The following is a 144,179-nucleotide window of genomic DNA, read 5'->3' on the forward strand; positions in this document are numbered from 1 at the left end:
ATGTTGTCCTCTACATTCTTGAAATTGTTTGTGTAAATCAGATTTCATTTTTGCAATGTTGATCTCATCTCTTGATATGTTGTGTTTGAACTATTAAATTTTTCATCCAATGAAATTCTAAAGCTTAGATCGGTGTTATAGTCTTCATGTTATAGTTGTATGACAGATTCTTTTAGTATATTTGTGTATCATGTGGATGTGAAATTTCAACATAAGCAAGTTAAACATGATAGGCCACTCATACAAAAGATTAGAGACTAGACAACATCATATCATGCATTACGAGTAAGAGAATGTAATGATGTTGTTCTTGAAATACATAGGTAGCATTATGACAATTAGCACCAAAACAACCATTTCATTAAATTTGGAATCTCGGTTTAAGTCCCTTCAAAAGGTCAAAATCATTATTTTCAAAGTGAAAAATTCATATTTTCAAAAACCAATATTTCCAATTTTACACTTTAGAAACATAGATATTCACACCTTTGAATACTAAAGTCACATTTTTTTGGTCTAAATTCCCACTTGTTAGTCTATACTTAATGAAACATTCATTAATAGTAGATTGTGTTGTCCATTAGCCTATTAAAAGATGCAAAACATCATGGTCAAAGGACAAAGTCAATGTATAATGAGCACTTTTAATAAGCATACCAAAGGAATTTGGTTGCTATGAACATTGATTTTCAATTATAGTAATTAATAGGTAAGTTAGACTCTGAAGGACTTTGATTATTGTGCCAAAATATGCAATGCAAATTCAAAGTGAAAAGGATTTAACTTGTAAAACAATGTCTATAATGAAATAATAGTTGCTAGTGAGTAACACATTTGGGACACTGATAGTTTTCAATCTTTAAGTCATTTCCATGGGGTTAAAAATGTGTTCCAGTTATCTCTTCAAACACATAAACAAACATCAATAACTAAATAATAGAGACAATAAATAAATAAGAATTATCTAATACTATAAATAGTATATTTTCCATAGCAGTAATAGTGAGTTATCATGAACTTATCATGAAATAAACAATGTCTTGTATCTTCAATTTAACAATATATAATGCCAAAAGTATATCACATTTTACTTGCTTACTTGTATTGGTACTACAACGTACTCCCATCACTGACTTGATAATATCAGTTTCTTATCATCAAATTTTAGAACCACACTAATAACATGTATAGAAGTTTATGAAGTCGCTAACCAGCTAATCTATACGTCAATCCAATATATAGTAATGAATTTATCATCAAAATTAGGGGAATTTTGAGGTTTAAAATGGGTCTCCTAAAATTTCTGATAAAAAATTATGAGTGAGTCATTTTGTAGAAATAGCAAATTTACAACCCACCTTACACTACAATTTATGTAACTATAATTATGTTAAATAAATAAAGATTTAATAAAAAAATATTTTCATTCCTTTTTAATTCTAAATGTTTCCCTAAAAAGCTTGTAGCCTCACGGAACTCAAGCTCCATAATTTTAATCATTTTTTATCAATATCATTTGCAATTTTTTCATTTTCGCCTTTTTATATGAGTCTCTCAAGGTATATTCATTAACGTGAGTGTTTAAAGATGTTAAAGGATGCACACATACCCTAAGCTATGGAAGGATTAAATTGCTGAGATTAAGCCATAGATTGAAGTAGTAGAGTTCATCCAAAGAACGAAGTTAAGTTAAACTATCAATTTTCGTACCAAAGCAAACTTTGAGTCTAATAAAAATAATTATCTAGGACCAGATTCACTAAAGATACACACGTACCCTAAAACATGGAAGAATTCAACCACCAAGATTGAGCCCCAGATTTAAGTAGTAAAGTTGATCTTGAAAGGTAATTTGAGTCGAACCATCAATTTGGCATCAAAGCAAAATCCAATTTACCACCAAAATCATCACAAAGAATGTTTGTGATTAGCGAATGTTTAGATTTCCACCGATTATGTTGATATCATTATCTACTTGTCTTCTTGAAAAATCAATATAAATTGTAAATAGTGTGTGCTTCATGTTTGCATGGCTCATAGATATTTTTATGATCTCTAATACAACTTAGACGAATGTGAATAGAAGTTAATAATGCTTTTCCCACCATGATATTGTGTTCTTTGGCATTACTCCGGTCATTACAGAATTACCTTTGCATGATATTGTGTTCTTTGGCATTACTCCGGTCATTACAGAATTACCTTTGCATGATATTGTGTTCTTTGGCATTACTCCGGTCATTACAGAATTACCTTTGCACTGTATCAGTATGCAAAATCATTCTTCTTAGAGTGCCTTTTGTATCATGTTGTCAAATCTCGTCCATGCAAATTTCCATAAGATTTTCAACCGGGTGCAAAACAATTACTCCCAACTATTGTTGTATCTCCACAAAGGTTCTAATTTTGCACTTAGATTGGTTCACCATTGCTAATGAAGTATCAACAGGCTTGTGTGAGAGACAACACAGCACCATACTATTTTTGGCCGGAATTGATTGGAAAACTACCATCAACAGTAGTCTTGTAAATTTATATTCAAGTATTTTATTAAAAAAATCTTGATTTATTGGTCATAAATTGCTTGTAAATTTATATTTAAGTATTTTTATTAAACAGAATCTTGATTTATTGGTCATAAATTGCAATGGAGTTGTTTTTAAGTTAGACTTTGGAGTTTTCGGTGGATTTCTGGCTGGAATCCGGCAAAAAAAATTGTGGTCAATCTTGATTTGTGTTGTTTAAACCCCTTGGGGCACTTTGATTGTGCAGAGCTTTCCCGCCAAACTTGTGATTTCAATGAATCCTTGCCAGATTCCAGACAAATTAAATCAGAAAATAAACTGGAAAACTTTTTAAAAAATCTCACATATAAACAACATTGATTGCAATACTAAGCTCATATTATCATCTTCAGATCATAACAGATTTTGGAACTCTCCAAACCACCTTTGCTGAAATAAGTTAGCTTTAGATCACAACAGCTTTTGGAAGACTCCAAACTACCTTTGCTGAAATAGGGTTGCCAAGAGGACATTTAATTCAAATACCAATAAAAGTTATCAGAGAAGGTAGAACTTTTTTGGTCTTTCTAGCTGGTTAGCTTGTCCTGTAGCAGGACGCCATCTGACAATCTAAGCCCGGGTATGACTTTTCAGGGCATAGTCTGACTTGACTGAGGTCAGTTAATGTCCTATTATAGCCGAGCTCGCTCGGGTATGGTTCTTGTCTTAACTCACTGAGCTCTATTCGAATAGGATCTGTTACTCGTGTTAAAAAGGGTTGGTCCTACCGTCCAACCCTGAGTGAAGATGGAAAATTGTCAGCCTTGTTCCAGTAAAAAGAAAAAATGATTAGATTTTTCTTTTCGAAAGAAATAAGGTTAGCCCTTGACGTTTATTACAGAAAATTTAACGGAAGAACCCCCCACTCGCAAATGGGAGAGAATTTCTACCATAAATACAAATTTAACAGCGAAAACATGGAAGATAAATGAGTTTAACTGCACAATTAAGGATGTCATTAAGCTTTGCAAATTGGCATGCTCGTTGCATCTGCATGTGAATTATTTGCCGGCTCTACTATTAATTATGTTCATACGCACATAGAGAATAATAACATCCACAAACTGTTTTAGCCAGTTACTTACAGAGAGAAGCCATTACCCGACAAGGGGTTCAAACGAGAGTCGAAATGCGGGACAGACTTAGTAAATTTGCATCTGAATTATTTGCCGGCTCTGCTATTAATACTGTTCAGATGCACATAGAGAAGAATTATATCTAAAGTTGTTTTAGCTAGCTATTTACAAAGAGAAGCCAATACCCGACGAGGGGGTTCAAACGAGCGTCGAGAATGCAGAACAGCCAAGTTATCCAGCAATAAAACATCACCTTTGCGCCAAGGGATGGCAACAGCTTCCTCGTCTAAAATTCTGAGACAAGCAAGGATGGCATCTGTTGGCAAGGGTGTCCCATCTCCAAATGTGACCGCCTTCTCAGGATCATTCCGAGAATCTTTCCAGCCGGTAAAAGCAGCCACCATGCTATTGAACCAGATCTTGCGGCCCCTTGATAAATCAACTTTTATTGCTGAAATTGGACCCATAATTGTTTTAACACCACCATCTTCAAGCCACTCTAACTTCATACCAAGTCTTGCTGCCCTGATTAACATGAAAAAAATGAAAATTATCATTTATTGTGCACTTAAATCTGATTATACGAATCATTCAAAAATCTGGTCAAAAAGCATAAAATCGGTGCACTTAAGGTGAGGTGGACAAATGTTCTCACTTTAATTTCTCGGCAATGAGTAGCAAACAAGACCTTTTAGCTTAGTTCAGAACTGAACCAATAACAAGCTAGCTAATTTCAAATTCAAATTATCTCCACGAATGTGGACTGAAAAAAGAAATGGTGATTAAGATCTCGACTCATAATATTAAGTACCTTGTGCTTGCTAGAAACCAGTTCACTGCAGACGGTAAATAAAAATGTAAGTGAGGATGTGCTGCATCTTGCACCTTTCTTTCTTTACGATTAAGAAATGGTGATCTTTTACAGACACAAATACACGACGACATGAGTACATTATATTTGCAAGTGCTCCCAAACTCATAATGCATGAGGATGAAGATAAATGACATGAGCTCACCTCTGGCTGCCAGAAATTATCTATGTAGAATGTGCTTCAAGCAGTCTGTATAATTGTCTAGATTGAAATTGAAGACTGGAAGCCAATATAACGGAAATGCCCTGCATTCCTTTTGTTCTCAAGTTTCATATGTGCAAGTGGATTTTTAATCTATTGGGGACTACAGCTACCTAGAAGAGGGATCACTTCTACAGAATATTCCGTTTGGGCCAGGTGTGAGAGGCATTTTCTCAACTACCTAACTTAAAGAGTCGCTTTCGCATAATATAAGTATACAGTATAGGGTGCCAGTTAAGCCACTGTTAGAAGGTATGGAATAAGGAACCTCTATAAGGTCCTCACAAGTCCCGATATCCCTTGGATATGGTTTCATGATTTGTAAGTTCGTAAAAATTAAACTTGAGCAAAGTAACCATTCTGAGAGATGCAGTGTGAGTTAGCAACACTGTTTCAGGAGGTTGAAAAATGAAAACTCGGGATGTGTTTAATCTTTTAACAGAAGCCCAAATCCTAAGTAAATCCCTTTCATTCATATAAAAAATAAGCAAAATAAGTGAGTATATAAAAATGTCAACTTAGTTGCAAGGGGACAAAAGTTTAACATGGCCCCATTATGACCAAGCAAAAAGGACCACAATGCTAGGATTTTCTCCATCCATGTTCTTCATTAGTTTAACATGGCCCCATTATGACCAAGCAAAAAGGACCACAATGCTAGGATTTTCTCCATCCATGTTCTCCATTAATAACGGTGTCTCTCACTTCTTATTTTTGAGGATTTTCTATCTTCAACAATTCTATTTACCCTTCTCACTTCCTATTTTTGAGGATTTTCTATCTTCAACAATTCTATTTACTCTTCACTTCTTATTTTTGAGGATTTCCTATCTTCAAAAATTTTATTTACCCTGGGTGTCTCTCACTTCCTATTTTTGAGGGTTGTCTATCTTCAACAATTCTATTTATAGACTTCGTATTTTTGAGGATTTTCTATCTTCAACAATTCTATTTACCCTTCTCACTTCCTATTTTTGAGGGTTGTCTATCTTCAACAATTCTATTTATAGACTTCCTATTTTTGAGGATTTTCTATCTTCAACAATTCTATTTACCCTTCTTCCACAATTCTATTTACCATAGGTGTCTCTCACTTTCTATTTTTGAGGGTTGTCTATCTTCAACAATTCTATTTATAGACTTCGGATTTTCTATCTTCAACAATTCTATTTACCCTCGATGTCTCTCACTTCCTAGTTTTGAGGATTTTCTATTTTCAACAATTCTAATTATAGACCAAAATTTACTAGTACATTAGTTATTAGTCATTGGTAAGTCATTTTCCATCTTAAAAATGAGTTGACCAATTCGCATATGTTCGCGTGTGTTCATCAAATAGAGAAGTGTGCATTGGGTATGTTGGTGTGTGGTTGGTGGCCATCACATGGAGTGTGTTTGACCTGTTGCACTCAGATTGTCAAAGTTCCAAAGAAACAGAAATACAAACTTTTTCAACAAGGATCAAATCACATGTCAGCAATCCATGTGTCATGGTCATCTCATTCTACAAGTTATATATTGTAAATGATCTTTAGTAAAACCATGAGTCTCTATGACAACCTAGGTAAGCATATAATTTGATGACAAATTCTATCCTAGGAGGTTTTTTAACCTCACTGATTACGTATGTTTTTCAACACAGCGAATTAGAAGAGTTTTTCCACTCGAGCTTAAATCCCCAAAGCTAGAGTGAAATTTATTGTCGAATTATTAGGTGAGTCCTAATGTGTTAGTCGATTCTAATGTAAAAATTGTTTGGTAATAATTTAAACTAGTTGGCTAAATTATTTTATTACAAATCACTTGGTTTACTAGATCATATTGAGTCGCAAATGAATTATGTCTTGAGGGTCTACTACAAATGTGTATTCCTTCTTTGAGTCTTGTAAAAGAAAAATCATATATTAGAGGGTTGGAAAAATAAATCCCCTGAAGTGTAAATTTATTTATTTTTCTCGCAAAATAAAATTAAATCTTAAGCTAGAAAATTAATTAATTAGAGTCAAAATTAAATTGTCTAGGAAAATTTCGTGGGTTTTCAAGGAATCAATTTTTAAAGGTCTTCCACCAAGGGAATATTGTATTTTTCAAGAAAATTTGGACCCTTGGACCTTGTTGGTTAAGTCAAAATCAAATTTTGTAGGAAATTAATTCTAAATAATTAATTTTGAGCTAATTAAAATAGAATTAAATGATAAATTCGAAAGTTTCTCAAAAATAGGAAATCGAGGGCCAAGATTAAAAGATCATGAAGTATTTATCAACGACCAAGATTATTTTGACAATGATAAAAAGAACTAGCCGTTATTTTTCCATTTAGAGAATTTATCTATAAATTAGAGAAGAATCATTTGAGTCTCTAGTCATCTTGACCTCTAGCTAGACTCGTTGTTGAAGTATTGTGTAAACTATTGTCCCACTAGGAACAATTTTTTCTATCATAATAAAAGACACTGAAGTGCAATTCAAGGTGTTCTTACTTATTGATTTGTGGTATGCGCTGACTACGGGCATCTCCATGTTCTGTTGAATATTGGTAAAATCTGTTTTTTCATTAGATGGAGATAAAATCATACTATTGATAGTTTTGCGCTAATCTTAGATGGTTTGATTCCCCATCTGATCTAATAGATTATTTTTTTGAGATAAATACATAGTATTTGTAGGTACTTCAGTCCTTGGCCTTCAAGTACACAAACTTGGGCAAGAATCACTGTTGCTTGGATCTCTAGTTTTTATATTGTGGATTTAATCTTCGCTTTGGCTATAGTGAATCATTAATTTTTCTGAAGTATTTTAGCCATTCTTTCAAGTAAAAATAAATAAAAAATAAAAAATCCATTTAAAAACCCATGAATATTTTGTAAATTGTAATTGTAATTTATTTTTTCTAACTTGGGTTGGGATTTTAGATTTATTTTGTATATCTTTAGGGTTTGGGTGTTTCTACTTTTATTTTTGCAGGTTAGATCAAGAAGTTAAGTGGAAAAAGAGCTAGATCTAGGCCCTTGAGAGCAAGATCTAGTCTCTTGGAAATTTTTGCAGGTTTCCCACGGCAGAATTTTTAGAAATCAAAGAGATTAAGCATAAAAAAGTTTCAGAGCAAAAGTTTTCAATTTTTGTCTTTCCCAAGGCCAGATCTACCTCCTCCAGGCCCAGCGTCTCTCCCTCTTGGCTTGCGTCAACCCTCCTTGCCCTTTGCATCACCTTTTCAACCCTCCTAGCCTAACCATTAGCCCTCCTCCTCTCGGCCTCCCTCCTCTTGGCCTCTTTCCCTTGCATCTCCCTCTCCTAGCCTTTTCGCCCCTCCTTCCTTAGCCCTCTCTCCTTCCCTTCCTCGGGGCTTGCAGCTCCCTTGTGCAGCCTCTAGGCCTTAGGCCTTGGGGTTAGCCCCTAGCCCTTTTTTTCCCAAACGCTAACCTCTCTAGGCAAAGCGTCAGTCCTTCTTGGCCATTTCTAGCCTCCTTGTGTCCCAATCTATCATCCTAGCCCACTTATCGCCGCAAATTTGCTTCCCTTGTCCTAGTTCTCCAAATTTTGGCCTCTTTTTACCCCAAAATTGACATGAAATCCTAATATGCAAATTTAAGGCTAAATACTTGGCGGTTTTGCAGGATTAAGGTCTCAAAATTCATATCTAGCAAAGCGGCAAGGTAATCCCAAAGTTTCAATGATTTTCAACAGTGGGATCTTCAAGGCTTTCGGCCTAAGATTTGACCTTCAAATTCTCATTTTGCTTCAATTTCATTACAACAATTAAATCATTAATTTCTAAACCTTAAAATCATATTCTAATTTGTCAAAATCGATTAAAATTGCAAAATCTAATTTTTCACAAGTTTTGGCCACTTGGGCATCTCTATTTTGACATAGATCTAACATTTTAGCTTGCTGGAAATTACTACATAACCGTGAAATTCAAGTCTAAAATATTTTTGAGGCATATACTTAATTAGGACTAAATTTTTTAATTTTCAGTTCCCCGGCAAAAACTTACTATTTTTAGACATTTGGGGCAGCCTATTCAGAATTTTTTGTTTGTTGATCTGTAACTAACTTACCGCTGTAATTAGTTTATCAGTTCTGAATTTGCTGAATCATATTCTTTAAAAACTCCAAAAAATCATTTTTTTTCAATTTTGGCGAAACATTTCTATTTTTATAAAGTATTGGGCAGTTATTTTTTACTGATCAAATTTGTCGATCTGTGGTTAATTCACTGCTGTAATAATCATATCAGATCTGAAAATTGCTAAGGCAAACTCACCTGGAGCCCTAAATATGAAATTCTTAAATTCTGGTGCGTTTTGCTATTATTTGTTATATTGGATGTCTAGTTTGGGAAGTTTTTAACTTGTTGATATGTCTTTACTTACTACTGTAATCTTAAAATCAGATCTGAAATATTGTTGAATACTCCATCGTAAATTGTGCTAAAGAAGCTAATTTACATTGTTGATTAATTTGGAAATGTAATGCTTCAATGCATTGAGTAATTTTCATTATCTTGGAGTGGTTTATGCATTGTTGTTATACATTGGTAAATCTGAATTTTCTGAAGTAGTAGTGCTGATATAAATTGTCATCAGCATCTTGATTAACTCTTGTTATCATTTGGCATCTTGTGTTATTTATTCGCACTTGTATCCATAAGCAATGTATCTTGTTTAAGATTTGCATTTCGCTATTGTTAAGTGCCATTAAGAAGTCTGTAATCAACGTACTTGAACAACTCAAGGGAATCTTAACTCAAGATAAACCTCACTCATAATCTCTTGCATAAACATCTCACATAGGCAGTGAGTGTCCATCCAGTGATTTGGTTCCAATTCATAAGAAGCAAGAATTTGTGACTACATTAAGGCATTGGTCTCATAATGGAAAATCTAATTAAACCATAATCTTGCTTGATTTCAACCAAGTGGCTAGGCCACTCATCAGTGTCTCCCAAGTAAGTTGATTCTCAACTTTATTTCTTTCACTTCATTCCATAGGGACTACCCCCCATAGCTTGCGGTTTGGAGATAGCTAGAACGGAGTGGGCGGGGATTAGAGTGACAGTGCGCGTCTTGAGCATTGTCACGGTGCCTGTACAATCCGGGCGACAACATTTTTTGGCGTCGTTCCGGGGACAAGTTTGTCTTGTTGTCGGAGTAAACGACATTACCATTATTAATCTCTCATTTTCCATTTTAGCCCGTCAAGCGGCACAACATTTTTTGGCATCATTTCCGATGATAAGTTTAACTTGTTCTCGGCACTTCAACAACATTCTCTTTCATTATATCATTTTGAGATCTTTCATTCTTCATAAATTCTCTCCTCAGCGCCACAACATTTGTTGGCACCTATCTCTCATCATTTTTCATCTTCTCATCACCTTATCATTTTTCCTTTCACTAATCTTTTCATAATGTTCATTTTCACATTTAGCACCTAGGTCCTGGATTGGTTTCCAATTTGGGTGGCAACTCCACTTACTCATCCATTCACTAGAACGTACTCCAGAAGGAATCCTGATAGCCTGGTTAACCCTGCTCTCGATCTTAAAAAGGTCCTAAGAGCTCGGTTAAACAAGTTACAATCTAGAGATAATTTAAATTTTCTCAGACAGGAAGCTCTCCTTGATCACCATTTGTTTTTCATCGACCTCCTATAAATCAAAAAATTCATGGATTATTACAGGCCTTGCAGTTTTTCCCACATCCAAAGATATCCACATGATTTGCCAAACGAGTCTACTATGAACAACCTACTGATCTTTCAAAGCAACAATGCAGTCAATGTCGAATCTCATACAAAGAAGTTCAACACCTTCCTACAAAGATACACTCATGTGGCTTCCTACTACCACGAAGATGTTAGAATGAAACTATTTGACCTTTCGTTAGAGGATGATGCACTAGATTGGTTTCATGATAAGCCTAATCATTCTTTAAATTCTTTGCAAGCTCTCATCAGTGCCTTTAAGGATAAATATGAAAAGATCAAAATTATCAAAGAATTGACTCAAATGATTCGAGACATGCAAATAAGTCATGAGAGAGAAATCAAAGCCATAGAAGAAAAGATAAGAATCATTGAATTTAAGCAAGAAAGATCGAGAATGTATCATCAAAGAAACATGGAAGAAAATCGTACCAAAGAAATTACTACTGTGAAAGTCGATTTAATTACCATTCATGATCGACTGAATAAAGTAAAAGAGTTACAACGCAAGTCAGATAATGAAAGAAACAAAGAACTCACAATGGATAGCAAGCCTCCTAGTTCAATGGAACAAATCCCGCTGTGTGTCGAAGAAATCACTTGTCCCGTTGAAAGCAGTTTGACAGAGAGTACTATGGTTAGAAACAAATTGGAGAACTTTCAGGATAATTATAATGTTTGTAACACTTACATATCACCTTTGACAGGGTATATTCAAAATAAGATTGAACATCAAAACAAAGGATCTGCATTACTCACACAGTCCAATGATGGAGGGAGATAAAGGGGAAAGTTTGATGTATCTAGTAGCCAAGAACAACATACCAAACAGATAAGTCAAAATCCTGATCTCTCCAAACTTCAGCGTGGCTTGTCCAAGAAACAACCCACAAACTTGCCAGAAAGTCAACAAATGCTCAGCATACATCACATTGATGACATCTAATGCCATGGGCATCGTTTTGTATAGTATCTCTAACCCTACTCCCTTTCATTTATGTCATTAGCTAGTTTATTTCACGTATTTATATTATGTTTTTTATATTTCAGTTTGTTAGGATAGATTTTCTATTCCAGCAGTATTTTATATATATGCATGATGATTTTGATGTTTGAATGGATATCTATTTGATAGACTTTTGTTTCCTTGGATGCAAGATTTTGGGATCCTCACGTTATTTCTCGGAAGCAACATGTCCCCATATGGAGCCAGATGTTGCACTGAGATTGTCAAAGTTCCAAGGAAGCAGAAATACCAACATTTTCAACAAGGATCAGATCACATATTAGCAATTCGTGTGTCATGGTCATCTCATTCTGCAAGTTATATATTGTAAATGATCTTAGTAAAACCACGAGTCTATGTAACAACCTAGGTAAGCCTATAATTTGATGACGAATTCCATCCTAGAAGGTTTTTTAACCTCACTGATTACCTGTGTTTTTTGACACAGCTAATCAGAAGAGTTTTTCCCCTCCAGCTTAAACCCCCAAAGCTAGGGTGAAATTTATTGTCGAATTATTAGGTGAGTCCTAGTGTTTTAGTCGAATCTGATGTAAAAGTGGTTTGGGAATAATTGAAGCTAATTGGCTAAGTTATTTTATTACAAATCACTTGGTTTACTAGATCATATTGAATCGCAAATGGGTTATGTGTCTTGAGAGTTTAAAACAAATGTGTATTCCCTCTTTAAGTCTTGTAAAAGAAAAATCATATGTATTAAAGGGTTCGAAAAATAATTAATCCCCACGTGTAAATTAATTAATTTCTCTGAAAAAGTAAAATTAAATCCTAAGTCATAAAATTAATTAATTAGAGTCAAAATTAAATCGTCTAGGAAAATAAATTATCCAAATGGAAAAATTTGTGGGTCTTGAAGGAATCAATTTTTAAAGGTCCACCACCATGGAAATATTGTCTTTTTCAAGAAAAAGTGGACTATTGGATCTTGGTGGTTAAGTTAAAATCAAAGTCAATTTTTTGAAGAAATTAGCTCTAAATAATTAGTTTTGAGCTAATTAAAATAGAATTAAATGATAAATTTGAAAATTCCTCAAAAATAAGAAATGAAAGGCCAAAATTAAAAGATCTTGAAGTATTTATCAACGGCCAAAATTATTTTGACAAAGATCAGAGAAACTAACCATTATTTTTCTATTTGGAGGATTTATCTATAAATTAGAATCATTTGAGTCTCTAGTCATCTTGATCTTTGGCTAGAATTGTTGTTGAAGCATTGCGTAAACTATTATCCCGCTGGGAACTATTTTTTCTATCATAATAAAAGACTTTCGTGTGCAATTCAAGGTGTTCTTGCTTATTGATTTGTGGTATATGTTGACTACGGGCATCTCTATATTGTGTTGAATATTGGTAAGATTTGTTTTTTCATTAGATAGAGATAAAATCATACTATTGATAGTTTTGGCTAATCTTAGGTGGTTTGATTCTCCATGTGATCTAACAGATTATTTTTTGAAATAAATACATAGCATTCGCAAGTACTTCGGTCCTTGGCCTTTAAGTTCACAAAATTGGGCAAGAATCACTGTTGCTTGGATCTCTAGTTTTTATATGGTGGATTTAATCTTCATTTGGGCTATAGTGAATCATTAATTTTTCTGAAGTGTTTTATCCATTCTTTCAAGTAATTTAGCATCTTAGTGAGTGTTTGTTAGTGAAATTGGGTGTTTTCCTCACTGTTGCAATCATTATCTCTTGGTTGTCATCTCTTGCATTTCATTGCATCTTTGCAAAAGCATATCATTATTTGCATCATCACTAATAAACATAAGTGCTCTAAAAGGATAAATTGGATTGGTGATAGTTGCATAATATTGGCTTACTGCTCTAGAAAATAATATTGTTGGTGAATGCTTTTTTCTCTCATTGATAACTAGCATCATTGTGATATTGATTCTAAGGAATATCTTTACTTGCCATTGCTATCACATTGCTAAAGAAGTGGATAATTGGTTATATTGTTTCTTGTGGATTTACTAACTTCTTGCAAGCGAGCTTCAAATCTAAGTTTATAATTCTACAAATCAAGTCACTCTTAAAGCACTCAAATTGATAATCATAATCGTGATAAGAGAAATCTTGAATTGCTAGTTATGTTCATCTAATTGACATTCCATTGTTATAATCCAAGTAATTTTGAGAATTTGCTAATTGTGTTTAAAGATCATCATCTAATTGGCATTGTTGAAAGAAGCAATGGATTGGTTTATTTATAGTCATTTCATGAGCAATTATCTACCGTGATCTTCATAGCATTTTTTTAGTGCCATCTATTTGTTCCATTGAGCACTTTCTTGTGCTGAAGGTTGTTATTTTCATTGTTAAGTACTTCATTGTTTCAAATTGAATATCATTGTAATTTATCTCTAAGTAATTAAGACACTTAATATCTTCACCTTAAGATAATCACTCATATTTTGCATTCGCATTCTAGGATTAGCTTTGCACTAATTAATTTGCCTCCAAGCATAACCTTGGTTGATTGAAAGATATGGCCACCTTTCTCACCCAGTTTGTGAAGCCTAGACCCTCTTTTGTGGTTAATACGATGAGCTTGCAGTCGTCAAAGCCACAGTCTCTGCAACGCCAAAGGCATTGGGTGGTTAGAACTCTAGGGGAGGTATCGTTAATATTGTCTTTGCTATCTTCCCGTGGATTTCTCTCTCACAACCTACACTAGAGACTAGCTTCAAAATAGCTAAGAGGGGGGATTCACTTAGAATAGGCATCTAATTTAAAATAAACCAAGACCTTGCACTTCACTTAGTTTAGGTGTTGCATTTCATATACGATAGTGAAGTATCCTAAAATAGCAAATGTTCATCTAGTGACTTGGTAAATAATTTATATTAAGCAAGTATTTGACTCCATTAAGGCACTAGTCTCTCAAAGTAATCTAATCTAATCGCCAAACTTTCGAATTAGCCAAGTTGTTAGGCCATTCAATTGTGTCTCTCGGGCTTGTCAATTGTCGATGGGTCTTTCATATTTACATTTCATAAGTACTACCCCCCATAGTCTGTGGTTGGGAGACAGTTAGAACAAAGAGAGCAGAGATCAGAGTGACAACCCCTGCCCTGATTGTTATCATATCTTGCTTGTACAATTTGAGCAACAACAAGACCTACAAGAAATTAGCAAACCATGGAAAGAGAAAGATGCCAAAAACAACTTTGGACATTCGCAATAGTTAGTACAAGGATTAGTCCCAAAAATATCTAAATAAAATCTAGATAAATCAAAGGAAATCCCTACTCTAAAACCACCAAGAAGAGGTGAGTTTAATTATCTTTTCTTGGTCGATTTGTGATTGTTGGGAGAACCACAAATATAGGCCTTTAACTTGCTAGATATTTCAATATAATACTTGAGAATAGAACCAAGAATGATGATAGAGTGTTTATGAGAAAGAAGTGAGAGAGAGGGGTTCTTTGAAAGCCCTTTGAAATTTCTTGGTCCACGTCAGACTAATGATCCTTAGGATGCTTGAAGGTGGATGGTTCAACCAAGAACTTCCCCACTTCAAGCTTGAAGCACCTGTAAACAACACTTAAGATCTTGCCCACAAGATTAGTAACATAGGTGAAATTTGCACAATGATAAACTAAAATTGTTTATCAACCTAGAAACACATGTAATAATTAAATCTAAAATACAAAAATTCAAGAGAATAGCAAGCAATTGCTACTCTCTCCCTTGGACAACAATGTCCTTATCAAGACCTAGATTACAAACTTGAAATAAATAGCGTAAAATCAACAAGGTGCCTCAACTTAAGCACATGGCAAACCACACAAAGCAATGGACCATTGACCTCCAAAGTATTCTTGTATTATTGACAATATAGCAAAAATACAACAGAGTTTACCCAAGCTCCCAAGCTTCCATCCTCTAGAATGAGAGAAAATGGGTTACATTTATAAATCTTTGGGAGCAAATCCCAATGAAGAAGAAGTGCAACTAGTGGCAAGGATGATGGAGATCCCAAAGACAAGTCAAATTACAAGTGTAGAAGAGATTGTTGTGTGACTACCAACTGTGCCAATGAATTGTTGTGTTAATCTCCTTGTTGCTTTGCATACTATTTCCTTTACTACCAGCATATGTGTTGTGGTTTCCAAGTGTGGAAGAATAGGAAGTAAGAGAGACAAATCCCCCACATAACTCTAACAAGAAAAACGTGTGTCATCAAACCTCAAACAAGTATATCTTTACATGTTGTGCATGGGATCTCTAGATTTGGCCAGCATATCTCAACTAATTGGCAGTGTGGGAGATGTTTGAACTGGCAGTGTAGACAGGTGTATCAAAGGGGAGTTAACTCCCATATGACTTGACCTAACTAGGCCTTAACTTCAGCTCCCTTTGAGAACTAACAAAGCTGGTAATTCGGCCTCTATGTTGGCCATGTACATAACCTAGTGGGCCAGCTAACTCATGCCCCACTTGGCCATGAACTTGACCTTCCAATGTGGCAGCCAAATCAACCTTAAATTCAGCTTTGAATTCAACTTCAATGCCAGGTCACTTGACTTGTCTCTTTGACTTGGATATACATCTTTAATATGTCCCCCACTTACTAATTTTTGCAATTTTCTTATCTTTTTCTCCACTTTTATAAGTAAAAGTGGGTTTTCATGGGGAAACAATCATTTTTTGCCTCCAAAGTGGATACTAGGATAATGTTGGAGCTTTGAGTATGAATTATGAGCACTCACATGCCACCAATATTTCTCAATGCCACATACATTATTACATAGAAAATTAATTAAAAATTCGTTTCTACGAGAATTTTTAATTATTTAAAAAATTCCTAGAAAATCCTAATCAAATTTCGTAGACTCTAGATATGACCTATCATGGTAATATACATCGACCCTAGACATTAGGAGTCAAGACATACACAAGGACCAATTATTAAGCTATGTGAAAATTCCTTGCAATGCAGCAACTGGAATTTATTCTTCTAACTGATTAATTATGTAGTTTATTTGTTACGACAAAAAACGAATAAATCACACTGCAATTCTTCACGATAAAATTACGCTGTAGAAAATAAACTGGAACTGAGAAAAATAAATGCACACACACAATAAAAATGAAACCAATATTTTTGGACAAAAGTCCCCGGAAAAACCAAACTGGGAAAACCAATGCAACAAATGAGGGTTTATTTTATTATACAGTAGCAAAATCCAAGTACAATATCTGGATGCTCAAACTGGAAATCCTCCAACAAAATAATCTGGCCTAAAATATTAGTGAGACAATTTGTCTCACCCGAAAACTGATCTCAGCTCCAAAACTAGCTCTGTCTTGGCTACTCAAAACCCATGCATTAGCCTCTACGCTACCTTTGCGCAGGCCCTTTCTGCATTGCCTCCAGAACTCGTTGAAATTTGTCTCTCTACCTAACTCTGCCTCTGGAAATGATTTGCTTTACCTCCTAGATCTCTTCCCGATCTCTAACTGTTGAATCGATCTCCCTCTCAGCTAAATCTAACTAGCCTCTGTGTTAAATTTTCATCAAGAATTGTTTTATGCTGCAACTATCACTTCAACAATTGCCAATAGCATCCAAATTACAATTTCCACTTCTTCAATTAACCAATAACAATAGTGCAATGGTAGATAGAACAATTATACAATGTGCACAATGAAAGATAGCCAAGAGACGAGACAAAATATTTGGTTAATGACCAATGAAAAACCCCAGATGGGGGAAAACCATTTGCAATTTTTCTTTTATTAGATTGTCTTCAATTGTTTAGCAGAGAGAGTACATCATCCAAGAGTAAAAGTAAACCTTTGACTAGTCAATATTCAAAACCAATATCCAATATCCAATAAAGTCAATACGCCAAGTAATTTATTCAAAATAGAGACAAGAGAAAGAGAGAGAGAGAGAGAGAGTAAACTCTGGTGCAAATTTGTCCAAGTCAACTACAGCAATGTGTGCCCTAACCAACGATCAGTCAAAGGTCAAAACAGTCCTTTAGCAGCTCGATCAATAGCCCACAAATTCAGTCTTAATTGTTGGTCAAAGTCAACCTAAAACAGTAAAAGTACAATCAAACTCAGTCAAAAGAGAGATAAAGTTTGTGGTCAAAGTCTGCAATCAACACTTCGCCAAACTTCCCAGATTTTCTCAATTTTTGTGCCATTCTACTCTGCCTCTGAAAATCGGAATTTTCCCACTCAAAGCAAGTCAAAACCTGAAGTCAAACTCAGTCAAACTGTCGTCAAGCCATCCAACTGAAAAAGTCAATGCAAAAAGTCAAAGATGCCCAAGAGAACCTCACACGTGTGAAGAGAATTCCACTGCCTCAGACCTGTATGAACCAAACAAACCAAGAGAGAAGAAGAGTGTGTTGATGTGATGTCAAAATGAGTTTGAGGTGTCCTTAATTTATAGGCATTGGAGGAGGGATAATTTGTCCTTGGACTGACCTTGACAATTTTGACATTGTGGGCTTCACTTCAAAAATACACTTTTCCTTGTCCAAATTGAGTGCTTCAAAAGTCAATTTTGGTCCTCTCTGAAAGAGGAGTTTAGTCCAATGGTTGGAATTTGTCACTGAGCTGCCAAATTAACACTCCCTCTCAACTAGGGAGAAATTCCAACCGCATCATGTGATCATCACAAGTATCTTGGCACCATGTCATGTGTATCCCTGCTCATCTCTACTTTTCTCTACTCATCTCATGTTGAACACTCTTGAATCTAAAGAAGAAGAATTTTTGCACAAGAGTTCCAACTACCACCCTAACTCTAGCACCATTAGGGAGACTCAGCTACCACCCAGAATCATCACCATCGGGAAGCCATGGCTACCACCCAAAACTAAAGACAATGGGTGAGATCAACCTACCCTAATGCGTAGGGATCACTCCCTATCCCAAAATCCCTGACAATAGGTGAGATTAATTTACCGAAGGTAAGGATCACACTCTGCCCTATTGTCCCTTATCATCCATCTTAACCCTATAGAGTCGGATGGTAGAACACTTGCATCCACCAACTTGGGCGAGATCCACCTACTACAAGGGGTAGGGATCAAACTCTATCCCAAGTCCCTCATCCCATTGTCCAGATGGGGAGGTTATCCCACAAAGTGCGCAGGACGCTAACTGGGGCATACTCTGACTATGGGAGATCTCAGGTCTCTACATCCTATCAGTCAAAGGTCTCTCATCCCCAAGAGCTCGCCAGCTCCATTCCTCACCCTGGGAGCTCAACCAAGGGGGAAGAGCATTGCTCAATGTTCTTGATCAACTAGGACTCTTATCCGAAAGGGTCATCTCAACCAATCCAAGCTGCTCTCTAAAAACCAAGAACTTCCCTTTCGGCAAAGCTTTGGTGAGGATATCGGTTATCTGCTCATCTGTCGAGATGTGAAAGAGTCTCACGGCTCCTCTTGGCACCATGTCTTGGATGTAATGATATTTGATCTCAATATTCTTAGACTTGTCGTGGAACACAGGATTTTCTGACAAACGAATCCCACTCTTGTTGTCACAATAGATAATTGTCATGTCCAGGACCTGCGCAAATCTAAAGAACTTCCTCAACCAAATTGCTTCACAACTTGCCAGGCTAGCTACAATATACTCAGCCTCAGTTGTGCTAAGGGCTACAAACTTTTGCTTCTTGCTCATCCACGATATCATGGCAGATTTGAGAATAAAACAGCATCTAGAAGTAGTCTTCTTGTTGACAACATTGTTAGCCAAATCTACATCTGTGTATCCATGTAGTCTAACAACTCCAATGGCATATCTCAATTTAAGGTTAATAATCCCATGTAGATATCTCAATATGTTCTTGGCAGCAACCCAATGTACATGGTAAGGCTTAGCCATAAACTAGCTCTAAGTGTTAACTACAAAACATATGTTAGGGCGAGTGTTCACGAGGAACATCAGAGCACCAACCAGTTGTCTATTCTCAGAAGGGTTTGCTAGGTCTAGTCCAGTAGCCTCTCCACATAGCTTCTTGAAATTCATCTCCATAGGTGTAGTCAAGGACCTGCATTTTACCATGCCAAATCGCTCTAAAAGTTCCACAACATATTTTCCTTGTGAAAGGAAAATCTCGCCCAGTATTTGCCATACCTCAAGTCCCATAAAATAGTGCATCAAACCAAGATCTTTCATCTCGAATTCAGTAGCCAACTCCCTCTTACATTCAAGAATGAGAGGCTCTACACCTATCAAGAACAATTCATCAACATATAATACCAAAATGAGAGGCATACCTTGGACTGCTTTGAAGTACAAGTTTGGATCGACATTACTCCTTGTGAATCCCAGCTTCATCAAGCAACTGCCAATACAGGCATACCAAGCACGAGGGGCTTGCTTCAATCCATAGAGAAATTTCTTCAATTGGCACACATGGGTGTTTTTGTCGTGAACTTCAAATCCTAGAGGTTGTTCAACATATACTTCTTCTTGAAGAAAACCATGTAAGAAGGCAGTCTTCACATCCATTTGGTGAAGAGTCCATCCCTGACTAGCTGCAAGTGCAACAATGGATCGAATGGTGGTGTAGTGAGCAACTGGAGCAAATATATCATCATAATCCTCTCCCTCTTTCTGGGAGAAGCCTCAGGCTACAATCCTTGCCTTATATTTTTCGATGCTTTCATCAGCCAAATGCTTGATTTTGTAGAGCCATTTTGAAGTCACCATGGATTTCCCCTTTGGTCTCGGCACAACATCCCATATGTCGTTCTTCATGATTGACTCATATTCTTCCGCCATAGCATCCTTCCATACTTGTTCTTTAACGGTTTCTTCAAAGGTGGGAGGTTCAACTTGAATCATATTACTCATCGCTACCACATATCCCTGGTACCTGCATGGATTCTTGCTTTCTCTAAAGGTCCCTCTGGCGGGAATGTGTCACGAAGCCAAATTGGTCTCTTCCTTGTAGGAGGATCACATGGAGGAGGATCCAAGGGATCCATAGGCTACATGGAATCATCAACAATATCTTTCTCAGATTCTGGCATGGAAGGACCTTCTAGAATATCCATATCATCATTCTTCTTCTCGGGAAGAGGAGGCTGAGGAAGGTCCCTTGCTTTCCCAAGGGCAGCATCTTCATCGAATGTTACATCCCTACTAATTTCAACATTCCTTTGGCCAGGAATATATATTCTAAATGCTTTAGAATTTTCACAATATCCAACAAACATACCCTTTCTTCCAGTGGCTTCCAGTTTGTTTCTTTTGTCCTTTGGCACATGGAAATAGACGGGGCAGCCAAATATTATGAGATGACCAATGTCGGGCTTAATACCTGCGTATACTTCCTCAGGAGTCTTGTTGTCCAATGCTTGATGAGGTACCCTGTTTTAAACATATACCGTTGTATTTGTTGCTTCACCCTAAAGGAACTTTGGAAACTTTTGATCATGGAGCATAGCTTGGCCAAATTCTACAATAGACCTATTCTTTCTCTCAACCACTCCATTTTGTTCAGGATTATAGGGCACAATAGTCTCTTTCTTGATACCTTCCTTCTTGCACAAGTCTGAATTCATTTGAGATGTATTCCCCACCACTGTTGGACCCAAAGATCTTAATTTTCTTCCCTATTTGATTTTCGACCAAAGCCTTTAACTCCTTGAACATTTTGAATTCCTCATCCTTGTGCTTCAAGTAATATATCCATGTCTTTCTTGAGAAATCGTTGATGAAGGTAATGTAGTAGAGATGGCCACTAGGTGAATATACGGGCACCAAACCACATATATCAGAATAAATGAAATGGAGGATGTATTTCGTCTTGTTCTCGCTAGAGGGGAATGATCCCCTTGTCTTCTTTCCACTGGCAAACCCTGGACATACTCCATCGTGTTGAGCTTGAACATCAGGGATCCCAGAGACTAACTTCTTCAATTTCGGAAGTGCTTCATAGTGAAGATGGGCCAGCCTTTGGTGCCATAGCTCGCTTTGATAAATTGCATAATGGACCATTGCTAGAAGAGGTCTTCCAGTGACTCTATATAGTATTTCAAAGCTAGATCCCAATGTGAAAGCATCTCTCATAGAGGATTCAACAACCCAAGTACTTTTCCTTTGATGAAAGAGACCCTCATTCCTTTGTACAAATACCAAATTCTTCTTCAATCCCAGCACATACATCACATCATGAAGAAAAACAGATTCACCAGAGTCCAAGAGAAATTTAACAGACCCAAAGCCTTCAACGAGATGAGTGGAGTTATCTCCAAGAATAATCTTCAAACTTGACCCCCTCTCTACCAAATTTCATAGAACATCCTTATACTTAGAGAAATGATGAGAGGCCCCACTATCAACCAACTAACTATCCCAAGCATCCGGAGGAGAGGAATTATAAAGAGAAGAAATAAGGATATATTCAAATTGATTAGCAGCATTACTTTCATACCTGGAATTTCTTGACCTCTTTTGTGGATGATTGCCTTCTTCATGATCATCGGGAGAGTCCCTTCTTCTTCTATCATTCCTTCTCCCATCTCTTCTATCATATGACATGTTGTTTTTATAGCCACAATTATTGTTGTAGGTCCTCGAAGTATTTCTCCTTAGAGCATCTCGTTTTTCAAGGCAATCTAAAACATAGTGACCCTTTTGATGACAATTGTAGCATTCAACATATTTATCTCATCTTCTTGAGTCCTTGGAGTCTCGATTGGCTTGAGGAGTTCTTCTTGCATTAGATGGATTTCCCTTTCATTTCCTCTTGTTCTTCTTCTTCCCTTGAGCAACAAAGGCAATAAGCTCTGCTTCATTTGGCCTTTGAATTCTCCCCGTAGATATCATCATTCTTTCTTCTTGATTGCATGGAGCAAGTAACTCATCAAAAGAAGGGATCCTTTCCTTGTTGTTGATAGAAGTAATGAACATGTCCTATGATGAAGGAAGACCACCAAGGGAAATCATCACTAGTTCCCTGTCAGGTACAATTTCTTGAGCAGTCTGAAGTTGATCCCTGATTTCAGTGATTCTCATGAAGAATGATTGTATAGTCTCCTCCTTGTGCATCTTAAATTCCTTTGAGTTGATTTTTCAAATCCATAATGTGGCTCAAATTGTTCACTTCATACATGCCAACAATCTTATCGTACATTTCCTTGGATGTCTTCAAAGAAGAAATATAAACAAGTAGATGATCTCTTAAAGAATCAATAATGATCTTCTTAGCTTTAATCTCACCTTTCTTGTACTTGGATTTGACAGCTTGGGGAGCATTTTCTGGTGGTGCTGAAATCTTTCCTTCCACGTATTCCAAGACATCATACTCATCTAAGGTGACATTGATCTTGGTCTTCCAAGCTGCAAAGTTAGATGCATCAACTAGCTTTTCATTATCCTTGAAGTATGAGGTAGACATTTTTTACCAAACCAAAAATCAACTACTAGAAGATGGATGCTCTTGCTCTATGTCTCTTGGGCTTGTCTTCACCTCAACTTTGATACCATGTTAATTTTTCATCAAGAATTGTTCTATGTTGCAACTATCACTTCAACAATTTCCAATAGCATCCAAATTACAATTTCCACTTCTTCAATTAACCAATAACAATAGAGCAATAGTAGATAGAACAATTATACAATGTGCACAATGAAAGACAACCAAGAGACAAGAGACACAATATTTGGTCAATGACCAGCGAAAAACCCCACAACGGGAAAAACCCTTTGCAATTATTTTTTAATTAGATTTTCTTCAAATGTTCAGCATAGAGAGTACATCATCCAAGAGTCAAAGTCAAGCTTTGACTAGTCAATATTCAAAACCAATATCCAATATCTAATCAAGTCAATATGCCAAGTAATGTATCCAAAATAGAGAGGAGAGTCAACTCTAGTGCAAATCTATCCAAGTCAACTACAACAATGTGTGCCTAACTAGTCATCAATCAAAGGTCAAAAAAGTCCTTTAGCAAGCTCGGTCAATAGCCTACAAACTCGACCTTAATTGTTGGTCAAAGTTAGCCCAAAACAGTCAACAAAAGTCCAGTCAAACTCGGTCAAAAGAGAGATGAAGTCTACGGTCAAAGTCTACAATTTCCTGCGATCAAAGTCTGCAGTCAACACTTGGTCAAACTCCCATATTTTCCCGGTCTTTGTGCCAGTCTACTCAGCCTTTGAAAATTGAAATTTTCCTAGCCAAAGTAAGTCAAAACACAAAGTCAAACGCAGTCAAACTGTGGTCAAACCATCCAACTAAAAAAGTCAACACATAAAGTCAAAAATGCCCAAGAGAACCTCACACATGTGAAGAGAATTTAGCTACCCCGGACCTGTGCGAACCAAACAAACCAAGAGAGAGAAGAAGAGTGTGTTGATGTGATGTCCAAATGAGCTTGAGATGTCCTTGATTTATAGGCGTTCCAGGAGGGCTAATTTGTCCTTGGGCCGACCTTGACAATTTTGACATTGTGGGCTTCACTTCAAAAATACACTTTTCCTTGTTCAAATTGAGTGCTTCAAAATTCAATTTTGGTCCTCTTGGAAAGAGGAGTTTAGTCCAATGGTTGGAATTTGTCACTGAGCTACCAAATTAGCACTCTGAAGCGTCTGCACAAACCTTGCGCAACATTACTAAGGAAATACTGCGGCGTCTCTTCTGCTAGCTCTTCGGCACTACAACTTCAAGGCTACTGGATCACTCTTTGCCTCTCTCTGCTGATGATTCTCCGGCTGAGAATCTCACTTTCTCTCTGGAAGTTATCCCTGCCCCTCTGCTGCAAGAAATATAAGAAGGGGCTTGAGGGTCATTGGGAAAACACATTGAAAGATCAAGGAATTCGATTTTCTTCCTGAGAACTTCTCACTTCGGAAAAATCGATTTCCTTGATCTCTTAGTGTCTTTTCCAAATGACCCTCAAGCCCCTTCTTATATCTTCCTATTGGACAACCAACGGCCTAGATTAAATCATAATCAAAGGCTCAGATTGTTTTTCCTTGATCCGTGTCTTTTTCTAGAAGTTTCACCCCTGATTAGATTAATACCCATTAATATTTTAATTTTCCTAAGTTTAGACTTAGGAACCCCATTAGAAATATTAATTATTTTAATAAAATCACTTTTGGGTGGAATTTCCCAAAACGCTTTCTAGGTTCTTTGGAATACATGTGCCCAAGCCTCCCTGCAAAATTTGAGGCTTAGATCACATCCGATGATTCCCCAAATCAACATTCAGGACAATCAACAAGTTCCCAAGTGTTGTTTTTCATCACTGCCTTGTATTCTTCAACCATTGCCTTTTGCCATTCGACATGCTTCACTACCTCTTTGTATGTGGAGGGCTCAATAAAATCGTTTGTTATCAAGGCAAAATTTTCTTCATTTCTTTGTGAACTTCTTATTCCTGTTTTGTTTTGTTCATCCGGCCTTACATCCTTCAAAAGTTGAATGGCCCATTTAGACAGTTGATGTTGACTTGTTTGTGGATCTAAATAATCGCCATCATTATAAAGTGGATTGATATAAACAGATGTTCTTTCACATCTGAAGGTTCAAGGGGTGGAGAGTCATTGATGGATGAAGTGCTGCTAGAATATTCAGATTAGCTTCCAGAAGATCCAAATGGTCCAGATGAAGTAGGTGAGCTGGATGAATGATTTTTTGAAGAAGGCAATTCAATCTCATACCAATGTTGTGTACTTGGTTGATTTTGTATTCTGTGTTTCTTTTTATCACCCTTGGTTTCCAATTTTTGCAAAATATTTTCTATCTCTATAGCAAGCTTGCTTTTTTTTCCATCAAATATAACATTTTTGCTGACAATAAACTTTCCATGGACAAAAGACAATATCCCTTCTTTTTAGCAGATTACCCAATTAATGTACACTTCAAATTTCGTGAATCAAGCTTAGTTCGTTTTTCTTTCAGAACTAAGGCATAGCATATTGAACCAAACACTCTAAGATGTTTTACTCGAGGTTTGAAACCAAACCATGCTTCATATTGTGTAATTCCATTCAATGAAGCAGTGGGAGACCTACTTCTTAAGTATATTGTTGTATGTATTGCTTCTGCCCAATATGGACTTAACTTTTTTAAAGTTAGCATGGATCTTGCCATCCCTAACAAGGTGCGATTCATTCATTCTGCTACTCCACTCTGTTGTGGAGTGTAGACAGTTGTAAATTGTATTTTAATACCATTGTCCCTGCAATAAGTTTGGAATTCATTGGAAGTGAATTACCCTCCATTATTTGTCCTGAGAGTGCCAATTTTCTCTTTAACTTCATTCTCAACTAGTTGGCAAAAAGTCTTGAACTTTTCAAAGGTTTCTAACTTTTGTTTCAAAAAATAAACCCAAGTCATTCTATCGAAATCATCAATGAAGAGAAGAAAATATTTACAACCTCCTAAAGAAGCCTGTAGGGGTCCAAAAATGTCATTGTGAACCAATTGCAAATGCACGTTTCAGCCCATGAACTTGTTGGAAAAGTCTCTTGACTTCGTTTCCTGTAAATGCAAACTTCACATCTTTCATTTTCTTTCTTAAAAGTTGGAAGTGCTTTAACCATTCCCTACTTTTGAAGTTGAGAGAAACTTTCAAAGTTTAAATGTCCATATCTAACATACCACGACCTTATAGGTGAAATAGCTATATTTGTTGCTCCTGCAAAATCAGAGTTTCGTGGAATGACTGTTCCTTTCAACCTTTGAAGTTTTCCATCTTCATATCTTGTCATGGTTGTCTTCATATTTTGTTTAATGGAATTGATTTTTACTAATCCATCCTCCATAACGACCTAATGTCCTAGTTGTGGAATCGTGACTAATCATAACGAATTCTTCTTGAAATTTGGTACATACCAAACATTTGAAATTAGTTTTTCTCCAATGCCAAGAAGAGAAACTTTTACTACACCTTTTCCACAAGGAGTGTGTCTTGTATCATCTGCTAGAAAGATTGAATTGAGTTGACACTGTTGAAAGGTCCAAAAGGAGTTATGTCGAAAAGTCATATGTTGTGTTGCCCCTGTATCTAAAATCCAAGCATCTTCATAATCACTTTTAAGATATGTGGAGACCTGTAAGGCTATTGATTTTGAACTTTTAAGTGTAGTGAAGACATATTTTGAGCCATCATCTTCTTGATCATTAGCAAACTGTGCCAAATGTTGTTGAAACTTGGGAATTTTTTCAATAGAAGTTCGACAATCTTCAGCATAATGACCAACTCTAAGGCATCTTTTACAAACAATTTGATTGAAATCTTTTCCTCTACCTTGACTTTGTCCTCTACCTCTGCTTTGTCCTCTTCCTTGATTTTATCCTCCGCCTTGACTTTGTCCTCTACCTCTACTTTGTCCTATTCCTTGATTTTTTCCTCTGCCTTGACTGTTGCCTCTGCCTCTGGAACTTTCAGTTGAAGATTTACTAGTATTAGCTTCTGTAAAAAAAACATCTTCTCCAAACTGTTTCTTCTTCCCAGAAGTTTTGTCATGTTGAGCTAGCATTTCACTTAATTCATCAAATTTTAATTTTTGTAGTTTTCCAGTCACATGTAAACTTTCCAAAAAATGTGTATATGAATAAGGCAAACTAGCAATCAAAATTGTAGTCATGAAGATATCATCCACTGCTTGAAATCCAGCCTCTACTATTTCCATCTTAATGTTCTTAAGTCTAGAAATGTGCTCTAGTACCTCTCCCTTCTGTCAGTTTATGTTGAAGCAACTTCAATTGTAGATCAACTCTCTTTGATTCTGGTTGTGTATCAAATAAATTTTTAGATGTTTTATAGGCAGACCATGCATCTGAAGCATTTTCTATATGAACATACATTTCATCATTAGTTGAAGATTTAATTAATGGTAATGCCTTTGCATTTTTTATCTCCTATTTAGCTAGTGAGTCTGCGTCCGTAGGTTTAAAGTTTTAGCGTGGGCGCTATTTTATATTAAAATGTATATATATCCATTACTTCATGTTTGAAAAGTGTAAAGGAATATTTTTGGGAAAGTAAATTCTTTTTTCATGGAGAGATAAGATGTGATAAAGTAAATTGTTTAATGGAGGGATAAGATATATTTTTTTTAATTGTAATATTTTAGAGTGATAAGTCACTGGAGTAATAAGTGATTTTTTAAAGTAATTTTTGAGTAATAAGTTACTTTTGTAATATTTGGAGTGATAAGGAGTAATTTTGTAATTTGTAATTTTGGAGCTATAAGGTGTAATTTTTTATTATTATTGTTTTTTAGGGAAACAAAATTGTAATTCAAAGTAACTTTTGCTTTGAGGGGGGTTGGAGTCAAAGAAGTCAAATTGCAAGAGCATTGTAAAAGTCAAATTTTGAAAGTTCTATTATAGAATTTCAGAAAAGTTGACTAGAGCCAAGTGCAAAGCTCAGTCACTCTTCTACTATAACAACTATAAGAGGGTCAAGGCCAAGCCCCAATAGCTCTGATACCACAATAATAGTAGAAGTTTCCTCAGACATACAAATTTTATTAACAAGGAAAAGAAAAATTACATGAAATTTAAAGAGCTTACACACAATCACTCAATGCCCTTGCAAGTGAAGAGAAACAAGTTTTATATAAGCTTTGTGTCCTAAACTAATTTTGTTATGGATCACTTATTTCATTCACAAGTGTCCATTTACATTTAATGCACTTTTAACAACACTCCTAACTATTTTCCTAAATTAATTCCTAAGAAACGACACCTTTCTAGATGTCATATCTCTTATAACAACTAGCTATTCTAAAATATCTCCAATATTTAATTAAATATTCTAGATAATTAAATATTATACTCTAAATAATTGAGGTCTATGTATTTTTTATCATCTAACACAATCAGCCTTAATGTTTCGCTATGTCTGCCATAGTGATTTGGAATTAGTCTCCCCTGTAGTATTTGGAGTGTATACTTTATTAGAAACATAATAGGAACTTTGTCTATTTAACACATGTAAATATTCCTGATATGAAATACCACCCCAACTCTTTTCTATTGGGAACTTGGAAGTAAGCTCGAGTATAAATGGCTGTTGAGAAGGTACAAGGCTTGAAAAGCATACGGGGCAATACTTATGCAGAGCTAGTAGAGATGATAGCACAATGACTGCATCAACCAACCAACCTGACAAGAAGTTGGCACTATCTTAAGATAAAATCCTTTTTTTAAGGGTGCCAACTGAACAATCTTGTGTACTTTTGTCTTTGAAAAGGGCCTTTAGAATATTAGACTTTTCTCAATCTACCATTCTCATTAATACCCAGCATCACAGACTAGTTTGAACTGTTACATAGAGAATAATTTAAAACCCATGAAGAATTGAGGAATCAAATATTTTATTATTAGGTTTCAGGCTGCCTTTGTAACTTTCAACGTTGAAAGGATATGAAGATAAATTTAATCCAAGCTATAGGGGTTTTATATGAAACATTGAAGCAAGTGCTTGTGGGCAAAAGGAATTAGAACAATAAAAGGAAGAGATTAGGAAGAGATAGACAGTTAACATGGTAATTGCAGCCAACATTGTCAAAATCAAGTTGTAAGTGAAAAGGAAGAGAGATTTTAAAAATATAAGTTCCAAACCACATACAATCAAACAAAAGTGGATATAAATATTTCATACCTTTTTTCAGCTTCATCCTTATCCTTTGTCAAGAAAGTAGAGTGCCAACCACGACCAATAGGAGAGGAGGGATCATCATCTTCTCCCAAAATACGAATGTAAAGCAAACCTGTTTCCTCCAATTTTTTTACAAAATCAGGGAATTTCTCTGCCATCCTTTTATATATAAGATGACTCGGGACAATCGGTGTTTCTCCACCTACTGCTGGCTCCACTTCACAATAAAAAAATAATTTTGCAGGATATTCAGGTACCTACAAGACAACACAAAAAAATTCTTCTCATGAATAGACCACCAAAACTAGTGGATTAAGAACATCTTTGTTTTGGGAAGATTTTAAGAATTTTGGATGGAAAGAGGACGCCAAATTTAATTAAAAAATTTCAATTCAATACATATACCCATGTTTATCTTAAATCCGTTTGAATTACATCCTCTTAAAACCAAAAAGAAGAGTGTATTATTATATCTATCACAGATTTTAATGAGTTCAAATCCTAAGTATCATTTAATGCAAGAAGTATTTGATCCAGTTCACACTAAAAAATAAGTATAACTGCTGACATAATTCCTGCCAGTACAAGAGTAATATTATGGAAAACTAACTGAATCCAGGCTGACTTCAGAAAGGGTGACTAAGGACCAGTTTGCATCGTTTGAAAAAAGTATAGATTTGTGTTGGCTTGATTGCCCTCTTTTTAACTAATTCAACTCTACCTTCAGCATAGATGCTGCAATTAATGAGTGTCTATACTGTCAAAATCAGCCAAAACTTGCACCTGGCCTCATCTCTGTCAAAAACAATAGAATCGAAGATCATAAAGGACATCATGACTTGCACTGTATCAATTTCTGAATAAACTTTGGAGCATGCCAGCTAGGAATTGAAATTGGGTTGTTTGTACAGAAGTGCTGCATAATCACCCATTTAAATAAAAATTGTACAAGACAGCCATTTCCTGAAAAAGAATCTTCCACATGGTGAATAGTGATTGGATCTAGAGATATAAGAGCATTGGTCCATGGTAGAATCTCATCTTTCCTTGTTCATCGTAATGTTTTGCACTCGAAAGTACACCCCATGCCGCTACATTTTAATTTCTATGTCATAGATTTTGAACAAGTGGGTTAGTTGTATCTCGTTTGTGGGAAAGTTGGGGGTTCTTTATTCATAAACTTGAGAGAGGTTGTGGATCACAAGGACTGTGGATCTACATGGATGGGTGAAACCTGTCATTTGCGGCAAAATAGGAAACCCCCTTTCCAGAGACTTGAGAAATTCGACAAGCGTTTTCCACCATGTCCTGGTTGATGAAACATTTGTCATTCACAGAAATCATTGTATAAATGCATATCACAGCAGCAGAAATAAAGTTCACTAGCAAATACAAGAGAGAAAGCATACATATTACTTGCATTACTTTTTCAAACAACACATTATATGAGAGTACAAGCTAAGGTGACTCTTCATATTCCACTTAATCGAAGCCTAATTGAAAGTGACTTAAGCTAATTCCATTTTGTGACAATAACTAGGTACTACGTGCTAACATGTACTTTGTTGACTTGAGCAACTAAAGTACTTCTATTGGTTATGACCATTACACGTACTCTATCATCGTCCTTTAATAGTTATAGAAGACATTACACCAACCTTATCTCTAAAATATATAAACATATCTGGCCTGAGAGGCTTGGTAAGCATGTATGATGTATGTAGTTTACTCGTGTTGCACAATATTGCAACTCAGTTTGCTTGTTCTCCACCAACAGTTGGATAAAAAGACAATGTACTTCAACATGTTTGGCATGATGATGAAACACAATGTGCTTTGTCAATTTAAGTACACCCTGATTGTCACAGTGTAGTGAATTGTAGAATTAGCTCATGTGACTTGCAAATCACAAAGTATCATCCTCAATGAAACTGTCTCACAAACTACACTAATTGCTTTCGTATACTCCACTTCAGTGAAGGAAGGAATGTGACACTACTTGATGCTTCTTATGCAGTCATAAAATTGTGCCTGTATCAAGGCTGAAGATATACCAAGTAGTGAGGTTCTTGTTATAAACTCACCGTGCCCAATCTGAAGCTATAAACCTGCAAGTATGAAATGCTTACCTTTACCATCTAGGATGCCAAACTCTTAGTTTACCCTTCACATACCTTAATATCCTTTCCATTGCCATCGCAATGATCAGCTTTTGGGGCTATCATAAATCTAGATATATGGTTGACCAGAAAGCTTTAGATCTGGTCTGTGGTTGCAAGACAAATCAAGCTTCCTACCAGCTATTTATAAACTAACTCATTTGTCGTTTTGAGTCAGATGTGGCTGATGATTTCATTCCAACCTCCATAGGTGTACGCACTGATTTACAACTAACCATTCTAAACCTCTCAAACAAACTCTTGGCATAACCACAAGTCAGATTTTACCGCTATTTGCAATGACTATGTCATCCGCATAAACCACTACAATCTCCACATCGTCAACAATTCCTTTGACATAAATATTTCGACAAAGAAGGATTTTACTGAATCCAGACCCTGTAAGGTATCTATCCAATTTTGTGTATTGGGTTCATGGGACCTGTTTTTGGAAAAAATCACGATCTGATCGCAAAAAATTGTCGGGTCGTGCGACAGCAAGTTTTCAAAGTCTTATTTTGGGTTTTTTTATTCATTTTGTAGACAGAGGGCAAGGATGAGAGCTAAGGAGGAGGAGAACTCATCTACAAGGGAAAGAGAGGAGAAAAATGAAGGAATTTAGCATCCCAGACAAAAATAAATAAAGTTTGGACCAATTTTCTTCAACAAGGCGTGTTTTTCAGGTATGGGCATTAAATATTGCCCTAATTTTTTTGTTTTTTCCTTTTTTTTCTTGGGTTTTCGTCACCCATATATTTTCCATGATTTTTGCTTGGATTTGAGTGTGTTTTTTTTGTCATTTTTGTTGCATTTAGTGGAGAGGGTTTTATTTTGTCAAAAATGTAAAATCTTGATTGTTAGTTTTATTTGTTTAAATTATTTTTGTGCCCTAGTTTTTTCCATGATTTTTGCTTGAGTTTGAATGTGTATTTTTTTCCATTATTGTTGCATTGAGTTGAGGGTTTTTTTTTTGTCAAAAATTCAAAATGTTGTATGTAAATTTTAATTTCATTTGTTTAACTTGCAATTCTTCTTGTGCCCTAGGTTCAAACTTCAATCTTACATTAAAACTCAAGAGTTCAACAAAGTTACAAACATGCCAAGGAAATTGGACCCTCTGGGGAATTTGGTGAACCTAATGGAGGGTTTGACAGATCAAATTTGAGTTGCAAGTTATGTGGGCATCATATGACAGGGGTGTATACAGATTGAAGTTCCATCTTACCCAAATTCCTGGAATGAAGTAGGGCCTTGCACAAATACAAAATCCAAAAATCATCCACAGAGCCCTCAAATCATTGGAAGAAATAGACAACGAAAGTGACCAAGGCAGCTCTGAAGAGTCAAATGGCAAGGGGTGGAGTGGTGGGATCGGGTGGTGACCGTGAGAGTGGTACTAGTTCTTCTTCAGCATCAGCATCTCAGTCAACCCCACAACTACCTCATCATCTTTTGTTCCTAGAACCACACTTGGTGCACAACCATCTATTACGTTGGCTCTTAAAAAAAGGGAGAAGAAAGAAGCTGACAAGTTGTTGGGAAGGTGTTTACTTTGGAGTGATGTTCCTTTCAGCATTGCCAGGAACAATCCATTTTTCCAACCCGCAACTGATGTTATTGCTATTGTTGGCCCGGGGTACAAAGCCCCTTCATATGACGACTTTAGAGGGTGTATTCTTTAGAATGAAAAGGACGAATGCACTAAGAGATTAGAGGAGTTTAGGGGCTCATGTGCACACACAAGATGCATTGTGATGTCAGATGGTTGGACCAATCAAAAGGGAAGAACCTTTATTAACTACTTGGTTAATTGTCCCAAGGGAACGATGTTTACGAAATTTGTTGATGCAACTGCACATATCAAAGATGCACGGTTATTATGTGATTTGTTGGACGTGTTCATTCAGGAGGTGGGTCCACAACATGTTGTCCATGACATAACGAACAATGTTGCAAATTTTGTTGCTGGAAGGATGCTTATGGAGAGGCATCCTAACTTATTTTGGACACCTTGTGTTGCACACTAGATTGAATTGATGTTGAAGGACATAGGAAAAATTCATTTTGTCAAAGATATTGTTGAATCATCAAAAAGCATTACAAAATTTATATATAATCATGCAACATTCACCAACGACAAGGAGTCGGTACGACCTGCCATTACACGGTTTTCCAGTAGCTTCGTATCTCTTCAATCCCTCTTGAATTATATGTGGAATGTGAAGAGAATGTTTCTTTCGAAGGAGTGGCATGCTGTGTCATATAGCTGCAAACTAAGTCACCTGACACGGGGATTCGGGATTCGAGAGTCGGATTCAAACACGTTGACCCCCCGCAACAGGACACGTAGGATTCGTTATATATTATTTTATTAAAATATATATATATATATATATATTAAAAATTACTTGCAAACCAGAGGGCGAGGCCATATGCAGGCTAGTTTCATACCAGAAAAGCTTCTAGGCGGGAGTGCAGGAGGTGTATAACAATACTGAACCTTTGGTAAAGGTTATTTAATTAATTGATGGAGACAACCCCGCAAAAGGCTACTTGTATGAGGCCATGGATAGGGCCAAAGAATCCATTCGTGGCTATTATGATGATAAGGGGGATGAGGGGTTTGAGAAACAACAACTGAAATGGGAAATGATTGATGAGCGATGAAACAATACACTCCATCGTCCCATTCATGTTGAAGAGATCTACTTGAACCCCGCATTTTGTTACTCCTTTGGTTTCTTATTTGATGTTGAGGTCATGGATGGATTCTTCATTTTTGTTCAGAAGATGGTGCCATCTCAAGCAGAACATATAGAAATCTTCAAAGAAATGGAGATATACAGGATGGCAAGTGGCACATTTAGCTTCGACATGGCTATTGTGGATAGAAAAACTAAAATGCCAAGTAAGCTTTTAGTTTGTTTCAAATTTCATTGTCTCTTCATACTTTGCTTCAACTTTCAAATATCAATTTTTTTTAATGTTTATCTTATTTGTTGTAAATGCATGGTGGAGAAGTTATGGTGGCAGTCTACCCAATCTCCAAAGGCTTTACATTCGAGTGCTCAGCCAAACATGTAGCTCCTCCGGATGTGAGCGCAACTGGAGTGTATTTGAAAAAATACACACCCAGAAGCGCAACAGATTAAATAATAAAAATATTCCAATTAATTTTTTGAATTCATTAAATAATAAACAATATAATTTATTAATTTAAATTTATGACCCTTGTACAATTTGGAGTCCTAGCACCTTAATGACATGGTCTATGTCTACTACAATCTTCGATTGTGAATGAGGCAACTTGAGAGGACACCTGATGTGGAGGCCATCTTAATGGATGCAAAAGACACCACTGCTGCATGAAGGGTTGAGGCCGAGAGGCCTATCCTAGAATCAGCCCCTGATTGGTTAGAGGAGGAGGTAGTGGAGGGGGTAGCAGCTACAAAGGAGGGGGAGGAGGAGAAACAAGAGGAGGAGGTGACAACACCTACTCTGGTCACCAGTAGAGGATGTGGTCTACTTCCTATTAGCTGCATGAAGGGTTGAGGCCGAGAGGCCTATCCTGGAATTAGCCCCGATTGGTTAGAGGAGGAGGTATTGGAGGGGGTAGCAGCTATAGAGGAGGAGGAGGAGGAGGAGAAACGGGAGGAGGAGGTGACAACACCTACTCTGGTCACCAGTAGAGGACGTGGTCTACTTCCTATAGCTCCTAGTTTTTCAGCTTCTAGAGCACGACAGAGTCAACTGCCATCCCTAGGGCCTTCTTCATCTAGAGGGAAAGTCGTTATATTTTCTCGCAAGAGGAGCAGAGGAAATCAGTAGTATTAGTTGGTTCATTTCGTTGAATATGATATTATGGCTCATGATATGAGATACATTATTATATTTTTTGTTGATATTTTGAGGCTGAGTCAGGACTCAGGACTCAGTATTCCGAACATGATTCACAGTTATGTGTGATGTAGCACTAGACATATTACACATCTTATTAGTTCTCTTTTCATATTTATGTGTCAATGCATTTATTTTATGTTGTGGATGCTTTAGATATTAAAAATTTTGATTTTTTTTTTGTATTTGCCATTTTTTTGCCGATTTTTATGGATTTTTTCCCGCTTTTTTCCGATTTCGGACCCTCGTCAATTTAATTCCGATCGCGATTATCGCAACACTGAGATTGCCTCTACACTCACTTTGGCACTGAAAGAGTTCAACACATGCCCTATAAGGGCTTATGCATGCATGACATCAATATTTCAGCTTCTTTTGCGGGTTAATTGTTATGTTTTATGTTGGCTTGTAACCGCACCTCGTATTTGCGCATTATTTTATGAATTGAGGGGCTTTAGACTAAAATTAGAGATCATTGAACATGTATAAATTGGAGAGAGATAATTTCTAAACTCTCATCATCATCACTTGGAGAATTTGGACCTCATAAGAGAATTTGCATCTGTTTCCTTCTTGGCTATTGGCATATTCTTGGATGGATTTTGATGTTTGGAAGCTATTTTGGATTGTCTTTGGAGTTGTTTCTTTGGTGAATGGATGGATATACTACATGTTATCTTGTAAGTGCCTATTTTTTATGAATTTTTATCTTGAAATTATCTAATGTATTGAATTGTTGCTTATATATTATGTTTATTTATGCCCTAATTGTTGAAAATTGATTTTGGAAAAGCTATCTAGTTGAGAATTGCATATGTTACTCATTGTATATCTTGTAATGAATGTTCCTAGTGGAAGAATCCTTATAACTCTCCATCAAATTCCATTTTCCATAGAAATGGGTAAATATTAGAAGTTGGTACCTACGGCATCAATTTTTAGCCTCCTTGGAAACGATTTAGGTTATCTAAAGCCTTCTTGACTCCAAATGCCCAAAGGACAATACACTAATCCAAGTCCTTGGTGATCTTTCCTACATTTCATCCATAACTTTTCCTCTTAAAATTTCAGCCCTCTTAAGGATACAACATCTAACTAGGGCTTAGAGCAAAATTCCTTGGGATAGGTTTTCTCAGAACCTGAGAGCCTAAACATCAAGTGGAGGGGCTTGGCTACTTAACCTATAAATTTGGTGGGCATCCACTTAAGTTTCCTCCACAAAATCTCTTACCCTAGGTGTTGCCCTAAGAGGGAAACCGTAATTTTTCTTCCTCAACTTGGGGTCTTTCTTGAAGGTTGTATGAGCTTAGTACTTGTTGAAGTATATCACAAGAAGCCTTTTCTCTCAATTGCCTTGACATCGAGAACTCATACACTTAAGCAAAATCAACAAGCCCTAGGTTTTGTGTATTTTCTTCCTAGGTCTCTCATAGAAAGCATATTGCTTCTTTATGAAGCCTTATGCCTGAAATATGAGTCTTTCTTAAGAGGTTCTAGCATATCACCATATACCCTAACCTTAAAATACCTTTCATAACGTGATACAATCTTACTGGGACTCCTCCCATTGGTGAAAGTCCGTAAAGGGCAAGGGGTTTTGGCTGAGGTGACATTGGGCCTCTACCCCACTTTAAGCACTTAGTCTAGCTTCTTGTCTTGTAGGGTTTCCCTGCTAGATTTTGTGGTAACAAGCCTAAAGCCCCCTAAAACAATAAAATAATGTCACAACAACAAGTTAGGTCAAAAGTTGACCTACTAGCCAAGATAAAGCATACAAAATTTCCCACATGTGTGAGTCGTAGGGAAGAATATGATGACATCATCCATGTGTGAGCCTATCTAGAGCATGCACTTATGGATTAGGGCGCCAAGTGATGTGTAGAAGCCCTCTAAAATCATCTCCTAAAGGTTGGCCCTCAGATCTCTATCAAACTCTCATTGTGGGCCCAAAATTGCATCTTGGGGTCAAAATGAGGTCTCATGGATCTCCAAATGGCCATAGTGTCTGCCTCTGCTCCAATGTTGAGGTCTTCCAATGTGGTGCTAGCCCTCCCCTGTCTCAAGGGGTGAGACCATCCTCACTTGGGCCCTAGTTCAATTTCTCTCCCTCACCAAGTGATAAGATCGGCTAGGTCCAAGTGCATCATCCCAAAAGTCATGAAATGTAGGGCAAAGTGCCAAAAAATTGTCGGTGTTGGAAGTGCCAAACGCTGTATATGATGATCTGTTGTCGCTTGGAGTCCCATGGCTCTCAACACCTGACTTATGGGTGTCAATATGCTTCTCTAGAATCCTAGTACCAGTTTAGGTGGCCAGGTCCTAGTTGTGGACCACCTAATGATCACATCACAAAGTCTAGTGAAAGCAACAAACCATCAGGTACAATAATCATTTTTGCATCTAAGTGGTCCAAGCTTGAAAGCAATGCACTATTTGACACTTCAAACAAGGATACCCTTCTAGATTTGGGTCTTTGAAATTGCAATGGTGTTACCTCCCTAAGTACGAGTGGCTAAATGAAAACCCTATTAGGTGTATTCAACCCCCAAGGGGAGGTGATATTTCCTTGGTCCACCCTTCAATCAATAGGTGTTATGTGAATAATGATGGTAATAGAGGGGAGAAGACTTCATGGCCAAGTGCCATGGTCAAAGGGACCAACATGATGGGGATCCACATCCTGAGTGTATAGATGTGAGGAGGGAGCAATCATGGATGCATGAGTTACCAACCTGGCCTTTGTTTTTCCACCCCTCTTGTGTGCCTTTTACTTTTTCTTGATTTTTCTTTGTATTACTGCTTGTAGCTCAAAGGGTTAGAGCTTGCTTTGTATGATGTATAGCAATTATTACCCCCTTAATGATGAGGTAGCTCATTGCCCATTAGGGGTTGGGACATGCAAGGGTTCCTTTTTCATGATGTGAAAGAGCAACATGTACTCAAGAACTCAGTGACGGTCGTAGGGGTGAGGTAGAGCTCATGTTAGGCTTTTTCCCACGTGCTAATGTGTATGTCCCGACCATCTTTTGCATTTTGATATTCTTTCTTTTATTTTGCTTGTGGCCATTATATGTTTTTTCCTTTTCTTTTAGCTGCATCAACCTCCCAGGGCAAAGTTTCGGGCCCTACCCAAGTATGAGGATGTATGGGTGCCAAATCCCAGAGAACCAATGGTTAGTTGAACCCGAAGAATGGAGGTGGAATATAGGAAATGTAATGTAAGATGGAGAGTAGTAAGTATGGAATAAGGATAGATGGAGCATGTTATCTCAATCAGGGCTTCCTAAGTAGTGTCCCTCCTAAACCCACTAGGCAATTAAGGGAGGTCCCACTAGACTAGGATTGAAAATTAACCCCCCATTTAAGGTGAAAGAGCAAGATCACAGTCAAAACCCTTTCTTCTTCCAGGTCACCCAATAATCCATGCCAAAAGCCCAAAGTACAAACAAGCATAAGCAGCCAATTGCAAAATGAATAAAGTACCTTTTGATCAGAAGCCCACCTTCATTCATGTGCGCTCATGAGAGAAGACATATGACTGATGCAGGTGGCAGAGATATGAATGGCACATCATCTTCAAGTAATGGTGGCTACAAGGGATGTTGGCTGGCCGGCTAGAAGAGATGATGGGAGAAAAGTTTTCTCCTATGTAGTCACCCACTTTTTGTGGGTAACATTTGGCTCCAACTAGGACATGCACTCACCATAGAGTGCATGATCAATGTGCTTGAATGGAGAGTTCATGAGAACTCCAACAATCCCTGGGGCCGCAGGCCTATACCCTGCACATTGCAACAAACTTGTTTGGGAGCATATGCACTGGGCGTAGGGTATCGACCATGTTTTATACAAGAGTATAAATCCATTTAGAAAATAAAATATATTCTAAATGCAACCTAGTCTACATGAAACATCATATGAATGTTATTAGCAATGCTCACACTGTTAAAATTTGGGTACCAGAGGACAAGTGGTTCCCTAAGGCTTTGATCTTTGGCTTAGGGAAAAGTGTCCAAATTTATCTTTTACTTTTCTCCTAAAGTGACTTTATAAGTGGTAAAGTCAATTCTAATTTAAAAGTGACTTTATAAGTGGTAAAGTTACATTCTAATTCAAAAGTGACTTTATAAGTGGTAAAGTTACATTCTAATTTAAAGGTGATTTTATTAAAGTCAATGAAGAATTAGATAGTGAAAAAGTGACTATGGAAATAAAAGGCTAAGTGAGTATTTATTTAAGTGGGTGAGTTAAAAAATAGAAAGTGAGAATTAAATGCACATTTATTCTCATCCCTAGATTTAAATGAATCTCAGCCATTAGATCTTAGAGTAACTCAAAAGGCCATTTAAAGAGTTAAAAAGAGAAGAGAAAAAGATCAATTCATTCTTTCATGAGCATTTGAGAGAAAGAGAAGAGAGAGCAAGGATAAAATTTCTTAGCAGTGAGGAAGTGAAGGAGAGCAGCAAGAAGACATTTCACCAAATCTGGGCAACAGCGTTTATTGGCACACATTCCAAGGAAAAACCGTACAACAGAAGAAAGGCACAAAAATCGAGGAAGAGGGGCAACAAGTTTTGGGCACATTTTTCGAGGCTGGTATAGCATTTAATGTTGTTTTATTGCTGTAAAAATTTATATTTTGGTTGTTTACTTATTGGTACGATTTTCGAGGTGGAGTTCAAGCACGGAAATCGAGATAAGTTGTAATTTGTTGTTGCTGGAATTTTTACTATGTATTTCAGTTTCTCTGTAAAAGCATTTTCAGAAATAAAGAAGAGCTCTCAAACTGGTTTTCCCCAAGAATTGTAGGGGGTTTTTCCAAGGTCACATTGACCAAAAGCTACTGTTATTTTCTGTGTGTGGCTGTCATAATTTTGCTGTGTTTTATTTCTGCAATTTCAACAGTGATGAAATCTCTAAATTTGTGTTTTCAGAAAATTATTGTCATTTCCAGATTTTAGAATTTTTATCATGCTTGTATTTAAAACTAAATGCATGGAGTGATAAGGAAAACTGATAACTAGAGTGGGGATTGAAGTTTCTTCATGGTATCAAGGATTGGTTGGCTGAAAAGTGAAATTTGGGATAGCAAAGTGAAAGTTACAGCACGCTGATTTTTACACAAAAAACAAAAACCTTTACCACAAATTTGAAAATTTCAGTTTGGTAGGACAGTGAAACATGTCTTTGGGTTTGAGAGTAGAAGACAGGTTGGATGGGCAGAACAACTACAGTGCATGGAAGGAGAGAATCCAGAGCATCTTTGAAGAAGCAGAAGTCTGGGGCATTATGGTAAATACCACACATAACCTAGTAGCAGTACCTGCTGACCCTGTATAGTTGGCAGAGTTTAACAAAAAGAATGTTAAGGCAAAAAGATTGATTCAGGAAGGAATCAAAGATCATGTCATTCCTCATGTGAGAGGAAAGACTTATGCACATGAGATGTGGACAACCTTGACCAATGTTTACCAGAGCTCAAATGAAAACAGAAAAATGGTTCTAAAGGAGAAACTGAAATGGCTAACACTGACAGTGCTACAGCATACCTCACAAAGATCACTTCAGTGAGAGATGAGTTGGCAGCCGTAGGTGAGATCATTGCACCCACTGAGTTGATGAGAATTGCTTTGAATGGTCTTCCCAAGACTTGGGATAATTTTGTGGATAGCATTGTTGCACAGGAAAACATTCCCGATTGGAAGAGATTGTGGGATGATTGCATTCAGAATGAGAACAGAAAGAACCATCTTGGGGCAGCGAAACAGGTGGAGGAGGATGACAATGGCATTGTTAACAAAAGGCAAAGGTAAAGGTAAGCAGCAAAACAAGGAGAAGGACTATTCCAAAGTCAAATGTTGGAATTGTCAAAAGTTGGGACACTATGATGTTGTGTGTCCGGAGAAGAAGAACAACAGAGGGAAAGACAAACCCATGGCAGCTTCTGCAGAGATAGAGAGCTTCTTAGAGAGATTTGATCGGGAGTTTGGGTTCATAGCTTGTGAGGCCACTAGTGCAGGATCACCTGCCATACAAGTTCAGAGGGAGTGTGCATTCCCCGCTACTAGCAGAGCATCTTCTAGCATTTGGTATGTTAACAGTGGCGCTTCCCGCCACATGACAGGAGTCAGAGAGTACTTCTCAAAGCTTTCAGAGGGTGATACTGATATGGAGGTAGTAATTGGTGATGGCAGCTTTGTTAGAGCAGTCGATGTGGGGACATTGACATTTGATAGGGGACCCAAACCTCCCTTGAAAGTGTGTTCTATATGTGCTTAGAATGAAGAAGAACTTGATATCCATCTCAGCACTTGAGGATAGAGGGTATGATGTGTTGTTTGGGAGAGGGCAGGTGCTTATATATCCTAGGGGAACTCCAGCTTCTTCAGCTAGAGAGATTGGTGTGCGACATGCCAAGGTGTACAAGTTCTCATTCTAGCCCTTGATGGCATTGAGTAGCAGCACTCGAGACGACCGACAGCAGATCTAGCAGTTCAGAGTTGTGTGAGATTTGGCACCGCAGGATGGGGCACATGTATCATGGGGCCTTGAGTACATTGTGGGAGATCACCACTGGTGTGCCAGATTTCAGTTCTGATCACCTTGATGTATGCACAGGATGTGCTATGGGGAAGTTTGCCAGATCCCCTTTTCCCAGCAGTGACAACAGAGAAAGTGGGATCCTTGACTTGATACATACCGATGTGAGTGGTCGAATGTCTCATGTATCATTGAGTGGCTATGAGTACTATGTTTTATTCATTGATGACCACTCCAAAAAAACCTGGATTTATTTCTTGAAGACCAAGAGTGAGGTCTTCAAGCAGTTTCAAGAGTTCAAAGCTCTTGTGGAGACCCAGACAGGTAGAAAGATGAAGGTCCTCAGGTCGGACAATGGAGGGGAGTATACCCTTGGTGAGTTTGTTGATTTTTGTGTTGAGGCAGGCATTAGAAGGGAGTTCACAGTTCCTTACTACCCCCAGCAAAATGGGGTTGCAGAGAGGAAGAACAGATCCATTGCAGGGGCTGCCAAAGCCATGCTTCATGATCAGGGGTTACCTTTATTTTTGTGGGCAGAGGCCTGCAACACTACTGTGTACTTGCAGAACAGGAGTCCACATCGTGCCTTGGGGAATGTGACTCTGGAGGAGGCTTTTTCTGGGAAGAAGCCTGATGTTGGGCACTTTCATATCTTTGGGTGCCTTACATATTCTTATGTCCCCAAAAGAGAACGGGACCAAGCTAGAGCCCACTGCAGACAAGGGCATCTTTGTGGGTTATAGCGAGACCTTGAAAGCTTATCAGATTTATATTCCTGCGTAGAGGAAAGTGGTTGTTAGGCGGGATGTGAAGTTCGAGGAGGAGAGGGACCTTTCAGGAGGTCACGGAGTTAGAGTATCCAGAGTCACCAGACCCTTAGGAGCAGTTGAGTCAGTCACAGGGATCCAGTGGCTAAGGATCAAGAGGTACATCGATTACACTGTCAGGTCCATCAGTGAGCAGTGGCTCTCAAAGTTAGGTGGGTGGTTCTTCAGGCAGCATGCAGGGCAGTCCGCAGAGCAGTTCACAGGGTAGTCCATTAATGGACAGTTCGCATGGTACTTCAGCATCTACAAGCACAGGTTCAGGCATGAGGTCAGTTGACAGACCTTCAAGAGTTCAGGCTTCTGATCATGATGAGGATTCTTTCACTTCAGTGGGAGAAGTATGCTCAGGGAAGAGGAAGCCCAAGTGGCTTCAAGATACCTTGCACAAGGCCACATCAGTTGTTGGGCCAAAGAGATAGGTTAGAGAGAGTAAACCACCTTTGTAGTTACATGGAATTGGTAACAAGCATTGTTGACTCCGAGCCTTCTAGTTATGAGGAGGCAACCAGCCAGCAGGTTTGGAGAGAGGCCATGATGGAGGAGTATTCTTCTATTATGAAGAACGATGTTTGGGAGGTAGTGCCGAGGCCTGAAGGTAAATCAGTTGTTACTTTTGGATGAAACTACAAGATAAAGCATGTTGCAGATGGCAACATCGAGAAGTTCAAGGCTCGATTTGTGGCGAGAGGGTTCTCACAGGTAGAGGGAGTTTACTATGAGGAGACCTTCGCTCTCGTAGGTCGGTATACATTTATTCGCTCCATTATATCAATTGCAACAGAGATGGGTTGGAAGATCCACCAGATGGATGTGAAGACTGCATTTCTCAATGGCTTCATTCAGGAGGAGGTTTATATTGAGCAACCGCAGGGTTTTGAGGTGCATGGAAAGGAGTCCCAAGTATGCAGATTGAAAAAGGCACTCTATGGCCTGAAGCAAGCTCCTAGAGCTTGGTACTATTTGCAGCAGTTGGGTTTCACAAAGAGTGAGGTTGATTTGAACCTATACTTCATTGTGGTGGGTGAGGAGCCTCTCATTCTGGTGTTGTATGTTGATGACTTGATCATCACTGGTGCAGAGAGACTCATTGAGGGCTGCAAGAGAGATCTTGCTTCAGAGTTTGAGATGAAGGATATTGGCTTGATGCATTATTTTTTGGGATTGGAGGTGTGGCAGGAGGAGGGGCCTTTCTTCCTGGGACAAGGGAAGTACATAGTGGATATTCCTAGCAATTTCACATGGAGGACTACAAACCCATGTCTACACCTATGATCACTAACTGGAAGAAGCTTCACGCTTCTAATTCCGAGTTGGTGGATCCTATTCTATACAAACAATTGATTGGTTGTTTGATGTATTTGGTCAACACTCGACCAGATATATGTTTTGCAGTTAACACTATGAGTCAGTGCATGTGTGAGCCCAGGAGAGTGCACAAGATGGCTGTAAAACACATTCTTCGTTACTTGTAGGGGACTGTGGATTTTGGTCTGGATTATAGACAGGGTGATGGAGTGAGACTGGCAAGGTACACAGATTCAGATTAGGCAGGTTGTGCTTCAGATAGGAAGAGTACTTCCAATTGTTGTTTTGGGTTGGGTTCAGCAGTTGTGTCGTGGATCAGCTAGAAACAACATTCAGTTGCATTGAGTTCAACTGAGGCAGAGTATATCGCTGCTAGTTTGGCTAGTTGTGAGGCCATATGGCTTCGCAAGATGTTTTTTGGTCTATCTGGTCAGGCATTGAGACCTTCAATAATTTACTGTGATAATCAGAGTTGCATAAAACTCACGGAGAATCCAGTTTTTCATGACAGATCAAAGCATATTGAGATCAAGTATCACTTCATTGGAGACTATGTCCAAAAGGGAGTTGTCAAGCTTAGGTACATTTCCACAGATGAGCAGGTAGCAGACATTTTCACCAAAGCCTTACCACGGGGCAAGCATGTCTAGTTTAGAGACAAGATGGGAGTGGTGAGGAACACTTTCCTCAATAAGAGGGAGTGTTAAAATTTGGGTACCAGAGGACAAGTGGTTCCCTAAAGCTTTGATCTTTGGCCTAGGGAAAAGTGTCCAATTTATTTTTTATTTTTCTCCTAAAGTGACTTTATGAGTGGTAAAGTCAGTTTAATTTAAAAGTGACTTTATAAGTGGTAAAGTTACATTCTAATTTAAAAGTGACTTTATAAGTGGTAAAGTTACATTCTAATTTAAAGGTGACTTTATTAAAGTCAATGAAGAATTAGAAAGTGAAAAAGTGACTATGGAAATAAAAGGCTAAGTAGGTATTTATTTAAGTGGGTGAGTTAAAAAATAGAAAGTGAGAATTAAATGCACATTTATTCTCATCCCTAGATCTAAATGAATCTCAGCCATTAGATCTTAGGGTAATCCAAAAAGTCATTTAAAGAGTTAAAAAGAGAAGAGAAGAGAAAAGGAAAAGATCAATACATTCTTTCATGAGCATTTGAGAGAAAGAGAAAAGAGAGCAAGGAGAAAATTTCTGAGCAGTGAGGAAGTGAAGGAGAGCAGCAAGAAGACATTTCAGCAAATCTGGGCAGCAACATTTATTGGCACACATCCCAAGGAAAAACCGCACAAGAGAAAGGCACAAAAATCGAGGAAGAGGGGCAGCAAGTTTTGGGCACATTTTTCGAGGCTGGCCGTACCGCAATTAATGCTATTTTATTGTTGTAAAAATTTATGTTTTGGTTGTTTGCTTATTGGCACAATTTTTGAGGTGGAGTTCAAGCACGGAAATCGAGATAAGTTGTAATTTGTGGTTGCTGGAATTTTTACTATGTATTTCAGTTTCTCTATAAAAGCATTTTCAGAAATAAAGAAGAGCTCTCAAACTGGTTTTCCCCAAGAGTTGTAGGGGGTTTTTCCAGGGTCACATTGACCAAAAATCACTGTGTTATTTTCTGTGTGGCTGTCATAATTTTGCTGTGTTTTATTTCTGCAATTTCAACAGTTGTGAAATCTCTAAATTTGTGTTTTCAGAAAATTATTGTCATTTCCAGATTTTAGAATTTTTATCATGCTTGTATTTAAAACTAAATGCATGGAGTGATAAGGAAAACTGATAACCGGAGTGGGGATTGAAATTTCTTCACACACAATAGGCAATGCACCTACACTACCATGCATAACATGTGAATGTCAATTCCTATCAAAGAAGGTGACGCGGCTCCCTTTCACCAAGGAAGGTAAAAGTTGACCATCAAGTTTAGCAATATAGAAGTAACCTACACATACCTTTCCATGGATCTTGACAGGGATAAGGTCCTTATCAACCAAAACAAGGTCACCTATTTGGTAGTCCTTATTTGGTTTTTGGACCCATTGGTTCCTAGGAATGGTTGGCCTGTTGTTCGATCTTTTAATTTGTCAGACCTCTTGAGAAGCGAGAGGCTAGAAAGGTTTTAAGGTCTCACGATGAGGATTGTGATTCATAGCCCTTATAGAGGTGGTCCTATTGGTGTTGGAGGGTGGTAAAGGGAATGGTTCAAGATCTTCAACGTGCTCGGGCAACTGGGGTTCCCTATAGAGGACAAAAGGAGTTCCATCAAGCTCAAAGATGGTGGCATATGATAAGTCCACTTGTAATTGTCCACCAATTGAAGCAGAATGTTTCCTTGACAAGAGCATCCCCCAAGCATCGGGCAAATCGATGACAACAACATCGATTAATGCAGAAATGTCCTTGTTACCATCCAAAGAGATCTTCACATCTTTGATAAGACCATAAAGAAGAATAGACTTAGAATCAAATCCATATACATTCTTATATGGCCTAGTAATTTCCATTTCCAATAGATGCATCACTTTCAATGGCATGACATTTGTCGATGCCCCTAAATCAAGTATGCAGTTGTGTAATATAAGATTGTTAATTACTAAGGATACCAAAAATGGATTATGACCCCCATTCTTCTTATCAATATGCATAATTTGTAATATGGCAAGTGGGTCATTAGGCTCATCATCAAGACCTAAATCCTTCTTCATTTGCCTCCTTTGGGGAGTAATTTTAGCCATCTCTTTAAGGGGAACATGCACAGTCACTTCGCCTAAGGCATTCTCCATGTCAACATTAAGTTCAACCTCATATTTCTTAGGTTTTGTCTTTGGCTTGCTTTGTAGTGTGAAAATTCCCAAATCTAACACATCAGAAACCCCTACTGCAATTTCTGGTTTACTATCTCCTACTTGTTCTTTACATTAACAAGTTATTTAATTGCATAAACATCGAAGTAAACACAAATGCAGCCTTCACAGATATACAGATCATGCACTGAAGTAAACAGAAACAATAACAAAAGGGACACTGTTATTTTTGGACAATCGTCCCTGGAAAAACCCAATGCGGGAAAACCGGTGCAGCAGATATGAGGGTTTTATTATTAAGCAGATTTCGTGAATACAACTAGGGTGCCAGAAATGGCTCACCCACCAGAGAATGTCCTCAGTAGTAGTACCTCTATCCGAAAACATATATTCCCGCAAATCAGCAATCGGATGATTAACCCCATAGTGACTCTAACTATTCCTTGTGCTGGACAGCGAAAGCTGCGCAGGAACGACGTCACCCTCTCCCGGCTGATATGCTCTCAGTCTACCCCACAGATTCTCCCCAATGCTACCTCTGAAGCCCAGCGTCAGCCTCTACAGCCCTCTGCACTGCCTGTGTCAGCCTCTACGACCTCCTGCGTCAGCTCCTGCTGCCTCTGCGTCAACCCTTCTAGGGCCTGCGTTGTCTCTCCGACACTGCACTGCCTCTCTGCTATGTATTCTTCAGCCTCGGATGAAAATCCCTTGCTGAAATGCCCCTCGCTGCAACTGATCACTAACTCGATTTCCTCAGCAAACCTCGCCCCAGAAAATCGAATTCTTGATCTCTCTTGGTGTATTTCCAACTGACCCTCAAGCCTCCTCTTATACTTTTCCTGTTGACAATTCAACCGCCGAAATTAAGTCCCTAATCAACAACTAAGATTAGAACTGGCTTGATCCTCGTCACTTAGAACTCTCTCACCCATTTTATACTAATACACATTAATTATTTTATTTTCCTAAGTTTAGACTTAGGAACCCATTAAAAATATTAATTATTTTAATATCTCTTCATCCGGGTGGAATTTCTCCAAACGATTTCTGGGCCTTGGAGATCTCATGTGCCTTAGCCTATCCACCAAATTTCATGGCTAGAGCACATCCGATGCTACCCAAAATCAACATGTAGTTGTCCCTGGAAATTTTCCTTCCTTTGAGATGGGTTTTCAACATTAGAACTTGCTTAGGGTTGAATCTATTGATTTCTGGTAGCATCGAATGTGCTCTACGCCTCAAAATTTGCAGGGAGGCTTGGACACATGTATTCCATAATACCCAGAAATCATTTTGGGAAATTCCACCCGGAATCAGTTTTATTAAAATAATTAATTATTTTTAATGGGTGCCTAAGTCTAAACTTGGGAAATTAAAATAATTAAAAGGTATTAATCTAACTATGGGTGAAGCTTCTAGAAGAAGACGAGGATCAAGCCAAAATGATTTGAGCCATTGATTAGGATCTAATCTAGGCCGTTGGTTTTCAATAGAAGGATTATAAGAGGAGGCTTGATGGGCATTTGGAAGACACATCGAGTAGAGATCAGAAGATCAAATTTCTGAAGCACAGCGATTGTCGGAAGAGGAATTCGAAGTGATCTTTTGTAGTGAGGGGCAGAGATAGTATTTGGAGGGAATTTTTTCCTAGGCCGAAGAGTACAAGGCAGAGAGGGCAAAACAACATCCAGAGAGGTTGACACTGGGCCACGCAGAGCTACGTTGTGGCAGCGCAGAGCCACGTTGTCGCAGCGCAGAGCCTGAGAGGGAGATTGAATTCCTGCTGAGGAAATCGAGTTTTAGAAGTCAGGAGCCGGGGTGTGAGACCGAGAGGCTAAGAGTTGAAGTTCCCAGCCAGCAAAGGATCAAAAGGAGGGGCAGCGCAGTCCCAGCATAGGTGACACAGAGACTACGTGGGGTTGAGTGGGGTTGATGCAGTTCTGCGCAGAGGATGATGTAGAAGGGACGCAAAGGCTCATTTCCAGCAAGATCAGAGTCAGCTATTCCAGTGATAGGGTGAGATCATCTCACTATTTGTTTTGCCAAGTTTCTCTCTGTATCGGATAGCCAGTTGGGCATCCAATGAATTGTACTCAGAATTACTATTGCTTAATAATAAAACCCTTAGTTGCTGCACTGGTTTTCCTGCATTTGGTTTTTCCGGGGACGTTTCTCCAAAAATAACGGTGTAATGTGTTGTGTATTTATTTCGTGCTCAGTTTCTTGTTTCCATTTATAATTTAATTGGTGAAGACTGTAGTGTATTAGTTTCAGTGTTTACTGTAGGAAACAGTAAATATTTTACTCAGTAATTAACAAATAGAAGGAACTTAATCAGTTGCTACAGTGGTGATTCGAGTAATCGAATTTTCACATGGTATCAGAGCTGTAGGTGAAGCAAGAGAGCGGATCTGAAAGAACCCAGCGCTGAAGAGGAGGAGGTTCGAAGTGCCATGTAGGCATCAAATCGAATCCCCGGAGGGATTGTGCTGTCCAGGCCAGGAGGGCAAAGATTTTCGAGGAAGGTCTCTCTCTGAGTGAGTCGACAAAGAGGTAAGACTTCCAGATCGAATTTTGCCAATGTCAGAGGGAGTAGCGCAGCAACTTCAGCAAAGAGGTAGTTTCTGGTGTGATGCAATTTTTTGTAGCAGTTGGTGGGGTAGTAAATCGTTAGAAGGAAGAAGGGAGACACTATTGAGGAAATTCTTCCTCAGAGGAATTTCAGCCAAGAAGTCTAATTTCTCAAGTGTTGGGTAGCAGCAGAGAGGAGCAAATCTACTAACTCCAGCAGGGAGTGCATAGGCCAGCCCAGTGCTGCGTAGAGGAGAGAGGAGGTAGTTCGACAGATCGTTGGCAGAGATGGCAGCAAATGGGTTGTGAGATCAGGATCAGTTGGAAGGAGCATCCAACTATGTGATCTGGAAGGCGAGGATCTCATGCCTTCTAGATGAACACGATCTCAAAACTTACGTCGATAGTGTGGCAGTTGTACCCACAAATCCAGATCCGCTCAAGAAGTACAAGGGTTAGATGGTGAAGGCCAAGAGGATGATCCTCGACGGAGTGAGGGATCATGTAGTGTGTCACATTGCCAGCAAGGATACTGCGTGGCAAATGTGGGAAGCTTTGGCCACGCTATACGAAGGATATTCTGAGCAGTGGAAGATGTACTCGGAGTATAAGATGAGATCCACACAGATGCAGAAGGGGGAACGCATTGATTCATTCCTTACGAAGCTTCAGGAAATCATATCTCGTTGGCAACTGTGGGGTCAACACCTCAGCCTACCGAGATGGTGAGGCTGGCTCTAAATTCAGTGTTAGAAGAATGGCAAGTGTTTGTCCAGAGCATCCTAGGCAGAGAAAGATTGCTAGATTGGGAAGGGATGTGGGCCGCTCTTCAGCATGAAGAGATGAGGAGAGACTTAGTCAAGTGCAAAATTGACAGTAGCAACAGTAGCAGTGGGACGAAGCCGAAGGAGGAGGATGAAAATGCAGCCCTCGCATCTAAGGGGCAGTAGGAGCAGCAGAAGAAGAAGAAAGACATTTTGAAGATCAAGTTCTTCCGGTGTGGCGAACTTGGTCACTACGCTACAGTGTCCTCTCAAGAAGAAGGACAAGGACAAGAAGCATGATCTGAAGGCTACATCCGCACAGATCGAGGAGGAGTTTGCCTTGATCACCCAGAGGTGGGGTGGTATAGAATTGTAGTTCGAAAGAACTGCATATGGGCAGGATCCTTGAGGAGTCCACCTCTTGGATCAATACCTTGCTACGGGAGCCCAAATCAGTAGTAGCAGGATGGACCGGGTCAGTTGATGCAAAGGAGTGTTGGAGTGACAGTTGTTGTGGCTAGGAGCGCCAAAGACTAAGCAAACGCAAAGCTAGAGTTGGCAGCAGTGCAGTTGGCACATAGCAAAGTTAGCAGCATCGTAGAGGCTTCAGAGGGTCAGTGCAGAGACTAGCAGCAGTCAGAATCCAGCAATAGATGCATCATACTGAACAAATGTTCAGTAATTTTGGATGTTTTTTCGTTATTGATGCAGTAGCAGCAACAGTTGGAGATGGAGTTGCAGTATAGATGCAGTGTTGGCAGTGGCAGTGTCAATAGCAGTACAGATGCAGCGTTTGCGCAGTAGTTTATGGGCAGAAATGTTAGACATAGGAAGCACAGAGGGAGATGTTACAAAGAAGGGTGATGCTTCAGTAGGTTGCATTACTAGAGCACATTCTTCGCTAAGAGGGAGTGTTGATTTCTAGTAGCATCAGACGTCCTCTAAGCCTCAAAATTTGCAGGGAGACTTGAACACATGTATTCCACAATACCTAGAAATCGTTTTGGGAAATTCCACCAGGAATCAGTTTTATTAAAATAATTAATTATTTTTAATGGGTGCCTAAGTCTAAACTTCGGAAATTAAAATAATCAAAGGGTATTAATCTAATTGTGGGTGAAACTTCTAGAAGAAGACAAGGATCAAGTCAAAATGATCTGAGCCATTGATTAGGATTTAATCTGGGTCGTTGGTTCTCAACAAAAGGATTATAAGAGGAGGCTTGAAGGGCATTTGGAAGACACATTGAGTAGAGATCAAAAGATCGAATTTCTGAAGCACAACAGTTGTCGAAAGAGGATCAAGTCAAAATGATCTGAGCCATTGATTAGGATTTAATATGGGTCGTTGGTTCTCAACAAAAGGATTATAAGAGGAGGCTTGAAGGGCATTTGGAAGACACATCGAGTAGAGATCAAAAGATCGAATTAGGATCAAGTCAAAATGATCTGAGCCATTGATTAGGATTTAATCTGGGTCGTTGGTTCTCAACAAAAGGATTATAAGAGGAGGCTTGAAGGGCATTTGGAAGACACATCAAGTAGAGATCAAAAGATCGAATTTCTAAAGCACAACAGTTGTCGGAAGAGGAATTCGAAGTAATCTTTTGTAGTGAGAGGCAGAGATAGTATCCAGAGGGAAGCTTTTCCTGGGCCAGAGAGTACAAGGCAAAGAGAGCAGAACGATGTCCAGAGAGGCTAACGCTGGGCCACACAGAGCCTGAGAGTGAGATCGAATTCCTATTGAGGAAATCGAGTTTCAGAAGCTGGAAGCCGAGGTATGAGATCGGGAGGCTAAGAGCTGAAGTTTCTAGGCAGCAAACGATCAGAAGGAGGGGCAGCGCAGTCCCAGCAGAGGTGACGCAGAGACTGCGTGGGGTTGACGCAGTTCTGTGCAGAGGCTGACGCAGAAGGGACACAGAGGCTCATTTCAAGCGAGATCAGAGTCGGTTCTTCCAGTGACAGGGTGAAATCATCTCACTATTTGTTTTGCCCCGTTTCTCTCTGTATCGAATAACCAATTGGGCATCCAACGAATTGTACTCAGAATTAATACTACTTAATAAAAAAACCTTCAGCTGCTGCATCGGTCTTCCCGCATTGGGTTTTTCCGATAACGTTTGTCCAAAAATAAAGGTGTGATGTGTTGTGTATTTCTTTCTTGCTCAGTTTCTTGTTTCCGCTTATAATTTAATTGGTGAAGATTGCAATGTATTAGTTTCAGTGTTTACTGTAGGAAATAGTAAATAATTTGTTCAGTAATTAACAAATAGAAGGAACTTAATCAGTTGCTACAGTGGAGATTTGAGTAATCAAATTTTCATAGAATCTATGACTACTTTCAACCATTAACACTAGTTCAGTTCAGTCAATGTTGGCTTGGATTTTGCTGGGTTCAAGGTGGGAGTTAGTGTTTCCAAGCAAGATGTCGAATGCATTGGTTTCATCCATCACATTCAAGTGCTTCAGATCTTCCTCTTCTTCTTCATCATAAGGACTTGTTACTGCTCAAACTAGCAGGGGTCCTAGGAGGGGATCCTATAGAGCAACTACTAGGTCAAGGGGCAACAATGGAGCGATAGCCCAATGTCACCTTAGCTAAGGCTCCCTTCTCTTTACGGACTTTCACTGATGGGAGGAGACCCAGTATAAGAGGAATCACAATGATGAATGGATCAATGATCAGATAAGGAGTGATTCCTAAAGCCTATTCACAAGAGAGACTCAATTAAATAGCTTACTTGCTTGAGAAGCAAGGTGATGGGCTCTCTAAGAAGGGTTATGAGGATACCTTGGCCTAGGGTTGGAGGATATGCCTTGACAAGGGGCTTCCTAGACTTAAGGATCCTTATGGAGAAATGGATTCTATGTAGTCCTTGTGGAATTTGAGTTATAAAGTTGCGGGACCATAAAGAACCCAGGTGGACCCAAACTAGGTCAAGGGTATGGAGTTGATCGACCAAAGAGGGGCTTGACCTAATTAGGGAAGAGAATAGGATAAAAGAACTAATTTTCTTTTGAAATTTGAATGCAATGATCCAAGTGAGGACACTAACCCAAAATCAACCTAGGGAGAGAAATGATCTTCGACCTAGGGTTTGAGATATCTCGAGATTCCACTGTCGGATTGTGCTCAAACTTGGCGGACCCCTTGAGAAGACCCCAGCGCAGTTGTGGACCAATTTTCAAGTGTTTTGGATGGCTGCAAATGATTTTGTGTGATGCCCTAGGAGACCTTTTGGGTTAGGCCTAGAATTGGAAGAAACGAAGAAAAGAAATGTTATTTTGACCATGAAAGGGATACGAGGATCAGTGCCTTATTTCTTGGGCTTAATGGAGTCAAGATTCACAAAGATCATGAAATTTCATGAGCTAAGGAGCCCTAATTGATCTTTGCTAACCTCTCCAAGGGCAGCGACTAGGTCAATAGAGATTTATACTTCAAATTTGCGAAGGAGACAAAGTTTCATGGTCTTTAACCGAAGAAATGCCTCTAAGAACATTCACCCAATCCCTCAAAGGTTATGCATGCATTTAATCACTTATTCAAGGTCCCAGAAGAAGTTTGCATTGCATTTAACCCATACAAGAATAAAGATAACAACATAAATGCAGTTAACTAGTAAGATAACAAGAACAGCATCAAAATTTCGACTTACATGAGAAAGAGAGTATATCCATTTATCAACTTCACATTAGAGAAGCTCCAAAGACAATAGTGAAGTCTAAACATCATAGTGCATCAAGAAAAGCTCTAAAAACTCGTCCCAGCAAAAAGTGTGAAAATTTCATAAGAGATACTAATCCAATGCAAGTGATGCTGATGAAAATGAATCATCTTACTTCTATTTATACAATCCTCTAGGGGATTCGATTGGCCTAATTTGGACTAATAATTCCCCTAAAATAAAATAATGTGCATAATAACAATACTTTTGGTGACATGCCCACCATAATGGATCAATAAAACAAGAATAAGCATCTTAAGAGGACAGAATGATCAATATAGTGAGTTGTTGGGCCTTTGAGAAGGCCTAATGAAGTCTTAGGGGTGCCATGATATAAAACTGGACTCCAAATATAGTGGACAAGGGGTTGGCCCCTTGTTTTCCAAGCAAGAACCTGTGGTGCTCTCAAGTGGGTGTGGGGGCATAAGGACATCCTCATTTGTCTCCAAGTGGATCGGAAATGCCTGTAGACCATCTGTAAGGGCTAGGATGATGACATAAGCACTCCCTCTGCAACGGGAGACATCCTCTGGACCCTAGAACATCTACTAAGTGTATGGTGCATGTGTGGAGTCGGCTAGGCATGGTGAACCAAGTGCATCATCCTCATCCAAAAGGTGGAACATGAGCAATCAATGAGTGGTGCTAGGGATCCATGAAGTACTCTCTACTATGGTGGAAGCCCATGGCTCTCAATGCTCACCCTACAAGTGCCAATGTGGCCCTCTGAAGGGCTAGGACCCCGTATAGGGTGACCAAACCCAATATGGAGACCCACTTGCGATCTTGCATAAAATCCAATGCATCCCCTTGCCCTCCAACACAACAAACCATTAGAATAATCAAGTAAAAGAGCTTACAAATCATGGAATCAATGGGGCACTTCATGGTGGCATGCCCTTCCATAGAGGGCTTTAGCATGTATAAGTGTCTCTAGGCTCAATAAACGGCTAATCAAGGACCCTATTAGGCAGTTTCAACCTTTAAAGGGGGTGACATGTCCATGGTACATCCCTCAAGTGGTAGGTGGAAAATGATATAGTAATGGAACGGAGTGGGGATCAGGGGATTCATCCAGACCACATGTCATGGTACAAGGGTAGCTATAATAAGGGAAGCCCACACTTGGGTATGTGAGTGTAGGAGGGAGAAAATCGTGGTACATGAGTTACCCCAAACCTTTTTTTTCCACCCTTCTTCATATGCCTTTTGCCTTTGATTGATTTTTCTTCATAACTGCTCGAGGCTCCAAGGGATGAGAGCATGATGTGTAGTATATGGCAATGGATACCCCCTTAAGGTGGGGCATTTCATTGCCCACCAGGGGTTCGAACAATCATGGGTTCCTTAATGATGGAGGGGGCTCATCTAGGGCCCATAGGAACGAAAGTGATGGCCATGGATAAGGGGTAGAGCTCATTTTAGGTTTTGCCCACATGCTAAATTTGTATGTCCCAACCATCTTTTGCATTTTGTGGTACATTTCTTGTTGAGACTGGCCGAATTATGCTTTTTCTTTTTTTTAGCCGCATCAACCTCCAGGCATCGTTCCAAGCCCGACCCAAGGTGTGGATAAGGGGAAGGGGAGGCTAACCCTATGTGGACCCAACATGTGGACCCGGATGAGAAAAGAGATGAATAGGGCTAAAATGAGTGGAAGGGGGGCGAAGCGGGGCCACACAACCAAAGTTAGGATTTTCTAAGTAGTGCCAACCCTAAAGCTAGTCGCCAGTAAAGGAGATCCCATGAGAATAGGATACAAGGCTAACCACGGAATAGGGCAGTGGAGACAAGAGTACAGACCTAACCCACTCTTTTCGTTGAATCCCCCCACCAATCCAAGCCCAAAATTACGCAACTATACCAATGAAAAGTTGGTATACCTTTGGGGTCGAGAGGCCCACCTTCAAACATACAATCATAACAAGTGGGCGAGGGACCACATGGATGGCTCAGGTGGCGGAGATAATGGCACATCAAGCTATCTAGTGGCTGCAAGGGGCTACTAGTTGCCAGCTGAGGACCATCTAGGAGAAAAAGTTTCTCCACTACCCTCAGGTTCAACTCTAATGGCAATTTTTCTTACATCAGCGAAGGTTTGAGGATTCTTATCTTTGGGGACATAAGCTAGGTGCCCATGACAATCCTTTATGAACCTGTCTACGATGAGAATGTTGGAAGGTTTGAACCTATCAAGGACTTCCTTGAGGAGGTTGTCAAATCTTTGAACAAAATCCTTAACAGTTTCCTTTTTGGTTTTCATAGCAGCAAGAAATTTGTCAAGCAACATACCTATATCTTGCTTTGTTACCCACCTTTTCTTGAAAGCCTCATGCATAGTGTTCCAATCAGTGACACTCCCTTGAGGCATGCTAAGGTACCAATCTCTAGCATCTCCATCAAGAGAAAGGGAAAATAGCATTTTAACCACATCCTCATTATCAATATACCTAGGACCAATTTCCCAATAGAAAGTGTTTTTACAATTTTATCTTAGCTTGATCTTCTTGTCATTATTAGTGGGTGTGTTTACTTCAAACTTCTATCAAAAACAAAGTGACAAGAACACAAGATGTTTGGCATTCTACCAGGTCCAAAACCTCTCCCTCTTGGAGAGGAAAGCCCGCACAAAATTCTTCTTATAGAAACTCCAATTGACGAATACCAAGACCATGAACCTTGACCCATCCTGCCACTCCAAGACCAAGACATCAATCCCTTTCTCTGTCACTGCTGAGATCAACATCATCACTACTACTATATTGATGTCATCACACTATTGCTGCACCCTTACTGAGATCATCCTTGTTGCTCCTTCACCGAGATCATCATTGATGTATTTTCATTGAGATCACTATTGTTGCAACACTAAGACCTTCACAACAGTACCACTGAGATCATTACTATACCATCAAGACAATAAGATCACTGAGATATGAGAGTTATATCGAGATCAAAATCATGATCCTATAACTACCATGCTTACATCTATGCCAAGATCAGGACTATGTATGAGAACGTATCACAAAGATCCCTCCTTATCATGAATATATTACGACTGTGGTTACAGTAAGCATCAAGTATATGACTGAGATATGAGTCATCATATGTTGCGTCTATCTAGAATGTCAATATCATTACAGTTGTGATTGAGAGTATGCCGAGAGGGTATATGTGCTTACTGTGGGATCATCGTGATCCTCTATATTGAAACAGTAGGATTTTCGAGACCATAATAATTATGTCGAGGATGTAACCCTTGTTACTTCTTGTAACCCTAGTCACTGCTTCTTATTATGCCGAGACTGCAACAGAGATACCACTTGGATTAGTATGCCGAGGTTGCTAGAAGACAAATCCGAATTTTCCCATTATGATATACTCTGAGATTTTGCTTGTCACAATCATGCTAAGATTGTTAGTACTGTTGTAGGATTCTGGAGATCTTCTTTGCCACGGGAAAACAATGATTGTGATCCCTTTCACTGAAATGAGCACCACCGAGGAGGAGAGGACTATCACTGTGATCATCACCGAAATTGATTCGGCTTCCAAGATCCTGTACCCAATCGAGATCTCCTTCCTGCACCTCATATCCAACCGAAATTTCAGAGAAGAGAATGCAAGTTATATGCCTCTCATTTGCGGATACTTTAGCCACCTATTTATAGTGGTTTCTCCTCAAAATTGAGTCGACTTGTCAAGTGAACCGACATGTCCTTATATTGAGCCGATGTGATATTTAAATATATAAAAAAATCACTTTTTTGACGTCGACATCATGACCTTCTTAATGTTTTGCTTGCAGACTTCTTGTGCTTGCTAATGGAGGATTGATTTTGGTCTTTGAAGGGCTGCTACACACTTTTGTAGACTTGCATACATTTGCATAGGCTCATGAGGAGCTTCTTTATACATGACATGACTTCTTGACATATTAATAAACCCTAAAGACATCAAGAAGAAGTCTTTGACCTAATGACACTTCTTGCTCGTGAAACCCATGTAGCAAGGTATACAAAAATAATTTATTCTCTTTTATTACATCATTTACAAAGATCATGTCATTATGAAGACCGAACCTAGTTACAGTTTCTTCAACACTCCCTCTTAACTAGGGAGGTATTCATAATGGTGCTTGGTCATTCTCAATCTGAAGAATTTCTCATAAGAAGAATCGGATTTGCAATCCATCTATTATAACATCATTTCAGCCAACATTGTTTTCATTTAGCAAGGCCTTGACTAACAACTCTATCTCTTACTTAGATCAAAGCACACAATGTTGGTGAGACCAATGACTGATAGACACGTATCATCATTGTCTCTCTTAGGTTCATACCCACCCGGGTGTTCTTCGAGTATGCCCTACTAGGACTATTCTCATCTTGGGTTCCCAGCCCTCAATAATATTGGTCCTCTTGCCCACTCTTGTCTTGGATGCCCTACCACATACTCAAAGAGTGTTGAATGCCAGATGATTACACAATCCTCCATTCTTTCTTCCAAACTGATGACAAGAATGTCGTGTCTAGCTCTCCCTCTTAACCAAGGATGAGTTCCAAGTTTCTCTTTACTCAGAAACTTACTCATGTTCCTTTACTCATAAGAACCTTCCAGAGCTCCCTCATAAATAGGGACTCTATCATCAGTACTTTATAGGGTCTTCTAGTTTACTGATGATCCAAGACCTCAATGTCATCAATTTCTTCATATGTAGGGTTCATCCATCCATCACTTTCCTCCATCATGTCATTCCTTCTTTCCCGGAAATTATCCTCCTTGGCTTTACATCTAGGGTTTCCTTCATAGGGCCATCTATCTTCACTTTTCCTTCAACGGTGATTGCTCTAGATCACAAGGTACATAGTTGTGACATCCTTCACAACTCTCCTTACCTTGGCCCTGCACACATACCCAGACTTTCTCCAAGAGGTCAGAAACCAAAAACAAATCACATATTACCTTTTTGGTGATGGCCTTTTCTAGTGACACCTTCTTGTAGGTATCAACACCTTGCATACATGTTGACACATCTCCCAAAGATATCTATTGTCAAGGGTCTTCATCTTTTTCAAATTTCCATCAGAGTCTCCATATCTCTCCGGGATATTTCCTAGTCAAATCTTCCTGATCCTTTGGATGTTGAGTGCCTTCATCAAGGTTGCATATTTCATGATCTCTTCCATCCTCACACCTTCCATTCCCAAGAGCTTTCAATCAGAGTTCTTTAATTGTAGTCAACCACCTCATACTCCATATGAGGACATATTATGTTGATTTCATCTATTGTGACTTATGTCTTTCTGCATCCTTTCCAAGGGGGAGATCTTTTTCCTCTTGATCAATGCTTGATTCATGTTACTTGCAACCATATGACATGACATTACAATACTAAATACAAATACAAGCATACATACCTCATTTTACCTTTGCTACTTCCAGCAGCTTCCTTGATTGAAAAGATCTTTAATCCCTTGATCTACTTTATTTCTTATGTCATCATCTCATGAATTCCATAAGTTGGATTTCCTGGTGAACCACTTGCTACCTGTCTAGATTAGTGAATCCTCCATTGAGGTTTCCATCAGAGAATCTTCAAGATCTTGCATATCCCCATCTGGCAAGTATTTCCTTTGACCTGGATGACTTCTTCCTTTCCTTTAATGTCCAATGAGGTTCCCATGAACTACATCCTTCATGTTAGACTGCCACGGATTATATCCTTCATGATTCCTATGGTGATATCATGAACTCTTGTTTTAATGCTTCCATGATGCCACGATGCATCTTATTATCATGGTCATATTTGCAAAAGATTTGGAGCTTGTGATAGGACCCTTTTGTGAGGGACACCATCTCACTCATAGTGGAAGTGTATTACTCCCTCTTTCCTTTGCCTTTTTCTTCAGCTTCCTCCATCCTTCCGGCGATATGAGCTTCTTTCCATAACATTGAATCTTAGCTATACTATTTTGTCTTGAAAACTTCCATTGCCTTTCTACACATGTTTAAGTCCTTTTAACCTTCAACACTTTTGTCCATAACTTGTCCTTCTTCCATATAGATACCGCAAGTTGTTGCATGAGGAAACTTCCATGTTCCAAGGACACTTGCCATCTTGCTTATTAAGAACGTAGATGATTATTTTCTTATCATCTTTCTCAGATCTCCTAATTGAGATCTCATGAAGATTACCTTCTTTACTGCATTATAGAGAGTACATCTTTTAGCATTTCAGATATTTCTTTTATGTCTCCTTTCTTGCTACATAGAGATGGGAGGACTTTTAAGAGTTCCCTCTCATGAATTTAGAGGAGACCTTGATATGTTCACTGACTTTTCTTCTCCATAAGGATTCTGTCAATCCTTCTTATTCCATGCAAGGACCTTAGATGACCCATCTAACCTATAGATCTTCTTGCAATCATGAAGTCGTTGAACCAAACTTGATTATAGAATGAAAAGATACTTACTTGATATGTGAAAATGAAATCTTCACCCTGATCATGTTGGCTGTTGTTGAGGCAGATGTATTGATTCTTCCTGCAGAGAAGATCCTTGTTGAAGCTTGTCTTCAAGCCTTCAAGTTAATTAACTTGTATACCTGATCCTTATTATTAGAGATGACATTGAATTGCTTCAATCCTTGTAGTATGCAGCTTTAATATGTCATTGACCGAAATTGTGGGAGGAATTAAAATTGTTGCCATGAACCAGAGTTCTGAATACTTCATCTTCAGACTGTTGATCTTCAAAACCCTTGCTGTTGTAGACTATTGTTGTAGGCTGATCCTTTGATCTAGGGTTTGATCAAGATGTAGGTCTTGATATTCTTCAGCTTTGCTTGAAACTTGATCTTTACATGTCTCTTTTCTGCCCTCTCTTTGACTTCTGAACCTCATCACTCTGATATCATGATGAAGAATCTACGGGATTTAGAATTAAGGTGATTCTTCTTAGCATGATAACAATTTGTGAAGTGTTTTTACAATTTTATCTTAGCTTGGTCCTCTTGTCATTATTAGTGGGTGTGTTTACTTCATCAAACTGCTATCAAAAACAAAGAGACAAGAATACAAGATGTTTGGCATTCTGCCAGGGCCAAAAACTCAAACCCACACAAAATTCTTCTTATAGACATTCCAATTGAGGTATACCAAGACCATGACCCTTGGCCCATCCTGCCACTCCAAGACCAAGACATCAATCCCTTTCTCTGTCACTGCTGAGATCAACATCATCATTGCTGCTACACTGATGTCATCACACTAATGTTGCACCTTTACTGAGATCATCCTTGTTGCTCCTTCACCGAGATCATCATTGATGTATTTTCATTGAGATCACTATTGCTGCAACACTGAGACCTTCACAACAGTACCACCGAGATCATTAATATACCACCAAGACAATGAGATATGAGAGTTATATCGAGATCAAAATCATGATCCTCTAACTACCATGATTCGTCTATGCCAAGATCGGGACTGTGTATGAGAACGTATCACAGAGATCCCTCCTTATCACGAATATATTACGATTGTGGTTACAGTGAGCATCAAGTATAGGACTGAGATATGAGCATCATATGTTGCGTCTATCTGGAATGTCAATATCATTACAGCTGTGATTGAGAGTATGCCAAGAGGGTAATACGCTTACTGTGGGATCATCGTGATCCTCTATATTAAAACTGTAGGATTTTCGAGACCATAATAATTATGCCAAGGATGTAACCCTTGTTACTTCTTGTAACCCTAGTCACTGCTTCTTAATATGCCGAGACTACAACAGAGATACCACTTGGATTAGTATGCCGAGGTTGCTAGAAGACAGATCCAAATTTTCTCACTGTGATATACTCCGAGATTTTGCTTGTCACAGTCATGCTGAGATTGTTAGTACTGCTATAGGATTCTGGAGATCTTCTTTGCCACAGGAAAACAATGACTGTGATCCCTTTCACTGAAATGAGCACCACCAAGGAGGAGAGGGCTATCACTGTGATCATCACCGAAATTGATGAGGTCCTCCGAGATCTTGTACCCAACTGAGATCTCCTTCCTGCACCTCATAACCAACCAAAATTTCAGAGAAGAGAATGCGAGTTATATGCCTCTCATTTGCGGATACTTTAGCCACCTATTTGTAGTGGTTTGTCCTAAAAAATGAGCCAACTCGTCAAGTGAACCGACATATCCTTATATTGAGCCGATGTGATATTTAAATATATATTTAATTCATTTTTTGAAGCCGACATCATGACCTTCTTAACATTTTGCTTGCAGACTTCTTGTGCTTGCTAGTGGAGGACTGATCTTGGTCTTTGGAGAGCTGACACACACTTTTGTAGACTTGTATACATTTACATAGGCTCATGAGGAGCTTCTTTATACATGACATGACTCTTTGACATATTAATAAATCCTAAAGACATCAAGAAGAAGTCTTTGACCTAATGACACTTCTTGCTCATGAAACCCGTGTAGCAATGTATACAAAAATAATTTATTCTCTTTTATTACATCATTTACAAAGATCATGTCATTATGAAGACCGAACCTAGTTACACTTCCTTCAACACTTGTTATCTTGTAAGCAATCTTGTTAAAGATTTTTTTTACATGAAAAATGTTTAATGTGTGGAAATTTTGTAACTAGCTTTTTCTTTTCATGCCCTAATTGTTGAATATTATTCTAAAAGATTGTTAGATTGCAAATTTGTGCATGTTACTCATTGATAGCAAGTAGATGAATGTTCCTAGTGTAGTAAATCTTGTTTTTCTTCCATGAAAATCCATAGATCTTGGGTGGGTAAATGTTAAAGAGTGCATGCTAGGGCATCACTGTTTAGCCTCCTTGAAGACAATTTTGGCCAAATTTCAAATCACAGACTCCATTGCGGAAGGGTAAGTCACTGATCCAAGTAAATTTGGTGATCACCCCCTTTTCCCTTCTCTTCTTCTCCTTCCACAAATTTTCAACCCCTTCCCTAGACGGCCAATTAGGGCTTCCTGCGAATTGCATTAGAGAAGGGCTTTTGCAAAACTGATTGGACAAGCTACTGCGCTGGTGTTTCCTCTAGAGCTCCTCCAAATTTGAGGCAATTTCCACAGTTTGATTGTGAGAAAACCAAAGCCCTAGCTGCATTCCTGAAAATTATCTTGAACGTTTTGGTAAGAGTCTTCTTGAGGGTTTTTGCAAATAGTATTCGATGGAATAAATCATTCGAAACCCTTTCCCTTCACTACCTTCACCTGGTGAACTCCTTGGACGTTCTCCCCCCATGGTTAGTCATAAACCCTAGGTCTCGTGCGGTCCCATTCTAGGCTTCTCAAGAAAATCGAATGTTTATATAAAAGTATACAATCATCATAAAAGCTTCTTGAGTAGTCCTAATAATCTTTGGAACCTTGATATTATGTCTCATTGCCATTATTGAATATCATCAACCCTAGATCTAGGTCTCCTCATAGGTCTTTCTTGGAGAGCCTTTTAGCTTCTCTTGAAGTATTGAGCCTTTATTTTGAGCCTCTCCTTTGAATGGGCCTTGTAAATCACATCATAACTTGTCATTAATCCAATTATTCATAGTGATTTCCTTCATACCGAGACTCCTCCCATCGGTGAAAGTCCATAAAGAGCAGGGGATACTGATTGAGGTGACAGTGGGTCTTTGTCCCATTGTTGTCAGAGGGTCTCCAGATTCACGTAGCCAGTGTTGTGCCAAATGTCTCTGCTCCTTGAGCCAATCATATGTCCCCTCACCCATTTGTCAAGATCGTATGTTGGAAGGTGGGCCATCCAATCCCAAAGGTATGATTTTTCATTATGAAGTTGGGTGCTTATGTGTGTTTTTCCTGGGCACACTTGGGTATGGATTACTAGGCGACTTGGAAAGAGGAAGGGTTTTGACTGTAGTCTTGTTCCCTTACCTTAACTAGGTGGGGGGCTTAACCTCAACCCTAGTCTCGTGGGATCTCCCCTACTCGCTTATAGCTTTAGGATGGGCAATATTTGGAAAACCCCGATTTTGGTAGTGTGATCCCATTTCCCCGTCCCACATTTATCACTCTCCTCTACACATTGCATGCCTTATTTCATCATCTTCCCTCTTTGGGTCCACATGACCACTAGGTCCACAAGGCTCTGGTATCCCCCTCAACTTGTCCACATGTCTGGGTCGGGCCTGGAACAATGCCCCAAAGGTCGAAGTAGCTAAAAAAAAGACATAAAAGCATAATATGGCCAAATACAACAAGAAATGTATCACAAAATGCAAAAGATGGTCTGGAAAATTAAATTTAGCACATGGGCAAAAGCCATACATGAGCTCTACCCCTTATCATTATGGCCATCACCTTGGTTCTTAGGGCCCCTATGAGTGTCCCTTGCATCATTAAGGAACCCATGTATGTCCCAACCCCTAGTGGGTGATGAACTGCCCCACCTTAAGGGGGTAATCAATATTATATCATACACATCATGCTCTCATCCCTTGGAGTTCCGAGCAGTAAATAAAAGGAAAAAGGAAAATGAAGAAGGGTGGAAAAACAAAGGTCGGAGTAACTCATGTACCACGATTGCTCCCTCCTACATTCGTACACCCAAATACATGGAAATCCCTCATCATTACCACCCTTGAACCCATGTCATTTGGCCTTGAGACCCCTGTGTCTTAATCCACCTCATCATTATTCACATGACACCTACCACTTAGGATGTACCTTGAACAGGCCCTCCCCTTTAGGGACTAGGAACAATGTTGCAAGAACCGTCCCCCCCCAAGGATCCAGAGGCAGATTTGCGTCCCGTACGGATCGCCACCGATCCTTCGGCAGAACCACAAATTGGAAAATCAGATCCAAGGTTCCACCCTTTTTGGTGATTCCTGGAAAATTGGATCCGTGGGGGCCCAATCCGCGGCTCCTACTGCCCGATTAGCGGATCAGGAAAGGATCAGGTGCGGATTTGTGGAGGTGCGGGCGTGTATCCACCGCGGATCGCAAGTGAATCCAAGAGAAGGTGGATGGTTCACACGATTCCGCGGGGCTTCTTTTGTTTTTTTTTGGAAATTTCTAGCTGTTTTGTGACGAACTACACTTTCCGAATACTCCCAAGGTGCCCCTTGATGTTCCCTAGACGTCCTAGATGCTCCCTAATGGTAATGTTAAATTCTTAAAGTAAAAGTGGCATTCTCCTTTATCTTTCATTTCCATCCTTTTACTTAAATTTTTAACATTACCATGAAATGGCTCAGGATGCTTGAGAGTGGTTCCAACCTCATCAGACTTCATATGGAGAAAATAGAATTTCATATCCCATTCAAAATTCAATAGACTTAACAGTGTTCAAGATCAATGGGATTGTGGCATTTCATTGGATTATATCATGTATGAGGGCATGTGATTGCCATTTAATCAAGAGCACCAAGCCCTATATGTACCCCAGTGTTGGTGTTATTGATTGTTGAACTCCTTTGTCATGGCCTTAGCAATTATGTACCCTTCGCTCAAGTCAAAATCATTGATCATGCATGTTAAGCTTTCTCTACCATATTATAAGGCTTGGATTAAGCTGTTTGATCAAAATTAGGCAATGTTGACTAAAAAATCTATAGAATTGAAGTAGAGGCAAAGGCTAGACAAGAGAAGAGGAATCTAGATTGTAGATGATTGATGCTGGAATAATTAATCATTGATGTACAATGCATGCTATACCTATCTTGATTTATGTAAAATTATGCATGTTTTCATGTTTTCTACAACTAATTTGGTATTTTGGATGTTTTTTTAATATAAATGGAAAAAATATAAAAATATATATATATATATATAATAGACGCTTCGCTTCTTAGATTTTTGGGAAATGACACCTCCGCATCCCCACTTCCAAAAAACGTCGCTGCTTCGTCCCTGCTTCCAAAAATATCGCCGCTTCGTCCCCGCTTCATGCAACTTTGGCTAGGAAGACCTAATAGGGTTGTCTATTAACCACTCCTACCTAGGGAGGTAACACCATTACATGCTCAAAGCCACAACTCTGGAAGGAAAACCCACTATGAGGTCTCCACTTCTTCCCTTGATTAACGAGCTTATTCACTCAATTGCACTAATGATTATTGTATCTAAAGGTGAGGAGACGCATTGGATCTTATATAGGATTGGCAAGTCGTTTCACTTTGGGCTTGGCCTCCCTATACAGGATCCAATCCCACCAGAGGGTCATATTGACACTTGAAGGGGAAGCGTTGAGAGCCATGGGTTTCCATCAAGTGACAGAGCATCATCTCATGCCATGGGAAGCCTCAGTACCTTTAGCAGCTTGTTCACTGCCCCACATTGTATGCAAGATGATGCACTTGGACCAGCAGTGTCGCTAGCCGGCGTAGCATTGTATATAGGGTTTGAAAGTTGATCTGAGGCCCAAAGGAGGTTTTCCTCAACCTTGAGACATGGAAGGGCAAGCACCATCTTCCATACCCTCACTTGGAGCAATCTACATGCTTAGCTTACACCAGTTGTCCCATGAGACCATTACTTTGCTCTAGAGCCACTTTGGAGCACCACATGATGTTTTACTTGGAGTTCAAGGGGCCAACACATTGACCATCACTCTGGAGCCCTCTTTTTCATCATGCCATTTGACGACTCGATTAGGCCTTCCAACAACACTCCTACACCATTGCTACATCATTTCGGCTTCATTTTGGATGTCATATCTTACACTTTATGGCTATTTGGTGGGCTTGTCACCAAAGTTACTGTTATTTTGCACATTTCAATAAATTTAGGGGCATCTTAGGCTAATTCGATCTCTTAGAGGCTCATATAAATAAAGTGAGACCTCATTTGTATCAAACATCATCATCACACTTGGATCTAATTCTCTTGAAGAATTTTGCACTTTTCTCTTGGTTGTCTATTGGAGATCTCTTGATGCATTTTGATATTTTTGGAGCTGAAGTTTCGTTCTTTCTTGTAGCCATTTTCTTGATATTGGATTGGATATATCTCTTGTTATCTTGTAAGCAATCTTGTTAAAGATTATTTTTACATGAAAAATGTTTAATGTGTAAAAATTTTGTAACTAGCTTTTTCTTTTGTGCCCTAATTGTTGAATATTATTCTAAAAGATTGTTAGATTGCAAATTTGTGCATTTTACTCATTGATAACAAGTAGATGAATATTCCTAGTGGAGTAAATCTTGTTTTTCTTCCATGAAAATCCATAGATCTTGGGTGGGTAAGAGTGGTTGCTAGGGCATCACTTTTTAGCCTCCTTGAAGACAATTTTCGCCAAATTTCAAATCACATAGACTCCATAGCCCAAGGGTAAGGCATTGATCCAAGTAAATTTGGTGATCGCCCCCTTTTCCCTTCTCTTCGTCCCCTTCCTCAAATTTTCAGCCCCTTCCCTAGATGGCCAATTAGGGCTTCCTGCGAATTGCATTAAAGAGAAGCTTTTGCAAAACTGATTGGACAAGCTACTGCGCTAGTGTTTCCTCTAGAGCTCCTCCAAATTTGAGGCAATTCAGACACTTTGATTCTGAGAAAACCAAAGCCCTAGTTGCATTCTTGAAAATTATCTTGAACGTTTTGGTAAGAGTCTTCTTGAGGGTTTTTGCAGATAGTATTCGGTGGAATAAATCATTCGAAACCCTTTCCCTTCACTACCTTCACCTAGTGAACTCCTTGGAGGGTGTCCTCCCACGGTTATAATAAACTCTAGGTCTCGTGCGGCCCCATTCTAGGCTTCTCAAGAATAGCGAATGTTTATATAAAAATATACAATCATCATACAAAGCTTCTTGAGTAGTCCTAATCATCTTTGTAACCTTGATATTACGTCTCCTTGTCATCATTGAATATCATTAACCCTAGGTCTATGTCTCATAGGTCTTCTTGGAGAGCCTTTTAGCTTCTCTTGAAGTATTGAGCCTTTATTTTGAGCCTCTCTTTTGAATGGGCCTTGGAAATCACATCATACCTTGTCATCAATCCAATCATTCATAGTGATTTCTTTCATATCGAAACTCCTCCCATTGGTGAGAGTCCATAAAGAGCAAGGGATACTGACTAAGGTGATAGGGGGTCTTTGTCCCATTGTTGTCATTTGGTCTAGTAGTTGTCGTTTAGGTACCGCTCCTAAGGTCCCTGCTAAATTATGTGGCAACATTTTTGGCATCATTGTAGGGGAAGAAGCGAGTCTACCTTTATGAAATATTCACCTTCTTCCTTAACGACAATATAGATACTTATCTGGTGACTCCATTAGAAGAACGAAGCCCTAGTTCTTCATTGAACTTCAAAGTCAATGCTTGTAGGGTGAAGCAAGCATCTCTTAAGGCATTTCAAGTTCACCCTGGCGACTCCATATTTCAAATCTTATGAAAATTTGCATGGCAATAAATGGCTCACTAGAAAGGCCTATTTTATATGTTTCAAGATGATAATCCTCGATCCAATGATCATGATGTCATTAGTAGCCAAGAGGAGTTTGATGCCCCTCTTAATGAATCTCTTGGGAGCCATGAAATTGAGAAGCCTCCCCAATGCCCTGAAAGGGGGTTGTGGCTCTTCCTAAGATATGATGATAGTACTCCACCTTGTTCCTTCTTTGATAATCAAGATGATGTGATTGTGGATGTGCATGAGCAATCTATCTCTTCATGCCATAAGGAGGATGTGTCTGAGCTTGCTATTCATCGAAATTTTATGAGCTTGGTCATTGAGTTCTCCATATTCTTGTTGGAAGAAAGGTTGCACGAGTTGGATTCCTCTTTTCCCTCATCTATGATCTTTGATGCATGGTCCTCAAATGTTCCCAGCCCCCACCCTTACCATTCATCGAGCAAATCTTGCAATGGGAAAGCTGATATTTGGGTCCCCTGCCTCATGATGGTGCATAAGAGAAAGTTTTTCTATATTGACCTAATGATATGTTGGTTACATTGGCTTTATGATTACACTTAGCATTTGCATAATGTAGCCATGCATGTTAGAGTAGGATGCATTACATATTGATTTTTGCATATCATCATATCATGTTCTCATGCTAGATTAGATGTATTGACTTGCATTTAGAGTAAGTTTCATTTCCTGTATGATTTTATTATTTGATGAAAAACATGGGCGATCAAAGTACGCCTAGAGAAAATGCTTCCAATGTTTGTTTGTGATGTGCAGGATAACAGGTCTGCAATCCCATAGGATTGTTAGTGTTTTCATGACCTCCTTGTTTGAGTACATAGTTCATGCACTCTACAGAGCACTCATGTCCCAGTTGGAGCAAGATGTTACCCAACACCAATGAGTGACCCCATAGGAGAAATTTTCTCCTAGATTTGTCTTCAACCGGCAGCCACCAACCCTTAACAGCAACCAGTGTAGTTGATGTTGTCCCAGATGTCTCCGCTCCCTGAGTCAGTCATCCCATCTATCGAGATCGTATGTTTGAAGGTGGGCCATCCAATCCAAAGGCATGATTTTTCATTATGCAAATGGATGCTTATTACTAGGCGACTTGGAAGGAGGGTGGGTTTTGATTGTAGTCTTGTTCCTTTACCTTAAATGGGGGGTTAATCCTCAACCCTAGTCTCATGGGATCTCCCCTACTGGCTTATAGCTTTAGGATGAGCACTACTTGGGAAACCCCGATTTTGGTAGTGTGGTCCCATTTTCACGTCCCACATTTATCACTCTCCTCCGCATATTACATGCCATATTCAATCATCTTCCCTCTCTTGGTCAACATGACCACTGGGTCCACAAGATTCTAGTATCCCCCTCCCGATGTCTATATGTCTGGGTCAGGCCTGGAACGATGCCCTAGAGGTCAATGCAGCTAAAACAAATAGAGATAAAAGCATAATATGGCACATACAACAGGAAATGTACCACAAAATGCAAAAGATGGTCAGGACGATAAAATTTAGCACATGGGCAAAAGCCAAACATGAGCTCTACCCCTTATCATTATAGCCATCACCTTGGTTCCTAGGGCCCCTATGAGTGCCACTTGCATCATTAAGGAACCCATGTATGTCCCAACCTATGTTGCACTAGTTGTGGGGACAGGGGGACAGAGGGTACGAGGGGGTGAGTTTCCGGGACAGCTAGAGCGCACCCCCAAATTTTAGGGGATGGCAGGTTGGGGACAACAAGTGCGGCAACTAATTTTTATATTTATTAAAATATTAAAATTAAAATAAAATTTAGTAATTTAGCATAAACATGAATGATAAATTAAAATATAAAAAATAGAACTATTACTAATTTTGAAATTCAAATTACAAAATAAAATACCAAAGTCTAATACTATCTAATCATCATTGTGCATCACAAAAACAAATCTCGTCATCTTTGCCCATTGTCAAGAACTTAAGAAGTACTTTTAGTTTGCTACAGGCTACAATCTACTATTGTCTACATAATTATTCTATGATGCATGATGAATCATTTCAAAATTTAAATAGCAGCTAAACTTTAAAGACAAAGTAAAATTTAATAAAATTGTGAACATGAACAAGTCATTAAAAATTAATTAAAAATCCCAAATTAAAAATCTAGAAATTAAGAACCTTGTGGGATCTATCATCAATGTAATGTATATCATAATCATTCAGAATCACTATTACTTACAGAGCACAAAGAGTATTAACATCCCATCTATTTACCTTATAACATTAAGTGTTAAAGATGGGTTAGCCATTGTAATGTTTATTTCAGTAGTAACAAATGTTATGTACAAAAGTAATAATGTTATAAAGTGAAATAAATTTTAGATAGTAAATGATGTTTATGTTAATGTATTTAGGGAATTAGTTGATTGGTTCCTAAAATGAATAACGGTATTTGCTACGTATATAGACAATACCACTAGTAATTTAGTAGCACAATGATATACCATATTATTTCTCATCTAGTCTCTTCTACTTGTCTCTTGCATATATTTAACATGGTATTAAAGTCATGGTGATTGTGGCATAGGGAAATTTCAAAGATTCATACCAAGAAAAGGTTTGTCACAGACATGGAGAAAGAGACAAGTTCAAATTGAAGGCAAATTAATTCATGGAGTGTTAGTTTTTGTAGCATCGGATGTGTTCTAGCCAAGAAATTTTGTGGAGAGGCTAGAATACATGAGATCTCCAAAACCAAGAAATTGTTTCTAGAAATTCTGCCTAGAAGTGTCTCAATTAGATTATTAACCGATTTTTAAATATTTCTTAAGTCTAAACTTAGGGAATATGGTTAATTAATCAGTATTAATTGAGATAAGATGTGAATCATCTAAAAACTCACACGGATCGACCCCGAAATGATCCTAGCCAGTGATTAAGTTTTAACCTTGGTCGTTGGTAATCCAACAGTGGATTATAAAAGAAAGTCGATGTGGTGATGGAGATCATCCAGTGTAGATACTCAGTTGCCCAGGCAGTTCGATTTTCTTAGTAGCAGCAGCGCAGCAAAGAAGATAGAGCCAGAGGGTGAGTAGCAGGTGGGAGAGGAGAGCAATAGCATCCCGGGAGGAAGATTTTCAGTTCCCAGAAGAGTCGAAGGAAGGAACGCTGAAATCTTTAGAAGGCCAGTGTATGTATTATGCAGAGGGTGACGCGGGCATCATAACATAGAGGTTGGGGAAGCTATTTAGGAGGCAGAAAATAGTTGTTGGGTGAGAGAAAATTCTCACATTATTTTTGCCAGTGTTTTCTTCATATTAGATTGCTAGTTAGGCATCTAAATTTTTATACTCATAATTACTGCTGAAATTTAATAATAAAACCCTCATCTGCTGCACCGGTTTTCCCAAGTTGGGTTTTTCCCGGAACAATTGTCAAAAAGTAATAGTGTCAAGTTTATTATGTGTGCTAGAATTTCTCATTTTCCAGTATTTTAATTTCCGAAATATTTTTATGGTGAAAATTGTAGCTGTGATTTTATTCGTTATTTGTCGTAGCAAATAAACTGCATAATTAATTTTTGAGTTAGAAGGATAATTTCCAGTGGCTGCAATAGGCAAAATTTCACATGGAATCAGAGCTTAATTGATCAGTCGGGAAGCTCAAAAGCAAAGAAAGGAATTTTGTTGTTAAGAGAGAGCAACAAATCAATATTCTCAAAGTAATTGTGTAGAGCCCAGAATAGGCAATTCAAGTTGCTAGGGCAGCAGTTCAATTTTTCAATTGAAAGGAGGCAAGAGAGTCGAATTGCCCAAATTAGTGATTCCAATAGTCAGAGGGAGAAGTTGCAGCTTAGATTTTCATTGAGAAAAATCCTGGTTGGACGTAGAGAATTTTTGTTGTAGGTTGTAGAGCAGAATCCGCGTCAGGAGAAAAAGAGGAATAGCACACTATATTTGTTCAAGTATAGCCATGGACAGAAATAACATTTAGGAAACTTCAGATTTGTCTTCCAGATTGGAAGACGAATTAGCTTGCTTAGCAGGATTAGCTTCACAGGGAGTCTAGTATATAGGCAGTATAGCTTCAGCTCACATGACAGGGGTTAGAGAATATTTCTCTAGCTACAAAGAGGAGCAGATGGATTTCCAGATTACTATGGGAAACAGAACAAAATGAACTCCAGTAGGGAGAGGTACCATATATTTTCAGGGGGAGTCAATAGCAAGCACCAACGCTTTAGATGTATTGCATGTGCCAAGATTGGGTATCAACCTAATTTCAGTATCCGGTTACAGGATAAGGGGTATGATATTCACTTCGTGGGGAAGAAAGTGTATTTCAAACACCCGAGCTGAAAAAAGGTATGACTTGGAGTTTGAAGTAACAGTTTGTACCGGTTACAAATTGATTGTCCAATGGCACTAATAGGCAGTAACAGTAGCAGTGAGGAGTTGAGTGAACTATGGCATAGGATAATGGGACATCTATACCATGGAGCACTCAGGATGCTCAAAGAAGCCGTAACGGGAATTCCAAAACTTGGAACTGAACGCGATTATGTGTGCAGAGGGTGCGTACTTGGGAAGTATGCTAAGGCGGCATTTCCAAGAAGTGACAACAAAGTTGATGACATATTGGGACGTATACACTCATATATTTGTGGCCCGATGTCCACAAGAGCTCTCAGCGGTGCCGATTATTTCGTCACCTTTATTGATGATCATTCCAAGAAAACCTGGATCTACTTCTTGAAGACGAAGGATGAGGTCTTCGATCGTTTCACAGAGTTTAAAGCTCTCATGGAGAATGTGACAAGGAAGAAGATCAAGGTGCTTCGCTCAGGTAATAGAGAATATATTGATAAAAACTTCACAGATTTATGTGCGAAGGAAGGCATCAAGAGAGAATGGACAACTCCATATAATCCACAACAGAATGGTGTAGCGGAGCGGAAAAACAGAACCATTGTTGGAGCTGCAAAGGCTATGTTATATGACCAGGATCTACCCAGATTTCTGTGGGCAGAAGCATGTAACACGACAATATATATTCAAAACAAGACTCCTCGTAGAGCATTGGGGAAGAAAATGCCAGAGGGAGTCTTCACAGGGAAGAAGCCAAAAGTCAGCCATCTCAAAAAAAATTGCACCGTTGCTTATTGTCACGTGCCAGATGATAAAAGGAGAAAACTGGCTCAGAATACAGAGAAGATATTTTTCATTGGGTACAGCGAAACTCAAAGGAATTCAGGATCTACATTCCTAGTAGTAGGAAGATAGTAGTAAGGCAAGACGTGAAGTTCCTGGAGGACTGAGCTTTCAAGAGGTCTCGTGAGATGCCTGCAGGTGATCAAAATCAATCAGCAGAAGCTCCTTTAGTCTAGCAGCAGGAGCAGCCACAGGGGCAGCCAGTGGGACAAGCAAGGGGACAGTCACAAGGGTCAAGTACTGTGACTAGTACCATTATTTCCTCAGGTGCAGAAAATTCGGGGAGTTCTCAACAGATGGAGCAGCAGAAACAGGATGAGGAGGCGCTGGCAGAACCTCCCACGACTAGTGGTTGAGCCAGCAGAGAGGTTCGTCAGACATTAAGAAATGCAAAGGAGTTTATTGAAACTCCTAAGACGAGCAAGAGACAGCGCAGAATGCCTGACAAGTACCAAGCATTGGTAGATCAGGTTGTAGAACATTCCAACTTTCAGGAGGTCGCATAGCATCAAGTGTGGATAGATGCCATGGTAGAAGAGTATAGCTCTATCATGACGAATGATGTTTGGGAGGTAGTGCCCAGGCCAAAAGACAGATTAATTGTAGGTTCGAGGTGGATCTATAAGATCAAATATGCAGCAGACGACAGTGTGGAAAAGTACAAGGCTAGGTTTGTGGCAAAGGGGTATGCACAAAAGGAAGGGATAGATTATGAGGAAACCTTCGCCCCAATTGCCATATACACTTCTATCTAATCAGTTATATCTCTAGCAGCTCAGATGAGATGGCAAATTCACCAGATGGATGTCAAGACAACCTTCTTGAATGGAGTCATAGAGGAGGAAGTGTACATAGAACAACCAGAGGGTTTTTAGACTTAGGAGAGGCGCATGCATGTGTGCAAATTGAAGAAGGCTTTGTACGGGCTCAGCAGGCTCCCAGGGCATGGTATGGTAGGATTGATACCTACTTGCAGCAAATGGGGTTCGTCAAGATTAACGCAGATCCCAACCTTTACTACTTGATGGTAGAGGATGAGCCCCTCATTCTAGTTTTGTATGTGGATGATCTATTCTTGACAGGGTCATCAGGGCTCATAGAGGATTGCAAGATGAACTTGGCAGCAAAATTTAATATGAAGGATTTGGGGTTGATGCACTATTTCCTAGGGTTGGAGGTGTGGTAGAAGGATGGGGAGATCTTCCTTGGGCAAGGAAGTGTTAGCTTTGCTATGTTCTTCGATATTTGATGGATAAAAATAACTTGGGTGGTGCTGGTTTTGGTTACATAAGGCTCGTAGCAGTTTTTCCCGCCTCCTTCTACAATCTCCCTTTTCTCCATAAAACCCCACTACCCCTGTTTTACACCTCCATTTGGCATAAAAGCCTTGTTTCCTTAGCTCCCGAGCGTTTTTGTTTAAACATTATAAAAACCCCCATAACCCGTCTAAACCCCGCGTAAGTCCCTTTATTTAGTCAAACCCTTCAGTGCTTAATTTCAAAACCCATACGATTATATTCACATAACTACGCTCCTTCGCAAATCACATTACCCGCCGGGGCCCTCACCTGTCACGTCACTCAAAGCACGTGCTGTAATCCTTGGCCGTCCGATCATCTCGCGAAGATCCGACAGTATATGATGCTCTCGCTCCCGCAAGCCGCGCACGCGATAGCCCGCGGGGAAAGTGGTTTCCCGCCGGGCCCTCTAGCCATGCGTCACAACTGTATTGGAGCGCGCCCCCGCATACGGAAACCGCCTGCCATCCCGAAGCGGTGCGGGGAAACCGCTTACTGCCCTCTTGTACGTCCTCCCGCTCGCTAACCCTCGCGCTACTTAATCACCCGATGACCGTTGGATCTCCCCACCCGAGATCCAATGGCCTACAATCTTCCCGCGCATATACCTTCTGATAGCCCACATAATCCAATCTCCGCCGTCCATCCACCAGATCTAACGGCTTGCATTCAATCGCGCCTCTGTTTCCTCCCGACGCTGCCCGCCAAGAGATCTTGTCCGTCCGTTTGAGCCATCCAACAGCCAATATTCATTCCCTGCCCTCCATTCATTCCCCATGCAGTTATCGTGTTTTAGGTCTGTCATGTGCATCCGAGGGAAGAAGGCAATCACCCACCAGCGCTCTTCACAGTTAAATCTTCAACTACCTCATTCAAGAGACAGCACGGCCAGGGAAGGAGAGTACTGCCTCGAGCAGTTGAATTCATTTACCAGTTATGGAGTTTTTGTCCCATACAGTACTCCACCTGCTCAAGAAGGACATCAGAGTACCAGAAAGGCCGATTTTGTTCATTAAAACACACAGTTTGCAATAGAGACTCATCTGATTGTAAATGTGGTTGGTGGACAGTTATGACCCCTCCACGCATAAGTTAGCAGAGATCTTTGTAATTAACCTCCATATATACCCAAAAACAAGATGTGTTGAGGGTTGATGAATGTTATTTTGATGTAAAGTTCAACTTCTTGAGACTGTAACTACTGTGATACCTGCAGCTTCTAGTCTTCATTTTCAGTTAATGCAAGCTTCTTTTGTTGTTAATTACTCACTTTCCACTTCTTCTTTGTTCCAGGTTGTGCCTGTTATGCATTATTCATTTGCTCTTGATGTCTAGCATTAGAGGGGTTGTCATCCCACCTCTGTGTTAGAATATAATTGGTATTATTGAATGTGTATGCAGGTTTATGTTGTTTTAATGCCAGAGAGCTGTCATCCTGTCTATGCATTAGGAAATAGATTTGCAGGCCTCTTTACTGGTTGTAGCTGGCCATCACAGAGTCCTGTGCATCAGCTGATGTGATCAGTATTCTCCATCACATTTTCCTTAAACTGTGAGTAATTGGTGGTCTAAAGCCTTGTAGTCTGGGGGTGTTCACCCATGTCTGGGGTTAAGCATCGTAGAAGTGGTTATCTGACTTGAATATGCATCATTCCTTCCATTTATCCACCGTTTTCCAACATTTTTGTTGAGTTTGTAATGTTCCCGAGCATCTCTGATATACAACCTAGGAGAGTTTCTTAGGGTGATAACATTAATTGGCGCCGTTGCCGGGAAGAGGAGAATTGAAGCTCAGCTTCCCTGGGAGAACGACACAGTTCCAGATTTTGATGATAGACAAGGTCTGGGCACATATTTTGGTTGTAATCATCTATCTGGCGACTCCATTGGAGGAAGACCAACCTTTGGCGACTCCACATTGAAGTTCTGGCTCAGTTTGTGAGACATACTCGAAGAAATCCTCAGAAATTACCAGCTGAACCAGTGTTTGACCCTGAGAGGACTATTAAACCGAAGAAAGCATCACAGAAAGGGGCATCAGGATCAGGTAAGCCTAAGAAATCTCATTCATCTCTGAAAGATACAGTTATAGCTGAAGATATACAGTTTGAAGACTTAGAGCCTAGTGCTGCTAGTAAACAAACACCTGCATAGATTAATACAGCCCCTTGTGCAGTTAGTTCCCCTTTGAATCTCAGTCCAAAGAAAGTTTCCCATACAGTCCAGAACATCCCTTTGTCTCTGCCATCCATCACATTACTTCCTACCATTCAATCTGCCAGTAACCTTCCACATATCCCAATCATGGCAGGCCAGCAAGCACCCACGAAGATAGAAAGAATCGTTGCTGCTAGGTATGGACCCTTGGTCTTGCCTGTTCCTTTAAATCCTATGCATGTTGGAGAATATCATAAATATATGCCCAAGTTTACTGGCACAGAGGGAATAACAACAGAAGAACACCTAGAAGCTTTTTACAGTTACGCTGATAATTTAGATATAAGTGAAAATGATGTGTGGATGAGAGTTTTTGTCTAGAGCCTTGATGGAGAGGCCAGGAAGTGGTTCAGAGAATTACCCAAGAGATCTATAATAGATATTGAAGCATTAGATGATGCATTTTTGAAGCACTGGGGAGATAAAAAGGACTTGTTGTATTATCATACTGAGTTTGGTAATCTGAAGAGGGAAAATGGGGAATCATTCCCTGATTTCAATAAAAGATTCAATCATATGTATAGTAAGATACCAGCTGAAGTAAAGCCTAACCCACCTCTGCCAAACTCACTTATGCCAATGCTTTTGACTCTGATTTCTGCTTGTTGTTGAGAGAAAGGAGATGTGCAACTCTGGCAGACATGCAGGATGCAACACTAGAAGTAGAATATAATATTATGGCTGCAGAAAAACTAAAGAGTCAAGCTGACAGAAGGAGGCAGAGAGGTCAGGCTTCTACCTCCTCTACATCATCTTCAGAGCCTAAATTAGACAAAATGACTAAGATGATAGAGTCATTGGCTACTGAAATTCCTAAGCTAAAGGTTGAGCAGAATTCAGCAAAAACAAGGCAGCAGAACACATTTGCTCCAAGAAATCCAAATCCATTCAGAAGAGTAAATGAGTAGTTACAAATAATTCAGAGGGGTAAAAAACCAAATGAAGAACAGAAAGTTAAAGCTCATTTCCAAAATGTAGTCATGGAGGAGGAACAATTTAAAGATGAGGATGAAATTCACTGCATGGAAGATAAAGGCAGTGCTACTTTTTTGACATTGGCCGCTTATGAAGAATCATTGTTGCAAGAACAAGACAGTCAAGAATAGGACAAAGAAGTTGTTCTGCAGACTCGTGAACAGCAAAGATATAATCTGAGATCAAATGCAAAAAATGTCAAGGAAAATACTGCCCAAAGAGCTGTTGTCCAAACAGAGCCACAAAATATCAAACAGAGAAGACCAGCAGCTGATCCAGCCATCCTCAAAGCACCAGTTCAAGAGGTAAAAGGTTCTAATAAGTTATCTTCTTCTTTCAGCTTTGAGTCAGAGGTTCAGAAATTGAAAATATTTGTGCCTCTGGTAGAGTTGGTGAAGAGTGAAGTATTTAGAAAGCCTATCCTTGAAGCTCGAGCTGGAAATCACACAAACCTCCACTGACTCTGTCAATTTGCAAGATGTCAAGCCTGCCATTGTGCTTAGCTCCATGATTGAACCTGCTGATAATAGTTCTCCATCTTTTTATGTCTCCTTGACCATTCATGACAAAATCCTCCACAATTGCCTGCTAGACACAGGGGCCAGCCACAATCTAATGCCTAAAGCTGTCATGGAAGAGTTAGGCCTTGACATCACCAGACCATATCATGATTTGTTCTCTTTTGATTCAAGAAAGGTAAAATGCCTAGGATTAATCAAAGACCTGGCCATTACCCTAACTCAGCGGCCTATGAAGAGTATGATGATGGATATTGTGGTAGCAGATGTCCCTCCTAAGTTTGGCATGCTACTGTCCAGAGGATGGATTAAGAGATTAGGTGGGACATTACAGAATGATCTATCTTATGCCACTGTCCCAGTTTTTGGAGGGGAAAGCAGGAGATTGTACAGAGAAGCACAATTGGCATACATTATCAGTGATGAAAAGAATCCTACTAATCATCCTATTTATGCAGTAGACACTGATTTTGGAGCATGCATTCTCCAAATAGAAGAATCTCAGAAGGCCTCAATGCAGATCAAGAAACCAATTGTTCAGGCCGAGAAAGAGCAAGGAGGTCGAGTTTGGGAGATGTTCTTTGATGGAGCATGTTCCAGGGAGACTGCAGGAGCAGGGGTGGTGCTAGTATCTCCAAAACAAAAAACATTCAGCTGCCTTTTAAGCTGGCTTTTCAAGTCACAAACAATATAGCAGAGTATGAGGCTCTGCTATTGGGCCTTAATGCAGCAAAAGACAAAGGAATCAGGAGAATAAAGGTGTTTGGAGATGCTGATCTGATCATTCAGCAAGTAAATAAGACTTTTCAAGCAAAGCACCCAACGCTGAAAGCATACAGAGATGAGGTATCGAGACTCAAAGATTCCTTTGAAAAATTTTGTATTTCATATATTCCTAGAACCAAAAATCAGCTTGCTGCTCCCTTGCTGTTTCTGCTAGTCTATTTATCCCTCCAATGCCTCCCAGACTAGTTTATGAAATCCAAATGAAATATAGAACATCCTTGCCTGACAATGTCCACCATTGGAAAGTTTTTGATGATGATGATGAGATAAATAGGTTTCTGCAAGTCATTGATGAGTTTTCTGAAATGCAAATTGACCAAGAGAATGAAACCTTGGAAGAAAAACCCCAGTCCCAACTTAGAAATAAAATTGGTAAAAATAGCATTGTCCAGCTTCCCAGCAATCATATTCCTAAGGGTCTAATTCCTCTTGAGAGACTGTTTGACCAAAATGATGTGCCTTACAAGGCTGCCCAAAAAGAAGACCAATCTACAATCTGTCAGCATGATATAGGGAGTCTAAGTCAGCCTAGATATATAAATTTGTCCACCCATCTGTCTGATGACCAGAGTGTTGAATACTGCAATTTAATGAGGCAATTTGCTAATGTGTTTGCCTGGGAGTATAGTGACCTGAAAACGTATGATAAAAACATAATCCAGCATAAAATTCCTCTGGAGAAAGACACCAATCCTTTCAAACAGAAGCTAAGACCAATAAATCCTATGCTTCTTCCTCTAATTGAAAAAGAAATTAAAAAATTGTTGGCTGCCAAGATCATAGTCCCTCTCAGATATTCAAAATGGGTAGCCAACCTAGTAGTGGTGAGGAAGAAAAGTGGAGAAATCAGACTGTGTGTTGATTTCAGAAACTTGAACAAGTGCTCAAAGAAAGACAATTATCCCCTACCGAAGATGGAGCATTTGTTGCAGAAGGTCTCAGGAGCCAAAGTGATGTCTTTCCTGGACGGATTTTCAAGTTTTAAACAGATTGTTGTGCATCCAGATGATCAAGAGAAGACTGCATTTACCACTCCTTGGGGCACTTTTATGTATGCCAAGATGCTTTTTGGGCTGATGAATGTTGGAGCCACCTTTCAGAGAGCTATGGATATAGCATTTGTGGGAGAGAAGGATAAATTTGTCCTTATCTACCTTGATGACATAACAGTATACTCCAACAGCCATCAAAATCATTTGCAGCATTTGAAAAAAGTGTTTCTAAAGTGCAGAAAGTTTGGAATTTCAGTCAATCCTAAAAAATCTCAATTTGCTTTAGAAGAAGGCAAGCTGTTAGGACATGTTGTTGCTGCTGCAGGTGTCCGAATTGACCCGGAAAGAGTCAAAGCAATACATGCTTTGTCTGTCCCAAGATCAAAGAAAGATATTCAGTCCTTTCTGGGCAAAATTAACTTTGTAAGGAGGTTTATCCCGAATTTTGTTGAATATGTGAAGCACATTACCTCTATGTTGACGAAAGGGGCAGAAATCAAATGGACTGATATAGAAGGAAAATCATTTGAGTCTATTAAAAAAGCTATTATGGAGGCTCCCATTTTAATAAGTCCAAATTACAGCAAGGAGTTTCATATATTTTCATTTGCCTCTAAAGATACCATTGCAGCTGTTTTATTGCAGGCAGATGAAGAAGGTTCAGAACATCCAGTAGCATTTTTCAGCAAGAACTTGAGGGATGCTGAACTGAGGTATGATATTATTGAAAAACAGGCATATGCTCTTATTAAATCCTTGAAAGCTTTCAGAGTTTATATCTTGCATTCAAAGATAATTGCATATGTACCCTCTGCTGCAATAAAAGATGTCTTAACACAACCTGATGCTGATGGAAGAAGGGCAAAATGGATTGCAAAAATGATAGAATTCAATATAGAGCTGAAGCCCGCCAAGCTTGTCAGAGATCAAGGTCTTGCCAAGTTATTGGCTGAAGAAAATTGCAGATCTTTAGATATTAATTTCCTGAGCACAAATGCAGAAAATGGTCAGGCGGAAAAGGAAGAAGCAGCTAAACCACAGAGAAAGCAGTTAGTGGCCGAGAATCTAGCTTTTTGTAATTGGTATGCTGCAATAATTAATTTCTTGCTGAAGCTAGAAATCCCTTCAGGATTTACTCAAAGTCAAGCCATAATTATAAAGCTTAGGGCAGCTAAATATTGCATTAATCAAAGTCTGCTCTACTAGAGGGATCCATCTGGAGTGCTTTTAAGGTGTATGGACAAAGAACAGTCAATAGAAGTCATGCAGCGATTTCATTCCAGTATGTGTGGAGGGCACCATTATTAGAAAACTACAGCCCATAAAATTCTCATAGCTGGGTACTATTGGCCCACTTTATTTTCTGATGTATTTTCTTTTGTTAAATCTTGTGACAGGTGCCAAAGATTTGAAGGAAAACAGCAGTTGAAGTCCCTGCCCTTCAAACCAATACATGCAAAAGGTCCTTTTCAGCAGTGGAGCTTGGATTTCATTGGAGAAATCAATCCACATTCTAGTGGCCAGCACAGATGGATATTAGTAGCCACTGATTATTTTACTAAGTGGATTGAAGCAATTCTTACCAGAAACGCTGACCATAAGGTGGTCATGAAGTTTTTAATTGAAAATATCTTTATCAGATTTGGTTGTCCACACAAACTAGTCACAGATAACGCAGCAGCCTTCAGGGCAAAAAAAATTGGTGTAAATGTGTGATTCAATGGGTATTAGACTAGTTCATTCCACCTCATATTATCCTCAAGGCAATGGTCTAGCAGAATCCTCTAATAAAACCCTGATAAGAATAATTAAGAAGTTGTTAAAGGACAACAAAAAGAATTGGGATTCAAAGCTCAAGTATGCACCGTGGGCTGACAGAGTGACCATTAAAAAATCCACAGGGAATTCTCCTTTCAAGCTGGTATATGGCACTGAGGCTGTATTTCCAATTCAGCTAACTCTCCCTGTGGCAAAATTCCTTCAAGAAGAGCATAATGAAGAAGAAGACATGGCAAAGAGGATCACTGATTTAGCAGAGGTACATCAGATTAGAGAACAGCTAGTTGAAAAGGCTGCAGCACATCAAAGAAAGATCAAGGAAGCCTTTGACAAGAAGGCAAAAACAGATAATTTTTAGGTTGGTGACTTGGTTTTGAAGTGGGATGCATTAAAAGAAAAGAAAGGCAATCATGGGAAGTTTGATGCTTTCTGGACAGGGCCTTTCATCATTTCACAGATTCAAGGGAACAACACCTTCATACTGAAAAGTATGGGAGGAGAGGCAGTTTTTGATGGCCCAGTTAATGGGCGTTTTCTGAAAAATTATGTGGTTTAAGGTCTATGGCCTTAAAAGTTGTAAATATTGTGTTTTTATCAGTTTTAGTATAGGTGCAGTAGACTCCATGCCCAATGGAACACTAAGAATTTTGGCTAATTTGTTTTCAGTTGGAAAGGCATTGATCTGCATGTTCTTGAGACCTCACAGGGAGGATCTCATCCCCAGAAGGAGCCAGTGTTAGCTTTGCTATGTTCTTCGATATTTGATGGATAAAAATAACTTGGGTAGTGTTGATTTTGGTTGCATAAGGCTCGCAACAGTTTTTCCCGCCTCCTTCTACAGTCTCCCTTTCCTCCATAAAACCCCACTACCCCTGTTTTACACCTCCATTTGGCATAAAAGCCTTGTTTCCTTAGCTCCCGGGTGTTTTTGTTTAAACATTATAAAAACCCCCATAACCCGTCTAAACCCCGCGTAAGTCCCTTTATTTAGTCAAACCCTTCAGTGCTTAATTACAAAACCCATACGATTATATTCACATAACTACGCGCCTTCACAAATCACATTACCCGCCGGGGTCCTCACCTGTTACGTCACTCAAAGCACGTGCTGTAATCCTTGGCCATCCGATCATCCCGCAAAGATCCGACGGTGTATGTTGCTCCCGCTCCCGCAAGCCGCGCACGCGATAGCCCGCGGGGAAAGTGGTTTCCTGCTGGACCCTCCAGCCACGCGTCACAACTGTATTGGAGCGCACCCCCGCATACGGAAATCCCCTGCCATCCTGAAGCGGTGCGGGGAAACCGCTTACCGCCCTCTTGTACGTCCTGCTCACTAACCCTCGCGCTAGTTAATTGCCCGATGACCGTTGGATCTCCCCACCTGAGATCCAACGGCCTACAATCTTCCCGCGCATATACCTTCTGATAGCCACATAATCCAATCTCCATCGTCCATCCGCCAGATCTAACGGCTTGCATTCAATCGCGCCTCCATTTCCTCCCGACGCCGCCCGCCAAGAGATCTCGTCCGTCCGTCTGAGCCATCCAACGGCCAATATTCATTCCCTGCCCTCCATTCATTCCCCATGCAGTTATCGTGTTTTAGGTCTGTCCCGTGCATCCGAGGGAAGAAGGCAATCACCCACCAGCGCTCTTCATAGTTAAATCTTCAACTACCTCATTCAAGAGACAGCACGGCCAGGGAAGGAGAGTATTGCCTCGAGCAGTTGAATTCATTTACCAGTTATGGAGTTTTTGTCCCATACGATACTCTGCCTGCTCAAGAAGGACATCGGAGTACCAGAAAGACCGATTTTGTTCATTAAAACACACAGTTTGCAGCAGAAACTCATATCTAATTGTAAATGTGGTTGGTGGACAGTTATGACCCCTCCAAGCATAGGTTAGCACAGATCTTTGTAATTAACCTCCATATCAAAAACAAGATGTGTTGAGGGTTGATGAATTTTATTTTGATGTAAAGTTCAACTTCTGGAGACTGTAACTACTATGATACCTGCAGCTTCTGGTCTTTATTTTCAACTAATGCAAGCTTCTTTAGCTGTTAATTGCTCAATTTCCACTTCTTTGTTCCAGGCTATGCCTGTTATGCATTATTCATTTGCTCTTGATATCTAGCATTAGAGGGGCTGTCATCCCACCTCTGTGTTAGAATCTAGTTGGTATTATTGAATGTGTATGCAGGTTTCTGTTGTTTTAATGCCAGAGAGCTGTCATCCTATCTGTGCATTAGGAAATAGATTTGCAGGCCTCTTTACTGGTTGCAGCTGGCCATCACAGGATCCTGTGCATCTGCTGGTGTGATCAATATTCTCCATCATCACATTTTCTTTAAACTGTGAGTAATTGGTGGTCTAAAGCCTTGTAGTTTGGGGGTGTTCACCCATGTCTAGGGTTAAGAATAGTAGAAGTGGTTATCTGGCTTCAATATGCATCATTCCTTCCATTCATCCACCATTTTCCAACATTTTTGTTGAGTTTGTAATGTTCTCGAGCATCTCTGATATACAACCTAGAAGAGTTTCTTGGGGTGATAACAGGAAGATACACTACAGATATTCTAAAGAGATTCAAAATGCAAGATTGCAAACCCATGTCTACACCCATGATTATTGTTAGTTTTTGTAGCATCAGATGTGTTCTAGCCACGAAACTTTGTCGAGAGGATAGAATACATGTATTCTCCAAAACCCAGAAATCGTTTCTGGAAATTACAACTAGAGACAACTTAATTAAAATAATTTATCTTTTTTAATGGTGCCTAAGTCTAAACTTAGGAAACCTGATTAATTAAAGGGTTAATTAAGTCATGGTGAGAATCTTCTAGAAGAAGACTTGGATCAATTTCTAGTTAATCTTAGCCATCGATTATGTTTTAATCTTGCTTGTTGATGTCTCAACAAGAGATTATAAGAAGAAATTCGATGGGGATTGGATAACACACTTGAGACACAAAGGAATTCGATATTGTTGGGAAATCCAACTCCAGAGTAGTAGCAATCAATTGTCGGAGGAGATTTAGTAGTTTCGACGCAGTGAGAAAGGGGCAGGGATAGTAAGGTCAGAAGGAAGTTTTTCCAGTCCCGTGAGTGCACAGCGGAGAGAAAGAGAATTCCACAGAGACGCTGACACAATGCAAAGAGGCAACACAGAGATTCAGAGGGAGATCCGTATTTTGCTGAGGAGAAGTCGAAATTCAGTGTCAGAAACCGAAGTGGGAGACCAACCAAGAAATCGAGTTTCCAGAGTAGCAGTTGATGAGTCAGCGAGAGAGACGTTGGTCCGAGCTAGGTGACGCAGATCTGCGTAGGGTGACGCAGAGGCAACAAGGAGCAGGTCGTCTTGAGCCAAGGTCAGTGTCGAATCACCGGTGGAAGTGAGGATTTTCTCACTAGACTTCTGTCAGTTATTTTCTCTGTATGGAAAGCTAGATTTGAGCTTCCATGGATTTGTACTCAGATTTACTATTGCATATTAATCAAACCCTCAGTTGTTGCACCAATTTTCCCAAGTTGGGTTTTTCCGGGGACATTGGTCCAAAAATAACTGTGTATATGTGTGTGTGCATCTATTCTTCTAACGTTATTTTTCTTCCGCGGTATTTTTATTTTGTGAAGGCTGCAGTGTATGTATTTTGATATTTGTCGTAGAAAACTACAAGTAATTTGTTTAAGTAATTTAACAAATAAGAGAGATATTATCAGCGGCTCGGAACATCTTTAGACGATCCATGTGAGTTTCTAGATGATTCTCATCTTATCTCAATTAATGTTGATTAATTAACCATATTCTCTAAGTTTAGACTTAGGAAAATTTTAAAAAACGGTTAATAATCTAATTGAGACACTTCTAGGCGGAATTTCCAAAAACAATTTCTGGGTTTTGGAGATCTCATGTATTCTAGCCTCTCCACCACATTTCGTGGCTAGAACACATCTGATTCTACAAAAACTAACACTCCCTCTTAGCGAAGAATGTGTTCTAGTGCTACCGCACACCTTGTAGCAGCACCCTGTCTCTGTATCATCTTTTGTCACGCTGTTGATGTCTGGCCATACTGCCCACCAACCACTATGCAACTCTGATATTCACTGCATCTGTGCTACTACTAACCCTGTTAAACTACTGCCAACACTGCATCTGCATTGCAACTCCCTCTCATTTGTTGTTGCTGCAACTACAACTACAACATCTGCAACTGAAAATCATCCAAAGTAGCCTATCCCTACTACTAAAACGGGTTCGCCACCATACCCATTTGTTCTCTAAAATAGACAACTTAGCTCTCCTTAGAGATTTCATGAGTATATCTGCAACCTGCTCTTCTGTGCGAACTTATTGTAGTTGGATTGCTCTGCGTTGTACACAATCTCTGATGAAATGACACCGAATATCAATGTGCTTCGACCTGTCATGAAACACTGGATTCTCATAGAGCTTTATGCAACTTTGATTATCACAGTAGACACTAGTCACCTCCATCCTCTGCCTGAACAAACTTACTAGCAGCTTCCGAAGCCATATAGCTTTGCACATAGTTATGCTAGCTGCCATATACTCTGATTCTGTAGAGCTCAGCCCTATTGACTTTTGCTTCTTGCTACACCAAGAAACCATCCCTGATCCAACACTGAAGCAATACCCGGAGGTACTTTTCCTGTCCACTGAACTACCTGCCCAATCTGCATCTGTGTACCCACAAAGTCTGACGTCATCCCCTCAAGTATATTTCAACCCATACTCAACTGTGTCACGAACATACCTCAGAATATGCCTCACTGTTGCCCAATGTACCCTCTTCGGTTCTACCATGAACTGACTTAGGGTATTGACTGCGAAGCAAATATCTGGCCTAGTGTTGACCAAATACATGAGAGACCCAATAAGTTGTCTATACAAGGTGGGGTCGACATCCTTGTCATCTGATGCATCTATCTTCTTCCAATTGGTGATCATGGTCGTAGACATAGGTCTGCAATCCTACATTTTGAACCTCTTCAGAATATCTTTAGTGTATCTTCTTTGCCCAAGGAAGATCTCCCCATCCTTCTGCCACACTTCCAATCATAGGAAATAGTGCATCAACCCCAAATCCTTCATGTCAAATTATGTTGCCAGGTTCCTCTTGTAGTTCTCTATGAGCCCTGATGATCCTGTAGAAAGAAATCATCCACATACAAAACTAGGATGAGTGGCTCACCCTCTACCATCAAATAGTAAAGGTTGGGATTTGCATCACTCTTGATGAATCCCATCTGCTGCGAGTAGTTGTCAATCCTACCATACCATGCCCTGGGAGCCTGTTTGAGTACGTATAGAGCTTTCTTCAATCTGCACACATGAGTGTGCCTCTCATGAGACTCAAAGCCCTCTGGTTGTTCTATGTACACTTCTTCCTCTATTACCCCATTCAAGAAGGTTGTCTTGACATCCATCTAGTGAATCTGCCATCCCATCTGAGTTGTCAGGCATATAACTGACCGGATAGAAGTGTATCTGGCAACTGGGGCAAAGGTCTCCTCATAATTTATCCCTTCCTTTTGTGCATACCCCTTAGACACGAACCTAGCCTTATACTTTTCCATGCTATCGTTTGTCTCATACTTGATCTTATTGATCCATCTAGAACCTACAACTGATCTGTCTTCCGACATTGGCACTACCTGCCAAACATCATTCGTCATGATAGGACTATACTCTTCTACCATGGCATCTACCCACACTTGATGTTGTGCGACCTCCTGAACGCTGGAAGGTTCTGCAACCTGAGCCACCAACGCTTGGTACCTGTTAGGTTGTCTATGATGTCTTTTGTTCGTCCTAGGAGTTCTAATAAACTCCTCTGCATCTCTTAATGTCTGACAAACCTCTCTGCTGGCTCGACCACTAGTAGCAGGAGGTTCAAGCAGCTCCTCCTCATCATGCCTCTATTGCTCCATCTGCTGAGAACTCCCTGAATTTCTTGCACCTGAGGAAATACTGGTGCTAGTCATAGTTCTCAATTCTTATGACTGTCATCTTGCCTGTCCCACTGGTTGTGTTTGCTGCTGGACCAAAGGAGCTTTTGCTGACTGATTCTGATCACTTGCAGGCATCTCACGAGATCCCCTGAAAGCTCGGTCCTCCATGAACTTCACGCCTCGCCTTACTGTAATCTTCCTATTGCTAGGAATGTAGATTCTATATGCCTTTGAGGTTTAGATGTACCCAACGAAGAACCCCTCTACAGTCTGATCCAGTTTGGTACATTTATCATCTAGTACGTGGCAATAAGCAACGCTTCCAAAAATTCTGAAGTGGCTAACTTCTGGCTTCTTCCTTGTGAAGACTCCTTCTGGTGTTTTCTTCCCCAATGCTCTATGAGGAATCCTGTTCTGAATATATACTGTCGTGTTACAAGATTTTGCCCATAGAAATCTGGATAGATCCTAGTCAAATAACATAGCCTTTGCAGCTCCAACAATGGTTTTGTTTTTCTGCTCTGCTACACCATTCTACTGTGGATTATATGGAGTTGTCCATTCTCTCTTGATGCCTTCCTTCGCACAGAAATATGTGAAGTCCTTATCAATATATTCTCCACCATAATCTGAGAGAAACACCTTGATCTTCTTTCCTGTCGCATTCTCCACAAGAGCTTTAAACTCTCTAAAACGATCAAAGACCTCATCTTTGGTCTTCAAGAAGTAGATCCAGGTTTTCCTAGAATGATCATCAATAAAGGTGATGAAATATTCGGCACCGCTGAGAGCTCTAGTGGACATCAGGCCGCAAATATCTGAATGTATGAGTCCTAACACGCCATCAGCTTTGTTGTCACTTCTTGGAAATGTTGCCTTAGCATACTTCCCAAGTACGCATCCTCTGCACACATCATCGTGCTCTGTGCCAAGTTCTGGAACCCCTGTTACCGTTTCTTTGAGCATCCTAAGTGCTCCATGGTGTAGATGTCCCATTCTCTTATGCCATAACTCATTCAACTCCTTCCCACTGCTACTGTCACTACCTATTAGTGCCATTGGAGAATCGATTTGTAATCAGTACAATCTGTTACTTTGAACTCCAATCTGTCTTACCTTTTTCCAGCTCGGGTGTTTGACATACACTTTCTTCCCTACGAAGTGGATATCATACCCCTTATCTTGTAACCGGGATACTGAAATTAGGTTCATTCCCAATCCTGGCACATGCAATACATCTGTAGCATTGGTGCTTGCCCCTGACTCCCTCTGAAAATCTATGGTACGTCTCCCTATTGGAGTGCATTTCATTATGTTTCCCATAGTAAACTAGAAGTCCATCTGCTCCTCTTTGTAGCTAGAGAAATATTCTCTAACCATTGTCATGTGAGTTGATGCTCCACTGTCTATATATCAGACTCCTTGTGAAGTTGATCCTACTAAGCAGCAAATTCGTCCTCAAATCTGGAAGATAAATTTGAATTCTCCTGAATGTTACTTTTGTCCATGGCTATGTTGAAGAATTTATAGTGTGTTATTCCTCTTTTCCACCCTAACGTTGGCTCTACTCTAGCAAACTGCTACAAAAACCCTCTGCATCCAGCTAGAGATCTGCTCAACACGAAAATTTGAGTTTCTCCCTCTGCCTCTTGAATCACTTGCTCTAAAAGAATCGAATTTTTTTGCCCCTTTCTTAGAAAAATTGGTCTTCCTCAAGCTATTCGGCCCCCTGGCAAAAACACTATGTTGCCCCTTGGAAATTTCGACCTGCTACACACATTGAGCAGCGAAATTCCTTTTCGCTTTTGAGCTCTTTGGCTGATCAACTGTGCTCCGATACCATGTGAAATTTTATCTATTGTAGCTACTGGAAATTATTCTTCTAACTGAAAATTTAATTATGCAGTTTATTTGCTACGGCAAACAACAAATAAAATCACAACTGCAATTTTCACCGTAAAAATACTGCAGAAAATAAAATACTAAAAACTGAGAAATTCTAGCGCACACGAGAATTTTGACACAGTTATTTTTTGGACAATTGTCCCTGAAAAACCCAGCTTAGGAAAACCGATGCAACAAATGAGGGTTTTATTATTATTCTTCAGCAACAATTCTAAGTACAATTATTTAGATGCCCAACTAGCGATCTAATCTGAGGAAAATAATGACAAAATCTAGTGAGGAATTTTCTCTCACCCCACAGTTATTTTTTGCCTTTGAAATTACCTCCCCAGCCTCTGCGCTGAGCCTCCTGCGTCACCCTCTGCGCAAAGCTTAGCTGGCCCTTGAGAATTTTGGCCTTCCTTCCTTTGCCTCTTCCGGAGACTGGAACTCTTCCTCCTGGAATATTGTTGCCCTCCTCTTCCACCGACTACTCACCCTCTAGCTCTATCTTCTCTACTGAGCTACTGCTACTGAGAAAATCGAACTGCCTGGGCAATTGAGTATGGGCTTTGGTGTATTCTCCATCACCACATTGACCTCCTTTTATAATCCATTGTTGGAGCACCAATGGCCAAGATTAGAACTTAATCAATAGCTTGGATCATCTCTAGATCGATCCGTGTGAGTTTCTAGATGATTCTCACCTTATCTCAATTAATGTTGATTAATTAACCATATTCCCTATGTTCAGATTTAGGAAATATTTAAAAAACAGTTAATAATCTAATTGAGATAGTTCTAGGCGGAATTTATAGAAACGATTTCTGGGTTTTGGAGATCTCATGTATTTTTGCCTCTCCGCCAAATTTCGTGGCTAGAACACATCTGATGCTACAAAAACTAACATAGAAGGATCAATCTCTAGTTGACCTCCTCCAACAATATGACCCAAATACACCAAAGAAATTTTGCCAAATTCACATTTGGACAACTTTACATGCAATTTCTCTCTTTGCAAAGTATCCAGTACTTGTTTGACATGTTTTACATGATCATCCCATGTTTTACTAAAGAAAAGAATGTCATCTAAATATACAAGCACAAACTCATCTAAGAATGGTCGAAATACATCATTCATTAACCTCGTGAACATAGTTGGGGCATTGCAAAGCCCAAATGGCATTACCAACCAGTCAAACAGTTCTTGCTTGGTTTTGAAGCATTTTTCCATACATCATTTTCTGTAATTTGGATTTGATGGTAACCACTGCGCAAATCCAACTTAGTGAAATAAACAACATTCTTCAATTGATCAAGCAAATCATCTATGCGAGGGAGAGGATATCAGTTTTTCACCGTGATCTTGTTGAGAGCCCAATAATCCACGCACATTCTCCATGTGTCATCTTTCTTTAGCACCAACACAATTGGTGAACCACATGGGGATGAGCTAGGTCTGATGACTCCTTAGTCCAACAAGTCTTGCACCTGCTTCTGGATTACTTCCATTTCCACATCTGACATCTTGTACATGCCCACATTTGGCAGAGGTGCATCTTTTTGAAGATGGATCTCATGTTGAATTTCCCTCTTAGGGAGCAATCCACCTAGTTCCTAAATAATCTCATCATAGTTAGAGACAATATCAAACATATTTTTCTTGTGAGAAGGATTACAACCTTTGAAAGCATCAGATGCCTCAACATCTTTCGTCCTCACAACCATAAGCATACACTTCTTGTTGGAATTGATGAATCTCTTCACCTATCCTGCATTGACAAGGGTTGAATTGACTTTCATGCGGTGAGCTCTAACAATATATTCCACTCCATTTTTGGTGAGATGGTACTTGTTCTCATGCCTGAAGAAGACTACCTACTTGTCATACAAGTATGAGCTTCCGAAGACTATGCCACAAATGTCAAGTGGGACAACATCTAAATCAACCTCATCTATCAACTTTGAAGCAATGGAAAACCTAACCCTACACTGCTTGGTGACATTGAGTTTTGCATTATCGCACACCCAACCAAGAGGATAGGGTTTCAAATGAGGTCTCATTTCCAAACCCAACTTCTTAACAATTGATTCTGAGATCAAATTAACTTGAGAACCTAGATCAAACAATGTATCTATTTTTGTGTGCTTAGATACAACTCTTATATGAAACAATTCACTTATTTTTCTTTCATCATCATGAGCTTTACTTTTAGAACTTGAACTAGCATGAAAGGAACTTTTACCTTGTACCACAACGGTTGTGATCTGCCTCCCATCACCAAAATCGGAACCAAGTTCTTGTTGTGTTGTAGCAACCATAATCTACTTCCCTTTTCCACCATACTTCTTAGGCTTTAATTCTGGATGTAGCTTCCAACAGTGCTCCTCATCGTGCCCTTCTTTCTTGCAATGAGTGCAAGAGGGCTTCCCTTCTTCTTTCTTTATTGTCACTGTCTTCTTGCCCTTTCCTTTTCCTTTGAACTTGTTGTTCTGAGGCTTGGATGAAGGCTTCTTTGGATGATCTTCTTGTCCATGCTTTCCCATGCTTTCAAGATGAATTTCTTTCACACTAGCTTCATCTAGATTAGTGGGATCAAACAACAACAATGAATGATGAAGATAACTATGTAAAGTGCCAATGTATTTCATCAAAGTCCTGGTGAGTCTAAAGGAATATTCAATGCTAATGCTTGCTTCCTAAACTCTTCTATAAAACTTTGAACATTCTGACCTTTGCCCTGTCTCAAATTTTTTGTCATTCCATCATGGATTTTCGCCTCTAACCCAATGGGTAAAATTGCCCTCTTAATGCGAATATTGTTGATTTCTGGTAGCATCGGTTGTGCTCTAAGCCTCAAGATTTGCAAGGAGGCTTAAACACATGCATTCTCCAATACCCAGAAATCGTTTTGGGAAATTCCACCTGGAGACAATTTTATTAAAATAATTAATTATTTTTAATGGGACCCTACGTCTAAACTTAGGAAATTAAAATAATTAAAGGGTATTAATCTAACTGTGGGTGAGACTTCTAAAAGAAGACGAGGATCAAGCCAAAATGGTCTAAGCCATTGATTAGAAGCTAATCTGGGTCGTTGGTTGTCCAACAAAAAGATATAAGAAGAGGCTTGAGGGGCACTTGGAGAACACAGAGGGGAGATCAAAAGTTCGATTTTCTAAAGCAGAGCAGCTGCCAGAGAGGATTTCGATAGTGATCTTTTGCAATGAGGGGTAGGGATGGTATCCGAAGGGAAATCTTTCCCGGTCAGAGAATACTCAGCAGAGAAGAGAGAGAGAAATCCAGCAGAGGCAACGTAGAGCCAAAGAGGTTGACACAGAGCCATGCAGAAGCGGCGTAGGCGGACACAGAGCCACACAAAAGCGACGTAGGTTGACGCAGAGGCAACGGAGAGCCTTGAGGAGATCTGAAATTTGTTGGAGGGATTGATTTCTATAGCTGGAAGTCAAGGTGTGAGACCTGGAGGGCAGAAGTCAGAATCTCAAAGGTAAATCGATCCGCCGGGAGGATTGACGCAGACCCTAGACAGTGTGACATTGGGCTGACGTGGTAACTGCGCAGAGACAGCACAGAGGTAGCCAAGGGCTAGTCACTCAGTCGCTGGATCAGCCGGGATTTCCAGTGATAGTGTGAGGTAATCTCACTTATCTCTCTGTCAGTGATATTCTCTGTATTGGATAGCCAGTAGGGCATCCAGAGATTGTATTCAAAAATTACTACTGCATAATAATAAAACCCTCAGTTGCTGCACCAGTTTTCCCACACTGGGTTTTTCCGTGAACATTTGTCCAAAAATAACTGTGTAGATGCGTTGTATTTCTTTCTTGTTCAGTTTCTTGTTTTCGTATTTTAAATAAATGGTGAAGGCTGCAGTGTATACATTTCAGTGTTCACTGTAGGAAACAATAAATAATTTGGTTCAGTAATTAACAAATAGGAGAAACGTAATGAGTTGTTGCAGTAGGAATTTGGGCATCCACCACATGGTATCAGAGCCACAGGTGAAACAAGAGAGCAGTGCCGGAAGAGCCCAGCACTGAAGGAAGAAGAGAAGTCGAAGTGTTGCATAGGTAGCAAATCGAATCCCCAGAGGGATTGCGCAGTTCAGGCCAGCAGGGCAAGATTTTCGTGGTAAATCTCACTCTGAGTGAGTCAATAAAGGTAGGATTTCCAGATCGAAATATGTCAGCGGCAAAGGGAGCAGTGCAGCAGTAGCTTCAATGAAGAGGGGTTCCTAGCATGATGCAGTTTTCTACAGGCAGTTGCTGGGAAGAAAGATGTCAGAAGGAAGAAGAGACACTTGAGGGAATTTCTTTCTCAGAGAATTCCTAGCCAGGGAATTCAAATTCTCATTTGCTAGCAAGACCAGGAGAGAGGAGGTCATTCGACATTTCGATTGGTAGAGATGGCAATTAGTGGACTGAGAGATCAAGATAGGTTGGATGGGGCATCCAACTATGTGATCTGGAAGGCAAGGATGTCATGCCTTCTGGATGAGCATTTTCTCAAAGTCTACGTCGACAACATGGTAGTTGAGCCCACAGATCCAAATCCGCTCAAGAAGTACAAGGGAGAAATGGTGAAGACAAAGAGAATGATCCTCGATGGAGTAAAGGATCATATATTCTGTCACATCGCTAGCAGAAACACTGCCAAGGAGATGTGGGATGCATTGTCGACATTGTATCAAGGATCTTCCGAGCAGCGGAAGATGTACTTGGAGCAGAAGATGAGATCTATGCAGATGCAGAAGGGGGAACACATTGATCCGTTCCTCTCTAAGCTTCAGGAGACCCGAGATGAGCTGGCAGTTGTGGGGTCAACACCTCAAGGTTCCGAGATGGTAAGACTGGCCCTAAATTCAGTATCTGAGGAGTGGCAAGTCTTTGTCCAGAGCATCCTGGGCAGAGCGACTTTGCCAAACTGGGATGAAATGTGGGCAGCTCTTAAGCAAGAGGAGCTGAGGAGAGACTTGGTCAAGTGTAAACTTAGCGGAAGCAGCAGCAGTGGGTCGAAGCCCAAGGCAGAGGAAGAAAATGCAGCCCTCGCATCCAAGAGGCAGCAAGAACAACAGGAAGAAGAAGAAAGATGTTTCGAAGATCAAATGCTTCAAGTGTGTTGAATTTGGTCACTACGCAATACAATGTCCTCTCAGGAAGAAGGACAAAGATGAGAAGCATGATCTGAAGGTTACAGCCGCAAAGATCGAGGAGGAGTTCGCCATGACAGCCCAGGCATCTCCAGGAGGGAGGTGGGGTGATTTAGAGTTGTAGTTCGAAAGGACTGCAAATGGGCAGGATCCTTGAGGAGCCCACCTCTCAGATCAATACCTTGCTACGGGAGCCCAGATCAGAAGTAGTAGGATGGACCAGTGTCAGTTGGTGCAGAAGAGTGTCGAAGTGACAGTTGTAGTGGCTAGGAGCGCCAGAGACTGAGCAGCACAGAGCTAGAGTTGGCAGCAGTGCAGTGGCACAGAGTAGAGTCAGGAGCATCACAAAGGCTTCAAAGGGTCAGCGTAGAGACTAGCAGCAGTCAGAACTCCAGCAACGAGATGCATCATAATGAACATTGTTTAGTGATTTGAGATGCTTTTCTGTTGTTGATGCAGTAGCAGCAGCAACAGCAGTTGGAGAAGGTTGTAGTGCAAATGCAGTTGGCAGTGACAGTACCAGCAACAACATGGATGCAGAATTTAGAGGGAGTTGCAGTGTCGATGCAATGTTCATAGTGGCAGGGTCAGCAGCAGTATAGATGCAGCATTTGCGCAGTAGTTGGTCGACAGTATGTGAGACATCAGCAGCACAAAAGGAGATGTTACAGAACAAAGTGATGCTTCAGCAGGGTGCATTGCTAAAGCACATTCCTCGCAAAGAGGGAGTGTTGATTTTTGGTAGCATCGGATGTGCTCTAAGTCTCAAAATTTGCAAGGAGGCTTAGACACATGCATTCTCTGATACCCAGAAATTGTTTTGGGAAATTCCACCAAGAGACAATTTTAATAAAATAATTAATTATTTTTAATGGGACACTAAGTCTAAACTTAGGAAATTAAAATAATTAAAGGGTATTAATCTAACTGTGGGTGAGACCTCTAGAAGAACACGAGGATCAAGCCAAAATGATCTAAGCCATTGATTAGAAGTTAATTTGGGCCATTGGTTGTCCAACAGAAATATATAAGAAGAGGCATGAGGGGCACTTGGAGAACGCATAGAGGGTAGATCAGAAGTTTGATTTTTTGAAGCAGAGCAGCGGCCGGAGAGATTTTCGATAGTGATCTTTTGTAGTGAGGGGCATGGATAGTATTTGAAGGGAAATCTTTCTCGGTCGGAGAATACTCAGTAGAGAAGAGAGAGAGAGATCCAGCAGAGGCAGCGTAGAGCCAAAGAGGCTGACACAGAGCCACGCAGAGGCAACGCAAAGCCTTGAGAAGATCCGAAATTTGTTCGAGGGATCGATTTCTATAGTTGGAAGCTGGGTGTGAGGCCAAGAGAGTAGAAATCAGAATCTCAAAGGCAAATCGATCAGCCAGGAGGATTGACGCAGACCTTAGACAGTGTGACACTGAGCTGATGCAGTAACTGCACAGAGACAGCGCAAAGGTAGCCAGGGGCTAGTCATTCATTAACTGGATCAGCCAAAATTTCCAGTGATAATGTGAGGTAATCTCACTTATCCCTCTGTCAGTGATATTCTCTATATTGGATAGCCAGCAGGGCATCTAGAGATTGTATTCAGAAATTACTACTGCATAATAATACAACCCTTAGCTGCTGCACTAGTTTTCCCACAATGGGTTTTTCCAGGGACATTTTGTGAAAATTCCTAAATCTAACAATCTCAGGGATCCTACTGCAACCAGCTGAAACTACTTCTCCTATATTGTAAATAACATTACAAGCTTATTTCAGATTTCTTAATGAAACATTGAAGTAAATTACTGAAGCAACCTATACCAATTAAGTATGAGTCTGAAACATAGAAACTAAGCAAGGAAAATAGAAACACATAGGACAGTTATTTTTGGACAATAGTCCTCGGAAAAACCCAATGCGGGAAATTCGGTACAGCAGCTCTGAGGGTTTATTATTAAGAAGTAGTTCTCAGTACAATCTTTGGATGCCCTTCCAGCAATACAGTTACAGAGAAAAAACTGACAGACAACTTAGTGAGATTATCTCACTTCACCCGGCAAATCCTGACTGATCCGGCAGTTGAACTGACTATCTGTGGTTCCAACTACGCTGCCCCTTCGCAGTAACTGCGTGGGCCTGCATGGAGCTCTATGAGGCTCTGCATCAGCTCTGCGCTGGGTCTGCTTACCTTCTAGAGCTTTGACGTCAACCTTCCCGGCTAATCCATCTGCTCCCCAGCAAGTTTCGGATTTCTGCAGGAGGACAACTCTTCCTTTGCACTAGCCCTTCTGGCTCTGCGTCAAGCACTGCGTGGGCCCTCCTGTCCCAGCGTCAGTCCTCCCTAGGTCTGCACTGCCTCCATTGGTCTATCTCTGCCTATCTTCTCTGTATTCGGGGCTCCGGAGAAGATCCTCCAACCCAAATATCCCTGCCCCTTTGCTGCAAGAGATCTCCTCAATCAATTTTTCCTCCTAAGAAATTTTCACTTCAGAAAATCGATTTCCTTGATCTCTCGGTGTGTTTTCCAAATGACCCTCAAGCCCCTTCTTATATCTTCATGTTGGACACCCAACGGCCTAGATTAAATCATAATCAAAGGCTCATATCATTTTTGCTTGATCTGTGTCTTTTTCTAGAAGTTTCACCCCTGATTAGATTAATACCCATTAATATTTTGATTTTCTTAAGTTTAGACTTAGAAACCCTATTAAAAATATTGATTATTTTAATAAAATCAGTTCTAGGTGGAATTTCCCAAAACGCTTTATGGGTTCTTTGGAATGGATGTTCCCAAGTCTCCCTGCAAAATTTGAGGCCTAGAGCACATCTGATGCTACCCCAAATCAACACTCCCTCTTAGCGAGGAATGTGCTCTAGCAATACACTGCTACTGCATACTGCTCTGACTCTGAAGCATCATCCTCTGCGTTGCTGATGTCTGAAATGTTGTCCACCAACCACTGCGCTGCTGCTGCTACTGTACTGTTGCCTTTGACACTGCCACTGCCAATGCTACATTTGTACTACAGCTCCCTCTCAAATGTTGAATCTACTATGCTGCTAGAACTGCCACTGCCAACACTGCATCCGTACTGTAACTCAGTTGCTGAGAGAAGCAACTTTTAACACCCAAAACTGGACAAGTATCAAGTGGATACACCTCGGTGCTGAAATCCTGACTCCTGCCAGTCCCACGCTGCCTTCTAAAGCCTACTATGTTGTTGAATCTCTACACTGTGCCTCCTCGCACTGCTACCTCTCTGCTCTGCGTTGCTCACATTCTGGCACTACTAACTATTGCATCTGTCGAATCAACACTCCATGGCACCAACTAAAAACTCCTCCATCCCGCTACTATTAATCATGGGCTCACATAGCAAGGTGATGATCCAAGAGTTGGGCTCCTCAAGGATCCTTCCCATTTGTAGCTCTATTGAACTATAGTTCTATATCAGCTCACCTCCCTCCTCGAGGTATCTTGGTTGTCATGGCGAACTCTTCCTCCTGTTCGATTTTTGCGGCTGCAACCTTAGGATCATGCTTCTCATCCTTGTCATTTTTCTTCAAATGATATTGGGATGCATAGTGGCCCATCTCGCCACATCTGAAGCACTTCACCTTGGAGACGTCCTTCTTTCGTCTCTGTTGCCTCTGCTGTCCCTTCAATGCAAGGGTTGCGTTATCCTCCTCCTCTACTTTGGGCTTCGACCCCTGTTTTTGTTGCTTCCGTCAAGTTTGACCTTGAGCAAGTCTCTCCTCATCTCTTCTTGTTTCAAAGTTGCCCACATCTAGTCCCAATTTGGCAATGTTGCTCTGCCCAGGATACTCTGGACAAAGATTTGCCACTCATTTGAGACGGAATTTAGAGCCAGTCTCACTAACTCCGAATCCTGAGGTTTATGTTCCGCAGCTGACAGCTCGTTACGGGTCTCCTTCAGTTTCGTGAGGAACGGATCCACACCTTCTCCCTTCTGCATCTTAGCAGATCTCAGCTTCTGCTCTAAGTACATCTTTCATTGCTCGGAAGATCCCTGATACAATGTGGCCAGGGCATCCCACATCTCCTTAGCGGTTCCTTTGCTTGCAACATGGCACACCACGTGATCCTTGACTCCATCCAAGATCTTCCTCTTCGCCTTGGCCATCTCAGCTCTGTACTTCTTTAGCGGATTTGCATCCGCCGGAACAGCTACCACATTATCAACATACGTCTTAAGGGCATGCTCATCTAGAAAGAAAGTCATTCTAGCCTTCCATATGACATAGTTGGAAGCCTCGTCCAACCTGTCATGATCCCTCAATCCACTGGTTGCCATATCCTTCGAAAAATTTCGAACAACTCCCTCTTTCTCCCTACTACGTAGCTCCTAGGCTAACTTACGCACTCCCTGATGGAGTTGGTAAATTGCTCCTCTGTTGCTCAGCAAATGAGAAATGTTGATTTCCTTGGCAAGAAATAACTTAGGAAGTATTCCCTCACTCTGCGATATGCTTCTTCCTTCTGACAGCTTTTCTGCCCAGCACTCAGCTTGCAGAAACTATGTCCCTCTAGCTCTGTGTAACTTTGCATAGTTCCCTCTGCCTCGGAAAATTCTCGATCCGACATCTTTCCTCTCTGTTGACTCACTCAGAGAGAGACACCCACGAAAATATAGCCCTCTTGGCTAGAACTGCACAATCCCTCAGGGGATTCAAACTGTTGCTTGCTACAGCAAGTTGGCCCTTGCTTCAGTGTTAGATCTGCTCTTCCTGTTTCACATCAACAACACTCTGATACCATGTGAAAATTCCTCGATCTAACAATCTGAGGAATCCTACTGCAACCAGCTGAATCTACTTCTCGTAGATTGTAAATAACATTACAAGCTTATTTCTTATTTCTTCATGAAACATTGAAGTAAATTATTGAAGCAGCTTACACCAATTAAATATGATTCTGAAACATAGAAATTGCGCAAGGAAAATAGAAACACATGGGACACAGTGATTTTTGGACAATAGTCCCTGGAAAAACCTAATGCGGGAAAACCAATGCAGCATCTCTAAGAGTTTATTATTAAGCAGTAGTTTTGAATACCATCTCTGGATGCCCTTCCGGCAATCCAGTTACAGAGAAAAAGACACTGGTAGAAAACTTAGTGAGAATATCTCACTTCACCCAGCAAATCCTGACTGATCCGGCAACTGAACTGACTATCCCCCACTACAACGACACTGCCTTTTTGCAGCAACTGTGTGGGCCTGCGCGGAGCTCCCTGAGGCTCTGCGTCAGCTCTGCACTGGGTCTGTTGGCCTTCTGGAGCTCTGACGTCAACCTTCCCGGCTGATCCGGTTGCTCCCCAGCAAGTTTCAGATTTCTGCAAGAGGACAACTCTTCCTCTGTGTTGGCCCTTCTGGCTCTGCATCAAGCACTGCGTGGGCCCTCCTGGCCTAGCATCAATCCTCCCTGGGTCTGCACTGCCTCCACTGGTGTATCTATGCCTCTTTGCTCTGTATTCAGGGCTTAGGAGAAGATCCTCCAACCCAACTATCCCTACCCCTCTGCTGCAAGAGATCTCCTCAATCGATTTTTCCTCCTGAGAACTTCTCGATTCAAAAAATCGATTTCCTTGATCTCTCGATGTGTTTTCCAAATGACCCTCAAGCCCCTTCTTATATCTTCTTGTTGGACAACCAACAACGTAGATTAAATCATAATCAAAGGCTCAGATCGTTTTGGCTTGATCCGTGTCTTTGAATACCATCTCTGGATGCCCTTCCGGCAATCCAGTTACAGAGAAAAAGACACTGGTAGAAAACTTAGTGAGATTATCTCACTTCACCCAGCAAATCCTGACTGATCCGGCAACTGAACTGACTATCCCCCACTACAACGACACTGCCTTTTTGCAGCAACTGTGTGGGCCTGCGCGGAGCTCCCTGAGGCTCTGCGTCAGCTCTGCACTGGGTCTGTTGGCCTTCTGGAGCTCTGACGTCAACCTTCCCGGCTGATCCGGTTGCTCCCCAGCAAGTTTCAGATTTCTGCAAGAGGACAACTCTTCCTCTGTGTTGGCCCTTCTGGCTCTGCATCAAGCACTGCGTGGGCCCTCCTGGCCTAGCATCAATCCTCCCTGGGTCTGCACTGCCTCCACTGGTGTATCTATGCCTCTTTGCTCTGTATTCAGGGCTTAGGAGAAGATCCTCCAACCCAACTATCCCTACCCCTCTGCTGCAAGAGATCTCCTCAATCGATTTTTCCTCCTGAGAACTTCTCGATTCAAAAAATCGATTTCCTTGATCTCTCGATGTGTTTTCCAAATGACCCTCAAGCCCCTTCTTATATCTTCTTGTTGGACAACCAACAACGTAGATTAAATCATAATCAAAGGCTCAGATCGTTTTGGCTTGATCCGTGTCTTTGAATACCATCTCTGGATGCCCTTCCGGCAATCCAGTTACAGAGAAAAAGACACTGGTAGAAAACTTAGTGAGATTATCTCACTTCACCCAGCAAATCCTGACTGATCCGGCAACTGAACTGACTATCCCCCACTACAACGACACTGCCTTTTTGCAGCAACTGTGTGGGCCTGCGCGGAGCTCCCTGAGGCTCTGCGTCAGCTCTGCACTGGGTCTGTTGGCCTTCTGGAGCTCTGACGTCAACCTTCCCGGCTGATCCGGTTGCTCCCCAGCAAGTTTCAGATTTCTGCAAGAGGACAACTCTTCCTCTGTGTTGGCCCTTCTGGCTCTGCATCAAGCACTGCGTGGGCCCTCCTGGCCTAGCATCAATCCTCCCTGGGTCTGCACTGCCTCCACTGGTGTATCTATGCCTCTTTGCTCTGTATTCAGGGCTTAGGAGAAGATCCTCCAACCCAACTATCCCTACCCCTCTGCTGCAAGAGATCTCCTCAATCGATTTTTCCTCCTGAGAACTTCTCGATTCAAAAAATCGATTTCCTTGATCTCTCGATGTGTTTTCCAAATGACCCTCAAGCCCCTTCTTATATCTTCTTGTTGGACAACCAACAACGTAGATTAAATCATAATCAAAGGCTCAGATCGTTTTGGCTTGATCCGTGTCTTTTTCTAGAAGTTTCACACCTGATTAGATTAATACCCATTAATATTTTAAATTTCATAAGTTTAGACTAAGGAACCCCATTAGAAATATTAATTATTTTAATAAAATCACTTTTGGGTGAAATTTTCCAAAACGCTTTCTAGGTTCTTTAGAATGCATATGCCCAAGTCTCCCTGCAAAATTTGAGGCCTAGAGCACATCCGATGCTACCCCAAATCAACACTCCCTCTTAGCGAGGAATGTGCTCTAGCAATACACTGCTACTGCATACTGCTCTGACTCTGAAGCATCATCCTCTGCGCTGCTAATGTCTGAAATGTTGTCCACCGACTACTGCATTGTTGCTGCTACTGTATTGTTGCCTTTGACACTGCCACTGCTAACATTGCATCCGTACTGCAACTCAGTTGCTAAGAGAAGCAATTGAAAACACCCAAAACAGTACAAGTATCCAGTGGATACACCTCGATGCAAAAATCCTAACTCCTGCCAGTCCCACGCTCCCTTCTAAAGCCTACAGTGTTGTTGAAGCTCTGCACTGTGCCTCCTCGCACTGCTGCCTCTCTGCTCTGCACTGCTCACGTTTTGGCGCTACTAACTACTACATCTGTCAAATCAACACTCCATGCCACCTGTTATCACCCCAAGAAACTCTCCTAGGTTGTATATCAGAGATGCTCGGGAACATTACAAACTCAACAAAACTGTTGGAAAATGGTGAATGAATGCAAGGAATGATGCGTATTCAAGCCAGATAACCACTTCTACTATGCTTAACCCCAGACATGGGTGAACACCCCCAGACTACAAGGCTTTAAACCACCAATTACTCACAGTTTGAGGAAAATGTGATAATGGAGAATACTGATCACACCAACAGATGCACAAGACCCTGTGATGGCCAGCTGCAACCAGTTAAAAGGTCTGTAAATCTATTTCCTAATGCACAAACAGGATGACAGCTCTCTAGCATTAAAACAACAGAAACCTGCATACACATTCAATGATACTTGCTAAACACTAACACAGAGGTGGGATGACAGCCCCTCTAATGCTAAACATCAACAGCACATGAATAAATGCATAACAGGCACAGCCTGGAACAAAGAAGAAGAAGAAGTGGAAAGTAAGCAATTAATAGCAAAAGAAGCTTACATTAGCTGAAAGTGAAGACCAGAAGCTGTAGGTATCACAGTAGTTACAGTCTCCAGAAGTTGAACTTTACATCAGAATAACATTCATCAACCCTATTACATCTTTCTTCTGGGTATATATAGAATTTGTTTACAAAAACACTCTGCTAAGTTCCACGAGGAGGGGTCATAATGGACCACCCACACATATTAACTCTTCTGATGGTTTGTCTGCTACAATCTGATGGTCTTAATGAACAAATCGACCTTTTCTGGTGCTCGGCCGTCCTTTTCTGAGCATATGGAATGTAATGTGTACAAGGCTCCATGACTGATTAATACCTTGATCTGCTCGAGGCCGTCCTTTTCGTCCTTCGGGTGTACACTGTGTTGAATGCAGTTGCTGAGGAATTAACACAAACAGTACCGGAACTGGTAGCCGGCCACCTTTGTTTCTCGGGAGCACACAACAGGTCGTGGGCGTAGACAGAATGGTGGAGGCAGATTGAGGGAGGGACGAAGCTCAGCCGTCGGATCACACAAATCAACGGCGGAGATCGCTTGACGAGGGGTATCGAGAGATAGCGCGAACGAGCAAACATGGACCGTCGGATCATAGGATGGACGAACGGACAACTATGGAAGCGAGAGCTACGCGACAGTTAGCGAGCGGGAGGAGGGTACGGCAGCGGTAAGCGGTTTTATCGCACTGCTTTACGGGAACGGGCGGTAATCGTACCTGATGGTGCGATCCAGTAATAAGGCGTCGCGTGGCAGATGGGACGGCAGGGGAAACCACTTTCCCACGGGCTATCGGACGTGCAGGTTCGTGGGGCGGGGGCTGCATACGTTGTTAGATCACAAAGCGGAGGATCGGACGGCTATGGATAATCGCACACACGCTTCGGGTGATGTGACAGGTAAGGGCCGCCGATAGCGACGTTTTTATTATATGCGCGCAGTTATGTGAATAACAACATATGGGCTTTAAAATTAGGCGAATAAAGGCTTTAACCGAATAAAGGGACTTACACATGGTTATATAGTATTTAAACAACAAACACAAGAGAGCCAGGGGAAAAAGGGTTTATGCAGGGTTTAAAGGAGAAAAACAGGGATAAAGGGGAAGGAGGAAACGGAGGAGTGGGGAGTTATAAGGGAATAAGGCAAATGAAAGGGAAGGATAAAATAAACTGCTGCAAACCCTTTGCAACCCAAACCATCATTGTCTGACCTGATTTTATCCATCAAATGTTGCAAACTATAGCAGAGCTAACACTGGCTCCTTCTGGGGATGAGATCCTCCCTGTGAGGTCTCAAGAACCTACAGATCAATGCCTTTCCAACTGAAAACAAATTAATCAAAATTCCTAGTGTTCCATTGGGCATGGAGTCTACTGCATCTATATTAAAACTGATAAAAACAGAATATTTACAACCTTTAAGGCCTTTTTTCAGAAAACGCCCATTAACTGGGCCATCAAAAACTGCTTCTCCTCCCATACTTTTCAGTATGAAGGTGTTGTTCCCTTGAATCTGTGAAATGATGAAAGGCCCTGTCCATAAAGCATCAAATTTCCCATGATTGCCTTTCTTTTCCTTCAGTGCATCCCATTTCAAAACCAAGTCACCAATCTGAAAATTATTTGTTTTTGCTTGTGGGCCTGCGCGGATTAGGGCTTGTTCTTCACTGCTGATTAGGCCTCCTTTTTCTGCGGATTAGGCTTGCAGTTAGGGTACTAGGGCACCTTCAAGACTGCAGCTAGGGCATGGCTAGATCTCCTTCCTTTAGGACTGCGGCTAGGGCTTCTCCCTTAGTCTCCTCTTTACCTGCGGCTAGGGCTTCTTCATGAGGACTGCGGCTAGGGCTTCTCCTTCTTGACCTCTCTTGCCACCAAACCCAAACGAGTGGAGAGAGATCATGAGAGAAGTGTATGTAACAAATGACCTGAGGCCTCCTCTATTTATAATGCCACATTGAGGTTGAGCGGAGGGTAATTTGGTTGCTGGCCGATTTTGACAAATTGTCAATAATACAAATAAATTCATATCTCCAAAAATACATGCCGGAATCGGATGATCTTTAGATCAATCCTACACCTCTCAGAGAGAGGAATCCAAGAAAAATAACAGTTGCCATAAATGAGATGACCCACATGGAGTTTGGCCCTAGTTGCCAATTTTAACAAATTTACACTGCTGAGGGTTCGGGTCATCCTTTGGGAAATTTCTTTCCCGGTTTCAGATGGTTGGTTTGGCCAAGAGAGAACTGGCTTCTTCCACATTTCTGGGCAATCACCCCAGTTATCTCTGGTAGTCTTGAATCTAGTTGCAGGGGGCTGCTGTTGCTTCAGCTGCCTCTCACAGTGACAGATGAAGAGGGTTTCTGCTTCAATTTTGGTGTTTATCCTAGTTTCACTCAGTTTGAATGCACTCCTGTTCGCAGCCTGGCTCTCTTTCTTTTTATCATGCATCAGGGGAGGACATTCGATGGAAACTTCGGAGGCATGGAGGTCAAATAGAATGCAACAGTACCTCTATTTAGATAGTGTCCAGGCAAATTCATGAGCACGAATTCAGCATATCAGCTCAACTGGAAATTATCACGGGCGTATTGGTTCAGCAGAGGCATATCGGACCTCGGGGCATTATAGTAAATCTGTCTTGGGAGAAGCAAGCTGGTCCTTTAATTCAGACACTCTCTATGAGAACTCGAGTGCTGGTAAGAACATGAATATTTTGATACACCAACTCCCAGATTTGAATGTGCACGCGCAAAAGTCTGACAAAGAAGCAGCTGAAGATGCCTTTAGTAATCATGACTTTGGTTAAGTTTATATGTATTTCAAAACACTAAGGCTTTTAGGTACCTACTGTAAAAGCTATTCTCTCAGGTACATTTTTTAATTTCGTATTTGAAATTGCTTGTACTGGACAGCCAATGGCTGAAACTATGCTCTTTTTTGGTCTATGAGACTCCGGTAAGAAGACTCTGATGAATCTCGCTGCGTGTGCTTGTTGCAGCCTTTCACTTAATACAAAATATCTACAGACTACGAACTAATGTTAAAAAATAAAATTGACTATGTGACACATAAGCAATAAGAAAGAAAGATATGAAACAAGTATTTTATTAATGGTGTAGCCATTGAATACATAGGCATCAATCATATTATTTGTCTACTAGGCAGTGGCATAACCTAACCTAATTACTTTCTTTTAATAACATCTATCAAACCATTTCCTATCATAATTAAATATTGAAGCTATTTATATAACATGCCCTATTAAATTAAATTACATTACATTAGATATACTGAAGGAGTATGCTCCTATTGCATTTGCTCTGATGGAGGCAATTCCATCAAAATGGAACAAATCAGAAAAAAGTTCTTGGTGCATTGTTAGTTACCTTTTGTCAAAGATCCTTTCGTGATTGTTAGAGTATTGGTATCAGTCACACCTCTGTAAATGTGTGTGCTAATAAGTGAATCAAATAGATGAAGTGCATCATATTGAGTAGGAATTTAATAAACAAAGAGGATTTGAAGAAATCATTGTGTGTTTATCATTTAATGCACGTTTGTCGGTTTGTTAGAGGAATGATAGTTATCCTCCTCAGTCGAGTTGTATTTTTACTGGTGACATGTATGACAAAACTTTGGGTTTCTCTAAAATCCAATTTATTCTAAGCACCATCCATAAAATAAGAATCCATAAAATGAGAGGAAGTGCCCAGGGATTTCCTGGAAAATATATTTCAAAAAAAATATTCGAATAAACCCCTGTGAGGATTTTGAACCTTCCCATTAATGCAAATTTACCTCTTCCTTTAGTTGTTATATCTCTGTGATTGTTTCTATGCTGGAATTGCACTCCACTGGTACTCTGACCGGAATTGCTTTTGTAGCTATCCGTAATTATTCATAGTATTCATGTAAAAGCATGTAACAATATTTTGAGTTGATGAGAGAGACACGGAACAGATTCAGTTGAACTACCTGGTCTATCTCCTTGGTCCGTGTGTGTTTTCTTTTCTCACTCTAAATCTGTGACGGTTTGAAGGATGTCTATCTTTGCATTTAAGTCCCACATGCATGACAATTGTGAGACAGGGATGATTTATAAGGTATTACCTATTCCAAAAACTTCAGCAATCTCAAAGCTGGGTTTGGAATTCAATTCTATAGGTTGACGCAATAGTATTCTCTCTCATCAAACATCTAGGGGCAGCTCAATTGATGACCCCATGTCACGCGAGTACAAAACTGTCATAAAATAAAAATAGTATTCTCCCTCATCTTGGTCAATTCGATATGGGTATCTTTGACACGCTGTTGTTATTTGTGTTATTGTTGCAAAGCCAATTCAGTATGGGTATCTTTGACATGTTGTTGTTAATTGTGTAATTAGGGCAGCTCAATTGATGATCGTCATGATAATGAAGTGATATGTACCAAGAGATTTGAGGTTCAAAGCCCCAAATTATTTGTGTCTGCAGAAGGGGCATACGGAGGCACCTAGAGGTTATAGTGGTAGCGGTTGAAATGAACCCCATGTCATGCCAGTTCAAAATTGACCCAGTTGTTGATTTCTCTAATCATAAAATAAAAATAGTATTCTCTGTACTTAGGCATCTAGAAGTTAGCATGGTAGTGGTTGGAATCCACCCCATGTCATGAGTACAAAATTAGCCCAGTTGTCAATTTCTCTAGTCACAAAATAAAAATAGTATGATATACTGTTGCTATTTTTGTAATGGTTGCAGAGCCAATTCGGTATGGGTATCTTTGACATGCTGTTATTAATTGTGTAATTGTTGCAGATTATCTTTACAGCAGTGGCATATGTTGTTAATTGTGTAATTGTTGCAGATTATCTTACAACAGTGGCATATACCTATGTTGGGATATTGTTCCACGTAAATGATGTCCTTCTAGGTCCCTATGTTGGAATATTGTTCCACGTAAATGCTGTCCTTCTAGGTGGTGTTATAGTTCTTTCTGTTATGATAATCTTCTTGTTTTGTTTGATTATCGAGATGATCGTCATCTTAATCAATCATGCACTGTTTTAATTAGAGTTTTATCTGGTTTATCGAACTTGGTCCTTAAGCCGATGATGCATTTTGAATCATCGTTACATTCTTTTCCAAATTTATCAAATGAACACGAGAAACCTGAAATGTAAAGCACATACCCACCTGAGCCATTTCATGATGGAAGGGAATTGGTTGATCCGGAGGAGACTCATTTGAAGTAAAAACTCTGCCCACCACGTTTGTTCTGGGAGCAGCACCTCCCACATAAGGCAATTCCTCGTACCCAAATGCGACTACAACCTCATTGAAATCCTGTGCTGTGTGTATTGGGAAGCCCCTGAATAAGACCGCCCCGCTAGAGTGCAGAAGGGACTCCACCCATTCTTTGTTGCGTCTTACGGCCTCCCCAACTGCTTGAGCTGGTGGTTGTGTGGAGGTCTGAGAGAAAGCAGGGCCAGCGACAAGCACCCTTGGGAATGGAATCCCTTCCACCCAATGCTGTTGTGGTATGTGGGTTTCCTTGAAATCCTCTGTAATCTGGTCTCCCATGGTCTGTGGCAAATATTTCAATCTAGATCATCGAAGTAGCCTGCAGGGTTGTGATTGTAGTAAATAGGAATGGGATTCTTAGAATTTCATTATCACTTTTGCTGCACTAGGCATATACTAAGAATTATTCTAGCTCATGAATACGTGTACATCCACACCTATGCTCAAAACACGTCCATATACAAAGTATGTTGGAGCTTTTGCATACTTATACGCTTGTGGCTGTTAATAAAGTTAAAATCAATTATTTTGAAAAGAAAATCTTCGAATCTTAATACTTCTGTGGTTATTATTATATTTTTGAAAGTAAATATACATTTATTTTGATTGTGAATCTATGTGGATAAAGTATAAAATATATAAAAGTATTATTTCAGACATAAAATTATTTTTAATTTTAATTTTATCAAAATTGTTAATAATATTTTCTACTGAAGGCATTTAAGAGTAAGTAAGTATTTTTGTTTTGATATGATGTGAGTTTATGCGAAAAGGGAAAGCTTATATGTGCTCTCATCACTTTATTTAGTATAGTATGAAGTTGGCACAAGTTTAATCACCATTTGAATATTATAGGTAGCATAGAAAAGTACAAGAGGATTGAGCAAGAGAATTTTATCAAATTCGCAAAGTTAAGGGAAAAATTGACAATATACACCACAAACTGATCATTTTAGCCAGGAGATCAGCCAAACATCTCCTTCTTCATAAATGAGGGTAGTGGCCAACCAATGCAAATGCCTAGAGATTCTACCCAATAGTTGTTATGACTCAATAACTTTTTCCTTGTAGCACTAGTAGTTTTCTTTGTCTTTGTCTTTTCATGTTAATCGTGTATATCAATTGTTTTTTTTTGTCTTTTCATGCCAATGTATATCAAAGTTTGGCACAACTAACCTATTTTATAAGTTTCTATTTACAAGATACTCTAGTTAGAGGAGGTCTTAGCAACCTCAAGACTACGAACTTATGGTACTAGTCTAATTTCCCTTTGGACACAGGGATTTTGGTCTATGTAGTTCTCATTTGACATAACTGAAGCATAAAACTTCTCATACGCAGAATTATATGTAAAAATATTTTATTAAAAAGATGAATAGATAGATGATGATGATTACAATGTGGTTCCTGGCTTATATACCGCCATGGGCACCCTTTGGGAAAGGGCATGATCTTATGATCGTGCCCTTTCGTCTAATTAACCCTAAAATTAAATAATAAACCTAAAGTTAACTAATTTTTTACATAACATTGCCTTCCTCTCGAAAGAATGCTTTGTCCTCAAAGCATAAGTAACGACGGATGTTGTTGAAGAATGATTCATTCTCCCAGAAAGCGTCTTCTTCGGGTAAGTCCTTCCACTTGATCAGATATTCCAAGATGATCAAGGTCCCACACTTTAAAAGGTCTTGGATTAATCTCTCAAGTTCCATTTTTTGGTGATGTGGATATCGGTATGGCTTGATGTTGAGAAGGTCTGACCCTGCCTTGACTTCTATTGTATGCTCAATTTCCTATTAGGTGGCCTCTTCATAGGTAGGTCTTGAATTACTTTTTCATGCTTCTGAATCAAATCTTGTATCCCTGGTGACTCTTCTCTAGTCATATTTGTTGATAACATTTCTAATTGGTGACATTGTACTGCATAAGCAGGTGCTCTTCTTCGACTCAGCTTCATCATCTGAGATGATGATACAACTTGATTTTCTAGTGCTTGGAATCCGTGTAGTTTGTACTTCTGACCTCCCCATTTGAATTTTATAAATTGTACTTGATGGTTGGCGACATAAGTACCTAAAGTTTGTAGCCATTGGATACCTAGGACTACATCTACTCCTCCTAACGGTACCGTGAAGAATGGAGACTCTAGATTAAAGTCTTGAATCTGCAAATTGACCTTATGGCATTTCCCTACCTTTTCAATCTTCTTACCATTAGCTACCATCACTTTCATGTTTGGTAAGGGAAATGAAAAAATATTGAGTCTCCTTGCCACGGTTGCATCTAAAAAATTGTGTGTGTTACCTGAGTCGATGAGAACCACTACGTTGTTCTTCTTTATGTGTCCTTTTAACTTTAAAGTCTGAGGTTGTGATATACCTGTCATAGCTGATAATGACACTTGCAGAATACTTCTGTCATCTAATTCTGGTGAGAACTCTGGGGCGTCTTCTATGTCTTCTATGTCATAATCTTCACTGTTTGAATCATTGGTTGCTTCACAATTATATAGGTTCTTTGGTTCTTTTCCTTTAGCACATCTATGTTTGGGGTCCCACTTCTCACCACAGCGTTTACATTTACCCTCTTTTATCCTTTGCATTTCCACATTAGATTTTTCATCTTCACGACAATATGGTGGAACATATCTTGTATTATTTGAGTCCACATACTGGGGTATCCTTCATCTTGCATAAGTTTTTTTCCGCTTTTGACCAAAATATTGGTTCGGATTTCTTTTCGGCTGTTTTTGCTTTTCGTCTTGCTACTTCTATAGATGTAATGTCATGCATCTCAAATTCTGCTTGTAAATGGGTTTTGAGTCTCGAGATGTATGACTGAATTAGACGAGATTCTGATAACCCAGGTACTCGTGTTACTAAGGTCTCCCATTCTTGAGTGTATTCGTCCACACTTCCTTTTTGTCGTAGTTTGATGAGTTTTGAAAAGAACTCTTCTTCCTTTACACCTTGGAATCTTTTGAAGAATGCATCTTTAAATTTCCTCCAGCTAATGACGTGTGTTGTCTTTTTCCACCACATATACCAGTTATATGCTTCTCCCTCCATTTTCATGGATGCATGCCTGAGCTTTTCGTCATCGTCATTAATGTCATATATCTCAAAGTATTCTTCTGCTTTATTTATCCATGCAACATTGTTTTTTTCGTTTCCATTGAATTTAGGCATCTCAACATTTGCCCTTCGCTGGTATGTTGCTAATGGTTGAGCAAAAAAAGGGTGTTGATTGGTAAAGTTATCCCAGAGTTGCTTGTTTGTAAAGGTTGTGTTACTCGCTTCTTAGTGGGGTGTCGCTGATTTTTTTGGGGATTCAACTTTTTCATGAGAGTCTATAGACTTTGTTGAATCTGACGAGATGTGTTCTTGATTCTCTTCACCTTCTTTTAGTAGTTGTTCGGGTGTACAATTCGACCTTTTACACAGAATTTTCAGCGTTGTTAAGACCTCTCTGATGCCTGCTTTTGTTTGGACATGGTAATTTTCCATCTTTATTTCTATTCGATTTGTTGTATCGTGAAGATTTTTTATTTCATCAGCGTGCTCCCCAAGCTTGATCTGGAATTCATTTAATCTTTTATTGACCTCGTCATGGTTGCTATTTATCTTATGCTCTGCGTCCAACAATTTTTTTTGGAAATCCGCCATTGTCATTGTCGACATTGAGCGGGTTTGCGGTGGCGTGTATTTATTTGCCAGTGAAAATATTTTTCCTCTCCTTTTTTTTTTAGCAAAAATAAATTTTATATATATAACTTTTAATTAATTAAAATAGATTTAATTAATTAACTAACTTATATATATATATATATATATATAACTTTTAATTAATTAAATTTATATATATGTAACTCTTAATTAATTAAAATAAATTTAATTAATTAAATTAACATATATACATATATATAACTTTTAATTAAATTAAGTTATGTATTATATATAACACACACACACACATATATATATATAAAATTATATATATATATATATATATATATATATATATATATTATATAAATCAAAGTTATATATATAATTTTAACGTTATAAATATATTACGCTGATAGTCGCGTCTTTGCTGAACGTTTTGGCTGAACGGTCACCTTACCGTTTCACCGTAGACTTGTGTGGCTATCATGCAGAGCCCACCTCAATGGAGCAAGGAGCACAATTGCGGCCTATGTTAGCGGACGGACGGGACAGCAGGGACACGGTTGCAGACAGCGGACAACAGGGTCAACGGACGGCTGTGGGCAGCGGACGGACGGCTGTGGGCAGCGGGAGTGAGCCGAGAATACCCACGGTAGCGGCTGTAAGAGTAGTGGATAGGTAGCGCAGAAGACAGCGGATGTGGGTGATGCGGGTAGCTTGGGTGGGGGCCGTATGGGAAGTATGGAGTGAACCGTATGGATATGTGCAGTATGGTCAGCGGAAGTATGGACAGTGGTGGCCTGTGTTTTATGGTGGCAGCGAGGTTGTGCAGGACAATCAGTGGGGACAATGGTTGGAGAACTTCATGACCTGTGCAGCGCTAAACCGAGGAACAACGTGCTCTGATACCAATGAAGAATAAAACTTCTGATACGCAGAATTATATGTATAAATATTTTATTAAAAATATGAATAGATAGATGATGATGATTACAATGGGGTTCCTGGCTTATATACCGCCATGGGCACCCTTTGGGAAAGGGCATGATCTTATGATCGTGCCATTTCGTCTAATTAACCCTAAAATTAAATAATAAACCTAAAGTTAACTAATTTTTTACATAACAATAACGCAAAATACCCAACTTAAAAAATAAAAATAAAAACAAAAACTTTCTCAAATAACATATAGTTACATACAATGCTTTACATTACTAACAAGTGTTATGTCTGAAAAGATTGATAACCTTCAGCATGCACGATTGGAAGAGCGGAGGGTAAGCTCTGCAGCTTAGGGTTTCGGGTAAGCTCTACAGCATATGATTCTCTCTGAACAACAACAGAACTGCAGAACTCAGCATCTTTGGCAACCGCACTACTCAGCAATCAGATCCACTGTTATGGATCCCCTTTCAGGGGGGATGCGATGCCTCCCCCTAGCGGCAGCGATGAGGCACAGATTCACAATGGGACTAAAAAGGATTTTGACATGGTACAACCCATCAGCACTGCAAAGCAGACTGACCCAGCAGAGCAAGGGAAACAAAAATCACCATAGGACACGGAGGCATTGCCTCAGACTCAGCAGCAAGACAACCCGACATTGAACAGAGAGGTCCCCAAAGCTACTTCGGCCACCTGCAGACCTATTGCAGCAGAGCGGCCCAAGATAGAACTACCACGCTCTCATAGGGAAATTTATCAGCTTTTGGCCGACAGAGAAAGCCCTGCAGGGATGGGTTGCGGCCAAATGGAAACCTAAAGGACATGTCACCTTGTAGCTCGGACCTAAAGGCTTCTTTACGGTTGTCTTCAACTGCATAGAAGACCGTAACAAAGTCCTAGATGGTGGCCCCTATTTCTTCAACTCCGCAAGCTTGTATCTTAGAGACTGGATAGAAAGATTCAATCCGGACAGAGAGGATTTTAGTTGGGTGCCTGTTTGGATCCGCCTGTATTCCCTTCCATTAGAGTACTGGGATGAAGAATCACTAAAAGACATTGGAAATGGTCTGGGCGACTTCATAAAGATAGCCGAAGAAACGAAACTAAGAAGGTATACTTCCTATGCTCGCATCTGTGTCTACATGCATCTAGACAAGGCACTCCCGGACTCGGTAAGTCTATATCACGATGATTTTGAATGGATTCAGCCTATAGACTATGAACATGTTCCTTTTAGATGTAGAAAATGCCATGCACATGGTCATCTTTTCCGTGACTGCCCCTAAATGTAAACCCCAAAACCAACACCACCTCAGAAAAAATTGATGAGGAAGGATTTACTAAAGTCAACACCCGGAAAAAGCACCACAAAAAGTCTACTTCAGGATCCAAAAATCCCACAGCCAATTCAACCTTACCCTCCACTAGCAACAACTTTGACATCTTAGCTCAATCAGCTTTGAATGACTCTGAACCCTCCACCCACATCGAAGATATACTCAAGCCATCTTTGGTAATCCAGCCCTCAGTCACAAGGAAAGACCCAAAGCCATCTCAGACCCTGACTAGCCCAACATCCAAGCCCACCAAGGAATCTGAATCGAGGTACAATGAAATGGAAATGGATATCTTTCTCCAAGAACCAATTCATTCAAATGACGTAATAGCAGAAAGCAGTGAGCCCAAACATATGGAAGAGGAACCTGAAAGTATTGACATTGGGGATCTGAATATATTCAGCCTTGAGCAAGCCTGTAGAAGGAAAGAGTTTGATAAAATCCCGAATAGACAACTAGAAAGTTTGGAGGTAATCCTTTCTAGAGCACATCAGCAGCAAACTTTAGGGATCCAACCGAGCAGTCAATGGGATGGGAAAAACATCCCCAAAGATACCAAGAAACGAGGAAGAAAGACAGATCTGCAAAGAACCATCATCATTGGTGAAATGTTGGTGGAGTCAGGAAGATATTCCAAGTTAACAAAGTACTACAGGCCACTACCCAATCTTGAACCATGAAGCTCACATCTTGGAACTTAAGAGGGTTAAACAACCCTGTGAAGTACAAAATGATCAAAAACATGATACAACAGGAGAAACCTCAAATTTTCTTCATGCAAGAGACAAAATGTAACAGTAATACCCTAGGCACCATTCTCTCAAAGCCTGGCCAGGAAGCCAGTTAGTAGCAGTGGACGCTTCGAGAGCTTCAGGGGGACTGGCAATAGCATGGGATACACAAGCTATTTCGCTCACTGATTTTCATGCGAATCATAATCTCATTCAAGCAACTTTTCATATTATTGGGACCAATATTCATGGACATCTCACTAATGTATATTTCCCTCAGGAGGCTGCGAACAAATTGGCATTGTTAAACACAATTGCTAGGATCAACTCCACCAGAGCCCATCCTCTTTGGATTACAGGGGGTGACTTCAATATGATCACTAAACTTGAAGAAAAGAATGGAGGCCGGGTCCGACTAGACATGGAAAGCAGCCACTTCAAGGACTTCATACAAAATAACTGGCTCATCGATCTGTCGTTTAACAATGGAGTGTGTATACCTGGAACAATAAAAGATCAGGCCGCAGCAAATTGCCTCGCGGCTTGATCGCTTCTTGCTATCTGACAATGCAATTCATGTAGGAGGAGATTTTACTGCCTCAATCCTGCCTCTTTCTGGGTCAAATCACTGGCCCATATCTCTACAATGGCAAAGACTTGGCAACTCCACAAGGAGACCTTTCTGCTTTAAAGCATTTTGGCTTACCCATCCGGATTTCAGTAATTTGGTCATCTCCGTTTGGAAAAGTTTCATACCTCCAAAAGGTTCAAAAATATATCAACTTCAACAACGGCTCAAACATCTCAAAGCACATATCAAGCAATGGAATCAAACGACCTTTGGAAATATCTTTCAAGCCCAAAGAGCTCTAGCACAAGAAATGATGGAAATTCAACAAAAAATAATTACTGAAGGAAGGACAGAAACTTTGGTCGAAAAAGAACAGAACCTTCAGAATCAACTGGATGAAAGAAGAAAGCAAGAAGAGATCCTCTGGAAGCAGAAATCCAGAGTAAAATGGCTAAAAGAGGGAGAGCGGAACACGAAATTCTTTCACCGCACCACCATACAAAGAAGAATGCACAACAACATCACACAAATTCAGAATCAACAGGGAGAAAGGCTGGAACAACACGATGATATTGAAAGAGAGTTACTTCAACATTTCAAAAAAGTTCATCAAGAACCACAAATCAACAGACAACCAGCAATAGAATGGATTCTCCAGCATATCCCTAAAATCATCACGGAAGAACATAATCAACTACTCCTTAGACCGGTTACTCTACAGGAAGTTGAAACAGCAATGAATCAACTCAAAGAGGGGAAAGCTCCTAGACCAGATGGATTTACCTCCAACTTCTTTCATAAATTTTGGGATCTCATCAAAGTGGATGTTTGGCAGGTTGTAGAAGAATCCAGAACTTTACATTGGTTGCTTCCATCTCTAAATGCCACCTTTATTGCACTCATACCCAAAGAAGAGCATTCTATAACTCTGGACAAATTTAGGCCAATAGCTCTCTGCAATGTAATCTACAAAGTCATATCCAAGGTCATAGCCTCCTATCTGAAGCCATTGCTTCCCTTGCTAATATCGTCAGAACAATCATGATAAGTAGAAGGACGACAAATCATTAACCGCATCATCCTCACACATGAGATCATTCATTCTTTAAAGCACAACAAAAAAGCAGGTATGCTTCTCAAAATTGATCTCTCAAAAGCTTTTGACAAATTAAGCTGGATATACATGCAAAGAATGCTTACTGCCTTTGGTTTCTCTCCTACCTGGGTCAGATGGGTAATGAATTTGGTCTCCTCTACTTTTTTCTCCATTTTAGTAAATGGCATTCCCTCTCATCCTTTCCACCCCTCAAGAGGCATTCACCAAGGAGACCCTCTCTCTCCCTTTCTTTTTGTGTTAATGGTTGAAGGGCTAGGACGTCTAATAAAGAACGCTCTTCATACTCAGCAAATTAGAGGTATCTCTCTCCATGAATCCCCAGCCATCACACATCAACAGTTTGTTGATGACAACATGCTGTTTGGGCATCCTTCAGTTCAAGAAGCTTTTAAGTTTAAATCCCTGCTTGATGAATATTCAGAAGCATCTGGAGCCAGCATCAACACTGAAAAATCCCAAATTTTCTTTTTTCACACTCCCCCCTCCACCCAATCCTCCATATCTCACATCCTAGGATTCTCTATAGCCTCCCTTCCCTCAAAGTATTTAGGCACCCCATTGACTGATTCAGCTATTAAACATGCCTCATGGAATTTGCTCCTCAAAAAGATTGAAGCCCACCTTTCTTCCTGGACCTATAGAGCCCTTAATATGGCTAGTCGTATGGTGCTGATTAAGGCCATTTTACAATCGATGCCTTTATATCTTTTCTCTGTTTTAGCAGCACCAAAATGGGTACTTAAGAGGATCAAAAATTTGCAACATAACTTTCTATGGGGATCCTCAGGCCAAAATAGAAAATGGGCATTAGTTAAATGGACGACAGTTTGCCTTCCTAAAAAATATGGAGGGACGGGTCTCCGAGATCCTCAACATAGCAATGCTGTTATGGGAGCAAGGATATGGTGGAAATGGCTATCAGCTCCACACACACTGTGGGCAACACTATGGACTACCAAATATGCAAATAACAGACTGCCAAACGAATTAATCAGACTTCTTCCCACTAAAAAGGGATCCCTAATCTGGAATGCAGCAAGACAACACAACAACATGATACAGAAGCACAGTTTCTGGGAAATCAGAGATGGCAGTAATGCTCGGTTCTGGGTTGACTCTTGGCATCAAAGACCACGGATCAACAATTTGTTTAAACCTCCACATACAGAGGTTTGGGCACAACAACAGGAGGAAAAAGTCAATCAGCACTGGACTCCAGCCCTCAATCAGGGATATAGGCAATGGCTAAAAGCGGCACAAATAATCCCACAAGGAATAGAGCAAATCCATAATGAGCTTGACATAGAACTCACGAATAGAAAAATCTGATTCTCAGACAAGAAGGATATTCTGAGATGGGGATATACACCACGTGGGACTTTTACTACAAAGGAGGCATACAATCTCTTGATTGGCTATCAGGATGGAAAAGATCAAATGTGGGACAAAATCTAGTCTCTGGTTATTTGGCCCAAGATCTCAACGTTTCTCTGGCTGCTATGTCAAAAAAGGATACTCACCTGGGACAATCTAAGAAAGAAAAGCTTCCATGGGCCCTCTAGATGCCCCAATTGCAACCAACAGGAAGAGACAATCCAGCATCTCATGGATACATGCCACCTTGCCAATAAACTATGGGAAAAAATTGAATTCAGATGTCAAAAAAGAGGTAGAGTAACAGAGGATATTACAAACACCATTCGAAACTGGATAATCGATCCTTACAAGAGCAGGTTGCTAAACTCTCTATGGAAAATTATTCCAGGCCTACTCGTTTGGACCTTATGGAAAGAAAGAAACAGGCGCATTTTTAAAAATCAATGCACTCCTCTAGATACCATATGGAATAATTTTTGCAACAACCTTCAGGAAACCTTGGCTCTTCAAAATTGGCATGAAGAGGACTTACCTACCCTTCCTTAGGAGAAGAACATATGGGAGAATTGGCATCTTTGTATTTCCCAAACTCATGAGCACTCTAGCAACCTCTCTCAAAATTCCAAAGCTCCAAGTAAATGACACACTCCTTCCCACGGCATGCTTCAATTAAATTTTGATGGAGCCTCCAAAGGCAACCCAGGCAAGGCAGGCTATGGAGGAATCTTCAGGGATCATGAAGGCAAACCTCTCTTGATTTTCTATGGATCAATAGGATGGGACACAAACAACTCAGCGGAATTAGAAGGACTATGGCAGGGATTGTGCTTGGCTCAACAACATGGTTTTTTCCTATAATAATTGAAGGAGACTCACAAATCCTTATCACCATATCCAATCAAATTCTCCAAGGAACACCTGCCCACAAACTAGCCAGCAAACTGAGATTAGCGGCTTGTTTAGAACTCATAGAAAAATGGTTCTTAACCAATAGAGCAATCACTTTCCAACATATCAAAAGGGAAGGCAATAAAGTAGCGGATCTCCTGGCAAATCTAGGGGTGGATAGTGAACAAGTTCTAAATGTTGGCTCGCTTGACATTTTAAATGACAGCTCTCATTTACAGGAATGCATCGATCTGGTGCAAAAAGACGCAGAACTCCCGGATAAGGGTGATTAACCGCGTTGGTACAACACAACAAATCTGGGCTAGCAAGTGGCGCGGCCACATGGCCACCCACGCTTCCACCCAGAAGCCCACTGCCATAATTAATGGTGTTTTAATGTTGTGTGAAGGCCGAAAAAATTTAATGTTGTGTGAAGGCTGAGGAAACCTCACTCTGATCCATAAGATGGCGATATCAGATCGCCTTCCCCCTGTTATGCCTCCTTTGGACTGTAACTGCCTCCTCGTTGCTGCAGAGCCAAGCTCGCGCACAGCTACGAGGAGAAGGTGCAAGATCCTTTGTTGTAATGAAATGGTTGAAGGTGCCCACTTCTCACATAATTTGTTTTACTCCTTCAGAACTGCTGCTTTGGCCCTGAATTCTGCTTCCGATCAACAAATTCCCCATTCTCCTGCTTTCACTGGCCATTTTATCCCTCATCCTGCTCCTCCTAGCACCCACTGCACCAATTCCAACCAAGCAAGTATGCCTCTTTTGCGGCACAGGATGCGATGTAGATGGGGCAGCAGCAGAAGCAGAGCAACTCGCCCTCCCTCATTGTCCCTCTCTGCCTCTACTCCTTCGGATTCCTCTTCCCCGTCAACTGCTGCTCACTCCATGGGTCGATATCCCGCCACCCGCAGTGGTAGGGGGCATACTTAGACGGACGGCTCTAAGCGTGCTGCAGACACCCATCAACCTCCTGATGCCTCTGTTCCGACAATGCAACCCTGCCATTCTACCCAGTTCCAGTTTCATTGCACGCTGGAGCGCCTGTGCATTATTGCTACCATTTATGTTGCCTTCAGAGAGGAGCCACAGAGCTCTGTCGTTCCGGCTCGCATCATTCAGGAAAGGACTGACACCAGCAGAAGGAAAACTCCTGGTAGCAGCTCGAGGACTCGTAGAACACATGGTGAAGCTCTGAACCGAATGGACGCAGCTCAGGTTCACAACACTCCAGGCGGAAATACGAATATGGAAGCCACGACGAGCGGGCAACAGCACGACGAAGATGATATGGAGGCTTACAGGTGTCTAATTGTGGAGGAACCTCTGCCACCTAATGACACCTAGCAGGCCAAGGTTTATTTCAGGTTTCTTTAAGCACCCGGTCACCAACTTAGGGGTCTTTTTAATGTTTGTTGTTGCAATTGATGTCAATTTTGTTGTTTTTTTCAAAAAACTATACCACAATGTTATTACAGGTTGGTTCCCCTGCGTGGGCAGCATACTCCTCGAATCTTGGACTGGTTTCCCCTTTGAGGGCAGTCATTTTTCAGTTACTGTTTGTTAAAACATGGTAAAATCTGAGACAGGATCTGCAGAGGCTGGTGCCTCCATGTACTATTTTTTGTTTCATTAATAGATTTAGTCATATTTAGAAAAAAAAACATATAGTTACATACATGTGTTCATGGTATTTTTTAAAATGTGTTTCATAGTTTTTGTAAGTTTTCATATGAATACAAGTGCTTGAGTTAAATAAAAAAATAACAATAATATAACATAATGTCACTTTAATAAAATAGAAATAAAAACTAGAAACAAGTGTTTTATGCTGGTTTAGCTTTTGCACAGAGAAGTTAAAAAATATATAATTGATAGTTAAACTTAATATGACTAAGCACACAAGTAAAAGAAATTTTTTTTGGTTAAAAGATAACTAAAACAAGAGTTGCATGCATACATGGGTTTGCATCATGAATAAATAGAAAATAAAAATTAAGTATTAGTTTTGTATTTTTGGAAAACTAAGTTGACAAGAAGGGTTTTTTTCATAATTATTGCTAAGACTAGGTTAGTTGTTCATGTGAACTATAAACACGGTTTTAATGAAACTAAGGATATGTGCATATTATTTTTATGGTATTTAGAAAAACGATTTCCAAGAATTTAACATAATTGTGGGAAGTTGCCCTTTAACTGATTCTTAGTTCAGAGGCCCTATGTCTTAGTTTACCTCACAATTTGTTCTTTGGATCTAATGACCACTTTCACTTTATGTTTGTTAAACCATTCAATCCATATAACATATAGAGACATATATACATGTAGTCGTTACATTTAACATATTTAACAGTCCTTACAAATCATTCTTTCTCTATTGTTACATCACTAACTTTCATGGTAGGTTGAGAACTCTTTCGACCAAAAATTTCAAGGTAAACCTTCCAATCTCTTCTTATTTTCAGCCTTGCCTCTAATTACTCAATATTTGGTCTTACATCCTAGTGTTATTGACCACTTTCACTTCATGTTTGTTAAATCATTCAATCCATATAATATATAGATACATACATATATGTAGCCATTACATTTAACATATTTAATAGTCCTTAACAAATCATTATTTGTCTATTGTTACATGTGTTTGCTTGATCACTAAATTTCATGGTAGGTTGGGAACCCTTTCGACCAGGAAATTTCAAGGTAGACCTTCCAATCTCTTCTTATTTTTAGCCTTGCCTCTAATTACTCAATATTGGGTCTTACGTCCCAATGTTATTGACTCTAAAAGGCCCATACATATTACAGAATGGTGCAAAATGTGTGTTGAGGTAAAAACAAATACATTGAATAGGCTAAGTCTGACTTAAAGGTTCATGAGTTTAAACCATGCCCCTTGGGGTTGACATTTTTAACAACTAACAAAATGTTTATAAAAGTTTAAAATATATGAAGCAATGATTTCCACTCAGGAGGAGGGATGGTGACAAGAGTTAATGAAATGGAAAACAACTCAAAATAACATCAGTGAGACTGTATTTCAATAATTACATGGAACAAAATATGTACAATAAAATTAAACATCTATTTGAGATAGAAAGAAAATCTCTTAAACAAATAATTTGTAAAATAAAATTCATGTTACATAAAAGTCAAATCAGGCATATACTTGTAATGTTTAACCAAACTAAGCAAAAGATAAAATTTGTTTAGACTCCTCCCATGTTTACATTGAAGTCGTTACTAACTTCTGAAATTTTCCTCTCACACTCTCTTCTCCTCTTCGACTAATTACCACTTTGAAACCAACTCTTCAATTCTGCAATCTGGAGACACTCTTGTCATATTTGGCCAATCACTTCTTCGATATTTTAAAGTATAATCAAATTATATAATGCTTGGTGCATATGTTTCATCCTAGTTCACATTTTTATTGACATATACTTCAGCATTGGAATTGCTCCATCCTCCAATGAAAACAATAAAAAAATTTCAAAATTTTAGAACACTTTTCTATGATGATTTTCTTCTAGGAATCCATAGGGTTTTCAAACTCTTCAACTGAATTTTCCATTGTGTGACAAGCATAGGTGTCTCAGATTAGAAAATTTTTCTAGCCCTCTATAATTTGCGCTAGACTTATCGCCATCTTACACCAGCAAAATGGGAGAGAAGACATATACCTAGGACTTCCTATATGTTTCCCTCCACAACCATTGATTCTATGTGGTTGCACAACTTCAAATTATCCACCCATCTACACCAAAGACCACACCTATCTCCCCTCCTCTTTGAAGGAGGTGGTCAGTCACATATACCATACATTGTGCAACAGAATGCCAGCTTGATATTATGATAAAGACACACCCTCAACATTGCGCTCAACTCACTAACTGCCTACTTTAAGCTCAACAATGTGGGAACCAGCAAATAGATTTGTGTCGGTTCTAAGCACATTCCCACCATGTTTAAAAGCTTTAATAGTAGTTTCTGAAACTCAAGAATCTATTTCGTCACCACGCATTTAGTTGCAAAGAGGAAGGATTCCAGGATTTTCCATGAATTCCAGGTGTTTCAAAGGATGGAGGAGGCTTCCACATTCCAGCTGACAACCACAAATTTCTTCCCTACTCCTCCCATTTCTGCATAAGAGCAACTACTCTGCAGAGTCAAGATGTCTTGCAATGTCCATGCAAATTTAGTCATAGCATCAACATCATGTTCCATGTCCACAATCTCAAATTATTTTGGCAAGCAGAGTAATGCAATTATTTTTCTCTTGTACTCTGAAAATGCATGAATACAAGCACTTAACAACATGTGCTTGGACTAATACTCAATCATCCAAGATCCTAATACTGCAATTTATCAATGATTATGGATGTAAATTTATAACAAAGGCTTCTTCGATGTTGCCTTTACTCGCTTTTGATCTGCCTCCTCACCTGTGCCTTGATGCAGGAGCATGGAACCCCTCCAAGTCAAAATTGAATTTTCAACCTTTGAGAAGGCGCAACTATCAAATAAAGATGTGCCCTGAGGACGATATTTCCTCGAATTCATTGAAATTGTTTGTTGTGATATCCCAATTTCTAGGGATCGTGAGCGATTTTATAGATTTGATCGGATCCTTTATGTCATGTCCCTTCCTAAATTAATTTGGAACAAGACTAATTATTGCATTTTGGGGGCCATTTTTTGAGATAGCGGGGCCCATTTGATTTTTATTAGGAGATTAGACTTAGGAGAAGTTATTTTGTTGTGGTTAAATTACACATGGGGGCCACCCACACTAGGGAAAAATGCACTCCCTAGTTCAGTTTGTATGGAGGTGGTTAAGTGAGGGCCCACGATGGAGGTAAAATTGGAGGGAAAATTGCTCCGTGAAATCTATATAAGGAAGGTAGCTCTCCTCATTTCAATCACCATTGACATATTGAATTTCTCTTTGGTTGCTCGAGTTGCTTAGTTGAGTCACTTGTTGTTTAGAAATAGTTCTTCAAGCAGAGAGCTCAACCCTTTCTTTGGGGCACTTTGAGTGCCACCCTATAAATTTTCATATTCATTCTTTCAAAGAAGGTTTTCATTGTGATTTCCAACAGTTGTATTCTAGTGTCTCCAAGTGGTATGTATTCCTGGAGGACGCAGTGAGGAGAGGTCGAGTGCTGATTTTGGTATCTTTCAAAGGAGCTATGGCTAAGAGAAATTCTAGAAAGGGGGCTTGGGTGTTTGTTTCCATTTGGGTGAGTTTTTGGAGTTGGGAGAGAGGGCTTCTATTCAATGGGGTTTTCACACTTCCTGGGCAGCGCAGAGGAAGAATATTGTGCACACGTGGGAGGTGGAAGCTCAACTATTGAGGCTGATCCTTGTCGAGAGAGGCAAGGGAAACACTAATGGAGGTGATTTCTGTTTTTCCAGAGTATTGGAGGAGGATTTTGTTGGCATACTTGCAGGTTGTGTGCTTCAGTAGTCTTGGAGGGCATAGGGCCTCTTGGGGGTCAATTTTGGAAGGTCAAAACCAGGCCAAACCATTTATGGGTTTTTATGGATTTTCGACAAGGATCCCAGATGTAAAGTTTATGCATTTTCTGAGCACCGAAGGTGGGGTTTTCAGCCATATCTTTGTAGCAGACAATGTAGAATTGTTGGGGATCATAGAGTGCCTTTGGGGATCAATTTTGGGAGGTCAAAATTAGGCCAAACCATTTCTGGGTTTTTGTGGGTTTTGCTCACGAAGCTTGGGGCTGAATTTGTAGCATTTTCCAAGTAGCGGAAGTGGAGTTTCTTGCAGTTCCTTTCCAGACAACAATGTAGTTTTCTAGGCAACGTAGAGCATTAGAGGAGCATACATTTTCTAGTACTTGATACAATTGTCTCATTGCCTGGATGTTGTCACACTTTCCATTGAGGCAAGCCTAGGTGCATTCATCCATACTATTAAACTTGCTCCATTAATTAATAAAATGGCTCAGCTGGTTCTACTTCTAGAGTTTTTATGAGCATGTATTGTTTGTTAAAAAAAATTGCGTGGAGAATTGTTTTTGCTTTATATAGTTAAGAACATTACATTTGCGGTGATTGTATTGTGTAGCTATAAATTGTAAACATGAGATCTGTTGAGCGCGACCACTAAACGATGATCAGGCTCGCTGAGGCACCATGTAATTGAGCCGAGAGGTTCATTCTAAAGCCTAGCATGAGGGGATGTGTAAGTATGTCTGTATGTCCCCCTTTAAAATAAAATAAAAATAATTAAATAAATAAAGATGTTTTAAATAGAAAAATATTGCCGGTTATAATAAAAAAATTAAAAGTCGTAAAAAAATATATGAGTAAGATGTTTAAATCTTATATTTTTTTAAAATATTTCAACCACAGATTTCATCCATCCCCCTTTAAAATAAAAATTGTGTTTTAAATAGAAAAACATTGTGTGATATATTAAAAAAAATAGCAGTGAAAAAATGTACGAGTAAGATGTTTAAATCCTATATTTTTAAAAAATATTTCAACCACAGATTTCAATAAACTATTTGAAGATCTATGTTAACTAATTTATGTCCTAAATATACTCTATTTAGCATTAAAAATACAATTTAAAGAATGAAAAATAACACATTGTATTTTTCACTCTAAAGAAGTTTGCACATAAAGAAATTTGATCCCTCTTGGCTCATGTTAGATCCTTACTTAAGATGGATCTATGCTGGTAATATTGTGTAATACATTCTCACGAAATTACTATGTGGGGGTTTAATTTATAAAATGAAACGTCTTTGTGATCATTTATGTGTGTATATGTTTTGTATGGTTCATTCAAGGATTAATTGCGTGTATTTTGTGTGAACAAGATTGTGACCATTGATCATATGAAAGATCAATGGTTGAGTCATAACCCTGTGTACAAAACCTGTAACCAAGTTCTGAACAAAGTGACGGAGGTCGAGACTTCTTTTCCTTCGACAGGAGCATGTTACTTGACGGCGACCAAGGAACAAAACCAGAGTTTTGTTAAGAGAATTGATGTCTTAGAACAAAAGTCTCCAAAGAAACCTCTCAAAGTTTTCTCTGACATACCCTTTTGTAAATCACCGAGATTTGTGGCCACTAACGGAGGCAAGAAACATAAATAACGGTGGCAAGTGTTGGCAATTTTCCCGTCTTGGAGGCCAATGCCAGTGAGAAGATCAAACACCCAAGATAGACTTAAATTGTCGAGAACAGAATTTGAGAACCATTAGTTAGCGGGAATATCTTCGTCTCGAAGTCCGTCTCTAAGAAGTTTCAAGAGGTGTGAACAAAGGAAAAGGCTGAGATATGAGATCCGAGGACGATAATAAATGAGAATCTTCATGCAACAGTTGATAGAGAAAAATATCCGTCTCAGAGGTTTCTTCTTGGAAGATTAGAAAGGAGGCCATTTGCACTTGGGTTCTAAATTGTTTAGGTTCAAGATTACTTCCATCATTCCCAAGGCATGGTCATCTGAGACTTTGGTTTTAAAGTGGTTTTAAATGCTAGGGATGAATATTAGTGGGGTCGCACATATTCTATGTGTATCGTTTAAAATCTCATGTCCACCTTCTAACTTAATGGTGGATTAAAGCTTGAACCCGGTAGTTTTGATATATGAATTAGGCCTGTGCATTTGGTGCTTGGTTCAAGTACCTATTATTATGAAAAGTGGTTAGAATCGATGGTTTTGGGCAATGTCTGCATAGAAGAAAATGGGGTTTAATGGCTTACTGCCATTGTTGCACAGTGGAAGTAAATAAATTATGGGCACAACCCACATGTCTCAAGATCGAAACATAAAATAAAGGATTTCTTAAATCTCGTTAAACTCATTACACCCATTTTCTTTACCCATTACCTTTTTGTCCTCATTGGTTTTGTAAACAAGTAGTCCTTGCCTCTATTGCTATTGCTAATTAATGAAATCAAAATTCTGCATTTCCTTCTCTGCACATGATTCCTCCGCACATGCTCTCTTTGAATGAAGCCTATTGTATGTGGATGAAAAATTAGGCTTATAGATTAATCCTATTGTTGCGAGATTGCAATACTTTTGAACAATGGATATGAGAGGTTTGCAATGTGAACGTGTATTCATTATAGATATTGTTGCCTATTATTATTTTTTTGTTTACTTTAATCTTAGGTAGCAATCCAGAAGTGAGAAGCTAAATTTGAACAATATTAATAAAATAATATGTGAAACTTAGCTCATTATGCAGAGTTTTAGTTCATTGTGCGGAGCTCTTCACGATGAGTTAAGTTCCACACAATAGGCTAAGTTTCTCTCATTTAGAATGCACAAAAGTTATTAGTTGTTCTCTAATACATCACTATTTAAAACATCATTGTGTGTTATTAAAGAATGAATTTAATGCATTTTTGAAATGTGTGGGGTCATGGGATATATGTCTCACATTTATCGAGTATTGTGTGGAGGATGGTTCATACTCCACACGATTTTGTGCGGAGGATGACATTTTGTGGAGTATGAACCATCTTCTGCACAATGAAAATCATAAAGCACACAACGTCACCTTCAAAGTCTGATTCGACCCTCCTACAGAACACTCCTCTAACTGCACACGCTTAATCAATTAAAGGCTATGAGAGATCCATATACAAAAGGTTAGAAAGACTCTGCATCAAAATAGCTCTCACTTATTAAATAATCATTAATCAAACAAAGCCAGTCAAGAATACAAAAACGCAACAATCCATTAAACTCACAATCTATAAATCGATTAATTGATCCATATATGTGCCTTCTTCCGCACAATATCGATATAACTCCCCACACACACAATATCCTCTAATTAATTAGTGGTGGATTAATGTTTTTGGATATAAACTTTCGCTAAAAATGAAAAGAGCATTTATCAATCAAAGCTTATAATATGTTCCCAAAATTTACAATCGTGAAGCTATGTGCTTTATTATTGATAGATATCAATGAGTTAGCCATGGTATGTTGTAGACATACGCGTTGAGCAGTGAGCACGGAGGTTGTTCAGTCAATTTAGTGTCCTAAATTGCTACATAAATTATCAATCCGGGTATCATAAACTAATGAAGTGTAGTGCACTATATGTGCTAAATGACCCTTTCTTACCTCACTATTTTTGAGTTTATGTTTGTTTTGGGGTTTTGTTCTTTTGATTCCTAATGTTCTGCAATGTAAACAAAATCTTAATCTATTGCTGCCAAGGACCTAGAGAAAGAAACGAAAGTTAAAAATGCTTTTAGGGCAATTTTGGAAGTAAAGTTTTTAAACAAGAAAGTGAAAAACAGAGCTTCTCTTCTTGCTATTATAATTGTTTCCAAAACATGAACTGAAAGGACTTTAAAACTACTATCTACTTAATTACAAAACTAAAGTTTTAAATGAGAAAATAAAATGGCAACTATCTATGATAAATAAAAAATGAAATGAGATTGCAACTATCTATGATAAACCAAAAATGGAATACTGGAAATAAGATTACTTCTACTGTCTAATCTATTTGCAGAATTAAAGCTTAATAAACAACTGAAGATGGAACTGCAACTAAACTAAGTGAAGAACTAAAAATGAAATTGCAATTATTCTATTATGAAAGCAAGGCTAAATGAAGTATTGTTGTCACTCTGCTACATAACTTAGGGAGAACTACCTCCTTATGATAGCAATCTTGAGAGATTTAATTCTTCATCATTCTAAGAAAAGTAAACATGAAAACTCAAAGAAAGTCTCACTCATAAATGAAACATTTCACCACTTAGTTTTAGGATTAACCTTCAACTGAAAGGGTTCTTGGAAATATCCATTTATATCATGAGTTACTAAACTGATAAGAAAATGGCATTGAACTACTTAACTCAAAAACTAATGAACAACAATTGTAATGAAAGACTCATTCATAAATACAACATTTCACCATTTAGTTTGAGGATTAACCATCAACGAAAGGCTTTTGGAAACATTCATTTATATCATGAGTGACTACACTAATAAGAAAAATGCATTGAACAACTTAATTTAAAATCTAGAAACTAAGGAACAATAGATGAAATAAATCAAATTATGCTACTGACATCGATTTAAAAACTACAGTTAAGAGACTAGAAAACAATGAAAACTAAAGGACTACTCTACGCTGGAATACAACTACTCTGAGTTAGTGAAAACAAATGACACAAGCTGCAATATACACAGTGTTAGAAAACGATTATGAACATGATGAAAAACACAGTAAATGTACAATTAAACTAAGAAAGACAAACATAAATAAAATGTACCCTTGACCACGCAGGGCCCCTCTGCAAGGTCTCGGATTATCAACACGGAATCAACACTTCACACGCTTCAGGTATCCATTGAAAACAAAGTTGTTATATTAAAACAGAGCACTGAGTTTCTCACACTACAAAGCGGAAATATGCACTATTACATAAGCAAAAACTTTAACTTCTTCTACATTCTAAACACTGGTATTTATAGGAAAAATATACAACTGTTTGAAGAGAGAAGTCATCTACAACAAAACACGTAGACAGGTAATGTATCCGGAATTTTTGTCTTCGGTTGCCTTGAAACATAAATCTTCTAATAGTGGCTGTTGGATTCTGTTTATGCAGGTGGCGGATGAGGTCCTTGGCTTCAGGAGACTGCCTCAGATCCAACACTGAGAATCGTGCAAAAACAGAGTTCTACTAGCCATAGGTTTCTTCTGTTGACTTCCCTTTGACCGGGGTCCTCCTCATTGATCTTGGCCAAATGGATAGGATACCATCCATGTTCTGACGTTTTCCAAGGTACCCATGTGGTCCATTTCCTCTCTTGACACCTGTAACCTACAAAAGTGTGGAGATGGCTGTGGAACAGTCAGTTAGCTGCAGAATGTGGCTGCGTTCCGTAGCTGAAAAACAAAAACCTATTCAAATAACAAACATAACAATATAACTTGTAAATCACTGAAATATACTCCTTGAGGCAATGTGTAATGGCTTATGATGATTAAGGATGCATTTTTCATGGAAAAGCAAAGGAAGAAGGATGAGAAAGTTGCTTAAGAAAGAGGCAGTTTTGGAACTCAACATACCCCCACTGTGAGACTATTGCATGTCCCCATGCAATCAAAATTGTAAACACCCTCCTTCTACTGCATCTACTCTGAGACTTCAGCCAAAACATCCAACCTTTTCTTGCTTCTCTCTGTTGCAACTGCCATCCTAGGCTTCCTCATGAGGAATCTATATTTGAGGTTAATGAGAGCCTGGTTTAGCTTCCTATTTTTCCTCTTTAATTTTTGTTCTTCTTATGCCACAAACCCAAATGAAGCATGGTGTTATCATGAATGATCTTATCCAACTTGTTTTGTTCTTTTAAAGCTTCATTTTCCTTCTGAATATGCCTATTTAAGACCTCTAGCTCATAGATTTCCTGCTTAAGTGAGCTAGTCAAAGTCTCTTGTGATGTAGCTGGCTGCTCAGGGTTGGATGAAGTCCCTTGATCTACTGATGTATTATTTTGCTCCAGTGACTCAATATAATCATAAATCTGCTGTTGGATTGGGTCAATCCCTGGAGAGACTCTCTTTGGGCTGCTTTCAAAGTCTTGTTGAGGAGAGTGTTGTGGGCTCTGCTCAAATGAGATGTTATCTTGGGACTGAGTTGGAGTTTCTTCTCCCAAGTCTATGAACTGAGCCTCTGTTGATTTTTCTTTCTTCATTCTGCCCTTAAGTCTGGAACTTCTCCTCAAACTTTGTGAGCCTATGTTTTCTTCCTCTATAACCTGTCTTCTTTCCCCTTCTCCTTCTCTTTCTTGGACTGTTCCTTGATGTTGACTAATTTCTCAGAAAGTAATTGCTCATCCTCTGATGAAGGTTCAGGAGTGTTTTTATGGATTTCCTCAACTTTTCCTTTCATCTTTCTCCTTTGTTTTGTTTGCTTTATGATCTCTGTTAAAGTTTTAGAGAGAGGCTCTTCTTCACTGTTTTCTTTTGCTGAAGTTGTAGGAGTGTTTTGAATTGTAAGACTAGTTTTCCTTCTCCTACTCTTTTTCACTAAGCTTCCTTCAGGTAATTTTGGTGGATCTTGGAAAAAGTTTCTGATCAAAAAGTTCTCCCATGTGTCTCCTACACTCTTTAAGTGATATTCAACTAGAATTTTTATGAGACCATGGTGATAAAGATGAGGTTCTATGTCTTCTATTTTCTTTTGAACAGTAGTGGACATTCTCCTTAAGCTATTCAACAGAAAGAATGGGAGATTGATGGTTCCATTTTCAAGGAAATTCATCAACAATCTTATGTGATATACATACATGGAACCAAATCTACCCTCGCATGTGATAATTTTTTGCAAAATCAATAGCATGCTACTCCATTTACCCTTTAGTGCAGAGATGGGAATTCCTCTCTTAAAAATTGAAGTGTCCATACCTGGGTTTTGGAGAATGACTTTCCAAGTTTCATCATGGAATTCTTTATTCTTGAACCACCTCTCTCCAACTTTTGGTAGCTCAGTTGCTATTGCAATGAAAGACTCGGTCACTGTAAACTTTATGTCACCAATCTCCACATCCATCCCATCAAACGATCTAGCAAATGACTTGGTGATTTCTTTATGATGTCCATCGAATTTTTCAATGAAGCTCAGCCAACCAACTTTCTTCAACATCCCTTTCAACTGAGGATATCCTTCCATATATTTCACAACTATAGGTTTTGTTCTTACAATGAGACCCATCATTCTTGTTCTCTGCTTTTCTTCAATTTTCCTTCATTGTTTGTGTGTAGAAGATTGTGTATACGGCAGTGTTATACGGAAGCCAAAATAGTTATAGATATGGGGATGAAATAACAGAGTATGTGGGAGGAAAACGATAGATGTGGAGATGAAACATATAGGGTATATGAAACAGGGAAATATGCGTGAAGTAGTGCATAAGTGATCCAGGTGGATATTGGTGGCCACCTGCCAGGTCCACCTGGACCCCCACCATTGTCTTTCTCAGCATTTTCAGTTTCCTTAATTGTAGCACAGTTTACTATTTTTAGCAGTTTTTTTCGGGTCCTAAACTTCCAGAGCCGTTTTGAGGCCCTAAACGACGTTTTTTTGGAATTCTGGGGCGATTGAGCGTTGCCCCCCAAAGTGGTAGTACTCGGATAGATCTTTCTAACGAGCTATCGTACGCGTCAAACGGAGATCGTATGCCAAAGTTACGACCCCGGGAAATTGATGTACCAATTTACCCAAACGGGGCCCACAATTTGGCATTTCATCTTCTAGGGTTAGGTTTCGGTATGTGAAGGGTTTTCCATTGTTTCTCAACAATAAATAGGCCTTCGAGCCTCATTGTAATACAGTTCGGAACAGTTCAGAGGCATGTAGCCGCCACATCTCTTCTCAGAGATAAGCTACCATCGCCCTAGCTGGTTTCTTTCCATTTCTGTTTGTAAGCATATTTCAATATTTTACAGTAATGAAATGAAGTATTATTTCCGCTGCATCTCTATTTTTATGGTTATCGCATCTCTGTATTTATGGTTATCTCTGTAATTTGTTGCGTTCCTGTTTAAAATCCGGATCAGTGGTATCAGAGCGGTCTGCTTTTTCTCTGTTTTTCTTTGCATGTCCCCAACGAGGTCGGGATATAAGGAGTTAGGGCTTGAACTGGTCGAACCTTTGCAAGACCGGCCTCGAAAATCCCGACGGCCTCCCATGGCGGATGAGAAGAAAGACGAGGGGGCAGGAGATCCTATCAAAATCTTGCTCGAAGAAGCCCTCGAGCGACAACGGAACGCGATGATGGATAGCTTTGCGCAGATCCTTCAGCGGCTACCCAGAGGCGACGCATCGGCTTCCAACAGCGACTCTGGAAATGCCACACCCTTCAAGGTACAAGTTAATTTTGAAATCCCCATATTCGAGGGTCAAATAGACGCAGATGCCGTAGATAAATGGTTAAATCTGCTAGATGGGTATTTTTCTGTTCATGAATTTTCAAGTCGGGAAAAGATTGTTTTTGCTCTTCTCAAAGCAGCCCCCCACGTCAAGGACTGGTGGGAAACCTACTGCGAGCAGAAGGATGAAAATACAGGCTCACTATTTTCAGCCGCACCCACTTGGAATGACTTCCGGGATGCCATCAAAGAGCAGTACTACCTCGTCGGAAGCTATGAGGACAAATACATCAAATGGACCACACTGCGACAGGGACGAGACCAAGATGTGCCGGAGTTCACAAACATTTTTCATACCCTTCGCACACAGTTGGGTATCAAAGATTCTGAGCTGCATCTGGTACTCAAATACCGCGGCTGCCTGCACAAATACATCCAAGAAGAGATGGTGTTCTTGAACATCTCCTCACTCGGCACAGCATACCGATACGCTGTCAAAATCGAGCAAAAGTTCAAACAGAAGAAGCGAGACTTTGGATCTACAAATCCGAAGCCCAAAGGACAAAGCCAAGGCGGGGTGACCCAAGATAACCCGTCAAAGCCACAAGAAAAGAACAACACCACGAAACCGAAGAAGGACACAGGAAAGTGGTGTGAGTTCCACAAGAGTCCCACTCATAACACAAGTGAGTGTCGAACCAAGCAGTCGTTGGTGGCCGAGTTGAAGGCTTCCGAATCAGATGCATATTCTGACCCTGAGCCAGAACCCGACAAGGGGAATGGCAAAGGGAAGCAGATCATTGATGCGGATCCCAGCGCCACTGTTGCCACTGCCAAGATCAAGAAAAATGAGCCCGAAGATCCAGAGGAGGGGGAGCGTCTTTTCCACTCACAGATGTGGGTGAAGGGTTCACCGCTGCAATTCATTGTCGACAGTGGTAGCCAAAAGAACCTGGTTTCAGCATAGGTCGTGAAGCGGTTGGGCCTACCGACTACACCACACCCACAGCCATACAGTATCGGGTGGCTTCATGAAGGACGAGATCTGAAAGTTCGCCAGCAGTGCCGCCTTCCCTACAGCATCAAACCCTTCACAGACGAGGTATTGTGTGATGTTACACCTCTGGATGTTTGTGATGTACTATTAGGCCAGCCATACTTATGGAGGCGACATGCTGTGTATGAGTCAAGGCCTCGTGCTGTCATTATTTCTTTGAATAATTCATTATACAGGATACCAGAGGTAGCCCCACCTACGGCCACATCCTTGATCACTACCAAGAAAGGCAGCAAGCTCATATCACAGACCAGGAAATTCATCTGTCTGGTTCACTCCCAAAATAAGGGGAAGATCGTTGCTACATCCATGACCCCTGCAAAGGGTTCCTCCATGCAGCAGCAGCAGAAAAGGGATACGGTCATGACAGAACACAGGAACAACTTCTCCTCACCCAAAGGGGTACCACACAAGTTTCAGGTGGGCAACAATGTCTGGTGGCATCGACAGAAAGAACGCCTTACCAGAACCCATCAGAAGCTCAGACCACACCGACATGGTCCTTACAGCAGTACCAAGGCTATGGGGAACAATTCTTTGGAGCACATCATTCCTCCATTCCTTCGCCTGCACCAAATGTTCAATGTGGACCATCGTCGACCATGCTTCCCACCATCACTGGACACATCAGAGATTGCAGGACAAGTTCAGCAGATGGAGGAACTCAACGCAATGGGAACCATTGCTTCCTAAGGGGGGAGGAATGATCTAGGTGGATATTGGTGGCCACCTGCCAGGTCCACCTGGACCCCCACCATTGTCTTTCTCAGCATTTTCAGTTTCCTTAATTGTAGCACAGTTTACTATTTTTAGCAGTTTTTTTCGGGTCCTGAACTTCCGGAGCCGTTTTGAGGCCCTAAACGACGTTTTTTTGGAATTCTGGGGCGACCGAGTGTTGCCCCCCAAAGTGGTAGTACTCGGATAGATCTTTCTAACGAGCTATTGTACGCGTCAAACGGAGATCGTATGCCAAAGTTACGACCCCGGGAAATTGATGTACCAATTTACCCAAACGGGGCCCACAATTTGGCGTTTCATCTTCTAGGGTTAGGTTTCGGTATGTGAAGGGTTTTCCATTGTTTCTCAACAATAAATAGGCCTTCGAGCCTCATTGTAATACAGTTCGGAACAGTTCAGAGGCATGTAGCCGCCACATCTCTTCTCAGAGATAAGCTACCATCGCCCTAGCTGGTTTCTTTCCATTTCTGTTTGTAAGCATATTTCAATATTTTACAGTAATGAAATGAAGTATTATTTCCGCTGCATCTCTATTTTTATGGTTATCGCATCTCTGTATTTATGGTTATCTCTGTAATTTGTTGCGTTCCTGTTTAAAATCCGGATCAATAAGATGTATGGAATGGAGTGGTTGCACACGTAGACTGTGTGGAAAGCAGAGTATTGCTTATACACAGAGGGAATTGAAAATAGAATGAATGATTTTGAGCTCACTGTATCCGAGTTCTTGTATACATAAGAAGGTTTCGGAAGTAAAAGCGAGGAACTCGGTGTAATAAAGGAACAATAGGGTTGTGAAGAGTCGTATCCAACTGGGTTAAGTCATGTAATTAGCCATTAAACAGGTGTAATGGAGAAGTACAGTGAAGTACGAGTTAAAATCAGAGATCAAATCATGAGACCGTTAGGCATTAAAGTCAGAAGGCATGGTGGAATAATCACGGTAATCAAATCGCATGATGACAAGTCAAGGAGTAGTGTGATTATACAAATTATACAACTTATGTTTTATATTGCTATTTGAAATAGGTTTTTATTCTTACCTCTAGAACCATACCTTTCCGCTTGCTAACCTTTTGTTTTTTTTTTTGCCTTTTCAGGTGCTTAGATGTTGATGTGTCTTCAAAAGTTGTTTTCTCCTCCTCCAATACATGCATATGAAATTTATTATGAATTGGCCTTTTTATTTTTTTGAGCTAATGATCAAACTGTTACTGCAGAGTCAGATTGGCTGCAGAATAGGATTAGTTGCGGAACTGAAACAACTGCGGAACTGGAACAGCTGCAGAACATGCGAACAGCTGCAGAATGTAAAACAAAGCATAAAATGTGTCTTTATGAATGAATGAAATGGAGATGACTGTGTGGATGAAAATGTGATGGAATGAAAATGAGAAATGAATATGGAAGAAATGCTGAAGAAGAAAAATTTCTTGGTGGAATGTGGTGGTGGAGTGGAGTGAAACTTGCAGAAATGAAACAGAATGAAAATGAAGTAAAACAAAGAATTTTTAGAATGCACAATGAGTCACCATTTTTTGGAAAATATAGGGCGTTAGAATCTTCTTATTTTCACCCTGTATTTTCTGTATAAGCATGCCAATCAATGATTGGTTTTCAACCTTATACAATTTTATTTATTTATTTATTTTTTCCTTCTTTTTTTTAAGCAATGATGAAAAGAACAAAGACTAAGTTGGTGGAGAAGAAATATTCTTCTTCACCAACTTCATTTCAGAATTATTTTGAAAGATCCTGATGAACTCGTCCTTTGAGATTGGTTTTTGATAAGTTTTCAACCTATGACCATTCACAAGGAGAGGAGTTTGATGCTCATCTATTTTTTTGATTCTTACTGCTCCATTACTGAAAACGTTTTCAATCTCATATGGCCCAAGCCAATGATTTTGAAATTTTCCTTGAAATTCCTTAAAATTTGAATCAAATAACAGTGCCCAATCTCCCTCTTGAAACTTCCTGCCCTTGATGTACTTGTCATGCCACTTAGCCCTCTGTTGCTGAACTAGACCAGTCCTTTGAACAGCTTCTTGTCTGATTTCATCAAGTTCATTTAACTGCTCCAGTCTATGCTTTTGAGCTTCTGATAAATCCATCCCCAACTTGACCGCCATCTTGAAAGTTTTAACTTGGAACTCTATGGGGAACAGGACTTGCTTTCCATAAACAATTTCATAAGGTGTATGTCCTGTTGTGTTCCTCCATGTAGTTCCATATGCCCACAAGGCTTCAGCGAGCCTATCTGACCAATCTCTTCTATGTAGATGCACAATCTTGGTGAGGCTTCCTTCAATCACTTTATTTGTAGACTCCACTTGACCATTTGCTTGTGGATGATAGGGAGTGGATTTCCTATGCTTGATCTTGTACTCTTCCATAAGCCTCTCCATCATTTTGGATGTGAATTGAGTTCCCTAATTTGTCACAATTTCTCTTGGAACACCAAATCGAGTAAAAATATCCCCAAAAAGAAAACTAACTACAGATTTTTCGTTAGAAAAAAGTAATGCTCTGACTTCTACCCATTTGGTGACATAATCAGTGCATACCAATATATACCTTTCCTGCTTGGATTGAGGATTAATAGGTCCAATAAAGTCTAAAGCCCATTTTTCAAAGGGTTCGATAAGTTCCTGAGGTTGTAATGGCATTTCATTTGAGGGGGCAGGTTTCCCTACCCTTTGGCAGCTGTCGCACCTTCTGACATATTCTTTAGCATCTCCGAAGATGGATGGCCAATAATATCCTAAAGAAAGGATTTTATAGGTTGTCGTCTTGTCAACAAAGTGTCCACCACACGGCTCGTCATGACATGCTTTGAGAATATCAGGCATTTCATCTTCCCTGACACACCTTCTGATCATAAGATCTGGCCTTGTTTTATATAATTCGTTAGTGATCCATGAATATCTTGCACTATTTTGAATAATCTTTCTTTTCTCTCTAGGAAATAAATGTGAAGGTAACTTCCCTGTAACCAAGTAGTTAGAAACATCTGCAAACCAAGGAGTTTGAGTAGTTAGTGCAAATAGATATTCATCAGGAAACTTATCCTCAACCAAAGAGTCTTCTTTGATATTCTGAATCCTGGACAAGAAATCATCAACTCTGTTTTGTTTTCCAGGTCTGTCTAGCACAATAATGTTGAATTCTTGCAAAAGTAAAAGCCATCTTGTAACTCTACCATTAGTAATAGGTTTATTGATCAAATATATAATTGCAGAGTGATCTGTATGAACAAAAGTTTCATAGCCTGTTATATAGTGTCTAAACTTGTTAATTGCATTAACAACAGCTAAGAACTCTTTTTTAGTCACAGTATAATTCAACTGAGTGGGAGTCAAATTTTTACTTGTGTAGTAAATGGCATAAGGAATCAAATCTTTTTGTCCCAATACAGCTCATAGGGCTGTATCTGAAGCATCTATAGAAATATGGAAAGGAAGTTTCCAATTTGGTCCTCTTAAGATAGGTGCTTCAAATATTTTTGCTTTCAAGGTTTCAAATGCTAGTTGGCAATCAGGATTCCACTTGAATTCACAATATTTTGTAAGCAATTTGAAGAGTGGAGATGCTACTTTGGTAAAGTTTTCTATAAACCTTCTATAATATCCTGTAAATCCTAGAAAACTTCTAACATCTTTTTGGCAATTTGGAATTGGTAACTTAGAGATGACTTCAACTTTTGATTTGTCTACTTTAATCCCATCTCCTGAAATGTGATGTCCTAAAACAATACCTTCTGTAAACATCATAAAACATTTTTCATGGCTTAGTGAAAGGTTTGTTTCTTTACATCTTTTAAGGACTTTTTCCAAATTTTCCAAGGCTTCTTCAAATGTGTCACCATAGACTGTAAAATCATCCATATATACCTCTACACAATAATGTATTAGATCAAAAAAAATTCCTAGTACTGCTCTTTGGAATGTTGTTGGTGCATTACATAACCCAAAAGGAAGCACTTGGTAGGCAAAAGTTCCCCATGGACAAGTAAATGTGGTTTTATCATGATCTTCAGGTGCTACCTGAATTTGATTATAACAACTAAAACCATCCAAAAATGAGAAATACTTTTTACATACTAATGTATCTAATACCTGATCTATAAAGGGCAAAGGAAAGTGATCTTTTAAGGTTGCTTTATTCAATTCTCTGTAATCAATGCACACCCTCCATTTACCATTCTTTTTAGGCACAATTACCAAAGGAGAAACCCATTGGCTATTTGAGATTAGGTAAATGAAGTTTATATTGAGTAATTTTTGGAGCTCTTCTTTCACAATCTCCCTAAGATTTGGATTCATTCTTCTTTGAGGTTGTCTGATTGGTCTACTGTTTTCCTCAATATAGATATGATGGATACAAGTCTTAGGATCAATACCTTTCATATCAGTATACTCCCATGCAAATGCAGTAGAATGTTTTTGTAATATCTTGGTTAGCTCTTCTTGTTGTAGTTTCTCCAAGTTTTTGTTTATGTTCAATGTTCTACCTGGAAAAATTTCAATTGTAGAGCTACCAAACTCTTCCATAGAATAGAGAGACATCTGCCTAGATGACAAGTATTCAACATTAGATTTTTCCTGGAATTGTGCATGATCATATTCTGAAGATGTTTCAAAATTTTCCAATGTGTTCAAAATTTGACTATCTTCACTAATTTCTGATATAGTAAAGACAAGCTGAATAACATCTTCATCATCGATCCACTCCTTGTCATCTATTTCTGTGATTGCTTTTGCTGGAGGATACAAAGTAAATTTCTTTGTTGAATTACCATCAGAAATGTACATGTCACTAGATCTACAACTAATAAAAGCATCAGCTGTGGCCAGCCAAGGTCTTCCTAAGATGAGTGGGTGTCCTCCTAAATTATTCTTGGGAGTTAAAATCATGAAATCAACAGGATATTCCAAAGAATCTAAGGAGATTGAAATGTCTTCTAGCACACCATCTGGTTTGATTACTAATCTATCTGCAAGTTGCAGTAAGGTAGGTGTGTAAAAAAGGTTAGGAAGTTTAAGCTACTCCAAAGTTTGTCTACTCATAATGTTTATTTCTGCCCCTAAGTCAATCAATGTGTTTGGAATTTCAATCCCATTTATGTGTATCTTGACAATTGGACTTCCTGGATCTACATATTTCTGCATGGAAATCTTATCCATCATGATATCTGCTATCTTTCTTACCAGGTGAATTCTTTTTGTTTCTCTTGGTTTTCTTCCTAGTCTTTTGATGCTCAGCTCCTTTATTGTCTTAGCTAGAATAGGAATTTCTCTAATGGCTTGTAACAAAGGAATCTTGATACAAACATTCTTCAATTCATCTAGGAAGTCATAATTAGGCAACAAGATATGTTTTTCTACTCCTCTATCAATTTGTAATCTCTTAGGGAAAGGAGGTGTAGAAGTAGATGTTGGTTGCTCAATTATATGAGTTGTGTTTATTGACTCTTTTTGTTTTCCTTTTTCACTAGTTTTATTTTGGAGGGAGGTTCCCTCAAAACTTTTATTGACTTTCAAAGAATCCTCCTCAGAAGCATCTTGTTCTTAAATATCTATAGAAGGTTTTTCCTTTTCTAATATCCTACCAGATCTAAGTTGAACATCATTAAGATCTAGAGGAGCAATCATGTAAGTAGGAAATTGTTGTCCTTCTACCATATAAGCATTCTGAGGACTTTTATTATTGGGGTTTGGCAATGGTTGGGCTAGTAGTTGATTTGGTTTTTGTTGAAATGGAAGTAAGAGTTGAGGATTTTGACTTTGTAGTGGAGGTTTTGTGGAAATGGCAATGAAAGGTGAGGGCTTTGATTTGGAAGTTGTGGTTGCTAATTTTGCTGTTGATTTTGTGGGGAGGATAGCTTTGATAAGATGGAGGATATTGATAATATTGAGCAAATATCCCACAAGGATTTTGTACCCCATGTGCCCATGTTGAGATTGAGACTGATTTTGAGGTTGAGGCCAAGGTTGCTGCTAAGAATACCAGTTTGGTGGGGGCTGAAAATACATTGGATTGTTAAATCCTTGATTTTGTTGTCCCTGCCAAAGTCTTCTTGCAACAAAACAAAGAGGTTCTATAGAATTTGGGACTACTTCCTCTTGAAAGACAACCTTCAGACCTGGGATTAAAGGGCAACCCTTGGTCTCATGACTTTCTGAACAAATCATACAAGTTTCTACAATTTTTGCATCTAGAGGGCATTCCCTTAGAGCATGTTTCTTTCTGCATTTTGGACAAAAAATGGCTAAAGCATCAGCCTCTGTTTTCTGCTTGTTTTGGATTTTGAGGGTGTCTAGCTGCTCACTAAGGCTCCTAAATATCAGTTTTAAACTCATCAAGCATATTGCCAATTTTTGCCCTACTTACAAATCCGGTTGCAGATTTGTTTGCTCTAACAAGAGAAGGATCTCTTGGTCCTTTCCCAGTTTTAGATTTCCCTCTTGAGAGATGAACACATAGTTTTGCTATGTCACTCAATGGAAGTTGAGAGATGTCTCCCTTCCCCATCATGTTAAGGATATTTATCCATTCATCTCTAATGACCTTTAACAAAAGAGCTTTCAAAGTTTCTTCATCTAAATTGTTCATTTTTGCTCTTTTCAAATTGTAGTTAAACCTCTCAAGCAAATCCTCTAAGTTTTCATCTTCCTTTTGTATCATTTTAAACACTTCATCCTTATGATTGTTAGGCATACAATAATCCAAGTATCTATCCAAAAATGCCTGTTTCATGTCATTCCAAGTTCTAATGGATTGAGTGACTAGCCCCATAAACCATTTCAAAGCAGCCCCTTTCAGTTTCGAAGGGAAAAATTTGAGTTTTTGAGAGTCTTCTAGATAGTCATAGGTTCTGCACGAGACTTCAAACTCAAACAAAAATGTTTCAGGGTCCTCACTTCTCAACCCATAAAAATTTGGGAGGACAGATGGTGAGATGTTTTTCATTGTGGTATGTGTTTCCTCATCTACTATAGGGAATCCAAATGAGTTATCTATTTCCCTATTTCCTCTGCCTCCTCCATTATTACCTCTACCTCCTCCATTGTTCCTCTACCTCTCCCTCTACCCCCAAATAGTGAGAATTCTCCATCTTGTTCTTCTTCTACCATTATAGTTTCTTCAGAGTCCTCTGGTTCTTCTATTAATGGATTATGGGAGAGAGTTTCTACTTCTTCCTCTTCACTAGGTATTCCTACTTCCTCAATTACAATAGGCTCCCCTGTAGAGGTGAAAAAGGTCTTCTCTCCTAGGTCTTGTTTTAGTAGATGAAGTGGGAGAATCTTCTAACTGAGTTGTTGCCCCTTGAATTCCAGGAATCCTAAGGCTAGGAGTATGATTCTGGGATGGAGGTGTGTCCTTTCTAACTCTTGGTGGAGTAGGTGGAGTTGTGAAAATCGAACTTCTGCCCCTAGCTATAAATCTACCCCTAGAATCTCTTTCTCTATGCATGTCATTGTTTTGTTTTGTTGTTTTTGATTTTTATTTTTTTTAATGAATGTAAGAGACAAGGCTACCTAGTTACACTTCCTCGGTAACGGTGCCAAAATGTTCAGTCAATTTAGTGTCCTAAATTGCTACATAAATTATCAATCTGAGTATCGTAAACTGATGAAGTGTAGTGCACTATATGTGTTAGATGACTCTTTCTTACCTCACTATTTTTGAGTTTATGTTTGTTTTGGGGTTTTGTTCTTTTAATTCCTAATGTTCTGCAATGTAAACAAAATCTTAATCTACTGCTGCTAAGAACCTAGAGAAATGAAATGAAAGTTAAAAGTTCTTTTAGACCAATTTTGGAAGTAAAGTTTTTAAACAAGAAAGTGAAAAACAGAGCTTCTCTTCTTGCTATTATAATTGTTTCCTAAACATGAACTTAAATGACTTTAAAACTACTATCTACTTAATTACAAAACTAAAGCTTTAAATGAGAAAATAAAATGGCAGCTATCTATGATAAATAAAAAATGAAATGAGATTGCAGCTATCTATGATAAACCAAAAATGGAATACTGGAAATAAGATCACTTCTACTGTCTAATCTATTTGCAGAATTAAAGCTTAATAAACAACTGAAGATGGAACTGCAACTAAACTAAGTGAAGAACTAAAAATGAAATTGCAATTATTCTATTATGAAAGCAAGGCTAAATGAAGTATTGTTGTCACTCTGCTACATAACTTAGGGAGAACTACCTCCTTATGATAGAAATCTTGAGATATTTCATTCTTCATCATTCTAAGAAAAGTAAACATGAAAATGCAAAGAAAGTCTCACTCATAAATAAAACATTTCACCACTTAGTTTTAGGATTAACCATCAACTGAAAGGGTGAGAGATTTCATTCTTCATCATTCTAAGAAAAGTAAACATGAAAATGCAAAGAAAGTCTCACTCATAAATAAAACATTTCACCACTTAGTTTTAGGATTAACCTTCAACTGAAAGGGTTCTTGGAAATATCCATTTATATCATGAGTTACTAAACTGATAAGAAAATGGCATTGAACTACTTAACTCAAAAACTAATGAACAATAATTATAATGAAAGACTCATTCATAAATACAACATTTCACCAATTAGTTTGAGGATTAACCATCAACAAAAGGCTTTTGGAAACATTCATTTATATCATGAGTGACTACACTAATAAGAAATTGAACAACTTAACTCAAAAACTAATGAACAACAATTGTAATGAAAGACTCATCCATAAATACAACATTTCACCATTTAGTTTGAGGATTAACCATCAACGAAAGGCTTTTGGAAACATTCATTTATATCATGAGTGACTACACTAATAAGAAAAAGGCATTGAATAGCTTAATTTAAAATCTAGAAACTAAGGAACAACAGATGAAATAAATCAAATTATGCTACTGACATCAATTTAAAAACTACAGTTAAGAGACTAGAAAGCAATGAAAACTAAAGGACTATTCTACGTTGGAATACAACTACTTTGAGTTAGTGAAAACAAATGACACAAGTGGAATATACACCGTGTTAGAAAACGATTATGAACATGATGAAAAACACAGTAAATGTACAATTAAACTAAGAAAGACAAACATAAATAAAATGTACAAAAATACAATGTACCCTTGACCACGCAGGGGCCCTCTGCAAGGTCTCGGATTATCAACACGGAATCAACACTTCACACGCTTCAGGTATCCATTGAAAACAGAGTTGTTATATTAAAACAGAGCATTAAGTTTCTCACACTACAAAGTGGAAATATGCACTATTACATAAGCAAAAAATTGAACTTCTTTTGCGTTCTAAACGCTGGTATTTATAGGAAAAATATACAATTGTTTGAAGAGAGAAGTCATCTACAGCAAAACACATAGATAGGTAATGTATCCGAAATTATTGTCTTCAGTTTCCTTGAAACATAAATCTTCTAATAGTGGCTGTTGGATTCTGTTTATGCAGGTGGCGAATG

The 144,179-nt window shown here is 39.5% G+C and overlaps 1 protein-coding gene across 1 annotated transcript; it reads right to left on the reverse strand.

Moving 5' to 3' along the window:
* Nucleotides 1-3,555: 3,555 nt before the first annotated feature.
* Nucleotides 3,556-108,799, reverse strand: LOC149259036 (clavaminate synthase-like protein At3g21360). The gene is made up of 3 exons (XM_089417236.1): nucleotides 108,253-108,799; nucleotides 29,059-29,312; nucleotides 3,556-4,165 (listed from the first exon to the last, which is right to left on the reverse strand). The coding sequence occupies exons 1-3, from the start codon at nucleotides 108,637-108,639 to the stop codon at nucleotides 3,802-3,804; spliced, it is 1,005 nt and encodes a 334-aa protein (XP_089273362.1). The 5' UTR covers nucleotides 108,640-108,799; the 3' UTR covers nucleotides 3,556-3,801.
* Between the last annotated feature and the right edge of the window lie 35,380 nt (nucleotides 108,800-144,179).

The sequence above is a fragment of the Pinus tabuliformis genome, chromosome 6 (assembly GCF_031772625.1).
Source record: "Pinus tabuliformis cultivar Carrire ecotype Pingquan chromosome 6, CPIR1, whole genome shotgun sequence".
NCBI lineage: Eukaryota > Viridiplantae > Streptophyta > Pinopsida > Pinales > Pinaceae > Pinus > Pinus tabuliformis.

What these genes read in the sequence shown, in the direction of transcription:
- LOC149259036 (XM_089417236.1), bottom strand. Translation starts at nt 108,639, where the DNA reads ATGGGAGACCAGATTACAGAGGATTTCAAGGAAACCCACATACCACAA. An exon ending in TCCATCATGAAATGGCTCAG is followed by an intron (nt 29,313 to 108,252) that starts GTGGGTATGTGC and finishes GTTGTCTTGTAG; the next exon opens with GTACCTGAATATCCTGCAAA. An exon ending in AAGGATGAAGCTGAAAAAAG is followed by an intron (nt 4,166 to 29,058) that starts GTATGAAATATT and finishes CATGTTAATCAG; the next exon opens with GGCAGCAAGACTTGGTATGA.